Source organism: Oncorhynchus keta, chromosome 17 (genome assembly GCF_023373465.1).
Source record: "Oncorhynchus keta strain PuntledgeMale-10-30-2019 chromosome 17, Oket_V2, whole genome shotgun sequence".
Taxonomy (NCBI): Eukaryota; Metazoa; Chordata; class Actinopteri; order Salmoniformes; family Salmonidae; genus Oncorhynchus; species Oncorhynchus keta.
In genome coordinates, this window is record NC_068437.1 from 28,986,635 (window position 1) to 29,130,813 (window position 144,179).

The following is a 144,179-nucleotide window of genomic DNA, read 5'->3' on the forward strand; positions in this document are numbered from 1 at the left end:
GCCTAATTGCCCAATCTCAGTGCCCAACCTCACTAATGCTCTTGTGGCTGATTGGAAGCAAGTCCCCGCAGCAACATCTAGCAGAATGCCTTCCCAGAAGAGTACTACTTTAGGTCATGTAGTGCACCTTTTTACATCAAATTGGACCCTGGTCTGTCATAATCCAATTTTTAATCAGTGACATCTTGACACACCTTTACCATTGCACTCTACTCTCTCTACTCTGACACTTCAGACCCTCAGAAATTCACAGAAAACAGAGATGAGTAGATATGGAGCTGAACATCACAAGGTCATTATCATTGCAACATTGAGCTGTAAAATAAATGAGAGAGAACAGATATGAAGCCAGTAGTTTAAATGTGTTACAACGAACACAGAAGCAGGGACCGAGTTTGACCCACCAGCGGACAGACATCTTCGATCTTCAATTCAATGGCTTTATTCATAAAACTGAGCATTCTACTGGCTCTTCTAAACACAACTTACCAATAATATGGCTGTGTTCTAACAGAAGGTAAAGAATATTACTTTGGCACCCTAAGTATTGCAGACTACCGTTTGATCTTCAGATCTGAAGCTGAAGAGAGCCTGCTGCTGTGCAACACTTCTAACCTATCACCTGAGAATTTCACACTGACTGCAAGCTTAAGGCATCGACTAAATCAGGGATCGACCTTTCAGGGATCGACCTTTCAGGGATTGACTCTCCGGATCCTCAATGTCGCTCAGTCAGACTCTGGGTGGTAAAGGGTAAAGTTCTGGATGGTACTTGTTGAAATAGTATTTGTACTTTGATACTGTAATAGGTCTACTGTATGAGACAAAAAAAACAATAGAGACCTGCAAGACCTGTAATATACACAGTTTGATATAGTTTGATATACTCTTTCAGTTTATTCAACTTTTATTTCCAATAGTACTGATTGCTCTGATTGTCCAACTTCTCTCTCTCTCTCTTTCTCCTTCCATCGCCCACTCTTCTAGACTGACTGCAATTAAAATCTACAACCATTAGTGCCGACACAGGAAACAATGATTAAAAGTGATTCATTTTGGGGAATGTAGAAACGGATACAAAATCTCCTTTTCCCCTCCCCTCTCCCTTTCTTCTCCACTACTTCTACCCTCTCCTTTCTCCTCTCCCCCTCCCCTTCTCCCCTCTCCCTCTCTTCTTCACTCTACTTCTACCCACTCCATTCTCCTCTCCCCCTCCCCTTCTCCCCTCTCCCTCTCTTCTTCACTCTACTTCTACCCACTCCTTTCTCCTCTCCCCCTCCCCTTCTCCCCTCTCCCTCTCTTCTTCACTCTACTTCTCCCCTCTCCTTTCTCCTCTCCCTCTCCCGTTCTCCCCTCTCCCTCTCTTCTTCACTCTACTTCTACCCACTCCTTTCTCTTCTCCCCCTCCCCTTCTCCACTCGCCCTCTCTTCTCCACTCTACTTCTTGCCGGTCCATCTCCGTATCCCTCTCCTTCCCTCTCTGTAAGTAACTTGAGATGGTTGATAAGCTATGAGAAGTACGCAGTGAGTTTAGTATGGTGAGGTCTAAGGACCACAGGCAGCGCTCCACAAACAGCCACACTAATGTATCTAGAGGGAAAACTCTGCCCCATAGCAGGGCTGATACAGATCAGAATGTCTACACTTAGAAAGTATATTGGGGAGAATAGAGAGATAGAGGATGTGAAAGAGAGAGAAATATAAAGATTAATCATTTGTGAAATCTGATCTGTGTTTAGAGTGACGGAACCTTTCAGAGTAAGATCTTAAAAGTCGACATACAGTGGGGCAAAAAAGTATTTAGTCAACCACCAATTGTGCAAGTACTCCCACTTAAAAAGATGAGAGAGGCCTGTATTTTTCATCATAGGTACACTTCAACCATGACAGACAAAATGAGAAAAAAATCCAGAAAATCACATTGTAGGATTTTTAATGAATTTATTTGCAAATTATGGTGGAAAAAGGCAAGGGGTCTGAATCCTTTCCGAATGCACTGTAAGTCTGTAAGAATCAGCACTCGGCTGGTTTTCTTTTTCTTTAGGAGAAAAAAAGACAGAGTGGGATAGCGGTGCAAGGAAAAAGAGGAAGAGAAGTCAGAGAAAAGAGAGAAAGAGAAAGAGACATGGAGACTGGGTGAGAGGAAGAAAGGGCACCTAGATGTATATGCTGTTTGTGCATTCGCCACAGTGTGGTACATTCTGAACAATATATATATACTGAACAAAAATATAAACACAACATGCAACAAGAGATGTATACTTAGTTTTATATTTTATATAAGGAAATCAGTCAATTTAAATCAATTCATTAGGCCCTAATCTATGGATTTCACATGAATGGGCAAGGACACAGCCATGGGTAGGCCTTGGATGGCACAGACTCACCACTTGGGAACCAGGCCCACCTACTGGGGAGCCAGGCCCTGCCAATCAGAATGAGTTTTTCCACACAAAAAGGGCTTTATTACAGACAGAAATACTCCTCAGCACCACCTCAGACGATCCTACAGTTGAAGAAGCCGGATCCCGCAGGTGAAGAAGCCGGATTCTCTGTCAACAGCTCCTGCAGTCAGCATGCCAATTCAAAGAAAATCTAATTGTCACACCCTGACCATAGTTTGCTTTGTATGTTTCTATGTTTTGTTTGGTCAGGGTGTGATCTGAGTGGGCATTCTATGTTGTGTGTCGAGTTTGTCTGTTTCTGTGTTTGGCCTGATGTGGTTCTCAATCAGAGGCAGGTGTTAGTCGTTGTCTCTGATTGGGAGCCATATTTAGGTAGCCTGTTTTGTCATTTTGGGTTGTGGGTGATTGTCTATGTTAGTTGCTTGTGTCAGCACAGATCTCATTATAGTTTCACGGTCGTTATTCGTTTATTGTTTTATATAGTTTTGTATTCAGTGTTCAGTGCTTTCTTTAATTAAAAAATCATCATGAACACATACCACGCTGCATTTTGGTCCGTTCCTTACGACGATCGTGACACAAATCACATTGATTTGTCACATACACATGTTTAGCAGATGTTATTGCGGGTGCAGCGAAATGCTTGGTTCTAGCTACTACAGCACAGTAATATCTAACAATTCACAGATATACGCACAATACACACAACCCTAAAAGTAAAATAATTGAAATAAGGAATATATCAATATTAGGATGAGCAATGTCGGAGTGGTATAGACAGTAGAATAGAATACAGTATACATATGAGATGAGTAAAGCAAATGTAAAGATTATTAAGCAAATATAAAACGTATTATTAAGGCACCTAGTGATGGTCATTTAACAGTCTGATGGCCTTGCGATAGAAGCAGTTTTTCAGTCTCTCGTCCCAGCCTTGATGCACCTGTACTGACCTCACCTTCTGGATGATAACGTGGTGAACAGGCAGTGGCACCGGTGGTTGTTGTCCTTGATGATCTGCTTAGTTGTTCTGTGACATCGGGTGTTGTATGAGTCCTGGAGGGCAGGTAGTTTGCCCCCGATGATGTGTTGGGCAGACCGCACCAACCTCTGGAAAGTCGTGCAGTTGCGGGTTGTGCAGTTGCATGCTCCCTCAAAACTTGAGACATCTGTGGCGTTGTGTTGTGTGACGAAACTGAACATTTTAGATTGGCCTTTTGATCATGCTGTTCAATCAGTTTATTGATGTGCCACACCTGTCAGGTGGGTGGATTATCTTCGCAAAGGAGAAATTCTCACTAACAGTGATGTAAAAAAATGCATGCACATTATTTGAGAGAAATAAGCTTTTTGTGCATATGGAACATTTCTGGGATCTTTTATTTAATCTCATGAAACATGGGGCCAACATTTACATGTTGTGTTTATATTTTTAATCAGTTTAGTTTATTGCTGATAGAGAACTGGAATCAGATGCAAAAATAATTTTCGTCTTTAACGCTAGAAGTTTTGAATCAGTTTATCAATGCTGTGTTGTCGTCTTAAGTCGCTCTTTATGTAGTGTTGTGTTGTCTCTCTTATCGTGATGTGTGTTTTGTCCTATATTTTTTCTATAATATTTTTTTTCTTATCCCTGCCCCCATCCCTGCAGGAAGCCTTTTGCCTTTTGGTTGACCGTCATTGTAAATAAGAATTTGATCTCAACTGACTTTCCTAGTTAAATAAAGGTTAAATAAAAATCAAGGGAGGATAGATCTTTGTGACAACCTGTGACAGCTGTGTCTTAACACACACACACACACACACACACACACACACACACACACACACACACACACACACACACACACACACACACACACACACACACACACACACACACACACACACACACACACACACACACACACACACACACACACACACACACACACACAGGGAGTGGGAGAGGATGTTCTTCTTAATTACATTTGAGTGTAATTCTAAACTGATTCCCTCCTTCATGGTTTTATCTTCCTCCTAGTAAAAGAATGAGAGAGAGAGAGAGAGGTATACAATAATCAGATAATTTCAACAGATGTTTATGTCAATATGCAGGAATATAACATTCATCAGGACTTGAAACAGAAGCAATGCCATATAGTCCAGACTGTAAGAAAGAAATGGAAAGCATTTACAGTATGTGATTAAATGATATCAGACGTGAAGCTTCCATATGACTAAATGAATACTTGATTTGATTATGAAATGAGGAAACAGGACAGGAGGTTTTCTGGAGGATGGAAAGCCTGAGGACTGGCACCAGACTACTGCCAGCTGAATGACAAGACTCTTCAGACAGAAAGATTCTACTGAAACTATTTCCTAACATCTTCAACAGGTCAGGGCTACTGTAGATAATACTCATCCATTTCCCAGGACATTCACTCCCTCCTGTCCTTTCTCCCTCTTGCAGGCCCTTCCATTACTTTCTCCCTCAATCACCCTCTCCCTAATCATGCTCTTCCTCTCACTCAATCCCTCTTTTCCCCTCCCCTCTGTCTTTTCCAATTCTACCTCTCTTCTCCTCCATTCCTTTCTTCCCCTCCTCTAACTCCTCTCCCTTTCCTCCCTAAAAGTAGAGGAATGAAATGTTGAAGAGATAATGATACTGATATTGGCAGCTGATCCTGAAACAGTTATTGTAATAATAGTCAAGACACGTGTGGTTTCCCTGGTAATTTATAAAGCAATGATTAGTCATTATAAAGCAACAAACACAATTGCATTTTAATAAATGGCAATTTGAATGGACAGAGATAAAGTGACGATATCCTGAGGCCCATTGACATGCCATTCATCTACCACCATCACCTCATGGTTCAGCATGATTATGCACGGCCAATATTAAGCAACTTCGCACAACCATTAAAGAGCAGTGGGAGAACATTCCACAGGCCAAAATCAACAGCCTGACCAACTCTTTGCGAAGGAGATGTGTTGCGCAGCATGAGGCAAATGGAGGTCACACTAGATACTGACTGGTTTTCTGATCCATGCCCCTACCTTCTTTTTTAAGGTGTCAGTGACCAACAGATGCATACAGTTGAAGTTAGAAGTTTACATAAACTTAGTCATTAAAACTAGTTTTTCAACCACTTCACAAATTTCTTGTCAACAAACTATAGTTTTGGCAAATTGGTTAGGACATCAATTTTGTGCATGACATAAGTAATTTTTCCAACAATTGTTTACAGACAGATTATTGTTATTTTACCTTTATTTAACTAGGCAAGTCAGTTAAGAACAAATTCTTATTTTCAATGACGGCAGTGGGTTAACTGCCTGTTCAGGGGCAGAACGACAGATTTGTACCTTGTCAGCTTGGGGATTTGAACTTGCAAGCTAGTCCACCCCTCTAACCACTAGGCGACCCTGCCGCACCATACATTTAGTTTATAATTCACTGTATTATATAGTCCAGTGGGTCATTTTCCATACACTATGTTGACTGTGCCTTTAAACAGCATGGAAAAATCCAGAAAATGACGTCATGGATTTAGAAGCTTCTGATAGGCTAATTGACATAATTTGAGTCAATTGGAGGTGTACCTGTGGATGTATTTCAAGGACTACCTTCAAACTCAGTGCCTCTTTGCTTGACATCATGGGAAAATCAAAAGAAATCAGCCAAGACCTCAGAAAAACAATTGTAGACCTCCACAAGTCTGGTTCATTCTTGGGAGCAAGTTCCAAATGCCTGAAGGTACCATGTGCATCTGTACAAACAGTAGTACACAAGTATAAACACCATGGGACCATGCAGCCGTCATACCGCTCAGGAAGGAGACGTGTTCTGTCGCCTAGAGATGAACGTACTTTGGTGCGAAAAGTGCAAATCAATCCCAAATCAACAGCAAAGGACCTTGTGAAGATCCTGGAGGAAACAGGTACAAAATAATCTATATCCACAGTAAAACGAGCCTTATATCGACATAACCTGAAAGGCCGCTCAGCAATGATGAAGCCACTACACCAAAACCGCCATCAAAAAGCCAGACTACGGTTTGCAACTGCACATGGGGACAAAGATCATACTTTTTGGAGAAATGTCCTTTAGTCTGATGAAACACAAATAGAACTGTTTGGCCATAATGACCATTGTTATGTTTGGAGGAAAAAGGGGGAGGCTTGCAAGTCGAAGAACACCATCCCAACCGTGAAGCACGGGGTGGCAGCATCATGTTGTAGGGGTGCTTTGCTGCAGGGTGGACTGTTGAACTTCACAAAATAGATGGCATCTTGAGGAGGAAAATTATGTGGATATATTGAAGCAACATTTCAAGACATCAGTCAGGAAGTTAAAGCTTGGTTGCAAATGGGTCTTCCAAATGGACAATGAGCCCCAAAATACTTCCAAAGCAAAATGGCTTAAGGACAACACAGTCAAGGTATTGTAGTGGTCATCACAAAGCCCTGACTTCAATCCTGTAGAAAATGTGTGGGCAGAACTGAAAAAGCGTGTGCATACACCCAGTCACTACAAAGACACAGGCGTCCCTCCTACCTCAATTGTCGGAGAGGAAGGAAACCGCTCAGGGATTTCAACATGAGGCCAATGGTGACTTTAAACAGTTACAGAGTTAGTGGCTGTGATAGGAGAATACTGAGGATGGATCAACAACATTGTAGTTACTCCACAATACCAACTTAATTGAGAGACTGAAAACAAGGAAGCCTGTACAGAATAAAAACATTCCAAAACATGCATCTTGTTTGCAACAAGAAAAATGAAAAAGAAATGTGGCAAAGCAAATCACTTTTTGTCCTGAATACAAAGTGTTATGTTTGGGGTAAATCCCAATACAACCCATTTTTGAGTACCACTCTCCATATGTTCAAATATAGTGGTGGCTGCATCATGTTATGGGTACGCTTGTAATCGTTAACGACTGGGGTGTTTTTCAGGCTAAAAAACAAACAGAATGGCGCTAAGCACAGGCAAAATCCTAGAGGAAAACCTGGTTCAGACTGCTTTACACCAGACACTGGGAGATTAATTTACCTTTCAGCAGGACAATAACCTAACTTACAATGCCAAATCTACACTGGAGTTGCTTACCAAGAAGACAGTGAATGTTCCTAAGTGGCCAAATTACAGTTATTACTTAAATCTACTTGAAAAAATATATGGCAAGACCTGAAAATGGTTGTCTAGTAATGATCAACAAACAATTTGACGAAGCTTGAAGAATTTTTAAAGAATAATGGGAAAATGTTCCACAATCTATTTGTGGAAAGCTCTTAGCAAAGTTTTGATTCAGGGGTGTGAATACTTATGTAAATTTGATATTTCTGTATTTAATTTCCAATACATTAGTTATAGAATTATAGAAACATATTTTCACTTTGTCATTATGGGGTATAATGTGTAGATAGGCGATATTTTTTATTTATTTTAATCCATTTTGAATTCAGGCTGTAACACAACCAAATGTGGAATAAGGAGAATTCTTTTTTTCTGTTGTGCATCTATGTCATCTTGCTGAGTTTGCTTTGAATTACTCTGTGTCAAGGAAATCGTCCCTTAGCGTCTGAAAAGAGGGCTGGGATACAAAAACTAATATGTAGAAAACAAACAAACAAACAAGCAACCTGTTAAAGGACATGTATGTTATGTTGGCTGAATCTATCAACCCCCCTCCTCACTGGTAGCCCCAGGCTACTGTCGGCATAGCCCAACCAACCAGAGCGCTGTGTAAACTGCCCTACACAGCCATCAAAACACAGTTGAAACAACTGCCTGACCTGCTGGAAACAAATAAATAATTGTAAACTCAGACGCTCGCCAATCTCTAACTAAACACATTCACAAATAAACTTCTCCCCCTCCCTCCCCCTCCCCCCCTCTCTCTCTCTGATTACATGCTCTTCATGGAGTGTGTGTGTGTGTGTGTGTTTTTTGTTTTTGTTGCTTTTACTATCCTTATGGGGACCAGAAGTGGGGACATTTCGCCGATCCCCGCAAGGAAAAGGGCAATTTTAGGCTGAGGGGTTAGGTTTATGTATAGGATTAGAATTAGGGTTAGGGGTTAGGTTTATGTATAGGGTTAGAATTAGGGTTAGGGGTTAGGTTTATGTATAGGATTAGAATTAGGGTTAGGGGTTAGGTTTATGTATAGGGTTAGAATTAGGGTAAGGGGTTAGGTTTATCTATAGGGTTAGAATTAGGGTTAGGGGTTAGGTTTATGTATAGGGTTAGAATTAGGGTTAGGGGTTAGGTTTATGTATAGGGTTAGAATTAGGGTTAGGGGTTAGGTTTATGTATAGGGTTAGAATTAGGGTTAGGGGTTAGGTTTATGTATAGGGTTAGAATTAGGGTTAGGGGTTAGGTTTAGGTTTATTTTGGGGTTAGGGAATAAATGTTTTGGTCCCCACAAGGATAGTAAAACAAATGTGTGTGCGTTGACCAGCCATAAGCCTTATTACAGGAAAGCCATTGGTTAGACATCAACCCTAATAATAACTGGATAACCCATCTGTATTTCACTAAAACGTGAGTAAATGTTCCATTCTATTGATGCATGACCCACACAAAAGTCACATTTCTGCCTGTGTAGTTAGTATTTAGGTGCCAGTGACTTTCATATGTTTTGTTGGTTGTCAGATCAAGTTTTCAAGTTTTCATGTTCTGCCACTTTACAGCCGTAGCCCTATCAGGCCCTCTTAAATAAACTCCCACATTCCCTTTTATCAAATCTTCATCTAATATAATGACTTGATTTTCCATTGGCCAATCAGAGTGGGTGGCGTGTGTTTCTATTTGTCTGTGTGCATGTGTGTGACTTACGGCGCTCGTCAAAGTGTGTGTCCACATCGTCGGGTCCAGGGATGGAACACACCAGTCTGGCTTTGAAGAACGTCGTCCACTTATTAGCCAGACTCCTCAACCCTCCCACATCATTCTGAAACACAACCACAACACCATGTGTGTGTTCTACAGTACTCCAACATTCCCGAATGCTCTGGGGAGTCTCAACCAGCCCCTGGCACTGACTAGCTGAGACCTAATTATTAATCTTTATTCTAATCATTGATAAGAGATTATTATTGTGTTGCAGCTGTAGCAGAGCTCTGTGAGCCTGTTGACTTGTATGGTCTACTAATATCATGATTAACTATATCATTGTTAGTGTGTTAGTGATAATGTATTTCTCTTGGGTGGTGTGTGTTGTGTGTGTTTGCGTGTGTGTGTGTCGTGTGTGGTAAGTGCTCTATTTGTATGATGTTTCCTTACACAGCAGATCTACTACACGATTTGTATAGAAGCAGAAATTACTCACAGATTTCACAACTTTTTAATTTAGCCCTCTCTCTCTTTCTGTGTGTGTGTTAGTTGTGTGTGTGTCTGTGTCTATGTGTGTGTATTCCACGTTCCCATAGGACAGTAAAAAGCATTTACTGACTGGAACATTCCTACTTGGTTCCATTTTGGGTCATGTGTCATCATCCTGTAGATCTGTGATAACTGAAAGGATAGGATCTAGGAATGGAAGAATAGGAGATAAGGAACAAAATGGAACTCTGCCACTGATATAGGTCACACTAGATAGCCCATGCCCATAGCATGTTAGTGATGAATACATGTTCTTCCTATACAAATTATTCTAATCCTACTGATGGAGACCTGATATGGTATTGTTGTACTGTATAGGCTACATGTGACTTAACAGTAATTAGTTAGCAAGTTTTTTAGGGTTTGATTTATAACGCCTTCATGCTGAAATTAAATCCCCACTATTTTGCCAGATCTTTTCTCTATTACTCAATTTGTGTGTGTGTGTGTGTGTTTCAGCACTGCCATGTGAGTGGCATAACACCAATGACACACACATACGCACACACGCATCCCCATAACCTAGGGAACCGTGTTGATGTATGATGAGTTGACATGAGGAAGGGCATGGGGCTTACACACATCCTCCCCTAACACACACATGCACACAGCAGCACACACACACCCTTTCAGAAATCTCAGCGCCAGTGAGGGGAGGACACAGTTCTGACTCACCACACCTGTCTCTGAACCTAAAACAAATAACACACACCTCACTACTTCAAAACAAACCTTCTTCACATGGCAATTTAAATTTAACCTCGCCACACCTCCCAAAACCCTGCCAAAGTAGTGTGTGTGTGTGTATTTGTGAGTCTATATCGACCAAATGTAAAACATTTAGTGTGTGTATCTGTGAGACCCAAAATATGCCTGTGTGTGTGTTTGCCTGCACCACACCTGCTGATGCCTGATAAAATATATACCTTGTGTGTGTAAGTCAAGTTACGGCTCCCCAAGAGAACCCAGTGAACCAGGAAGACAGACAGGCCAAAGACAAGCCACTGAGGATCTCCTCCCTAACACAGCTGTTATCTCTAACCTACACCCCTGAGTGAGACAATGAAGACTGCAGGAATACACTTTGTAGAATATGTGGCTGAGGAGCATGCTAGAATGGATGAGATGATGTGGCTTGGCGCTGGCCATTCCATGAATTCATGTTCCCACTCTCCTTTCACTATTACATTTATTTGATTGTCTACATGTTGCCAAATTTATGCCCACATATTTGTTATTAGGCCTATGCTGTAGAATTACCTCAGTAATTACCAAAGAATTACCCCAGTAATTACCAAAGAATTACCCCAGTAAATTACCAAAGAATTACCCCAGCATGTCTGTTCTTCCAGTGGAGGATTTGGACAGGATTTACCAAACTGCTCATGTAATCCTTTTGTTTTTCTCATTCAAAATGGACTGTTATGATGGCAGGCTCTTTTAGGCGTGAAGATATTTCACATGTCTTGGTTGGCGAAAGATAAATAAATAGGCACGTGGAAAGTCAAATCAAATCAAATCAAAATGTATTTGTCACATACACATGGTTAGCAGATGTTAATGCGAGTGTAGCGAAATGCTTGTGCTTCTAGTTCCGACAATGCAGTAATAACCAACGAGTAATCTAACTAACAATTCCAAAACTACTGTCTTATACACACAAGTGTAAGGGGATAAAGAATATTTACATAAAGATATATGAATGAGTGATGGTACAGAGCGGCATAGGCAAGATACAGTAGATGGTATCGAGTACAGTATATACATATGAGATGAGTATGTAAACAAAGTGGCATAGTTAAAGTGGCTAGTGATACATGTATTACATAAAGGTTTTCCCCATTAAGCAGCGGGTCGGAGTCAGAGGCCGAGTCTTCTCTGGTCTCTACTCCTCCCGTTATGGGGAGCCTGGGCCTGTGTATAAGGCTTGTTTTCGAGTTGCTGTGCGTTTTGTTGCCAACCTATTTTGCTACCTGACAACTTTACGGTTTTCACTTTTTAATTACCGTTCATATATTTATTTCTTTTTTCCTCAACTTTTTCACTCCGGACGCTTTATCTGGATTCGTCAGGACCTCCAACAGCCGAAGCTAAGTAGTAACATTAACATGATGCCTTCTAATTGTAGTCGCTGTACTCGCCTTACGGCGAGGATAGCTGTGCTACAAGCCCAGCTTCAGACGCAATCGTTAGGCAAGGGTAATTTCAGTGTAGGAAAGGATGAAACAGCGTCTGTGCCACCAGTAAGTACAGATAGTAGTATAAATCCCTTCACACGGTCCCCGCAGCCGGACAACTTTCTCACAGTTTCTGGAAGGAAATGCTGTAGGAAAGCTCAACCGGTGTCGCTCATTCAGCCGACAGAAACTTTCAACCGGTTTTCCCCATTAAGCAGCGGGTCGGAGTCAGAGGCCGAGTCTTCTCTGGTCTCTACTCCTCCCGTTACGGGGTCTGAGACGCCGAAGCTTCCCACCATTAGCTCTGACAAATTGAAAACTCTAGTCATTGGCGACTCCATTACCCGCAGTATTAGACTTAAAACGAATCATCCAGCGATCATACACTGTTTACCAGGGGGCAGGGCTACCGACGTTAAGGCTAATCTGAAGATGGTGCTGGCTAAAGCTAAAACTGGCGAGTGTAGAGAGTATAGAGATATTGTTATCCACGTCGGCACCAACGATGTCAGGATGAAACAGTCAGAGATCACCAAGCGCAACATAGCTTCTGCGTGCATATCAGCTAGAAAGATGTGTCGGCATCGAGTAATTGTCTCTGGCCCCCTCCCAGTTAGGGGGAGTGATGAGCTCTACAGCAGTCTCACAACTCAATCGCTGGTTCAAAACTGTTTTCTGCCCCTCCCAAAAGATAGAATTTGTAGATAACTGGCCCTCTTTCTGGGACTCGCCCACAAACAGGACCAAGCCTGACCTGCTGAGGAGTGACGGACTCCATCCTAGCTGGAGGGGTGCTCTCATCTTATCTACCAACATAGACAGGGCTCTAACTCCTCTAGCTCCACAATGAAATAGGGTGCAGGCCAGGCAGCAGGCTGTTAGCCAGCCTGCCAGCATAGTGGAGTCTGCCACTAGCACAGTCAGTGTAGTCAGCTCAGCTATCACCATTGAGACCGTGTCTGTGCCTCGACCGAGGTTGGGCAAAACTAAACATGGCGGTGTTCGCCTTAGCAATCTCACTAGGATAAAGACCACCTCCATTCCTGTCATTGCTGAAAGAGATCATGATACCTCACATCTCAAAATATGGCTACTTAATGTTAGATCCCTCACTTCAAAGGCAACTATAGTCAATGAACTAATCGCTGATCATAATCTTGATGTGATTGGCCTGACTGAAACATGGCTTAAGCCTGATGAATTTACTGTTTTAAATGAGGCCTCACCTCCTGGCTACACTAGTGACCATATCCCCGTGCATCCCGCAAAGGCGGAGGTGTTGCTAACATTTACGATAGCAAATTTCAATTTACAAAAAAAAATGACGTTTTCGTCTTTTGAGCTTCTAGTCATGAAATCTATGCAGCCTACTCAATCACTTTGTATAGCTACTGTTTACAGGCCTCCTGGGCCATATACAGTGTTTCTCACTGAGTTCCCTGAATTCCTATCGGACCTTGTAGTCATAGCAGATAATATTCTAATCTTTGGTGACTTTAATATTCACATGGAAAAGTCCACAGACCCACTCCAAAAGGCTTTCGGAGCCATCATCGACTCAGTGGATTGTGTCCAACATGTCTCTGGACCCACTCACTGTCACAGTCATACGCTGGACCTAGTTTTGTCCCATGGAATAAATGTTGTGGATCTTAATGTTTTTCCTCATAATCCTGGACTATCGGACCACCATTTTATTACGTTTGCAATTGCAACAAATAATCTGCTCAGCCCCCAACCAAGGAGCATCAAAAGTCGTGCTATAAATTCACAGACAACACAAAGATTCCTTGATGCCCTTCCAGACTCTGCCTACCCAAGGACACCAGAGGACAAAAATCAGTTAACCACCTAACTGAGGATCTCAATTTAACCTTGCGCAATACCCTAGATGCAGTTGCACCCCTAAAAAATAAATACATTTCTCATAAGAAACTAGCTCCCTGGTACACAGAAAATACCCGAGCTCTGAAGCAAGCTTCCAGAAAATTGGAACGGAAATGGCGGCACACCAAAATGGAAGTCTTCCGACTAGCTTGGAAAGACGGTACCGTGCAGTACCGAAGAGCCCTTACTGCTGCTCGATCATCCTATTTTTCTAACTTAATTGAGGAAAATAACAACAATCCGAAATTCCTTTTTGATACTGTCGCAAAGCTAACTAAAAAGCAGCATTCCCCAAGAGAGGATGACTTTCACTTTAGCAGTGATACATTCATGAACTTCTTTGAGGAAAAGATTATGATTATTAGAAAGCAAATTACGGACTCCTCTTTAAACCTGCGTATTCCTCCAAACCTCAGTTGTCCTGAGTCTGCACAACTCTGCCAGGACCTAGGATCAAGAGAGACGTTCAAGTGTTTTAGTACTATATCTCTTGACACAATGATGAAAATAATCATGGCCTCTAAACCTTCAAGCTGCATACTGGACCCTATTCCAACTAAACTACTGAAAGAGCTGCTTCCTGTGCTTGGCCCTCCTATGTTGAACATAATAAACGGCTCTCTATCCACTGGATGTGTACCAAACTCACTAAAAGTGGCAGTAATAAAGCCTCTCTTGAAAATGCCAAACCTTGACCCAGAAAATATAAAAAACTATCGGCCTATATCGAATCTTCCATTCCTCTCAAAAATTTTAGAGAAGGCTGTTGCGCAGCAACTCACTGCCTTCCTGAAGACAAACAATGTATACGAAATGCTTCAGTCTGGTTTTAGACCCCATCATGGCACTGAGACGGCACTTGTGAAGGTGGTAAATGACATTTTAATGGCATCGGACGGAGGCTCTGCATCTGTCCTCGTGCTCCTAGACCTTAGTGCTGCTTTTGATACCATCGATCACCACATTCTTTTGGAGAGATTGGAAACCCAAATTGGTCTACACGGACATGTTCTAGCCTGGTTTAGATCTTATCTGTCGGAAAGATATCAGTTTGTCTCTGTGAATGGTTTGTCCTCTGACAAATCAACTGTAAATTTCGGTGTTCCTCAAGGTTCTGTCTTAGGACCACTATTGTTTTCACTATACATTTTACCTCTTGGGGATGTTATTCGAAAACATAATGTTAACTTTCACTGCTATGCGGATGACACACAGCTGTACATTTCAATGAAACATGGTGAAGCCCCAAAATTGCCCTCGCTAGAAGCATGTGTTTCAGACATAAGGAAGTGGATGGCTGCAAACTTTCTACTATTAAACTCGGACAAAACAGAGATGCTTGTTCTAGGTCCCAAGAAACAAAGAGATCTTCTGTTGAATCTGACAATTAATCTTAATGGTTGTAGAGTCGTCTCAAATAAAACTGTGAAGGACCTCGGCGTTACTCTGGACCCTGATCTCTCTTTTGAAGTACATATCAAGACCATTTCGAGGACAGCTTTTTTCCATCTACATAATATTGCAAAAATCAGAAACTTTCTGTCCAAAAATGATGCAGAAAAAATGAATCCATGCTTTTGTCACTTCTAGGTTAGACTACTGCAATGCTCTACTTTCCGGCTACCCGGATAAAGCACTAAATAAACTTCAGTTAGTGCTAAATACGGCTGCTAGAATCCTGACTAGAACCAAAAAATTTGATCATATTACTCCAGTGCTAGCCTCTCTACACTGGCTTCCTGTCAAAGCAAGGGCTGATTTCAAGGTTTTACTGCTAACCTACAAAGCATTACATGGGCTTGCTCCTACCTATCTTTCTGATTTGGTCCTGCCGTACATACCTACACGTACGCTACGGTCACAAGACGCAGGCCTCCTAATTGTCCCTAGAATTTCTAAGCAAACAGCTGGAGGCAGGGCTTTCTCCTATAGAGCTCCATTTTTATGGAACGGTCTGCCTACCCATGTCAGAGACGCAAACTCGGTCTCAACCTTTAAGTCCTTACTCAAGACTCATCTCTTCAGTGGGTCATATGATTGAGTGTAGTCTGGCCCAGGAGTGGGAAGGTGAACGGAAAGGCTCTGGAGCAACGAACCGCCCTTGCTGTCTCTGCCTGGCCGGTTCCCCTCTTTCCACTGGGATTCTCTGCCTCTAACCCTATCACAGGGGCTGAGTCACTGGCTTACTGGGGCTCTCTCATGCCGTCCCTGCAGGGGGTGCGTCACCTGAGTGGGTTGATTCACTGTTGTGGTCATCCTGTCTGGGTTGGCGCGAAAACTTGATGATTATGTTGGAGGCGTGCGTGGCCACGCAGTCGTGGGTGAACAGGGAGTACAGGAGAGGGCTGAGAACGCACCCTTGTGGGGCCCCAGTGTTGAGGATCAGCGGGGTGGAGATGTTGTTGCCTACCCTCACCACCTGGGGGCGGCCCGTCAGGAAGTCAATTGTAAATGAGAACTTCTTCTCAACTTGCCTACCTGGTTAAATAAAGGTGAAATATATATATTTTTTTTAAAGTCCAGTACCCAGTTGCACAGGGCGGGGTCGAGACCCAGGGTCTCAAGCTTGATGACGAGCTTGGAGGGTACTATGGTGTTAAATGCCGAGCTGTAGTCGATGAACAGCATTCTCACATAGGTATTCCTCTTGTCCAGAAGGGTAAGGGCAGTGTGCAGTGTGGTTGCGATTGCATCGTCTGTGGACCTATTTGGGCGGTAAGCAAATTGGAGTGGGTCTAGGGTGTCAGGTAGGGTGGTGGTGATATGGTCCTTGACCAGTCTCTCAAAGCACTTCATGATGACGGAAGTGAGTGCTACGGGGCGGTAGTCGTTTAGCTCAGTTACCTGGGAACAGGAACAATGGTGGCCCTCTTGAAGCATGTGGGAACAGTAGACTGAGATAGGGCTTGATTGAATATGTCCGTAAACACACCGGCCAGCTGGTCTGCGCATGCTCTGAGGGCGCGGCTGGAGATGCCGTCTGGGCCTGCAGCCTTGCGAGGGTTAACACATTTAAATGTTTTACTCACCTCGGCTGCAGTGAAGGAGAGGCCGAATGTTTTGGTTGCAGGCCGTGTCAGTGGCACTGTATTGTCCTCAAAGCGGGCAAAAAAGTTATTTAGTCTGCCTGGGAGCAAGACATCCTGGTCAGTGACGGGGCTGGTTTTCTTTTTGTAATCTGTGATTGACTGTAGACCCTGCCACATACCTCTTGTGTCTGAGCCGTTGAATTGAGATTCTACTTTGTCTCTATACTGACGCTTAGCTTGTTTGATTGTCTTGCGGAGGGAATAGCTACACTGTTTGTATTCGGTCATATTTCCGGTCACCTTGCCCTGATTAAAAGCAGTGGTTCGCGCTTTCAGTTTCACGCGAATGCTGCCATCAATCCACGGTTTCTGGTTTGGGAATGTTTTAATCGTTGCTATGGGAACGACATCTTTAACGCACGTTCTAATGAACTCGCACACCGAATCAGCGTATTCATCAATGTTCTTGTCTGACGCAATACGAAACATATCCCAGTCCACGTGATGGAAGCAGTCTTGGAGTGTGGAATCAGATTGGTCGGACCAGCTTTGAACAGACCTCAGCGTGGGAGCTTCTTGTTTTAGTTTCTGTCTGTAGGCAGGGATCAACAAAATGGAGTCATGGTCAGCTTTTCCGAAAGGAGGGCGGGGCAGGGCCTTATATGCGTCGCGGAAGTTAGAATAGCATTGATCCAAGGTTTTGCCAGCCCTGGTTGCGCAATCGATATGCTGATACAATTTAGGGAGCCTTGTTTTCAGATTAGCCTTGTTAAAATCCCCAGCTACAATGAATGCAGCCTCAGGATGTATGGATTCCAGTTTGCAGAGTCAAATAAAGTTCGTTCAGAACCATCGATGTGTCTGCTTGGGGGGGAATATATACAGCTGTGATTATAATCGAAGAGAATTCCCTTGGTAGATAATGTGGTCGACATTTGATTGTGAGGAATTCTAAATCAGGTGAACAGAAGGACTTGAGTTCCTGTATGCTTTTGTGACCACACCACGTCTCGTTAGCCATAAGGCATACGCCCCCACCCCTCTTCTCACCAGAAAGATGTTTGTTTCTGTCGGCGTGATGCGTGGAGAAACCAGCTGGCTGCACCGACTCCGATAGCGTCTCTCCAGTGAGCCATGTTTCCGTGAAGCAAAGAACGTTACAGTCTCTGATGTCCCTCTGGAATGCTACCCTTGCTCGGATTTCATCAACCTTGTTGTCAAGAGACTGGACATTGGCGAGAAGTATACTGGGGAGTGGTACACGATGTGCCCGTCTCCGGAGTCTGACCAGAAGACCGCTACGTTTCCGTCTTTTACGAAGTCGTTTTTTGGGTCGCCGGCTGGGATCCATTCCGTTGTCCTGGGTGAAAGGCAGAACACAGGATCTGCTTCGCGAAAGTCATATTCTTGGTCGTACTGATGGTGAGTTGACGCTGCTCTTATATTCAGTAGTTCTTCTCGACTGTATGTAATGAAACCTAAGATGACCTGGTGTACTAATGTAAGAAATAACACGTAAAAAAAACAAAAAACTGCATAGTTTCCTAGGAACGCGAAGCGAGGCGGCCATCTCTGTCGGCGCCGGAAGTATATGTTGATATGTGACAAAACAGATAATTCATCTGTAAAATGTAAAATGTATCCCATCCGAATAGGGCTTTTATGTCGACTACTTACTTTTATGTCGACTACTTACTTAATCCTCTTGCCCCCCTTGGTTGCATTATACTACTAGGGCATCCACCATGGCTCTCCACCTACTTTCGTTCATGGGAGGGTTTTTCCTCGTGCCAAGAGAACCATGCTTTACTGTAGAGCACATTTACTGTAGAGCACCAATCTCCAGTTGGTTTTGAACCTTTCCTGCTTTCTCTTCCCTAGTGGGTTGTAGTCCAGTGCCTGTCTTGTCATTGTCTAACTTGATTAGACGGTATGTGGTTGGAGATATGCGCTGCTTCATTTACCTTGCTTCTGTTTGTTATGTTATACAGTCGTGTCAATAATCGCTCTCACACATTTCTGAAACTTTAGTCAGTACTTAGTTCACATGGCCCACTAATTATTATGTGTTTTGCAGTTATAAAAAGTAATAAATTACTCACTTTAGAAATGTTAATTGTCAGCTCAATGCTTCATTCATGAATTGTTTGCCACGCTACCGACATGCACTTTCTGAATCTAGGTCACGTGCCAAAATGGTGCCCATTCATACTCGTAGAGGTGCCAGATTTGGTGCGGGCCGTTTTTAGTTTGTCATTATATGTTGTTTTGACAATATATGAGTTCTTTATTTTGAGTTGAATCATACGGACGTTTTATTCTGATTAATGTATAAAGGTCGTTCCACATATTATGAGTGTAATACTGTGATGTATTATAGAAAGATAATGTGTTCACCTCTCTGGAGAAGTGTGTTCCCACCGGGCACACACTGGTTGAATCTGTAACAGTTTTCGTCCTCCTCTTCTGAGGAGTAGGAAGGATCGGACCAATGCGCAGCGTGGTAAGAGTCCACAATATATTTGAATTAAATATAACTGAACACAGAAAACAAAAGATTAAGAGAATAAATGCAGTCACATATGGCGCAAACACTGACACGGAAAATAATCACCCACAACCAAAATGGGGAAAACAGGCTACTTAAGTATGATTCTCAATCAGAGACAACGAATGCCAACTGCCTCTGATTGAGAACCATACAAGGCCAAACACAGAAATACAACATAGAAAAAAGAACATAGACTACCCACCCCAACTCACGCCATGACCAAACTAACACAAAGACATAATACAGGAACTAAGGTCAGATCTGTTCTCAGTGGGTTATTGGTACAACTCAATCTAGTTAGGAGAGTTACCGACTGGTATTTATGCCAGTCAGTTTCAGACTTGGTCTGGTCTGACCTAACTTTCCGTCTGACATGTATGCTGAGTTCATAATCAAGTGGGATTATGCCAGTTGGATACATTCAGGTGCTTTGAACTCTCTGAGAAACAATTGGATAATGGCAAACAAGCTGCGTCAACAATACACTAAAAGTACAGCTGTCATGCTTGTAAACCAATGATAGTGTTCAACAAATATATAAATAGATAGCTTTTTATAAATAATGTTTTGCTGTTCAATTTAACTACCGAAAATGTTGTTATCAAGGTAATTTCCTCAGTAGGTGACATCAGAGATAGACATGTGAGAGAAGTCGGAGCTCAGGGATGATAGTTTCCCACTAGTAATTACAAGTTGCAGAGGCGTTGGATTTGCAGGTGGATTTCTCCAAATCGTATGTGATAAATACCACCTTGCCACTTGATTATGAACAAAGCATTTTACGAGACACTTCTTGTGAGACATCCAAGTACAGCTCATTGATACATAGCTTATTTGTTGGATCCATTTGATTAAATTCATTCAAGTCAACTGCTGAGGGCTGAGCACTAAACACCTTGTAAATAAATCACTTGACCTCCCGCCATCTCCCTTGGCCCTGAGACACATAGACCAAACTGTCTCACAGAGGAACACAACAGTGCTTCGTGTGAGATGTGATACAGTTGTTATCTTGGGTAGCTACTTCTTATTTGTAGTAGGCTTGTTACAAATGTTAAATGGTAGTTCAATACAAGATGTACAGAAGGGTGCTGGTTTGCACAGTGGCACAGGAATACTACAATATCATTCATTCCTACAACAAGGTCTTACTCTGCTGCAAACCGGTTGAGGGAGAGATGACTGTTTAAAATGGATTCAAACAACATACTGTTACTGAGGCTATTAGGTTTTAAGTAGGTTTAAATACTGTAGGATGTTCAGGGAGTAGCTGATGGCCGGGACTGGAAACCAAGTCCAGAGGTTGTCAAGCCAACACCTTAACCATTATGCCAAGAGGTCCAAACCTCTTGACTAGGTTTCTAGTTGCTGTGTTAACACTACCATATACAACACTACAATATATACAAATCAATGTTGTTGTCAACCTATTTCGCTGGTCACGATGGCAACACCCAACCGTAGCACGCGCTCCAGCAGGTGCATTTCACTGATCATCCCTAAAGCCAACACCTCATTTGGCCGCCTTTCGTTCCAGTTCTCTGCTGCCTGTGACTGGAACAAATTGCAAAAATCGCTGAAGTTGGAGACTTTTATCTCCCTCACCAACTTCAAACATCTGCTATCTGAGCAGCTCACCGATCGCTGCAGCTGTACATAGTCTATCGGTAAATAGCCCACCCAATTTTACCTACCTCTTCCCCATACTGTTTTTATTTATTTACTTTTCTGCTCTTTTGCACACCAATATCTCTACCTGTACATGACCATCTGATCATTTATCACTCCAGTGTTAATCTGCAAAATTGTAATTATTCACCTACCTCCTCATGCCTTTTACACACAATGTATATAGACTCTCTTTTTTTCTTTTTCTACTGTGTTATTGACTTGTTAATTGTTTCCTCCATGTATACCTCTGTGTTGTCTGTTCACACTGCTATGCTTTATCTTGGCCAGGTCGCAGTTGTAAATGAGAACTTGTTCTCAACTAGCCTACCTGGTTAAATAAAGGTGTTCTCAACTAGCCTACCTGGTTAAATAAAGGTGTTCTCAACTAAAGGTGTTCTCAATAAAATAAAAATAATTTGGGTGGAGGTTTTTTCAGCAGTGTTATGCAGTTTATAAACTGCATATCTTTCTTATTTTTAAAGAGGCAATGAGTGGGGGTTTGCCATCCCTACTTCCTTCCCTCGAGGCAAGGGGCCACATTTCCAACTCATCCCTCTCCATCCATTTAACACGTGCAAGTAGAGTGCATAGTTAGTTATTCGCGGACGGCGGGGACTCAAACTGCTCAGAAGTGAATCAAGGAAGCACAGGGAAATATTGGGGCGATTTCGTTTGAGCAACTTGTATCGCTGCTGTGATAAATGCCAGCCAGCCCTTGCCAGGTGTAATGTAAGGTTTCGGGAATGTGTTGTTAAGGTCTGTGTGTGAGTTCAGCTCTGGTCATCATTACGCACGGGAGGAATCTCGCTCCAGCAGCGACAAGACAACGTTGAGAACAGGTACTTTGCGAAGTAAGGATTGTTTCGTTTATTTGATATATTACGAACAAATAAGTAAAATACACATATGTTAAATGTGTGTAGAACATGAACATACATCATACAAATAGTTAATCTGGTAAAAAAAAGTTTACACTGAATAGCCAAATGTGTTGCATTAGACATGTTGTTGGGTAAATATTTAATTGGGTATTGGTGTTTTACGCAATGTTTTTCTCTAAGGGGAATGGTTTGTCTTCATAGCCTTGTCAGTTTGCCAAAGGCTCTTATGATCTGCGTTTTGAATTATGACTACTGGCACAGTTAGGGCACATCTAAGTATTTCTTTAAAAAACTGTAGGTCTACAAGAATAGTACACAAACAGTTGATTGACAAGGTTTACATTGGTTTACTAACAAGTGGTCTATTTCAAAGCTACAGAAGTGTAGGAGAAGGCTTTTCGATTTGATCTGTGGAGCTCAAATATAAGAGGTGGATAGTTCACATTATACTGATTATCATGAGCCAGGAGTTGATAAATGGATAAGCCTCATACATTATACACATTTTTCTCTCTTTATGATTTACAGTGTTGTTTTTATCTCTTACAGAGCATAAATACTACATACAATGTGGATGATAATATATATCCCGTCGGTATGTGAGGAGTATTTCATAGAGACAGAGAAAAATCTGCACAAAATGTTTAAGATGAGTTTGGTATGAGGACATTCTGACAGTCTTCTGACAGTAGTAAACTCTCCTCCTCTCTTCTGCACTTCTTCTCACCTCAATGCTAATAGTCTTGGTTCGGTGTGTGTGTGTGTGTGTGTGTGTGTGTGTGTGTGTGTGTGTGTGTGTGTGTGTGTGTGTGTGTGTGTGTGTGTGTGTGTGTGTGTGTGTGTGTGTGTGTGTGTGTGTGTGTGTGTGTGTGTGTGTGTGTGTGTGTGTGTGTGTGTGTGGTACTGTCTGTTCACCGTGTTGACTCAGGGGCTTTAATACCCTTCTGTCACAATCTGAAGTAGTGCAGATTTTTTCTCTGTAAAATGAATGCTCAAGGGGGCAGCATGACAGAAGATTGCCTAAGAAATAATACAATTGTTAATACAATTGTATAGCATAATAATTCATAGTGAAACATGTCCACTTTACTTTGGTTATGTGTGTGTGTGTTTGTGTTTGGTAACAGCTTTAATAATGTGGCAGGCACACACACACACACACACACACACACACACACACACACACACACACACACACACACACACACACACACACACACACACACACACACACACACACACACACACACACACACACACACACACACACACACACACACACACACACTGCTCAGGGTGTCATAGCAAAACTCACTCTGATACCCTGTGGTTAAACTGTATCAGTCTGTGTAATGGGAAGGGCAGGAGAAAGAACTGCTACCTCGTTATTCTAGCCACCCCAGCCCAGCCTGCTCCCAGCTATTCAGCTCTACTTCAGCTCTACAGCACTCAGCTCTGCTAAAGGTTTACCTAACACCCTACCAGGAGCCCGTGTGTAGGCCAGAGAGAGAGGTATGTGGATGGTGATTTGTGTGGCAGTCGTCCAGTAGTGTCAGTCAGGGTGACGTGAGTAAATAAATGCTGGCTAATTGTCTGCCGTCTCACCTCTGAAAGACAACAGAGGAAAATACTCCTGTGATTGGACTCTTTAAACAGCAGCCAAAACATTACCTCACTGCCCATGCCCTGTCAGACATGCGTAGGACTGATTAGTGTATGCACAGGCACGGATAGACACACTCATAGTGGCAGGGGCAGGGCGCATACAAATGGCTGGAGGTTGATTCTGACACAGAAATCTATGTTTGAAAATATTTTGCTTTTGGAAGAGGTAAAATGGATAGCAATTAAGAGGCCGTATCACACCTGCTATTATGAAATAAAACAGAATCAATGCTATATCGTAGTGTACAGGCTCCAGTATGCATCAATATTCTGCTGTGTTTACAATGTCCTCAGCTTCATTCCTGAGCTGTGTGATTAATGCCTGCACGTTTTCCTGGACTGGGCTGAAAGCATTCCCTCTCTCTCAGAACTGACCTTGTTTGGGGTGGAAGGTGTGTATGCGTTTGCATGCTTGTTTGTGTAATTACTATAGAATATTTACTGACGTTTTATAAATTGCATTTCAGGATTTTGGGATGCTGAGCCAATGGAACTGTAGTCTCTTATGTTTTGTGTCAGAAAGTATTTTGTTTAATTTGACTCGTGTCCACATGAGGTTAGAAGACCTAGAATCACCTCAGCAGTTGGACATTTTCTGACTGGTAATAGCGTGTCCTTGTATGGTTATCCTTTCAGATCCCTTCAGACAAACAGAGAGGGATACCTTAAATGAGATGGTTTGTGTGTGTGTGTGTGTGTGTGTGTGTGTGTGTGTGTGTGTGTGTGTGTGTGTGTGTGTGTGTGTGTGTGTGTGTGTGTGTGTGTGTGTGTGTGTGTGTGTGTGTGTGTGTGTGTGTGTGTGTGTGTGTGTGTGTGTGCATGTGTGCGTGCGTGCGTGCGTGTGTGTGTTGTGTGCACACGCTTGCTTAGAGTCCACAATATCCAGGTGGTACAGTCCTCCTTATTTTACTTGATGTATATTTTTGTCCCCATCCATTTCCTCTTGTTTACTTCCCTTCACAGGAAGCCCTATGGCAGAACAACCAGACCCAGTTCCCTCAGGTCCATGACCTAATGATCAACTATCAACTAATAGTTGTTCACCCTCTAGCTCTCTATAGTATGGGAGTTTCCCACCCGTTCTCTAGCAGAAGGCATTGTGATGAGGGGTGATCAGTATTGTTGTCTCCTCAGGCCACTGTGCTGATGTTAAAGCAGCACTCAGATCTGTCATTCCTTTTAGTCACAGGCTATTACACCCTATCAGCGTAGATCTGAGGATAATTAGCATTTAGGGTCACCTGCCCTGTTACTGTCAGTTGGCCTAAAGGTGTGTAGGATTACACACACAGATACAGGACACCTGAAAGCTGTTTTCTGCACTTACCTGAGGGCTTTTCCATTCAGACATAATGGAAGATTAAACCTACATCGAACATGGAATGAGACTCTAACAACAGCAGCACAGGCCTATTATACTAGACTGTAGTGTTATATTGCCACTACAGCACTGGCCTACAGTATGCTCTGTCCTTGTCAGATAACTGTCAGCTTCATTAAATAGTACCTCTAAAACACCAGTCTCAACGTCAACAGTGAAAAGGTGACTCCGGGATGCTGGCCTTCTAGGCAGAGTTGCAAAGAAAAAGCCATATCTCAGACTGGCTAATAAACAGAAAAGATTAAGATTGGCAAAAGAACACAGACACTGGACAGAGGAACTCTGCCTAGAAGGCCAGCATCCCGGAGTCGCCTTTTCACTGTTGACGTTGAGACTGGTGTTTTGCAGGTACTATTTAATGAAGCTGTCAGTTGAGGACTTGTGAGGCGTCTGTTTCTCATTTAACATTACATTTACATTTAAGTCATTTAGCAGACGCTCTTATCCAGAGCGACTTACAAATTGGTGCAATCACCTTATGACATCCAGTGGAACAGCCACTTTACAATAGTGCATCTAAATCTTTTAAGGGGGGGGGGTGAGAAGAATTACTTTATCCTATCCTAGGTATTCCTTAAAGAGGTGGGGTTTCAGGTGTCTCCGGAAGGTGGTGATTGACTCCGCTGTCCTGGCGTCGTGAGGGAGTTTGTTCCACCATTGGGGGGCCAGAGCAGCGAACAGTTTTGACTGGGCTGTACTTCCTCAGTGGTAGGGAGGCGAGCAGGCCAGAGGTGGATGAACGCAGTGCCCTTGTTTGGGTGTAGGGCCTAATCAGACCCTGGAGGTACTGAGGTGCCGTTCCCCTCACAGCTCCGTAGGCAAGCACCATGGTCTTGTAGCGGATGTGAGCTTCAACTGGAAGCCAGTGGAGAGAGCGGAGGAGCGGGGTGACGTGAGAGAACTTGGGAAGGTTGAACACCAGACGGGCTGCGGCGTTCTGGATGAGTTGTAGGGGTTTAATGGCACAGGCAGGGAGCCCAGCCAACAGCGAGTTGCAGTAATCCAGACGGGAGATGACAAGTGCCTGGATTAGGACCTGCGCCACTTCCTGTGTGAGGCAGGGTCGTACTCTGCGGATGTTGTAGAGCATGAACCTACAGGAACGGGCCACCGCTTTGATGTTAGTTGAGAACGACAGGGTGTTGTCCAGGATCACGCCAAGGTTCTTAGCGCTCTGGGAGGAGGACACAATGGAGTTGTCAACCGTGATGGCGAGATCATGGAACGGGCAGTCCTTCCCCGGAGGAAGAGCAGCTCCGTCTTGCCGAGGTTCAGCTTGAGGTGGTAATCCGTCATCCACACTGATATGTCTGCCAGACATGCGGAGATGCGATTCGCCACCTGGTCATCAGAAGGGGAAAGGAGAAGATTAATTGTGTGTCGTCTGCATAGCAATGATAGGAGAGACCATGTGAGGTTATGACAGAGCCAAGTGACTTGGTGTATAGCGAGAATAGGAGAGGGCCTAGAACAGAGCCCTGGGGGACACCAGTGGTGAGAGCGCGTGGTGAGGAGACAGATTCTCGCCACGCCACCTGGTAGGAGCGACCTGTCAGGTAGGACGCAATCCAAGCGTGGGCCGCGCCGGAGATTCCCAACTCGGAGAGGGTGGAGAGGAGGATCTGATGGTTCACAGTATCGAAGGCAGCCGATAGGTCTAGAAGGATGAGAGCAGAGGAGAGAGCAGAGGAGGAGAGTTAGCTTTAGCAGTGCGGAGCGCCTAGTCTTGAAACCTGACTGATTTGGATCAAGAAGGTCATTCTGAGAGAGATAGCGGGAGAGCTGGCCAAGGACGGCACGTTCAAGAGTTTTGGAGAGAAAAGAAAGAAGGGATACTGGTCTGTAGTTGTTGACATCGGAGGGATCGAGTGTAGGTTTTTTCAGAAGGGGTGCAACTCTCGCTCTCTTGAAGACGGAAGGGACGTAGCCAGCGGTCAGGGATGAGTTGATGAGCGAGGTGAGGTAAGGGAGAAGGTCTCCGGAAATGGTCTGGAGAAGAGAGGAGGGGATAGGGTCGAGCCGGCAGGTTGTTGGGCGGCCGGCCGTCACAAGACGCGAGATTTCATCTGGAGAGAGAGGGGAGAAAGAGGTCAGAGCACAGGGTAGGGCAGTGTGAGCAGAACCAGCGGTGTCGTTTGACTTAGCAAACGAGGATCGGATGTCGTCGACCTTCTTTTCAAAATGGTTGACGAAGTCATCTGCAGAGAGGGAGGAGGGGGGGGAGGGGGAGGAGGATTCAGGAGGGAGGAGAAGGTGGCAAAGAGCTTCCTAGGGTTAGAGGCAGAAGCTTGGAATTTAGAGTGGTAGAAAGTGGCTTTAGCAGCAGAGACAGAGGAGGAAAATGTAGAGAGGAGGGAGTGAAAGGATGCCAGATTCTCAAACTAGACACTCTAATGTACTTGTCCTCTTGCTCAGTTGTGCACCGGGGCTTTCCACTCCCCTTTCTATTCTGGTTAGAGACAGTTTGCGCTGTTCTGTGAAGGGAGTAGTACACAACGGTGTACTTCATTTCTCAAAACAATAGTTGTTTACAACATTAACAATATCTACACTGTATTTCTGATCAATTTGATGTTGTTTTAATGGACAAAAAAACGTGCTATTCTTTCAAAAACAAGGACATTTCTAAGTGACCCCAAACATTTGAATGATGGTGTAGATTTTTTAGTGACTGGCCTACACACAATACCCCTTAATGGCATTATTTTATTTATTAACCTCTTGATTCTAGCCATCCCGGATCCGGGATCGTGAATACAGCCTCAAGCTCATTACCATAACGCAACGTTAACTATTCATGAAAATCGCAAATGAAATGAAATAAATATGCTAGCTCTCAAGCTTAGGCTTTTGTTAACAACACTGTCATCTCAGATTTTCAAAAACTTCAGATGTTTTCAATGAGGAGACTCTCAGTTAGATAGCAAATGTTCAGTTTATCAAAAATATTATTTTTTTAGGACAAATCGCTCCGTTTTGTTCATCACGTTTAGCTACGAAAAAAACCTGTATCCAGGAGTGTAATTATCCCCGCAGCTCATTAGCATAACACAACGTTAACTATTCATGAAAATCACAAATGAAATGAAATAAATATGCTAGCTCTCAAGCTTAGGCTTTTGTTAACAACACTGTCATCTCAGATTTTCAAAATATGCTTTTCAACCATAGCAAAACAAGCATTTGTGTAACAGTATTGATAGCTAGCGTAGTATTTAGCGTTAGCATTGAGCGGGCAACATTTTCACAAAAACAAGAAAAGCATTCAAATAAAATAATTTACCTTTGAAGAACTTCGGATGTTTTCAATGAGGAGACTCTCAGTTAGATACAAATGTTCAGTTTGTCCAAAAAGATTCTTTGTGTAGGAGAAATCGCTCCGTTTTGTACATCACGTTTGGCTAAATTCAGTCATCAAAACGCCAAACTTTTTTCCAAATTAACTCCATAATATCGACTGAAACATGGTAAACGTTGTTTAGAATCAATCCTCAAGGTGTTTTTCACTGTTTTATTATAGTTCTCTCTTAACACTGTTTTATTATAGTTCTCTTAACACTGTTTTATTATAGTTCTCTCTTAACACTGTTTTATTATAGTTCTCTCTTAACACTGTTTTATTATAGTTCTCTCTTAACACTGTTTTATTATAGTTCTCTTAACACTGTTTTATTATAGTTCTCTCACCACTGTTTTATTATAGTTCTCTCACCACTGTTTTATTATAGTTCTCTCACCACTGTTTTATTATAGTTCTCTCACCACTGTTTTATTATAGTTCTCTTAACACTGTTTTATTATAGTTCTCTCTTAACACAGTCTTATTATAGTTCTCTCTTAACACTGTTTTATTATAGTTCTCTCTTAACACTGTTTTATTATAGTTCTCTTAAAACTGTTTTATTATAGTTCCTCACCACTGTTTTATTATAGTTCTCTCTTAACACTGTTTTATTATAGTTCTCTCACCACTGTTTTATTATAGTTCTCTCACCACTGTTTTATTATAGTTCTCTCAACACTGTTTTATTATAGTTCTCTCACCACTGTTTTATTATAGTTCTCTCACCACTGTTTTATTATAGTTCTCTTAACACTGTTTTATTATAGTTCTCTCTTAACACAGTCTTATTATAGTTCTCTCTTAACACTGTTTTATTATAGTTCTCTCTTAACACTGTTTTATTATAGTTCTCTCTTAACACTGTTTTATTATAGTTCTCTCTTAACACTGTTTTATTATAGTTCTCTCAACACTGTTTTATTATAGTTCTCTCTTAACACTGTTTTATTATAGTTCTCTCACCACTGTTTTATTATAGTTCTCTCACCACTGTTTTATTATAGTTCTCTCACCACCGATTTATTATAGTTCTCTCTTAACACTGTTTTATTATAGTTCTCTCTTAACACTGTTTTATTATAGTTCTCTCTTAACACTGTTTTATTATAGTTCTCTCTTAACACTGTTTTATTATAGTTCTCTCTTAACACTGTTTTATTATAGTTCTCTCACCACTGTTTTATTATAGTTCTCTCACCACTGTTTTATTATAGTACTCTCTTAACACTGTTTTATTATAGTTCTCTCTTAACACTGTTTATTATAGTTCTCTCACCACTGTTTTATTATAGTTCTCTCACCACTGTTTTATTATAGTTCTCTCACCACTGTTTTATTATAGTTCTCTTAACACTGTTTTATTATAGTTCTCTCTTAACACGGTTTTATTATAGTTCTCTCTTAACACTGTTTTATTATAGTTCTCTCTTAACACTGTTTTATTATAGTTCTCTCTTAACACTGTTTTATTATAGTTCTCTCAACACTGTTTTATTATAGTTCTCTCACCACTGTTTTATTATAGTTCTCTCACCACTGTTTTATTATAGTTCTCTTAACACTGTTTTATTATAGTTCTCTCACCACTGTTTTATTATAGTTCTCTCTTAACACTGTTTTATTATAGTTCTCTCTTAACACTGTTTTATTATAGTTCTCTCTTAACACTGTTTTATTATAGTTCTCTCACCACTGTTTTATTATAGTTCTCTCACCACTGTTTTATTATAGTTCTCTTAACACTGTTTTATTATAGTTCTCTCACCACTGTTTTATTATAGTTCTCTCACCACTGTTTTATTATAGTTCTCTCAACACTGTTTTATTATAGTTCTCTCACCACTGTTTTATTATAGTTCTCTCACCACTGTTTTATTATAGTTCTCTTAACACTGTTTTATTATAGTTCTCTTAACACTGTTTTATTATAGTTCTCTCTTAACACTGTTTTATTATAGTTCTCTCTTAACACTGTTTTATTATAGTTCTCTCTTAACACTGTTTTATTATAGTTCTCTCTTAACACTGTTTTATTATAGTTCTCTCACCACTGTTTTATTATAGTTCTCTCACCACTGTTTTATTATAGTTCTCTCTTAACACTGTTTTATTATAGTTCTCTTAACACTGTTTTATTATAGTTCTCTCACCACTGTTTTATTATAGTTCTCTCACCACTGTTTTATTATAGTTCTCTCTTAACACTGTTTTATTATAGTTCTCTCACCACTGTTTTATTATAGTTCTCTCTAACACTGTTTTATTATAGTTCTCTCTTAACACTGTTTTATTATAGTTCTCTCTTCACACTGTTTTATTATAGTTCTCTCTCTCAACACTGTTTTATTATAGTTCTCTCTTAACACTGTTTTATTATAGTTCTCTTAACACTGTTTTATTATAGTTCTCTCTCACCACTGTTTTATTATAGTTCTCTCTTAACACTGTTTTATTATAGTTCTCTTAACACTGTTTTATTATAGTTCTCTCTCACCACTGTTTTATTATAGTTCTCTCTTAACACTGTTTTATTATAGTTCTCTTAACACTGTTTTATTATAGTTCTCTCACCACTGTTTTATTATAGTTCTCTCACCACTGTTTTATTATAGTTCTCTTAACACTGTTTTATTATAGTTCTCTTAACACTGTTTTATTATAGTTCTCTCTTAACACTGTTTTATTATAGTTCTCTCTTAACACTGTTTTATTATAGTTCTCTCTTAACACTGTTTTATTATAGTTCTCTCTTAACACTGTTTTATTATAGTTCTCTCACCACTGTTTTATTATAGTTCTCTCACCACTGTTTTATTATAGTTCTCTCTTAACACTGTTTTATTATAGTTCTCTTAACACTGTTTTATTATAGTTCTCTCACCACTGTTTTATTATAGTTCTCTCACCACTGTTTTATTATAGTTCTCTCTTAACACTGTTTTATTATAGTTCTCTCACCACTGTTTTATTATAGTTCTCTTAACACTGTTTTATTATAGTTCTCTCTTAACAGTGTTTTATTATAGTTCTCTCTTCACACTGTTTTATTATAGTTCTCTCACCACTGTTTTATTATAGTTCTCTCTTAACACTGTTTTATTATAGTTCTCTTAACACTGTTTTATTATAGTTCTCTCTCACCACTGTTTTATTATAGTTCTCTCTAACACTGTTTTATTATAGTTCTCTTAACACTGTTTTATTATAGTTCTCTCTTAACACTGTTTTATTATAGTTCTCTTAACACTGTTTTATTATAGTTCTCTCACCACTGTTTTATTATAGTTCTCTCACCACTGTTTTATTATAGTTCTCTCTTAACACTGTTTTATTATAGTTCTCTTAACACTGTTTTATTATAGTTCTCTCACCACTGTTTTATTATAGTTCTCTCACCACTGTTTTATTATAGTTCTCTCTTAACACTGTTTTATTATAGTTCTCTTAACACTGTTTTATTATAGTTCTCTCTTAACACTGTTTTATTATAGTTCTCTCACCACTGTTTTATTATAGTTCTCTTAACACTGTTTTATTATAGTTCTCTCACCACTGTTTTATTATAGTTCTCTCACCACTGTTTTATTATAGTTCCCTCACCACTGTTTTATTATAGTTCTCTTAACACTGTTTTATTATAGTTCTCTCTTAACACTGTTTTATTATAGTTCTCTCTTAACACTGTTTTATTATAGTTCTCTCTTAACACTGTTTTATTATAGTTCTCTCTTAACACTGTTTTATTATAGTTCTCTCTTAACACTGTTTTATTATAGTTCTCTCACCACTGTTTTATTATAGTTCTCTCACCACTGTTTTATTATAGTTCTCTTAACACTGTTTTATTATAGTTCTCTCACCACTGTTTTATTATAGTTCTCTCTTAACACTGTTTTATTATAGTTCTCTTAACACTGTTTTATTATAGTTCTCTCTTAACACTGTTTTATTATAGTTCTCTCTTAACACTGTTTTATTATAGTTCTCTCACCACTGTTTTATTATAGTTCTCTCACCACTGTTTTATTATAGTTCTCTTAACACTGTTTTATTATAGTTCTCTCTTAACACTGTTTTATTATAGTTCTCTCTTAACACTGTTTTATTATAGTTCTCTCACCACTGTTTTATTATAGTTCTCTCTTAACACTGTTTTATTATAGTTCTCTCTTAACACTGTTTTATTATAGTTCTCTCTTAACACTGTTTTATTATAGTTCTCTCTTAACACTGTTTTATTATAGTTTTCTCACCACTGTTTTATTATAGTTCTCTCTTACCACTGTTTTATTATAGTTCTCTCTTAACACTGTTTTATTATAGTTCTCTTAACACTGTTTTATTATAGTTCTCTCTTAACACTGTTTTATTATAGTTCTCTCAACACTGTTTTATTATAGTTCTCTCACCACTGTTTTATTATAGTTCTCTCACCACTGTTTTATTATAGTTCTCTCAACACTGTTTTATTATAGTTCTCTCACCACTGTTTTATTATAGTTCTCTCAACACTGTTTTATTATAGTTCTCTCACCACTGTTTTATTATAGTTCTCTCAACACTGTTTTATTATAGTTCTCTCACCACTGTTTTATTATAGTTCTCTCAACACTGTTTTATTATAGTTCTCTCTTAACACTGTTTTATTATAGTTCTCTCACCACTGTTTTATTATAGTTCTCTCAACACTGTTTTATTATAGTTCTCTCATCACTGTTTTATTATAGTTCTCTCAACACTGTTTTATTATAGTTCTCTCACCACTGTTTTATTATAGTTCTCTCACCACTGTTTTATTATAGTTCTCTCACCACTGTGTTATTATAGTTCTCTCACCACTGTTTTATTATAGTTCTCTTAACACTGTTTTATTATAGTTCTCTCTTAACACGGTTTTATTATAGTTCTCTCTTAACACTGTTTTATTATAGTTCTCTCTTAACACTGTTTTATTATAGTTCTCTCTTAACACTGTTTTATTATAGTTCTCTCTTAACACTGTTTTATTATAGTTCTCTCACCACTGTTTTATTATAGTTCTCTCACCACTGTTTTATTATAGTTCTCTCTTAACACTGTTTTATTATAGTTCTCTCACCACTGTTTTATTATAGTTCTCTCACCACTGTTTTATTATAGTTCTCTTAACACTGTTTTATTATAGTTCTCTCACCACTGTTTTATTATAGTTCTCTCAACACTGTTTTATTATAGTTCTCTCTTAACACTGTTTTATTATAGTTCTCTCTTAACACTGTTTTATTATAGTTCTCTCACCACTGTTTTATTATAGTTCTCTCAACACTGTTTTATTATAGTTCTCTCACCACTGTTTTATTATAGTTCTCTTAACACTGTTTTATTATAGTTCTCTCTTAACACTGTTTTATTATAGTTCTCTCTTAACACTGTTTTATTATAGTTCTCCTTAACACTGTTTTATTATAGTTCTCTCTTAACACTGTTTTATTATAGTTCTCTCACCACTGTTTTATTATAGTTCTCTCGCCACTGTTTTATTATAGTTCTCTCACCACTGTTTTATTATAGTTCTCTCACCACTGTTTTATTATAGTTCTCTCACCACTGTTTTATTATAGTTCTCTCAACACTGTTTTATTATAGTTCTCTCACCACTGTTTTATTATAGTTCTCTTAACACTGTTTTATTATAGTTCTCTCTTAACACTGTTTTATTATAGTTCTCTCAACACTGTTTTATTATAGTTCTCTTAACACTGTTTTATTATAGTTCTCTCTTAACACTGTTTTATTATAGTTCTCTCAACACTGTTTTATTATAGTTCTCTCAACACTGTTTTATTATAGTTCTCTCAACACTGTTTTATTATAGTTCTCTCACCACTGTTTTATTATAGTTCTCTCACCACTGTTTTATTATAGTTCTCTCGCCACTGTTTTATTATAGTTCTCTCACCACTGTTTTATTATAGTTCTCTCACCACTGTTTTATTATAGTTCTCTCACCACTGTTTTATTATAGTTCTCTCACCACTGTTTTATTATAGTTCTCTCACCACTGTTTTATTATAGTTCTCTCACCACTGTTTTATTATAGTTCTCTTAACACTGTTTTATTATAGTTCTCTCTTAACACTGTTTTATTATAGTTCTCTCTTAACACTGTTTTATTATAGTTCTCTCTTAACACTGTTTTATTATAGTTCTCTTAACACTGTTTTATTATAGTTCTCTCTTAACACTGTTTTATTATAGTTCTCTCTTAACACTGTTTTATTATAGTTCTCTCTTAACACTGTTTTATTATAGTTCTCTCTTAACACTGTTTTATTATAGTTCTCTTAACACTGTTTTATTATAGTTCTCTCTTAACACTGTTTTATTATAGTTCTCTCTTAACACTGTTTTATTATAGTTCTCTCTTAACACTGTTTTATTATAGTTCTCTCACCACTGTTTTATTATAGTTCTCTCACCACTGTTTTATTATAGTTCTCTCTTAACACTGTTTTATTATAGTTCTCTCACCACTGTTTTATTATAGTTCTCTCACCACTGTTTTATTATAGTTCTCTCAACACTGTTTTATTATAGTTCTCTCACCACTGTTTTATTATAGTTCTCTCACCACTGTTTTATTATAGTTCTCTCTTAACACTGTTTTATTATAGTTCTCTCACCACTGTTTTATTATAGTTCTCTCAACACTGTTTTATTATAGTTCTCTCACCACTGTTTTATTATAGTTCTCTTAACACTGTTTTATTATAGTTCTCTCTTAACACTGTTTTATTATAGTTCTCTCTTAACACTGTTTTATTATAGTTCTCTCTTAACACTGTTTTATTATAGTTCTCCTTAACACTGTTTTATTATAGTTCTCTCTTAACACTGTTTTATTATAGTTCTCTCACCACTGTTTTATTATAGTTCTTCACCACTGTTTTAGTATAGTTCTCTCAACACTGTTTTATTATAGTTGTCTTAACACTGTTTTATTATAGTTCTCTCAACACTGTTTTATTATAGTTCTCTTAACACTGTTTTATTATAGTTCTCTCAACGCTGTTTTATTATAGTTCTCTTAACACTGTTTTATTATAGTTCTCTCTTAACACTGTTTTATTATAGTTCTCTCAACACTGTTTTATTATATTTCTCTTAACACTGTTTTATTATAGTTCTCTCAACACTGTTTTATTATAGTTGTCTTAACACTGTTTTATTATAGTTCTCTCAACACTGTTTTATTATAGTTCTCTTAACACTGTTTTATTATAGTTCTCTCAACGCTGTTTTATTATAGTTCTCTTAACACTGTTTTATTATAGTTCTCTCTTAACACTGTTTTATTATAGTTCTCTCAACACTGTTTTATTATAGTTCTCTCACCACTGTTTTATTATAGTTCTCTCACCACTGTTTTATTATAGTTCTCTCACCACTGTTTTATTATAGTTCTCTCACCACTGTTTTATTATAGTTCTCTCACCACTGTTTTATTATAGTTCTCTCACCACTGTTTTATTATAGTTCTCTCACCACTGTTTTATTATAGTTCTCTCACCACTGTTTTATTATAGTTCTCTCACCACTGTTTTATTATAGTTCTCTTAACACTGTTTTATTATAGTTCTCTCTTAACACTGTTTTATTATAGTTCTCTCAACACTGTTTTATTATAGTTCTCTCTTAACACTGTTTTATTATAGTTCTCTTAACACTGTTTTATTATAGTTCTCTCTTAACACTGTTTTATTATAGTTCTCTCTTAACACTGTTTTATTATAGTTCTCTCTTACCACTGTTTTATTATAGTTCTCTCTTAACACTGTTTTATTATAGTTCTCTTAACACTGTTTTATTATAGTTCTCTCTTAACACTGTTTTATTATAGTTCTCTCTTAACACTGTTTTATTATAGTTCTCTCTTAACACTGTTTTATTATAGTTCTCTCACCACTGTTTTATTATAGTTCTCTCACCACTGTTTTATTATAGTTCTCTCTTAACACTGTTTTATTATAGTTCTCTCACCACTGTTTTATTATAGTTCTCTCACCACTGTTTTATTATAGTTCTCTTAACACTGTTTTATTATAGTTCTCTCACCACTGTTTTATTATAGTTCTCTCTTAACACTGTTTTATTATAGTTCTCTCACCACTGTTTTATTATAGTTCTCTCACCACTGTTTTATTATAGTTCTCTTAACACTGTTTTATTATAGTTCTCTCACCACTGTTTTATTATAGTTCTCTCTTAACACTGTTTTATTATAGTTCTCTTAACACTGTTTTATTATAGTTCTCTCTTAACACTGTTTTATTATAGTTCTCTCACCACTGTTTTATTATAGTTCTCTCAACACTGTTTTATTATAGTTCTCTCAACACTGTTTTATTATAGTTCTCTCACCACTGTTTTATTATAGTTCTCTTAACACTGTTTTATTATAGTTCTCTCAACACTGTTTTATTATAGTTCTCTCACCACTGTTTTATTATAGTTCTCTTAACACTGTTTTATTATAGTTCTCTTAACACTGTTTTATTATAGTTCTCTTAACACTGTTTTATTATAGTTCTCTCTTAACACTGTTTTATTATAGTTCTCTCAACACTGTTTTATTATAGTTCTCTCAACACAGTTTTATTATAGTTCTCTCAACACTGTTTTATTATAGTTCTCTCACCACTGTTTTATTATAGTTCTCTCACCACTGTTTTATTATAGTTCTCTCACCACTGTTTTATTATAGTTCTCTCACCACTGTTTTATTATAGTTCTCTCACCACTGTTTTATTATAGTTCTCTCACCACTGTTTTATTATAGTTCCCTCACCACTGTTTTATTATAGTTCTCTTAACACTGTTTTATTATAGTTCTCTCTTAACACTGTTTTATTATAGTTCTCTCTTAACACTGTTTTATTATAGTTCTCCTTAACACTGTTTTATTATAGTTCTCTCTTAACACTGTTTTATTATAGTTCTCTCACCACTGTTTTATTATAGTTCTCTCACCACTGTTTTAGTATAGTTCTCTCACCACTGTTTTATTATAGTTGTCTTAACACTGTTTTATTATAGTTCTCTCAACACTGTTTTATTATAGTTCTCTTAACACTGTTTTATTATAGTTCTCTCAACACTGTTTTATTATAGTTCTCTTAACACTGTTTTATTATAGTTCTCTCTTAACACTGTTTTATTATAGTTCTCTCAACACTGTTTTATTATAGTTCTCTTAACACTGTTTTATTATAGTTCTCTCTTAACACTGTTTTATTATAGTTCTCTCAACACTGTTTTATTATAGTTCTCTCACCACTGTTTTATTATAGTTCTCTCACCACTGTTTTATTATAGTTCTCTCACCACTGTTTTATTATAGTTCTCTCACCACTGTTTTATTATAGTTCTCTCACCACTGTTTTATTATAGTTCTCTCACCACTGTTTTATTATAGTTCTCTTAACACTGTTTTATTATAGTTCCCTCACCACTGTTTTATTATAGTTCTCTCAACACTGTTTTATTATAGTTCTCTTAACACTGTTTTATTATAGTTCTCTCTTAACACTGTTTTATTATAGTTCTCTCACCACTGTTTTATTATAGTTCTCTCTTAACAATGTTTTATTATAGTTCTCTCAACACTGTTTTATTATAGTTCTCTTAACACTGTTTTATTATAGTTCTCTCTTAACACTGTTTTATTATAGTTCTCTCACCACTGTTTTATTATAGTTCTCTCTTAACACTGTTTTATTATAGTTCTCTCACACTGTTTTATTATAGTTCTCTCAACACTGTTTTATTATAGTTCTCTCACCACTGTTTTATTATAGTTCTCTTAACACTGTTTTATTATAGTTCTCTCAACACTGTTTTATTATAGTTCTCTCACCACTTTTTTATTATAGTTCTCTTAACACTGTTTTATTATAGTTCTCTCTTAACACTGTTTTATTATAGTTCTCTCTTAACACTGTTTTATTATAGTTCTCTCTTAACACTGTTTTATTATAGTTCTCTCTTAACACTGTTTTATTATAGTTCTCTCACCACTGTTTTATTATAGTTCTCTCACCACTGTTTTATTATAGTTCTCTCACCACTGTTTTATTATAGTTCTCTTAACACTGTTTTATTATAGTTCTCTCAACACTGTTTTATTATAGTTCTCTCACCACTGTTTTATTATAGTTCTCTTAACACTGTTTTATTATAGTTCTCTCAACACTGTTTTATTATAGTTCTCTCAACACTGTTTTATTATAGTTCTCTTAACACTGTTTTATTATAGTTCTCTCACCACTGTTTTATTATAGTTCTCTCACCACTGTTTTATTATAGTTCTCTCACCACTGTTTTATTATAGTTCTCTCACCACTGTTTTATTATAGTTCTCTCACCACTGTTTTATTATAGTTCTCTCACCACTGTTTTATTATAGTTCTCTCTTAACACGGTTTTATTATAGTTCTCTCAACACTGTTTTATTATAGTTCTCTCTTAACACTGTTTTATTATAGTTCTCTTAACACGGTTTTATTATAGTTCTCTCAACACTGTTTTATTATAGTTCTCTCTTAACACTGTTTTATTATAGTTCTCTCTTAACACTGTTTTATTATAGTTCTCTCAACACTGTTTTATTATAGTTCTCTCTTAACACTGTTTTATTATAGTTCTCTCTTAACACTGTTTTATTATATTTCTCTCACCACTGTTTTATTATAGTTCTCTCAACACTGTTTTATTATAGTTCTCTCAACACTGTTTTATTATAGTTCTCTCTTAACACTGTTTTATTATAGTTCTCTCTTAACACTGTTTTATTATAGTTCTCTCAACACTGTTTTATTATAGTTCTCTCAACACTGTTTTATTATAGTTCTCTCTTAACACTGTTTTATTATAGTTCTCTCTTAACACTGTTTTATTATTAGAGTTAATAGCTAATAGAGATTATTTAAATGTTGCTGGTATATTTTATGTTGTGTATTGTTTCACCATAACAAAGCGTCAGTTATGTATTTAGCCTAGTAGACAGACTCACATAGAATCACATGGGGGTTAGCAACATTTCTTAAATTGTAGAAGAAAACATGATTGACTGTTGCCAAGAAAAGCAGTTCAAGTCCTGAGAGCTAAAACCAATTACCTCTGTTATTACGCCAAGTATGTGTCACTGGTCAGGGAATACTGTGTGTGTGTGTGTGTGTGTGTGTGTGTGTGTGTGTGTGTGTGTGTGTGTGTGTGTGTGTGTGTGTGTGTGTGTGTGTGTGTGTGTGTGTGTGTGTGTGTGTGTGTGTGTGTGTGTGTGTGTGTGTGTGTGTGTGTGTGTAATCTAGAGTAATAGGACGTCTAATGCACTTTGTCCTTGACAGATGTGATAATGGCTTACTTACTGGCTACAACATTGTTAGATAATGCTTTACCAAGGGTGGTCTATCCTTGTCCCTCTCTCTTTCCGTCTCCCTCACAGGGAGCTAAATGCTTTACTTAGGGTAGTCTTCAGAGGGATGTGCTCCGGGCAAAGAGAGAGAAGAGAGAGAGAGAGAGAGAGAGAGAGAGAGAGAGAGAGCGAGAGAGAGAGAGAGAGAGAGAGAGAGAGAGAGAGAGAGAGAGAGAGAGAGAGAGAGAGAGAGAGAGAGAGGAAACAATTTGAGGGAACATTCCTCTGGTACTGTGTATGAGTCTCATCAGAAAGACACAACAAATGGGTTTCCATTACAATGTCCCCCTAATGATTTGCCGGGGATTCTGGTACGTCGGTCATGACCAGTCCTTGTTGGGTCATGGCTGGTGCTTTAGAAACAGGATTTTGTATATTTAGTGACATGCTTTTGGGTTGGGTGTGTCACGGTTCAGAACATTTTGGCAAAAACAGTTTGGTAATTCAAAGAGGAATGCCGTATATTTGATGAGACATCATTTTGTAGGGCTGAACACCACACACTGCAACTGAACTTAACACCATCCCGACTCTCCATGGTGTGTGTGTGTGTGTGTGTGTGTGTGTGTGTGTGTGTGTGTGTGTGTGTGTGTGTGTGTGTGTGTGTGTGTGTGTGTGTGTGTGTGTGTGTGTGTGTGTGTGTGTGTGTGTGTGTGTGTGTGAGCTATTAGCTTTGGATCTGTCACTATCATAACCATTTCCCATTGCCCCCTTCACTGTGTTCCGCCTACCCTGCCAAATATAATAGTTACTGTTGGTCCGCCAGGAAACACACAGACAGACACACAGACGAACACACACACACACACACACACACACACACACACACACACACACACACACACACACACACACACACACACACACACACACACACACACACACACACACACACACACACACCTAATGTAGCCTGCCAGGAAACAGGGATGTTAGCTTAACCTGCATGGCACTGGCTGGGCAACCAATTCTCTCACAACTTCTATCTTTACCTCTCCATCTCTCTCTCCCCCTCTCATGTGCTCTATCTAGATGAATGGTACCTTAAGTATTAGTGTCTAGTGTAAAATAGAGCCATAGTTGCATATTCCCCAGAGACAGTCAGTAGGTCTGAGGTGAAAGCCTCCATTGACTGACATTTGTATTTGTATTTTTTTAATTTCACCTTTATTTAACCAGGTAGGCTAGTTGAGAACACCTTTATTTAACCAGGTAGGCTAGTTGAGAACACCTTTATTTAACCAGGTAGGCTAGTTGAGAACACCTTTATTTAACCAGGTAGGCTAGTTGAGAACACCTTTATTTAACCAGGTAGGCTAGTTGAGAACACCTTTATTTAACCAGGTAGGCTAGTTGAGAACACCTTTATTTAACCAGGTAGGCTAGTTGAGAACACCTTTATTTAACCAGGTAGGCTAGTTGAGAACACCTTTATTTAACCAGGTAGGCTAGTTGAGAACACCTTTATTTAACCAGGTAGGCTAGTTGAGAACACCTTTATTTAACCAGGTAGGCTCGTTGAGAAAACCTTTATTTAACCAGGTAGGCTAGTTGAGAACACCTTTATTTAACCAGGTAGGCTAGTTGAGAACAAGTTCTCATTTGCAACTGCGACCTGGCCAAGTTAAAGCATAGCAGTGTGAACAGACAACACAGAGTTACACATGGAGTATACAATTAACCAGTCAAATACACAGTAGAAAAAAGAGAGTCTATATACATTGTGTGCAAAAGGCATGAGGAGTTAGGCGAATAATTACAATTTTGCAGATTAACACTGGAGTGATAAATGATCAGATGGTCATGTACAGGTAGAGATATTGGTGTGCAAAAGAACAGAAAAGTAAATAAATAAAAACAGTATGGGGATGAGGTAGGTAAAATTGGGTGGGCTATTTACCGATAGACTATATACAGCTGCAGCGATCGGTTAGCTGCTCAGATAGCAGATGTTTGAAGTTGGTGAGGGAGATAAAAGTCTCCAACTTCAGCTATTTTTGCAATTCGTTCCAGTCACAGGCAGCAGAGAACTGGAACGAAAGGCGGCCAAATGAGGTGTTGGCTTTAGGGATGATCAGTGAGATACACCTGCTGGAGCGCGTGCTACGGGTGGGTGTTGCCATCGTGACCAGTGAACTGAGATAAGGCGGAGTTTTACCTAGCATGGACTTGTAGATGACCTGGCGCCAGTGGGTCTGGCGACGAATATGTAGCGAGGGCCAGCCGACTAGAGCATACAGGTCGCAGTGGTGGGTGCTATAAGGTGCTTTAGTATCAAAACGGATGACACTGTGATAAACTGCATCCAGTTTGCTGAGTAGAGTGTTGGAAGCTATTATGTAGATGACATTGCGGAAGTCGAGGATCGGTAGGATAGTCAGTTTTACCAGGGTAAGTTTGGTGGCGTGAGTGAAGGAGGCTTTGTTGCGGAATAGAAAGCCGACTCTAGATTTTATTTTAGATTGGAGATGTTTGATATGAGTCTGGAAGGAGAGTTTACCATCTAGCCAGACACCTAGGTACTTATAGATGTCCACATATTCTAGGTCGGAACCATCCAGGGTGGTGATGCTAGTCGGGCGTGCGGGTGAAGGCAAGGAACGGTTGAAAAGCATGCATTTGGTTTTACTAGCGTTTAAGAGCAGTTGGAGGCCACGGAAGGAGTGTTGTATGGCTTTGAAGCTCGTTTGGAGGTTATATAGCACAGTGTCCAAGGACGGGCCGGAAGTATACAGAATGGTGTCGTCTGCGTAGAGGTGGATCAGGGAATCGCCCGCAGCAAGAGCAACATCATTGATATATACAGAGAAAAGAGTCGGCCTGAGAATTGAACCCTGTGGCCCCCCTATAGAGACATACCAAACCAAACCACCCAACTGCACAAACACACGCAAATGCACACACACACACATACACACACACACACACACACACACACACACACACACACACACACACACACACACACACACACACACACACACACACACACACACACACACACACACACACACACACACACACACACACACACACACACACACACACACACACACTCTCTCTCTCTCTCTCTATTTCTCTCATGGCACATACGTGATCTGACCTGACGTTTTTCTAATACTTTAATAGGGCTGTACTTCTCTCTGTCATTCTAACTCACTCTCTCCAAGAGTGTTTAGTAGAGCTAAGCCCACTGCCTCCTTCCTCATATCTATAATCGCTATCAGAGCTGGCTGAGAGGGTTGTTGATCTCATAACACTTGAGCTTCCCTCTCTGTTAACACTGCATTCTTCAACACAGAGGCACTGATAGAATGGTTTGTGTGTGTGTTCGTGCCTGCGTGCGTGTGTGTGTGTAATATGGGTGTTCAAGCTTAAACGTTACTCGCCTGGTCTAGAACTTGTCATCACCCCCTGATGTGAGGGAGGAAGATCCCCACAACGACTATATCTCTTACACATAAACACACACTCTGATACATTATCTAGGGTCTGAGAAGCTTCATCCGAATAAACATCAGTCTGTTTGTTGTATCAATCCCTAATCCTCGTCAGTACTAGTCTTGAAAACCCGACCCTAGGCAACATAGTGACTATGAACAAATCGCGAGGCAGACATGCCAGAACGTTGTGATTCAAAACCAAATTTTGCAGGCAAAACCTTGCAAGCTATCCCCTTGCGAAATGCACTCAGAGAGAATTAACCTCCCTGATCTCCATCTTGCTCGCTATTATTTAGTATTTTATTCAAGCAGATGGGGTAATGACGTAGGCAGTGACGTAGTTCTTCTGTCAAAGGAATCCATCATTGAAACCAGACCCTAGTCACTGTGTTGCCCAGGGCCAAATTTCCGAGACTACTTCAGTACAGGGCTATAGAGAGATGGGTGTGTGTTGTGGATGGATTCATGCCCAGCCAGGTCACCTGTGAAACAAGTCAGTATTCGACGTCCATCCATGTCTGAGGTTGTCAGGAGATGACCGGCCAATAGGGGCATCAGTGAGCGCTTTTACCTTCAAGTAGGTTTCGGTTTTGCTAGGGCGTTGTGGACGGTGATGGCGGATGGGTGTAAGCATCCGCCTCTGGTCCCAAAGGTCTCATGTGAGCGGAGTTGAGCTGTTGTAAATCCTGCTCCTCCCTTTGTCACTCCATGTCCTTTCCAACCGCTCCGCGCTCACAGGAAGAAACATGGCCTCTCCAAATTCGCTCCAATATTTAAAATCACAATTTAACCAAGACCTATCTATTTCTGTGATTACCTGGACCTACCATTTGGTTTTGAAATATTGAAACCAAGCCATATGGATTTGATTTAATGTATTTGAATAAACATGAAAAGGTGAATGTAACAAGCGCACATCATTTCAAATAGGCTAGCATATAAACATTCTAAATAGGTCAGGAGCAAGACAGGGCTTTCAATTATTTCAAGGCTATAGCCTACAAATAAATACATTGTGAAGCAAATGTTTAAGAGATTTTTATTTAATAAATATTTTGCTACAATGACACACTTAGTTATCTACCCACCTCGTTCCTTTCTTTTAGCATGTGCACGCAGTAAGTACACCATCATGCTTTCGGTATACATGTGTTTTCAGATTCCACAATGATTCTTTAGTTGTGGACACTACATCACCACACTCCCTCTCTTCCTCTTGGGCCTCATCTTTGTAAGTCACCTTGATTTAGCACCTGTGTGTTTTATCAGTTTCTTAATGAACTTATTTAGCGAACTCCATGACAGTAGCTAAAGCAAAGGGCTGTCGCAGCACACAAGTAGACTACAAATGCATGCTGGGACGGGCATGCCCTGAGGTTGTGAAGTGAGCGCTACTGGAGTGAAATTGGAGCGGGTGAAAAGGCCAACTCTCCAGGCTTTGGGAATCTGGCTCCGTGCTCCAATCAAATCGGGCACGCTCTGCACCGCGCTCCGGTCCAGCTCCACTCCGCTCGCATACTCTGGTTCCAATCCAGCGATAGAAAGTTGTTTCTACGCCAAACCTTAACCCTTACCTTAACCATTTGCAGTTAATGCCTAACCTTAAGACTTCTGAGTTAATGCCTAAACTTAACCCTAACCTTAAGACTTCTGAGTTAATGCCTAAACCTAACCCTAACCTTAACACTTCTGAGTTAATGCCTAAACTTAACCCTAACCTTAAGACTTCTGAGTTAATGCCTAAACCTAACCCTAACCTTAAGACTTCTGAGTTAATGCCTAAACTTAACCCTAACCTTAAGACTTCTGAGTTAATGCCTAAACCTAACCCTAACCTTAACACTTCTGAGTTAATGCCTAAACTTAACCCTAACCTTAAGACTTCTGAGTTAATGCCTAAACTTAACCCTAACCTTAAAAGTTTGGAGGTAATGCCTAAACTTAACCATAAACACTTTGAAATTTGACGTTTGGAACTACTTCGAAATGTGACGTTTGAGAAACATAGATGAACGTCTAATTCTGACTTGAGACTGTGAGAGCTAGTTGTACTGCCTCAGCTCCGATTCATGTTTGTCTGAACAGGGATGATATGGTGTATCTCTGCCAATTTGGGGATACATTCCACATAACTCTCTCTCTCTTTTGCTTTCTATCTAACTTGGTAACTTGGATAAATGTTTTCTGTTGTAGAATGTTTATGTAGAATGAATCACATTCATTCATTTAGTCTGACATTATTTATGTTCAACCGAGACAGGTTTATATATGTTATCTGTGTGGAGGGGCAGAGAGAGAGTGAGAGAGGGAGGAGAGAGAGGGAGGTAGTGAAAGAGAGACGGTGAGAGAGGGGAGGATCTGCATTCTGAAACCTTCATTTGTGATTGGTTAGTTAATCATTAACAAGATGGAATATGTGGGATGTGTTGGGATGTATCACTGCAAGGAAATACCGAACGTTATGAGAGTTCAGGACACTGCAGTGTTATTAGTTACTCGGCCCTACAGGTCTCTCCCCTTGGGTCACCCTTAGTCTCACCCTTAGTCTCACCCTTAGTCTCACCCCTAGTGTCACCTCTGAACCTCTACTAACTAAACAATAACCAATAAGTCAATGTCCTCTCACCGTAGGCTGCCCCTAAACACTTTGCTCTACTCTCTATCCATCCGTCCTGTCTAATGGCAGTACTATTGGTATAAACTTGGTCTTAACAGCTCTCTGATGTAGCGTTAAGAGACAGACATGACTTAGAACATTTATAACAGAAGATAAAGGAATTGTTGAGACTGGGTCATCAGCCTAATGCAGAACCTGTCACGACTTCTACCAAAGTCGATGCCTCTCCTTGTTGGGACGGTGCTCGGCGGTCGACATCGCCGGTCTTCTTGTCATCACTGATCCATTTTTCTTTTTCCTTGTCTCGTTGTTCCACACACCTGGTTCTCATTTCCCTCATTATGTGTTGTGTATTTAACCCTCTGTTTCCCCCATGTCTTTGTGTGGTATTGTTTATTCTGTTTATTGTTATGTGCACATTAGTCTGTTGCCCTGGGTTATGTTAACCCAAATTGTTATTTCGTGTATATTTTGCCGTGTGCTTTTGGTTCGCCTAAATAAAAGGCTCCATTGGCTACCTAATATCTGCTCTCCTGCACCTGACTCTCTTACAGGCATTTGCTCATACCTGGCAGAACCATGGGCTAGAATAATTTTGGCATTTAGATACAGATACCATATCTTCATTTGATCATCATGTTGTTGCAGGAATTTTAATGAAAACTTGTAGTGTATTTGAAGTTTTAAAAGGATTCTAAATGTTGTAATTTTCATAAAGAAATTTGAGACATTTATCAATCCCTACAAAAAAGGTTGATTAATTATAATCCACATAATAATTCACATTTCCTGTTGCTGCAGTGTTATTTTCCTGCTGTTGCAAACTGGCTCAAATTTAGGCTCTACATCTCTACATAATGAAAAGAGTTTAGCATGAGAAAGAAAGAAACAGATAGAGAAGGAGAGCGGGAGAGAAGCGAGGAGAGAGAGACTTTAGAAAGAAGGATGGATGTGTGAAAGACGACGGCTGGTGTTGTTGCCCTGACCTTTTGTTTTGGTTAAACAGATTTAGATGGACACAAAAGGAGAGGCAGGGACAGGCAACAGCTGATGTAGGCCTGATACAGAGAACAGCATGCCTATAGGGTACCATGTAGAAACAGCTGAATACTCTCACACACACACACACACACACACACACACACACACACACACACACACACACACACACACACACGCACGCACGCACGCACGCACGCACGCACGCACACACACACACACACACACACACACAAACAGGGATAGACAGGAATAGAGAGAGGAAGCGAGAGGTAGAAAGAGAGTAAGAGAGAAGAGAGAGACCTCCCTTAACTCTTTAACTCCTGACATTGCTTTCCTCTTCCTTTCAGGACGGTTGAGGAACAGTAGCAGAAGAGAGAAGAAAAGAGAAGAGAGAAGAAAACCTCCACTTATCATGAAGACTGGAGGAGAAAATCCTGATCCTTGGGAGAGGAGCCAGGGTGAGAGGCTGTCTGGGAGCTCCGCTGGCAGTCAGGGGAGGATTAGGCTGTCTCTAGCCCACCCAGGGCTGCTGCTTCTGGGGATAGTACTGCTGGTCGTCCTGCCCTCTGGAGAAAGTGTCAAACAGAATGTACCCAGAGTCAAACTCAGCTACAAAGGTAAGAGACTAGGATATTTGGTACAATAATGGCATGCTAATGCACTGATGGCTGAGTAATGGCTATTATTTAGGACAAATTAAAGAATCATGTTTAATATGTGACTTAACCAAATGAATTTGATTCTGCTAGTTGTAATAGATGCTTTAGCTGGGAGGATGAACTAGCTATGACCCACAAGTAGGCCCTCAACCAACATTTTGGGTACCAGCGGTCTAACTTTAGGTTGGCATGGGTTGTAGGTAGCACCAACAAATTACCGCCACATCTACAAAGAGAGAATATGATATCTACAACCGAGGTAGAACATAATACTGTATATGCAGCAGTGCAACACACACAACAGCTATTTCTCTATCATCGTGCCAGCTACTTCAACTACTCCTCTATGTTAACACCAGCTACTTCAACTACTCCTCTATGTTAACACCAGCTACTTCAACTACTCCTCTATGTTAACACCAGCTACTTCAACTACTCCTCTATGTTAACACCAGCTACTTCAACTACTCCTCTATGTTAACACCAGCTACTTCAACTACTCCTCTATGTTAACACCAGCTACTTCAACTACTCCTCTATGTTAACACCAGCTACTTCAACTACTCCTCTATGTTAACACCAGCTACTTCAACTACTCCTCTATGTTAACACCAGCTACTTCAACTACTCCTCTATGTTAACACCAGCTACTTCAACTACTCCTCTATGTTAACACCAGCTACTTCAACTACTCCTCTATGTTAACACCAGCTACTTCAACTACTCCTCTATGTTAACACCAGCTACTTCAACTACTCCTCTATGTTAACACCAGCTACTTCAACTACTCCTCTATGTTAACACCAGCTACTTCAACTACTCCTCTATGTTAACACCAGCTACCTGCAGTATTTTGTATCCTCCGCTGCGGTGAATTACCCATAAATGAGCCGTTCTCTGGCCCAGTGTCCAGATGATTGTTCTGACTTCTAGCTCTCTCTAGTTGTTTTACTTTTGTCTTTCTTCGCTTTCCTTTTCGTCTCCTGTGAGTTGGACCATAGGGATCACAACTGTTATCAGAACACACATACAACACATAAAAGCACATAAAAGAGTTCTATATTTATAAAGAATTAGTATGTGTATATCATGCAGGTCTTCATTGAAGTATGCAGCTCAGCTGGGCCTGGGTCTGGGGTAGCTGTGGTCCTCTGTGTCAGTGTGTTTAGTGTTGGGTAAACTATAGACTGTTTTTGTTTTGAGCCCCAAAAGGGAAGCTATCGCTCCTTAAAAAAAAACATTTTCCCTCCAAAGCAAAAATAACGTTTGAACCCTACAGTAACGCAAACTCCCAAACCACTCATACAACCTCATTAAAGCTTTACTCTAACGCCCAAATGTCTGTGCAACCCCACTGCAACCCCTCTGCAACCCCTACTTCAACCCCACTGCAACCCCACTGTATTTCAACCGCACTGCAACCCCTATTTCAACCCCACTGCAACCCCTACTGCAACCCCTATTTCAACCCCACTGAAACCCCTATTTCAACCCCACTGCAACCCGTATTTCAACCGCACTGCAACCCCTATTTCAACCCCACTGCAACCCCTACTGCAACCCCTATTTCAACCCCACTGTAACCCCTACTTCAACCCCTACTTCAACCCCGCTGCAACCTCTATTTCAACCCCACTGCAACCCCACTGTAACCCCTACTTCAACCCCACTTCAACCCCACTGCAACCTCTATTTCAACCCCACTGCAACCCCCTATTTCAACCCCACTGCAACCCCTATTTCAACCCCACTGCAACTCCTACTTCAACCCCACTGCAACCCCTACTTCAACCCCACTGCAACCCCACTGCAACCCCTACTTCAACCCCTACTTCAACCCCACTGCAACCCCACTGCAACCCCACTGCAACCCCACTGCAACCCCTATTTCAACCCCACTGCAACTCCACTGCAACCCCTACTTCAACCCCACTGCAACCCCACTGCAACCCCTACTTCAACCCCACTTCAACCCCACTGCAACCCCTATTTCAACCCCACTTCAACCCCACTGCAACCCCTACTTCAACCCCACTGCAACCCCACTGCAACCCCTATTTCAACCCCACTTCAACCCCATTTCAACCCCTATTTCAACCCCATTGCAACCTCTATTTCAACCCCACTGCAACCCCACTGTAACCCCTACTTCAACCCCTATTTCACCCCCACTGCAACCTCTATTTCAGCCCCACTGCAACCCCCTATTTCAACCCCATTGCAATGCAACCCCTACTTAAACCCCTACTTCAACCCCACTGCAACCCCACTGCAACCCCTATTTCAACCCCACTGCAACCCCACTGCAACCACAATTTCAACCCCACTGCAACTCCACTGCAACCCCACTGCAACCCCTATTTCAACCCCTATTTCAACCCCACTGCAACTCCACTGCAACCCCACTGCAACCCCTATTTCAACCCCTATTTCAACCCCACTGCAACCCCTATTTCAACCCCACTGCAACCCCACTGCAACCCCTACTTCAACCCCACTGCAACCCCACTGCAACCCCTATTTCAACCCCACTGCAACTCCACTGCAACCCCTATTTCAACCCCACTTCAACCCCACTGCAACCTCACTGCAACCCCACTGCAACCCCTACTTCAACCCCTACTTCAACCCCACTGCAACCCCACTGCAACCCCTATTTCAACCCCACTGCAAGCCCTACTTCAACCCCACTGCAACCCCTATTTCAACCCCACTGCAACTCCACTGCAACCCCTATTTCAACCCCACTTCAACCCCTACTTCAACCCCACTGCAACTCCACTGCAACCCCTACTTCAACCCCTACTTCAACTCCACTGCAACCCCTACTTCAACCCCACTGCAACCCCACTGCAACCCCTACTTCAACCCCACTGCAACCCCACTGCAACCCCTACTTCAACCCCACTGCAACCCACTGCAACCCCTACTTCAACCCCACTGCAACTCCACTGAAACCCCTACTTCAACCCCACTGCAACCCCTATTTCAACCCCTATTTCAACCCCACTGCAACCCCTATTTCAACCCCTATTTCAACCCCACTGCAACCCCACTGCAACCCCTATTTCAACCCCACTGCAACCCCACTGCAACCCCTACTTCAACCCCACTGCAACTCCACTGCAACCCCACTGCAACCCCTATTTCAACCCCACTGCAACTCCACTGCAACCCCTATTTCAACCCCACTCCAACCCCACTGCAACCTCACTGCAACCCCACTGCAACCCCTACTTCAACCCCTACTTCAACCCCACTGCAACCCCACTGCAACCCCACTGCAACCCCTATTTCAACCCCACTGCAACTCTACTGCAACCCCTACTTCAACCCCACTGCAACTCCACTGCAACCCCTACTTCAACCCCTACTTCAACTCCACTGCAACCCCTACTTCAACCCCACTGCAACCCCACTGCAACCCCTACTTCAACCCCACTGCAACTCCACTGCAACCCCTACTTCAACCCCACTGCAACTCCACTGCAACCCCTACTTCAACTCCACTGCAACCCCTACTTCAACCCTGACCACCAAAACCTGACCTAACTCATAACCCCTAAACCCCCAACACAAATTCATCACTTACTAATTCACATTCACTACTCTAACCCCTATACAACCCCCCTCACCCCAATTCCAACTCTCACCCCATAACCCTAACCTCCTGCCCAGGCCGAGTCTCTTACAAACCCAGCATGGCTGAAAATATATGCTCCTTTACATGTTGATAGTTTACAACATAAATACATTGTAGTACATAAATTGAGTAGGAATAATAACTGCCTTAAACACTATTTATTTAGCAAATTGGCCTGTAGAAATATGAATGCTCAGCTCTGCAGCTTGCGTTGTTTCATGCCAGTTGAAAACATGAGACATATTTTTATTTAACTAGGCAAGTCAGTTAAGAACAAATTCTTATTTACAATAATGTCATAGGAACAGTGGGATAACTGCCTTGTTCAGGCACAGAACAACAGATCTTTACCTTGTCAGCTCGGGGAATTCGATCTAGCAACCTTTCCTCTACTGGCCCAACGCTCTAACCACTTAAGCTACCTGCCACCCCATATAATTCAGCAAAACTAATATATTACAGTCATTTGTTTATTGGACCAAAGTGCTCACGTTAAATCCATTTATGATTATTATGAAGCATCACTTGTGTCCCAATCTTCATATTACTTTTGCTTTGGTCTTCCAACAACATGTGGGAGGAAACAGCACAATAGCTGCTCTTACTGCTGTGTGAATAGAATATATCACCGTTATAGCCCCTGTCTGCCCTAATAATCAGATGTGCTCATAAATGTGCTGATACTCACGGAATGGTTTAGAGATCTCAAGTTATGACGCTGCGTGCATTTCATCAAATGCTAAATAACGCACGACTGGTTATTTTCCTATGTTTGGTCCAGACTGTGTTCTCACCAGCAGCGAACCGCACCATGGTGTGAATTCAATCGGACCGAGACCACCGTTTTTGAGCGAACCACGGTGCGTTGTTTAGTGTGCTCCCGAGTGAGGATAGAATGTTCATACCAGTCCTAACGAACAGAACTAATGGGGTAAATGCACCAGAGTTCGGAAAAGCGCACCTGAAAGCCCTCTGAGAGTGTATTAACCTCTCTGGCCCCAGGTTTTGGGGTGTCAGTACAGCTCCATGTTAGGTTGCCTCTGTCACGAGGACTGAAGGATGAAGTCAATCAAAGCAAAATCATTCCTAATTGAACTCTTCAAAAACAACATCACCCCCTCTCTGAAAACACAGTTGGTAAAGTCAAATTCCATCAAAGTCAATCATATCCGATTGAATGCACTCTTCCAAAACATTGTCATCCCTTTATGATCACACGCTTCAAACACACACCTCACCCCTGGCTTAATGAACTGGATTTCAGAAAGCTGATTCTCAGTGAACTTTCCTCTCAATAAACATCAGCCAATGTTTCACCTCCACTCTAACAGAGGTGAAAGAGTTCAGGATTTTCCAAGAGGGAGAACAATCATTCAATGTCCTCTGATATCCCAGCCCTAGCTCTAGAGCTCTGAAACCTCTCTCTCAGTGTCTGTGCGGATCCATCCTAAAAAATATACTGTATGGCTACAGTACTGCTTCCGTCCAATGACACACAGCAAAATGATCCAAACATAATCTTAATATTATCACAGCAGACTTTGTTATTGTTTTTGTGTGTATTTCCAAAAACCTGACGAGCTGTGATGACAGAATGAGTGTAAATGTGCTACTGTCATACTAGTGGCTCCTTGCCAATGTACAAGAGGGGCAGTTTGGCTATAATGTAACATTATAATAGGATAATATATTAGGACAGTTTAGTTTATGAAATAATATGAGCATATATTCTACAGAGTTAAACTGACTGGCCCTCTCTCTATTAACTCATGTCAATCAGTTGTTCCATAACTCGTATTCTGACCCAGATCAGGACAAGCACTTTTATTTATAGCTAGGAATTCTATGTAACTGTAAAGCCACGTTCTCCATCTCTCTTCGCTAGAGGAACACTTCCATGTCTGGAAATGTCTGAGCCACGCTTTAGCTAATTCCTTTCTCTTGCATAGTTTGATGGGTCGTTGGCTCTCTGATATCTTCACAGTGTTCCTATACGGTATAGCGGGAGTGTTAACCCTTACACTGGTGATGACCTTCCTATCTGTCACAAGTGTATAGAGGATGAGTCAGTCGCAGGTTTAGAACTACTGAATTTATTAAAGCACAAAATATATATATGTAAGCTGGACGAAACCCAAAGTGCAAAATAATAAAGTACTCAGGAAAACAAGCAACATTTACAATGACTGAAAAAGACAAATGACAGAGGGAGTATATATACAGTGTTAGAGTAGGGATTGGAACCAGGTGTGTGTAATGATGACTAGACAAGTCTGGCGTTGATGAGGGAAGGGCTTTTGCCAGCAGCAGGTTCGGCAGCAGCTATAGAAGGCCTGAGCTGGATAGGAGTCGGAGCCAAAGCGAAGGCTGGTGTGACACTGTCTAAAAATAATGTTTAACATGGCATTGATTTAGTTTTACGGAAGATCTCAAGGTTTTAATATAATAATAATAATAATATATGCCATTTAGCAGATGCTTTTATCCAAAGCGACTTACAGTCATGTGTGCATACATTCTACGTATGGGTGGTCCCGGGGATCGAACCCACTACCCTGGCGTTACAAGCGCCATGCTCTACCAACTGAGCTACAGAAGGACCAGTTTTAACGCCATGATCTAATTAACTTCAGACTATCTACAGAATATAAGTAAGATTTAAACTAACTTTCTGCTAACCTTAACCTTGATCCTTAACCTTAACCCTTATCCTTAACCCTTATCCTAACCCTAGCCTTAACCCTTAGTTAACCCTTATTCTAAACCTAACCCTAACCTTAGCAAGCAGTTGCTTATCAACATATAGTTTGTTGATAGTATGACCATCTGTAGACATCTCCAAATAAAGTGTGACCAAACTATAATGTATTTCCCTTCAGGATATCCATATGTCTATCATAAGCAGACACATCTTTCTTTCTGTCACTGTTGATTCCCATCCTCAGAAAACTGGATAGGGAGGAAAGGAAGACTTTTAGTCAGCATAGTTACCACACCCTGGGCTGTGGCACTGTAGCTGTCACACGCACACACACACACACCAGTCCATCAGTGGGATTATCTCAAGGCCTGATGCTAGCCGCTGCCAAGCGTGATATGCTATCTAACTCAAATAAACTAGTAATCAGGAGCAGCTGAATGCCCCCCTCCCCTGAATCAGGGGGGGTGACTAGAGCCCAGAGCCCAGAGCCAAGAGCTCTAAGCTAAGTGCTAACAGCGATGCTAAGCAAGGTCTATCCCTGGGTTCCCATTGCTGTGTGTTTACAGTGCAGATCACAGAGTTAACCAAGGGCTAGCACGGACGACCTCTCGGGAGGTTTAGTGTGGAGAGGGCAAAAGGGCTCTGCATGCATGTATGTGTGTGTGTTTGTGATAAATAGAGAGAAAGAGATAAATGATTGTGCGAGTGTGTAGGAGGAGGTATTAGGGTTGAGGGAGGGGTCTGAAACGTTAAATACTGGTTGTGAGTAAGAGAAGTAAAATACCATGTTAAATACCATGTTACCTACGGTAAATACCATGTTACCTATGTTACCTACGGTGGTTTTGGGTAGAAAAGTGCTCTCCTTCTTGAAAAATGTAGTCAATGTATGTGCTGCATAAAATAACGTTTGCAACAGCATTCGACCTATGGAGTGAATAGGTTTGATTATTTGATTGTTTTTCACTGTAGAAAAAGTATTAATGGATGAGCAAGAGATATTTAAGGTTGACTTAGGGGTGGAGGGCAGGCGCTAAGGTGTATGGGTTACGTCATGTGCATACAGGTTATTACCGTACTGTACATTTTACATAGTCTTCACAATCCATGGGCCGCATCACAACAAAATCAATCAGGCTACACGTTAGCAACTTCTTCGGTGGTTTACTACTGGTGCCACACGGCAAAGCAACACACAAGTAAACCGTGAGACAAGAGATTAGAACAGTTCATGCCAATACACACATTCCCTTGCGCTACCAGGTTCAGTAAACCATGTGTATTCTATGAATTCTAGACGTACCAAACCAAACTTTTTCCATGCATCAGAATGTGTGTATCTAAGTCTGCTGTGTATCTTTCTCTCCTGCTTGCTCTCTCTCACTCGCTCACTCTCGCTCTCTCTCACTTTCACTCTCGATCTCTCTCTCCCTCTCTCTCTCTCACTCTCAATTCAAGGGTTGTCACTGACATGAGAAACATATGTTTACATTGCCAAAGCAAGTGAAATGGATAAATAAAAGTGAAATAAACAATAAATATTACACTCACACAAGTTCCAAAAGAATAAAGACATTTCAAATCTCTCTCTCTCTCTCTCTCTCTCTCTCTCTCTCTCTCTCTCTCTCTCTCTCTCTCTCTCTCAGTGCTGATCCAGGGTGGTAGTGTATCAGTGTTCCTGAGTCCTACTGACGGTCTCCATTCCCACTCTGTGTTGTTGGATGAGGAGAGAGGCAGGCTGCTGCTGGGAGCCAAAGACTCAGTCTACCTACTGGACCCTGACAACCTCAGCAGAGCCCCCAGGAAGGTCTGCTTAATAAGCTACACCAGCAACCATTGACTTTATTATGCAGGGAGTTTGGGGGAGCTATCTTTATCCAAATAGCTTAATACAGTACATGGAATTGTTTGGGGAAGGACAATCGAGAGCTTGGTAAGGTTCTATGTGAGAAAATTGGCTTTAAAGTTTTTTGAGTTTGGGTGTTCCTAGTACTATATAGCTAGAGAACAATAAACAGAACAAGGCTGTATCAATAACTCAATATTGACAAAAATGTAGATAGAAATGTATAGTCCCAAGCTCTCGCAACATGAAAAGAACATATCTAAGCCAGCACAGTATAATTTGGATCACCACGGTAATGTGAAAAAGGTATGAGCTGCACATATAGGAAACAGCCTTAGAATCTCTCCCCAGCAGAAAAGCCCTGGGCAGAACTCAAGTGTTAACAGCTGACTAGCTATTACCGCCTGCAGACACAAACTGCCACATCTCAGACCTGCCACACCTCAGACACTCATGGAATTACCCAACAATTACCCACTTTCCGATAAGCTCACATCCGAATGTTCCATGGAATCATTACTAGATACTAGATTTAGTTTCCCATCATTATATCTGTCATTTAAACAGTCATTTAAACAACTATCAAATCAAAGTTTATTTGTCACGTGCGCCGAATACAACAGGTGTAGTAGACCTTACAGTGAAATGCTTACTTACAGGCTCTAACCAATAGTGCAAAAGAAAAAGATGTGTGTGTGTGTGTAGGTAAGTAAAGAAATAAAACAAGAGTAAAAAGACATTTGAAAATAACAGTAGCAAGGCTATATACCTGTTAGACACCGGTTAGTCAGGCTGATTGAGGTAGTATGTACATGTAGATGTGGTTAAAGTGACTATGCATATATGATGAACAGAGAGTAGCAGTAGCATAAAAGAGGGGTTGGCGGGTGGTGGGCGGGACACAGTGCAGATTGCCCGATTAGCCAATGTGCCGGAGCACTGTTTGATCGGGCCAATTGAGGTAGTATGTACATGAATGTGTAGTTAAAGTGACTATGCATATACGATAAACAGAGAGGGGTTGGGGGGCGGCACACAATGCAAATAGTGCGGGTAACCATTTGGTTACCTGTTCAGGAGTCTTATGGCTTGGGGGAAAAACTGTTGAGAAGCCTTTTTGTCCTAGACTTGGCACTCCGGTACCACTTGCCATGCTGTGGTAGAGAGAACAGTCTATGACTGGGGTGGCTGGGGTCTTTGACAATGTTCAGGGCCTTCCTCTGACACCGCCTCGTGTAGAGGTCCTGGATGGCAGGCAGCTTTGCCCCAATGATGTACTGGGCCGTACGCACTACCCTCTGAAGTGCCTTGCGGTCGGAGGCTGAGCAATTGCCGTACCAGGCAGTGATGCAACCGGTCAGGATGCTCTCGATGTTGCAGCTGTAGAACCTTTTGAGGATCTCAGGACCCATGCCAAATCATTTTTAGTTTCCTGAGGGGGAATAGGCTTTGTCGTGCTCTTCACGACTGTCATGGTGTGTTTGGACCATTAAAGTTTGTTGGTGATGTGTATACCAAGGAATTTGAAGCTCTCAACCTGCTCCACTACAGCCCCGTCGATGAGAATGGGGACGTGCTCGGTCCTCCTTGTCCTGTAGTCCACAATCATCTCCTTAGTCTTGGTTACGTTGAGGGATAGGTTGTTATTCTGGCACCACCCGGCCAGGTCTCTGACCTCCTCCCTATAGGCTGTCTCGTCGTTGTCAGTGATCAGGCCTACCACTGTTGTGTCGTAAGCAAACTTAATGATGGTGTTGGAGTCGTGCCTGGCCATGCAGTCGTGGGTGATCAGGGAGTACAGGAGGGAACTGAGCATGCACCCCTGGGGTGCTCCAGCGTTGAGTATAAGCATGACAGATGTGTTGCTACCTACCCTCACCACCTGGGGGCGGCCTGTCAGGAAGTCCAGGATCCAGTTGCAGAGGGAGGTGTTTAGTCCCAGGTTCGTTGGCTTAGTGATGAGCTTTGAGGGTACTATGGTGTTGAACGCTGAGCTGTAGTCAATGAATAGCTTTCTCATTCCTTTTGTCCAGGTGGGAAAGGGTAGTGTGGAGTGCAATAGAGATAGCATCGTCTGTGGATCTGTTTGGGCGGTATGCAAATTGGAGTGGGTCTAGGGTTTCTGGGATAATGGTGTTGATGTGAGCCATGACCAGCCTTTCAAAGCACTTCATGGCTACGGACGTGAGTGCTACGGGTCTGTAATCATTTAGGCAGGTTGCCTTTGTGTTCTTGGGCACAGGGACTATGGTGGTCTGCTTGAAGCATGTCGGTAATACAGACTCAATCAGGGACATGTTGAAAATGTCAGTGAAGACACCTGACAGTTGGTCAGCACATGCCCGGAGCACACGTCCTGGTAATCCATCTGGCCCCGCAGCCTTGTGAATGTTGACCTGTTTAAATGTCTTACTCACGTCGGCTACGGAGAACGTGATCACACAGTCGTCCAGAACAGCTGATGCTCTCATGCATGCCTCAGTGTTGCTTGCCTCGAAGCGAGCATAGAAGTGATTTAGCTCGTCTGGTAGGCTCGTGTCACTGGGCAGCTCTCGGCTGTGCTTCCCGTTGTGGTCTGTAATAGTTTGCAAGCCCTGCCACATCTGGCGAGCTTCCGCGCCGGTGTAGTATGATTCAATCTTAGCCCTGTATTGACGCTTTGCCTGTTTGATGGTTCGTCGCAGGGCATAGCGGGATTTCTTGTAAGCTTCCGGGTTAGAGTCCCACACCTTGAAAGCGGCAGCTCTACCCTTTAGCTCTGTGCGAATGTTGCCCGTAATCCATGGCTTCTGGTTGGGGTATGTACGCACAGTCACTGTGGGGACGACGTCCTCAATGCACTTATTGATAAAGCCAGTGACTGATGTGGTGTATTCCTCAATGTCATCGGAAGAATCGCGGAACATGTTCCAGTCTGTGATAGCAAAACAGTCCTGTAGTTTAGCATCTGCTTCATCTGAGCACTTTTTTATAGACCTAGTCACTGGTGCTTCCTGCTTTAATGTTTGCTTGTAAGCAGGAATCAGGAGGATAGAGTTGTGGTCGGATTTGCCAAATGGAGGGCGAGGGAGAGCTTTGTTCGCTTCTCTGTGTGTGGAATTTTTTTCCCTCTTGTTGCACTATGAACATGTTGATAGAGATTTGGTAGAACTGATTTAAGTTTCCCTGCATTAAAGTCTCTGGCCACTAGGGTGAGTGGTTTCCTGTTTGCTCATTTCCTTATACAGCTGACTGAGTGTGGTCTTAGTGCCAGCATCAGTCTGTGCTGGTAAATAAACAGCCACGAAAAGTATAGCTGAGAACTCTCTAGGCAAGTAGTGTGGCCTGCAATTTATCACAATACACTCTACTTCAGGCGAGCAAAATCTAGAGACTTCCTTAGATTTCGTGCACCAGCTGTTGTTTACAGATATTCACAGATCGCCCCCCCCCCCCCTCGTCTTACCAGAGTGTGCTGTTCTATACTGCCGGTGCAGCTTGTATCCTGCTAGCTGAATATCCATGTCGTCATTCAGCCACGATTCCGTTTTGATGTCCCGTTGGTAGGATGTTCATGATCGTACCTTGTCTAGTTTATCGTCCAATGATTGCACGTTGGCGAGAAATATTGACTGTAACGGCAGCTTTCCTAGTTGTCTTCTGCTGGTCCGGACGAGGCATCTGGCTCTTCTTCCTCTGCGTCGCTTCCTTTTGCAAATAATTGGGATGTCTGACCTGTGGGGTGTTTGGAGAATATCATGTGAGTCCTGCTTGTTGTTCATATTCATGTTGTTGAAAAAATCTTCATCTAATCCGAGGTGAGTGATCGCTCTCCTGATATCTAGAAGCTCTTTTCTGCCGTAAGATACGGTTGCAGAAACATTTTGTACAAAATCATTTACAAATATCGCGAAAAAAACACACATAATAGCACAATTGGTTAGGAGACTGTAAAACGGCGGCCATTACCTCCGGCGCCAACCTGACTGTGCTTGTGCTGCATATTTTCCACCTGACTACTGACACAGCTATGTGGAGTGGATCTGGGAGGAATGCAGCCTAATCAGTGATGTATTGTAGTCGTGGGAAGAGTTGTAGAGTGGATGGAATAATCAACAGTCAAGTGACGTGGTGCACTATGTTGTCTATCAGACTGTATATCTACTGACCTTGACTTTGACCTAGAATAAGACCACATACTGTACATGCACGCACACACACACACACACACACACACACGCACATACACACACACACAGCTGCAGTTGGTAGACCCATATATCAGGTTGTAGAAGTGAGTGTGTGTTTATGCAGCTGTGGTTGATCCCTGCACCAGACATTTGAGTTTATTTGATCTTAATCGCGTTGATGTAAATCTGAGTGCTGCTCTCTAAATGTTGCCTTTCTGGTTATTGATACTGATGCTGACTAGATAGTTAGACTAGAGTCTTCTGTGTGTAGAGCGGTGTGGATATATCCATGCATAAGATAAATAGACAGAAATTAGACACACTCAGACAAATGGAGTGCACATTCATAGGTGTGTCTAATTTTCTTGAGTCTGTAACACATTATCTTACTGTCCTATTTCAGCTGGTAAAAATATGATATTTACAAATATGGCTACATTGACATTTTACCATGGGTACAATGGAACTCATCATAATCCTACTTACCTGATGCAAAATGGTACCTGTTGAGAAAATGGTACTTATTTTAATGAATCCCAAACAAAACAAGTAATCACACGATATGCCAAGTTCTAAGTAAATTCCAGGTACATTTCAGATTGTGAGATCAGGCTTGACCCAATCCTCCTGTTGTGAAACCAATGTGTTGATTGATTGGTGGTATAGAATTTATGTTTATGGGTTTCTCAAATCCAGCTCATGCCAAAATCCTCTCACGTGCCCAGACCTGTACTGTACTATGGTGTACTGTAAAGTAGTGTGTACTCAGTATGTCAAATCTTAAGACATAAGGATTGTTGTATGAATTCCATGCTGCTGGGCAATAGTATGGAATCTTAATACACTGATGTGTGTGTATGGGTGTGTATGGTTGTGTATGCATGTGTATGGGTGTGTGTGGAGTCTGTGTAACCCCAGCGATAGCTCTCCTTGGTGGTGGGTTGGGGTGAACATGGTAAGAATATAAGCCAGTTATAACACGTGTGGCCATCGGGTAGCCGACATACAAAGGACACAGAACATTATCCCCCTTTACACATTAAGATCACTGTTAAGACAGGCTGATTCCTGTCTAGGGTTTAATAGCAGGAACCGTCACTGAGATTTACCGGGATATCCTCCCCAAACCCATTCTCTTTCCTGAGCTAACGAATGGCGAGAAACCAGTCAATTATAATCAATTATTTATATGAAATGCGTGACGTGAAATAGAACTATTAAATGAAATGATATGCAATGTCTAAATACGACTTATCTACTACCCTCTCCTCTGCTATCTCCATGATCAATCATCAATACTCAGGTGTGTGTGTGTGTGTGTGTGTGTGTGTGTGTGTGTGTGTGTGTGTGTGTGTGTGTGTGTGTGTGTGTGTGTGTGTGTGTGTGTGTGTGTGTGTGTGTGTGTGTGTGTGTGTGTGTGTGTGTGTGCTGTAGCACCATACCGAATTTAGACTTTACACAAAGTCGCCATGAATCCAAAGTGCTGCATGCGTCGGGTTCTCCTACCATGCCAGTGCAAACAGCAAGTAGGCCTATAGGCTACATCAAATCAACGCTAAAAAGGTGGCCATAGCCTGCCTCCCCAAGAATCCCACAAACATATCACAACTGGTGAGAGTATATGCCGAGAAAGAGAGGAGCAAATCAGCCTAGATGCATAAATACAAAATATGCACATGGGACATATCAACTCTGGCTTTATTCATAGGCCAAATTAGACCAGTCACCACAACACTAGCAGCCGACCATATTTACTCAACAAAAAGCCCCCAATCGAAAACATCCCTTAGGCTACTTGTATGGCTTCTATAAATGTTATTGCTTACTATAACACGACCTCTCGAAGCAGTTACTGTAAACAATTTCCATCTCACATTCAAATCTCCATCTCACATTCAAATCTCCATCTCACATTCAAATCTCCATCTCACATTCAAATCTCCATCTCACATTCAAATGTCCAAACTAACGCGTGGCACTGGCAGAGGCTTAAAATAAAAACTGTTGCTGATCACAAAATGGCTTATACACTGTGTACAAAAGTGCTTTTGCAAAATTGTTTCATTATGTTACACAAACAAAAGCGAGCGCAGGGCTTACTGGTCAGATTTGTGGGCAATTGATCAACGGTGCTGAGTCTCTGCCAATGCTTATCTATTTATTTAGCCTAGAATCTGATGTTCCTGGTGACAAAGTCACTAGCTCTCACAGTCTAAGGCTGTTTCCATGTTAATCAAACATGACATTTTGGTGTTCTTCCAAATGTCTACTTTCAAAGTGTTTAAATTAACTCCAAATGTTTAAGGTTAGGGTTGAGGTTTGACATAGGCTTAGGGCTGACTCCATTTAGTCGGCTGGTCGATTGTTCGGTTGATAGGCTGTTGGTCAACCGAGATTTCTTTAGTCAAAAAGCAACCAAAAATTATAATATTTTAGTGGTGTACAAGGCACCTGTCTGATTCACGCATGTCTGAGTGGACTGATCCATTGTGGAGGCCGTGGGGATGGCTCAGTCCATTACTAAGACGTGCTACTGAAATTGTATATGGTTATATTATGTAAGAACAATGGTGCTGATAATATTATTTTATAACAAATGCAGTGTCCCCCGCGTTGGATAGTGGCCGCTGTCTAAGGTTCTGAAACATCAGTGTGCTGTTCAATTTGCGCCTTTTCATTCGATTTACTGGAGGCAGCAGCTGAGTTAGGAGACGAGAAAACAACACTTACCTTAATTGTCTGAGAAAAGTGAGGAGAGAGGAAAAGCCAACTTAATTAGGTCTATAATTAATAGCCTAACTGTTAAATGTGCCTGTTTTTTTTTTTACATCATCCATATATATTACTGATCAAAAGTTACTCATTCAAGGATTTTTCATTATTTTTACTATTTTCTACATTGTAGAATAATAGTGAAGACATCAAAACTATGATCCTTCTGTAGCTCAGTTGGTAGAGCATGGCGCTTGTAACGCCAGGGTAGTGGGTTCGATCCCCGGGACCACCCATACGTAGAATGTATGCACACATGACTGTAAGTCGCTTTGGATAAAAGCGTCTGCTAAATGGCATATGTTATTATTATTATATTATTATGAAATAACACATGTGGCATCATGTAGTAACCAAAAAACAATTCAAAATATAAATTATATTTGAGATTCTTTCTTTGCCTCGATGACAGCTTTGCACACACTTGGCATTCTCTCAACCAGCTTCACCTGGAATGATTTTTCAACAGTCTTGAAGGAGTTCCCACATATGCTGACTGCTTTTCCTCCTGCTTTTCATTCTGCGGTCCGACTAATCCCAAACCATCTCACTTTGGTTGAGGTTGGGGGATTGTGGAGGCCAAGTCAACTGATGCAGCACTCCATCACTCCATCACTCTCCTTCTTGGGTCATTGTCCTGTTGAAAAACAAATGATAGTCCCACTAAGCCCAAACTAGTTGGGATGGCATATCGCTGCAGAACGGTGTGGTAGCCATGATGCTTAAGTGTGCCTTGTCGCTCTGGATAAGAGCGTCTGCTAAATGACTTAAATGTAAATGTAATGTAATGCCTTGAATTCTAAATATTTCACAGTGTCACCAGCAAAGCACCATCACACCTCCTCCTCCATGCTTTACGGTGGGAAATACACATGCGGAGATCATCCGTTCACCACACGGTGTCTCACAAAGCCCCGGCGGTTGGAACCAAAAATCTACAATTTGGACTCCAGGCCAAAGGACAGATTTCCACCGGTCTAATGTCCATTGCTCGTGTTTCTTGGCCCAAGCAAGTATTGTTCTTTAGTAGTGGTTTCTTTGCAGGAATTCAACCATGAAGGCATGATTCACACAGTTTCCTCTGAGCAGTTGATGTTAAGATGTGTCTGTTACTTGAACTCTGTGAAGCATTTATTTCGGCTGCAAATTCCGAGGCTGGTAACTCTAATAAACGTATCCTCTGCAGCAGAGGTAACTCTGGGTCTTCCATTCCTCATTGAGAGCCAGTTTTATCATAGCGCTTGATGGTTTTTTAAACATTTAGAGGTTTTGAAATGTTCCGCATTGACTGACCTTCATGTCTTAAAGAAATGATGGACTGTCGTTTCTCTTTGCTTATTTGAGCTGTTCTTGCCATAATATGGACTTGGTCTTTTACCAAATAGGGCTATCTTCTGTAATTTCCCCATACCTTGTTAAAACACAACTGATTGGAAAGAAATTCCACAAATTAAATTTTAAGAAGCCACTGTTGTTTTTAATCTTTGCTCTGCTGTAATAAAGACTTTACACTTGTTTTATTAGACCAGCCTCTGGTATTATTTATAATTTATGTAGTGTTGTTTACACTGTTCCAAATTGTCAGAGATTGTATTTATAATAATAATAACCCTCATTTTCTCATGATCTCCTTCTTATTGTTATTACTGTTATTATTATGATCATCAATATAGTAAGTAATGACGTTATCATTAGTAGGCTTAGTATGGCAGCCTTTTATAACCACCATCGAGCTGTTGGCCTAAGAGCACATCCTGTTTAGTCTTAATACCTTAACTAATTTAGGTCTGTATTTCAATATATAGGCTACTGTATCAATCAATCATTCATTCGTTGATTTGAAAGGCAATCAAGCTTTTACTTTTTTTATAATTAAAGCGACTCTTGAGTAATTAGCATAAACAATTCAATTTCGGAAATTGCATTCATGACTGAATGCGACTGTTTTTAGTCTTTGCTGTAATAAAGGCTTTACAAAAAACAGTCACTCGTTGTCATTTGTTTTTTAACACAGCGCAGCAAGTCTGAGTACAATCAAATCAATTGAGGTAGTATTCGCTCTAGTCATTTGTGTCTTAATTATTTAATTAAACAGTGCACTTAAAGTATCAGAAAATCTTGGTGCATGTAGTTCATTTGATTAAAATACAGAGTGTGTCTATATATGGAAAAATACACATTTCAAAATGTTGATCAATCAATTGCTCAAAACAACAGACGACTCTCGGGTCGTCGTGGACAGGCCTAGATAGGCTTAAAGCAAAAATCTCAAAAACAACTTTATATTGCAGGATTCATACATGCAACCTTTGGTACCAATGCAGATGCTAATGCCCATCCGCCATCACTGCCCACAACGCCCACAATGCGCTAGAAAAATGGAAACATACATAACAGCGCTCACTGTTGCTCCTAGTGGTCGGTTTCCACTAATCTCCCAATGTGCTCAGACATGGATGCACACTGAATACTGACTTGTATCACTGGTGCCCTGGCTGCACAATAAGTTGCTTATGTAACAAGGGGTTATGTGTTCTATGGAAAATAATGAACGACGTGGAAGGTGTGTTCCATGACACACTAGCGGACCTTCAGAGTTGCAGAGTTGATTATTTGCATTTTTGCATTATTTTCCAGAGAATGCATAGATTATCCCTTTTATTCCATGGCTATAATTTAACACATTTTCCACTAGAAATGTGTTCATTTGACACTAGAAATGTGTTCATTTGCCACTAGAAATGTGTTCATTTGCTAGTAGAAATGTGTTCATTTGCTAGTAAAATGTGTTCATTTGCTAGTAGAAATATGTTCATTTGCTAGTAGAAATGTGTTCATTTGACACTAGAGATGTGTTCAATTGCTAGTAGAAATGTGTTCATTTGACACTAGAAATGTGTTCATTTGACACTAGAAATGTGTTCATTTGACACTAGAAATGTGTTCATTTGACACTAGAAATGTGTTCATTTGCTAGTAGAAATGTGTTCATTGACACTAGAAATGTGTTCATTTGACACTAGAAATGTGTTCATTTGACACTAGAAATGTGTTCATTTGACACTAGAAATGTGTTCATTTGCTAGTAGAAATGTGTTCATTGACACTAGAAATGTGTTCATTTGCTAGTAGAAATGTGTTCATTTGACACTAGAAATGTGTTCATTTGCTAGTAGAAATGTGTTCAATTGCTAGTAGAAATGTGTTCATTTGACACTAGAAATGTGTTCATTTGCTAGTAGAAATGTGTTCATTTGACACTAGAAATGTGTTCATTTGCTAGTAGAAATGTGTTCAATCGCTAGTATAAATGTGTTCATTTGCTAGTAGAAATGTGTTCATTTGACACTACAAATGTGTTCATTTGCTAGTAGAAATGTGTTCATTTGACACTAGAAATGTGTTCATTTGCTAGTAGAAATGTGTTCATTTGACACTAGAAATGTGTTCATTTGCTAGTAGAAATGTGTTCATTTGCTAGTAGAAATGTGTTCATTTGCTAGTAGAAATGTGTTCATTTGCTAGTAGAAATGTGTTCATTTGCTAGTAGAAATGTGTTAATTTGCTAGTAGAAATGTGTTCATTTGACACTAGAAATGTGTTAATTTGCCACTAGAAATGTGTTCATTTGACACTAGAAATGTGTTCATTTGCTTGTAGAAATGTGTTCATTTGACACTAGAAATGTGTTCATTTGACACTACAAATGTGTTCATTTGCTAGTAGAAATGTGTTCATTTGACACTAGAAATGTGTTCATTTGACACTAGAAATGTGTTCATTTGACACTACAAATGTGTTCATTTGCTAGTAGAAATGTGTTCATTTGACACTAGAAATGTGTTCATTTGACACTAGAAATGTGTTCATTTGACACTAGAAATGTGTTCATTTGCTAGTAGAAATGTGTTCATTTGACACTAGAAATGTGTTCATTTGACACTAGAAATGTGTTCATTTGCTAGTAGAAATGTGTTCATTTGCTAGTAGAAATGTGTTCATTTGCTAGTAGAAATGTGTTCATTTGCTAGTAGAAATGTGTTCATTTGACACTAGAAATGTGTTCATTTGACACTAGAAATGTGTTCATTTGACACTAGAAATGTGTTCATTTGACACTAGAAATGTGTTCATTTGACACTAGAAATGTGTTCATTTGACACTAGAAATGTGTTCATTTGACACTAGAGATGTGTTCATTTGACACTAGAAATGTGTTCATTTGCTAGTAGAAATGTGTTCATTTGACACTAGAAATGTGTTCATTTGACACTAGAAATGTGTTCATTTGACACTAGAAATGTGTTCATTTGACACTAGAAATGTGTTCATTTGCTTGTAGAAATGTGTTCATTTGACACTAGAAATGTGTTCATTTGACACTACAAATGTGTTCATTTGCTAGTAGAAATGTGTTCATTTGACACTAGAAATGTGTTCATTTGACACTAGAAATGTGTTCATTTGACACTAGAAATGTGTTCATTTGCTAGTAGAAATGTGTTCATTTGACACTAGAAATGTGTTCATTTGACACTAGAAATGTGTTCATTTGACACTAGAAATGTGTTCATTTGCTAGTAGAAATGTGTTCATTTGACACTAGAAATGTGTTCATTTGACACTAGAAATGTGTTCATTTGCTAGTAGAAATGTGTTCATTTGCTAGTAGAAATGTGTTCATTTGCTAGTAGAAATGTGTTCATTTGCCACTAGAAATGTGTTCATTTGACACTAGAAATGTGTTCATTTGACACTAGAAATGTGTTCATTTGACACTAGAAATGTGTTCATTTGACACTAGAAATGTGTTCATTTGACACTAGAAATGTGTTCATTTGACACTAGAGATGTGTTCATTTGACACTAGAAATGTGTTCATTTGCTAGTAGAAATGTGTTCATTTGACACTAGAAATGTGTTCATTTGCCACTAGAAATGTGTTCATTTGACACTAGAAATGTGTTCATTTGACACTAGAAATGTGTTCATTTGACACTAGAAATGTGTTCATTTGACACTAGAAATGTGTTCATTTGACACTAGAGATGTGTTCATTTGACACTAGAAATGTGTTCATTTGACACTAGAAATGTGTTCATTTGACACTAGAGATGTGTTCATTTGACACTAGAAATGTGTTCATTTGCTAGTAGAAATGTGTTCATTTGACACTAGAAATGTGTTCATTTGCCACTAGAAATGTGTTCATTTGACACTAGAAATGTGTTCATTTGACACTAGAAATGTGTTCATTTGACACTAGAAATGTGTTCATTTGACACTAGAAATGTGTTCATTTGACACTAGAAATGTGTTCATTTGACACTAGAGATGTGTTCATTTGACACTAGAAATGTGTTCATTTGCTAGTAGAAATGTGTTCATTTGACACTAGAAATGTGTTCATTTGCTAGTAGAAATGTGTTCATTTGCTAGTAGAAATGTGTTCATTTGACACTAGAAATGTGTTCATTTGCTAGTAGAAATGTGTTCATTTGCCATTAGAAATGTGTTCATTTGACACTAGAAATGTGTTCATTTGACACTAGAAATGTGTTCATTTGACACTAGAATACTAGAATACACTGGAATAAAGAAGTAGCGAGCAACTTTACTAGATAGTTACAGTAGTTTCATTGGTAACCAAACAAACAGACTTGCTAGTTTAGCTAATCAAACCATCAGTCCTATCTTGCTATTATGAAAATCTAATTCAACAATGCCAATAATATTTTAAGCAGCTCAAACATAGAACATATAATAATGAATTGCAGCCATGTAAATGTACTGTGGTGATATACAATGTATTATAGGGAATTATAAAATGGTTGGGTCTAATCCTGAGTGCTGATTGGTTAAAAGCCCATTCCAGTAGTGCCTATTCCACAAATGACCACCAGCTAAATCTATGACATTAAATGCCTATTTGCTCTGTTCCATCTTACTGTGTAATCCACTGTCTCATCAGCAAAGCCAGGCAAACTATACACGTATTCTCTACTATAACAAGCATCTAGACATTATCTCAAATTTCTTTTAGACTAAGGATTAGTTTTCAAAAGCAAAGATTTGTATAATTCTCCGAAATTTGCAACATTGTTTCAATATTCAAAGTCGATCCCCACCTGTCCCATAGTTGGGAGTCGGGACAAGACAGACAGGCAGGCAGCGTTTCTCAGCCAGTCAAAATCATGAACCAGCCGGAATCATTTTTATGGGTATATACAAAGAAATGTAAATTTAAAGAAAGGTTAGAGGAAACAAAGTGCAGCTAATTTGCAGTCTTTCCAGCTTGTTTGTAGTAAATGTGTTAGATGTGTTGTTGGCTAGTTCCTCTGAACAGCAGTGTCCTGACGAGAGAGCACATTTTATATGCCAGGCGAAATATAAATGCAACAGCTGTTGTTATTCTGTCTGCACTGTTTGACGTGACTGTAAATTAGCAGTGATTGGCTAGCTAGCAAGCAAGCGATACAATCCTTGCTAATGGAACATTTAAAACGAACGACAGGGTCACGTCCATAGATACAGAACAAAAAGACTGAACGACTGGGTCACATCCATAGATACAGAACAAAAAGACTGAACGACTGGGTCACATCCATAGATACAGAACAAAAAGACTGAACAACAGGGTTATGTCCATAGATACAGAACAAAAAGACTGAACGACTGGGTCGCGTCTCTAGCAACTGAACCAATAGCGACCAGCCAGCTTGAGTAGCAAAGCTAGATTTGTGTCAGGGCTATATCTTGTGAATGGATGAAATAGTTTGAATAAATTAATTAAAAAATGTCAATCATTTTTTGAACATGTTGGCAACAGGTTGTATTAAAATGATAATGTCCTCAAAGCCGGTGTTTGGAGGATATATTGGCACAACACCAGTGCTAATACGAATGTCATTTTCACTACTCTAATAACCTCCTAATATTTTACCAGTCGGCCAGCAACGCTTCATAGGCCTTTGTTAAAACTGGGCTACATCAATTAAATAGTGTGGTGACTTTGAGAGAACTTTGAGTTGATTAAATTGCAACGAATACAAAAAGAATCCGTTAGATTCATTTGTATATTTTTCCATGTACAGTGGTATAATCATGTCCAATTTTTCCATTGGTTTTATATGCTTTTAAATAGCACTTCTGGTTTTAACCAGAATACCGGGATTCCCGGTAATTTCTTGAAATTTTCTCGGGAAGAACAATTGGTCAATTCTCTGGGGAAAAAAAATCAGATTTAAGTACATTTTCGTCTCTGAGGGTTTTGTGCAGTATGCTTTGTTCTTATGTGTTGTGTGATATGGTTTTGGTAGCATCTGTTGTAGGATCAGGGTTATTATTTGAAGTGTGTGTTCTCTTACGTAAACTTCCCTGTCTATCTGTTCCCAGATCAGCTGGCCATCCTCCAGAGACACAGTGGAGATGTGTAAACTGGCAGGCAAGAACGCTCAAGTGAGAACAACCTGGAAAATGTCTGGCCTGACAGTAAAATCTCTATTCAGAGCACTAATTCAAATATAGTTTGTTTCTGTCTGTGTCTTATTGGTTCTTCTCCTCTGCTTCTCTCTCTCAGTTGGAGTGTGCCAACTTTGTGCGTGTGCTCCATAACTTTAACCACACCCATGTGTATGCCTGTGGGACAGGAGCCTTCCACCCGATATGTGCCTTCATTGAGATCTCAGGACGCAGAGTGGTAAGAGTCAGGGAGAATTATACATGCATGGACGTACACATTCATACACGTACACACACATAAACACCCATACACCACACATACAGACAGACATACAGACAGACAGACAGACAGACAGACAGACAGACAGACAGACAGACAGACAGACAGACAGACAGACAGACAGACAGACAGACAGACAGACAGACAGAGACACAAACTGCATTCCTTACTGCTTACACAGTCTCTCTCTGTCTCTCTTTCCAGGAGGGTGTGTTCAAGTTGTTGTCTGGTACAGTGGAGTCCGGGAGGTTGAAATGCCCTTATGACCCCTGGCAACCTTTCACGTCTGTCCTCACAGGTCAGACCACACCCCTACCATCTGACAGTTTATCACCCCCACCCTGACACCATCCTACTACAACCACATGCAGCCCTACATTTCCACTCTCTCCTCTTCTGGTGATCAAAGCCCCTGTACACCACTCATGTACTCTCACACTCTAGGGCCCTACTCTCTGTTTTGAATATCTAAGAAAAAAAGCAACGCGCTCTTGTCCAGATCAGTGTCTCTTGCAGGGATAATTATTTCTTAATGTAATAAACAAACGTACTTGGCATGAAACTATAAACACTCAGACTCAGAGTGTGTGTTTCTGTGACCCCCTGTCTCCCTCATGACTCTCTCTGCTATCCCAAAGGTGTGTGTGTGTGCGTGCGTGCGTGTGTGTGCGTGCGTGCGTGCGTGTGTGTGTGTGCGTGTGTGTGTGTGTGTGTGTACATGTTCATGCTTGTGTGCATGTTGTTTTGATGAAGTAAGACAGAGTGAATTCAGCAAGACATTGTCATCTAAGCCAACTCCTAAATGATCTGAAACATTGTTGTCAAGGCTAGATTCATGGAGACATGTTTGCTCTGCCTATCTTCTTACAGAAAACTGATTACAGAGACATCATCTCATGCCAAAGAATGTCATATTACTGAAAGTATGAAGCACAGTTTAAAGACAGATTGTCTGATTGTGTTTGTTCAGGTTTTTTGTCTTGTTTTTATCAGAATTGGGGTTGTTACTGTAATTGGTTCACATTACAGTTGTACTTGACGCTCATTCTCATTGGTCAAGGTCTAACCCTCTTTGTCTCTGATTGGTTGCAGACCAGTTCATGTATGCTGGCACGGCATCAGACTTCCTTGGTAAAGACACAACGTTCACCCGCTCCTTGGGCCCACCCCCTGACCAGCACTACATACGTACTGACATCTCAGAGGACTACTGGATCAACGGTACACGCACACACAGGCACACACGCATACACAGACACATACAGACACACACATAGGCAAACGACACAGACAAACATACACACGTATTGTGGAGCTATGAGTTATTAGCGTGTAGAGCCATTCATTATGACATTACATTATTTCTCACTAACTGTTGGCCTGGTTCTTTTGACTACATCCTTCCTCTCAGTACACAAAGATTGGTTGAAGCAGCTGAGTTCATTCATAACCTAGTTTTGTCATTAAGTGTTTCACTTCCCAGTCTTTACATTGATACACAGAGCTGCTTTGTGTTCTCAGGGTGCGATAGATGGAGGTTATTGTCAATCCTTCCACAAAAGAAACAATACAGTTATTCATGTTTGACTTTTACAAGACACCACACTTAATGTAGAGCTACAGCACACACACTTACTGGGGAATTGACAGTGTGTCACACAGTTTACAGGGCCCTAGTCTACACAGACAGTACACAGGGCCCTAGTCTACACAGACAGTTCACAGGGCCCTAGTCTACACAGACAGTTCACAGGGCCCTAGTCTACACAGACAGTTCACAGGGCCCTAGTCTACACAGACAGTTCACAGGGCCCTAGTCTACACAGACAGTTCACAGGGCCCTAGTCTACACAGAAAGTACAAGGGGCCCTAGCCTACACAGACAGTACAAGCACTATTCTATGATGCTCTCTCCTCTATGTCTGTCATGGATCATCAAGTTGCCAGCAGTTTACTCCTCTCACACACCATCCACATTTCACAGCCAGAAGCGGGGTGTATGTGAGATCTCTGGAGTGATGCTGTCACTCAGTGTGTGTGTGTGTGTCAGGGGTTCTAGAATATCTTATCTAGCGTACAGTAATAGTAACTCTGTGTAATATGTTGTGAGTGTGTATGTATTTGCGCAGGCCTAAATTAGCCTATTCTAAGGAATCTTCCCAGAGGCTTTGGTTAAATTCCTCAGTGCACAGTCACATACTTTCTTTCTCACTCTGTTTAATTCCTTTCCTCTGTTCCAAGGCTCTGTCTGGAGTTATTTTATTATTCATAACTCAGGGTACTCAGAGGAGACAAAATAATAATAAAATAAGACACTCTGCTGTGTCCACAGGGTCAAGCTGTAAGTATGAACAATGTTGCACTTATAACCCCCCCCTCTCTCTAGAGGCCAGGTTTGTATCAGCCCATCCTGTGTCAGACACCTACAACCCAGACGATGACAAGATCTACTTCTTCTTCCGCGAGTCATCACGTGACGGCAACGATAAGAGTGTCCTGTCCCGCGTGGCACGCGTCTGCAAGGTGAGATGGGGGAGAGGTGTAGAATGGTGAAGGAAGGTGAGTGAGGGATGTTTTGAGAAGAGGTCAGGGAAGGGACGAGGAGGAGGACAGCCATCTAACAGGACGAGTGTACATTGATAGATCTATTTCCTCTACTACAGAACTGGCCTCTCCACAGATGTGCTTAAATCCCCCTGGGACAATACCTCCTAGTACATTCCTCTTGTTTAGTCTGCCAACAGAGGAATGGACCACTTGGTGGTCTTACTGACCACCAAGGGCATTCGAAGGTCTGGTCCTAAGGCAGTGTAGGAGTAAGAATGAAGTAGGACAGTAGGCTAGTTGGTCCAGTACCATTTGGGTCCTGCTCCACCCCTACTTTTTCTTTATGCTCTACCTCTTGTTCTTAGCCCCTTCCTGTAGCCCAAACCCTCAGCTTTAACTCCTTCCATGTTCACAGTTCTTTAAATTCCTTAAATTAAGCAAAGCAGACTGCACAATTGTCTTGTTTTTTAAATGTATGGATAGCACACTCCAACACTAAGACATTATTTACAAATTCATGATTTGTGTTTAGTGAGTCTGCCAGATCAGAGGTAGTAGGGATGACCAGGAATGTTGTCTGTTTAGTGAGTCTGCCAGATCAGAGGCAGTAGGGATGACCAGGAATGTTGTCTGTTTAGTGAGTCTGCCAGATCAGAGGCAGTAGGGATGTCCAGGAATGTTGTCTGTTTAGTGAGTCTGCCAGATCAGAGGCAGTAGGGATGACCAGGGATGTTGTCTGTTTAGTGACTCTTCCAGATCAGAGGCAGTAGGGATGACCAGGGATGTTGTCTGTTTAGTGAGTCTGCCAGATCAGAGGCAGTAGGGATGACCAGGGATGTTGTCTGTTTAGTGACTCTTCCAGATCAGAGGCAGTAGGGATGACCAGGGATGTTGTCTGTTTAATGACTCTTCCAGATCAGAGTTTGTGAATTGAACCATTTTCTGTCCTGCTAAGCATTAAAATTGTAACTTTTGGGTGTCAGGGAAAATGTATGGAGTAAAAGGTACATTATTTTCTTTAGGAATGTAGTGAAGTAAAAGTTGTTGAAAATATAAATAGTAATGTAAAGTACAGATACCCACAAACGACTTAAGTAGTTCTTTAAAGTATCTTTACTTAAGTACTTTCTGGATGTAGGGAGAGTATTTTCTGGTAGTAGGGAGACTGTCCCTGGAGTCTTCCCACTATAAAAATTCCAAGCTCTATTGCAACATTCCCAGTTTACGACTTGGGAGTAAGCTGTAAGGCCGATGAGGCAGGAGAGGGATTCCTTGTTCTGTGTCTATAGCCGACCATAAAGGGGTTCCTCTCTGGATAAATGGAATAACAGAGCTTCAGTCATCTTTGAAGATAATCCCATTTAGAAAACGCTAAAGCCATTACCCCTGCATTTTCTATAATTGCATGTCTATAGTGATAGGTTAGTCTGTGGGCCAAGTTCAGAAGGGAGGTTAGTTTAGGGCCCTTGTGCTGGATAAAGGGGCCCTGTACTTTATATGTATATTTGAGTACTCCTACCCTAACCCTGAGAAGGGCATTGCTTTATTGAGTAGAGCACTCAGCCAGGGGTATACATATGCTAATTGAAAACATGCATAATTAACGAGCTTGCTAGTTTACCTTCAATTCTTCTTCCCTCATATTTATACTTCTTTAGATTTTCTCTCCCTTTCTCTGGCTTCTATTCTTCCTTCATACTGCTATTATTGTCCTACTAAATCCTTCTATCCTATTCTCTCCTCCTTGTCAGCAATTTTCCTCTTCAGTCGTCTCGCCCTCCTTTGTCAGTTCATTCCGACCACCATCATCACGACTGTAATGAGCAGACCTCAGTCCTCTGCCAGTCAAATAATCAGAGTTTGGTCTTTATTTTAGTTTATTTAAACTGGTCTCAAACAGGAGTTTACGCGTTCAAGGTCTGTAAAATTGTTTGCAGTTGTGTTGTACTTGATATCTCAGATCTGTGGACTAGACTGTGGTTGTTTCATGGTTGCAAAACGGATTTCAGATATATTTGTGTATTAGACTATGGTTGTGTAATGGTTGTGTTATGGTTGTGTTGTGGTTGTGTTTCAGAATGACGTGGGAGGGTTGAGGAGTCTGACCAATAAGTGGACAACGTTCCTCAAAGCCAGACTGGTGTGTTCCATCCCTGGACCTGACGGAGTGGACACGCACTTTGACGAGCTCCGTAAGTCACACACACACACACACACACACATGCATCCATGTTTACAGACACACACCACGTACGCACTAAATGCCACATTTTTACCTTTTATGTGTGTGTGTTGTAGAGGACATATTCCTGCTCCCCACAAGAGATGAGAAGAACCCTGTTGTGTATGGAGTCTTCACCACCTCCAGGTAAAACTCTTAGTACACCATACCACGCAAGGCATGAGAAATCAAGGATTATCGTGTAAATAACTCTTGACGAGGGCTGTTCTTAGGCCGGAGTCGTAGCCAACGGCCAGGAAAACAGCACTTGAGAGGGTGTTAATCACAATCATGTCCAGGTTTGAGGGCCTTATTACTTTTATAAAACGATGGCCAACACGTAAAACGTTATTTTAATGAGTACAAAACAGTCCGGGCAAAAGACAGTCGTTAGTCCTGAGATTGTAGCCAAATGGGCTGGTTGTTCATTATATCCATTTTATTTGCAATGGTTGCTATGCTAAATAAATAATTACCATGTAGCTATGCAGGCTAGCTACTTCTCCTTTGCTAGCTAGCCAACTAAAGCTAACAAACACACAGTCGCATTAAGCAGCTGAAACAACAACGACAAAAATTCTGTGCATTTTTGTTTGTTTTACCTTTGTTTCTATTGCCATTTCTTTTGATATACCCATTATAATGATCCTGATAAATTCATTTGCCGGGCTCAGAGAAGCTGTCAGCCTTGTCACGTTCAGAAGCATGGCAGAGTGGAGATCACAAGAAAATAACTGCTACATTGTTCCACAGGTCAGAGAGGCAGACAGCTGGGCTCGTAACATGGGGAGATTTGTCTAGATGCTCTTTTTCAGGGGAGATAAAGTTTATTGATTGCCTGGCTGGGCTGTGTGGGACCATGAATACACATTGACAGTTTACATGGAACTGTTAAAAGGCATTACCTGGGGATTGTGGTGAATAACCCTCCTATTAACCAATCAGCAGCATCCAGGATCCAAACAACCTGTTATATAACAAGACATCTCTCTACGGTACTTCTCAGGTTATTCTTCCCACTATACCTATTAGACTGTGTTTCTCCCCCAGCTCTGTGTTCCGTGGCTCGGCGGTGTGTGTGTACAGCATGGCTGACATACGAGCTGTGTTCAACGGACCCTACGCTCACAAGGAAGGACCTGACCATCGCTGGGTAGAATACGAGGGGAGAATACCTTACCCTCGCCCTGGAACGGTACGGTAACACACACACACACACACACATCTCTCCTAGCCCTACCCCCCTCCATTTCCCTCCTCGGCGTAAGTAGGGAAACAAGATGACTGCATACTGTTTCCGTACAGGATAATTTAGAAAGACCCCCTCTCCTCCACTTAAATGGCTTACAGTACATCACCCAATCATGGTACATGACACAGTCCTGATGAACAATAATAAACACCCATCTACTATGTGTGCATGTACTCATAATGCATCTCTGTGAGAGTGTGACAGAAGTCAAAGTGTGTGTGTGTGTGTGTGTGTGTGTGTGTGTGTGTGTGTGTGTGTGTGTGTGTGTGTGTGTGTGTGTGTGTGTGTGTGTGTGTGTGTGTGTGTGTGTGTGTGTGTGTGTGTGTGTGTGTGTGTGTGTGATATATGACCTAGTCTCAGTGCTGGTGAACAATAATAAACTGCAGTCTGGGCGGCAGCTTTGTTGATGTCTCTAAGTCGTCACGGTGATCACCGTCGTGTGTTTCCTTTCCTGCAGTGTTTGTGGAACTGATTAACATGAGGGACTTGACACCCCTTGACATTTTCCACATTTTGTTACGTTACAGCCTTATTCTAAAATGGATATTAACTAAACTAAAATCCTTATCAGTCTACACACAATACCCCAATATGACAAGGTGAAAACTGTTGTTTTTTTTTACAAGTAAAAGACAGAAATACCTTATTTACATAAGCATTCACACCCTTTGCTATGAGACTCGAAATTGAGCTCAGGTGCATCCTGTTTCCATTGGTCATCGTTGAGATGTTTCTACAACTTGATTGGAGTCCACCTGTGGTAAATTCAATTGATTGAACATGATTTGGAAAGGCACACACCTGTCTATATAAGGTCCCACAGTTGACGTCAGAGCAAAAACCCAGCCGTGAGGTCAAAGGAATTGTCTGTAGAGCTCCGAGACAGGATTGTGTCGAGGCATAGATCTGGGGAAGGTCAACAAAACATTTCTAAAGCATTGAAGGTCCCCAAGAACACAGTGGCGTGGAACCATCAAGACTTTTCCTAGAGCTGGCTGCCTAGGGCAAACTGAGCAATCGGAGAAGGGCTTTGGTCAGGGTGGTGACCAAGAACCTGATGGTCACTCTGACAGAACTCCAGTTTCTCTGTGGAGATGGGAGAACATTCCAGAAGGAAAACCATCTCTGCAGCACTCCACCAACATCTCTAGAGAAACCTGAAAATAGCGGTACAGCGACGCTCCCCATCCAATTTGATAGAGCTTCAGAGGATCTGCAGAGAAGAATGGGAGAAACTCCCCAAATACAGGTTTTCCAAGCTTGTAGCGTCATAGCCAAGACAATTTAAATATGTATTTAATCACTGCCAAATGTGCTTCAACAAAGTACCGAGTTAAGGGGTTGAATACTTATGTAAATGTCTTTTTTTTCTTCATTTCTTTATTTTTTATACATTTGCTTTGTACGGTTTTCTTCTGGTGAAAGAGAGGCGGACCAAAACGCAGCGTGGTTAGTTTTGTACATCTTTAATAAAGATGAAAATACAACAATCTACAAAAACCAGAAATGTGAAAAAACGAAACAGTTCTATCTGGTACCACAAACACAAAGACAGGAACAATCACCCACAAGAGACCTAAAGAATATGGCTGCCTAAATATGGTTCCCAAGCAGAGACAACGATAAACACCTGCCTCTGATTGAGAACCACTCTAGGCAACCATAGACTTACCTAGAGTACTACTCTAACCACAATCCCATTACTACAAACAACCCCAGACAAAACAAACCACATAAATCCCCATGTCACACCCTGGCCTCACCAAAAGACTAACGAAAACACAGAATACTAAGGCCAGGGCGTGACATGCTTTGTCATTTTATGGTATTGTGTGTGGATTGATGAGGGGGGGGGGGGAACTATTTAATCCATCATAGATTAAGCCTGTAACGTAACAAAATATGGAAAACGTCAAGAGGTCTGAATACTTTCCTAATGCACTTTGTGTCGGTACATTTGTGTATATGCGTGCATGTGTGTGTATATGTTTGTGAGGGGATATGCATTGTGCCATCGAGGGATGGTTTATAACTGTATAATAGGAGGAACAGACGGGGTAGAAGGGTTGTGAACTCCAGAAGTAGCGGTATGTACCTGAATCTGTGGAGTACTTCCGTTCACCACCAGATGGAGACAAGTTCAAAAACAGCTGAAGTGAGTCTTTAATGACAGGGATTCCTAAATTAGTCCTTAAGGTACTTATCTAGATGACTATCTGCTTCGAGGTAGGCTTTCATACTGTCTGAACATGATTGTCTATCCCCTTTCTCCAGTGTCCCAGTAAGACGTATGATCCCAGGATAAGGACCACTAAAGACTTCTCAGATGAGGTGGTCAGTTTCATCCGCTTCCACCCCCTCATGTTCCGCTCCGTCTACCCCCTGACCAGCCGACCCGTGTTCACGCGTGTACGTGTCGACTACACACTGACACAGATAGTGGTGGACCGCGTCATGGCTGAGGACGGACAGTATGAAGTCATGTTTCTGGGGACAGGTGAGAGATGGACACAAACACACACAATTTTCAGTAACCCTAACATTCTATTCTCAGCCTTCCTCTTTAACCTGAAAATGTTAAGACTGTTTGAATGTTAGATGTAGTTTGAATTCCATCCTGCAATACTGTTACTCTGTGTGTGAGCTCCATATCAAATCCCATGTCCCCTATCATATTTGAGTCAGAAAAGGACATTAATCTGATAGGTAAGATATACAAAACCTTACGGAAAGCCTATCCAACTGTCAATCTATTAGAAAAAAATGTAAACTAAAATCGGACTAAAATTGGAACCAAGACCTTAAAAGAACTGATATTGGTTCAAGTTGGAGGGAAAGTTGAAACATACAGTGCCTTCAGAAATTATTCACATCCCTTGACTTATTCCACATGTTGTTGTGTTACAACCTTATTTTAAATCTAAATAAATAAATAAAATCAATTCAAAATGGATTTAAATTGAGATGTTGTGTCACTGGCCTGCACACAATACAGCATAACTTCAAAGTGGAATTATGTTTTTAGACATTTTTATAAATGAATAAAAAATGTAAATCTGAAATGTCTTGAATCAATGAGTATTCAACTCCTTTGTTATGACAAGCCTAAATAAATTCAGGAGCAAACATTTGCTTAACAAGTCACAAATGAGTTGCATGAAATAATAGTTTTTAACATGATTTTTTAAATCACTACCTCATCTCTGTACCCGACACATACAATTATCAGTAAGGTCCCTCATTCGAGCAGTGCATTTCAGACACAAACTCAACCACAAAGACCAGGGAGGTTTTCCAATACCTTGCAAAGAAGCTCACCTATTGATAGATGGGTAAAAAAAATGTACATTGAATGTCCCTTTGAGCATGGTGAAGTTATTAATTACACTTTGGATGGTGTATCAATACACCCAGCCACTACAAAGATACAGGCGTCCTTCCTAACTCAGTTGCCAAAGATGCAGGAAACTCAGGGATTTCAATTTTGACTTTAAAACAGTTACAGAGTTTAGTGGGCGTGATAGGAGAAAACTGAGGATGGATCAATAACATTGTAGTTACTCCACAATGCTGACCTAAATGACAGTAAAGAGTATTTTGTGTAGATCGTTGACAAAAAAGGACATTTAAATCCATTTTAATCTCACCTTCTAAAACAACAAAATATATGAAAAGTCAAGGGGTGTGAATACTTCCTTAAGGCACTGTAACTAACAACATTACAGTTAACGAAAATGTACACTTAATCCAGTATAATCTCATGTGTAGAATTTAAAATTCACAAATTAGAGAAAGACAAAATTCACAAATTCTACAGCACAAGGCCAGAGTCATGTCTTAAGTCTAAAACTACTAAAGACGCAATAATCACTGTTCATAATAATTTCAATAATAATTTCAAGACATTCAAGATATGAGGATGCAGTGAGGTACCCGATGGGTTGGACTATACTTTTCGCGTAAATCATCTTGAAAAAAACACATTCTTCAAAATTGAAAATCAACTGGGCAGGTGTGATGTCATTGATGTTTGTGTGTCTGTATGCTGTTGTTTGTATGTTTTATGTTTTGTACTGTTTAAATAAAAAACAAATGTAAATTTTAAAAAAGAAATCCCCTGTCTTTGCTGTCATGCTCAGACTGAACAACAGATGGCGCTACAACATCATAGTCTGTTTGGAGCCAAGCAGTCCCATTTCAGTAGATCTCTCTCACTAGAAAGCTAGGGAAAGATAAGTATTATGTGTGTGTATTTCATAAGCATGTGAAAATATAAACATTTGTGTGTTGTCCAGATGCTGGGTCAGTTCTAAAGGTGGTGAGCATTACTCAGGAGAACTGGTCTACTGAGGAGGTGATTCTGGAGGAGCTCTCAGTGTTCCAGGTAACACACACACACACACACACACACACACACACACACACACACACACACACACACACACACACACACACACACACACACACACACACACACACACACACACACACACACACACACACACACACACACACACACACACACAGCTTTAAATATTGTCTTCATTCACATAGGGTCTGGAGAAGTTGAATATATATACACCAGATCTGTCAGTAATACCACTCTGATGCAGATAACTGACTTTTTCTAAATCATATTATCTCCACTGCAGGCAGAAAATTATATCTGTATGTAGCTACTCATACTACTAAACTAATATCCTGAATTTCCTTCTGTCCTGGAATTCAAGGTCAAGGTGATTTGTCAATTAATATTAATCAACCAACATTTTCATTTATTTTTTATTTTTTAACATTATCTCTTGATTGAAGGGTTGTCAACTCTTTAAACAGCAGTATAGTATGAATACCTTACTATCCTAAACACACAGCAGGAGTTCTGGGGGTATAGAGAGGAGAGTTGGTGTGTTTCTCTAGTTTGACAGACATAGAGTGAGTTTATTCTCTCTCGTTGATTCACACACTCCTTGGTTGAACTCCCTAACCTGAGGCCATCTCCGTAGCTGCAAAATAAGCTTGGTTTTTCTCAAGTATAACTAATTAGCTAACGACTACACTGTATGTATTAAGTAGAAAGTACGAGTCAGTGTGTATGTGCGTATAGTGGAGATAATGTGTGTTTTCTCCTCTAGGCTCCCACTCCCATCCTGAGTATGGAGATCTCTTCTAAACAGGTAAGAACTCCCCTCTTCTCTCTATCCCTCCTTTCCATCTCTATCTTCCCCTACATTTCTCGTTTACTGTAGCTTTAGGGGTACTAACTGCACCATCAACCTTCCCTCTTTCCTTCCCTTCTCCTCTCTTGCTCGCCTCCTCCCTTGCTATCTGAGGGTCAGGGATGTCAACAGACCGTTCAACTCCAATCACAGCCTCCCCTCATCTGTCACAGCTTGTGTGTGTGTGTGTGTGTGTGTGTGTGTGTGTGTGTGTGTGTGTGTGTGTGTGTGTGTGTGTGTGTGTGTGTGTGTGTGTGTGTGTGTGTGTGTGTTCATCTCATCCCAACCCATCCCCCAGTGTTTTCCATATTTCCGTTCAGTGTTTGTTTTGTAATCCCTGGTTCAGACGAGTCCAGGCAGATCCATACAAAACACCTTTCTCTCTCTCTCTCTCTCTCTCTCTCTCTCTCTCTCGTTGTTGAAGGTCTTGTTGTTTAAACCACCTTTAAAGTTATGGGGACTGACTTCCAGTAATAATAATATTGGAGGTGAGAACCTTGAGGATACACTCTTCAAAGAAAGGGTTCCAAAAAGGTTATTCGGCTGTCCCCGTAGAAAACCCCTTTTTAGTAGAAATCTTTTGTATTCCATGTAGAACCCTCTTTTTTTCTACGAGTGTACTGTACTATATGCTGTTGGATATGTGGGTGTACTAAATCACATATGTGAACTCACATGCGCACGCATGAACACACACACATACAATGAAAAAAATGGAGATCAGAAAAACACAGGTCTCTTCCCCACAATGAACCATATTATAGTGTAAACAGCAACAACATATAGCGAGGTGATTAGTTGAAACAAGTGTGCTAGACTGAATCCTTCCCTGAGGTAGTTTGTTCTCTCCATCTCTGTTTCCATAGCAACAGCTGTATGTGGGTTCGGGGGCTGGGCTCGCCCAGGTGTCCCTGAGCAGGTGTCACCTGTATGGTCAGGTGTGTGCAGAGTGTTGCCTTGCCAGAGATCCTTACTGCGCCTGGGACGGACACACTTGCTCACAATACGTCCCAGCATCCAAGAGGTAGAACACACACACACGCACACACACACATTTGTTCAGGTGTATGATGGTGCAGTAAATGTCCAATAATTTCCTGTATAGTTTCTGTACCATGTTGTTAAGAACATATAAACTATACAGGAACATATAAAACAGCTGTCACATTGTTACTCCTTTCATCTGAGGTATCTGAAACACAGCAGGCCTCAGGACCCATAGATTACCTATTAGTTATCCATCAAATGAAGGGCATTTGTCATTAGCTCTGACATGTCCATACTTCCTTTTCAGATCAGGTGTGTGTAGACGTCCACTAGCAGGATTTAATGAATCCGTAGAAGAGCGAAGGTTTCTATCAGACCTGACGTCCTATGTTTCAGGGTTCCAGGGACTGTCATAGAGAATTCAGATATCTTTTCTAAATATGTTTTTGGTGGGCTTTTGTTTCTTTCGTGTTTCTCTCTGCCACAGGGCATTAACCCACTTTTCTCTCTCTCTCTCTCTCTCTCTCTCTCTCTCTCTCTCTCTCTCTCTCTCTCTCTCTCTCTCTCTCTCTGTTGTCGTCTTTGTTTATATGGAGTGTGTGTGTTTGTCCCGAGTAAGTGGCCTAGTCAGACTATAGCAGATTGTCTAATGCCCTACATTTTGGGATCACACCATTGCATTATGGCTGAGGAGGGGTCATGTTATTGCATTGTGGGGTATAGAGGGGGTGGTTGGTTGGTGCCTGGTGGTACTTTGAAAACTGATCTGAGGACATACAGGCTGTAGAATACAAAACTCTACATCTATGGGGGATAGCGAGAGATGGTGAGAGAGGGGAGAGCAAAACAGAGAGAAAATTACAGGGAGGCATATATCTCAAGTTCAAGCTAAATCTATAGGATGTAGGTGGTTGACTGTGTAAACACCAACAGATCCATACATAGCTTTCAGAGAGAGAGGCAGCTTTGGAATATCTAGTCTTTGTCCAAAACACTTGAATATTTGGCTATTGAGTTCAACTTGGCTATTGGGTTCATCTTGGCTATTGAGTTCAACTTGGCTATTGAGTTCAACTTGGATATTGGGTTCATCTTGGCTATTGGGTTCATCTTGGCTATTGAGTTCAACTTGGCTATTGAGTTCAACTTGGCTATTGGGTTCATCTTGGCTATTGAGTTCAACTTGGCTATTGAGTTCAACTTGGATATTGGGTTCAACTTGGCTATTGGGTTCAGCTTGGCTATTGAGTTCAACTTGGCTATTGAGTTCAACTTGGCTATTGGGTTCAACTTGGCTTTTTGGGTTCAGCTTGGCTATTGAGTTCAACTTGGCTATTGGGTTCAACTTGACTATTGGGTTCAGCTTGGCTATTGAGTTCAACTTGGCTATTGAGTTCAACTTGGCTATTGAGTTCAACCTGGCTATTGGGTTCAACCTGGCTATTGGGTTCAACTTGGCTATTGGGTTCAACCTGGCTATTGGGTTCAACTTGGCTATTGGGTTCAACCTGGCTATTGAGTTCAACCTGGCTATTGGGTTCAACTTGGCTATTGGGTTCAACTTGGCTATTGGGTTCAACTTGGCTATTGGGTTCAACTTGGCTATTGGGTTCCATGTGTTCTTTACGTATCTGTGGTTGTCAGTTGTTGGGTTCAGTGTGTTATGCATATATGGTTGTTGTCAGTATGTTCATCATGTTAGACGGATTGACCAGGTTTATCAGGACAGACAGAGCAGCTTCAATCACTGACTGAAGTAACTCCTGTTACCGGTAATAGAAAGCCCCTGGAAAAAAACTGATCTGGAATCAGAGAAACACACACACACACACACACACACACACACACACACACACACACACACACACACACACACACACACACACACACACACGCACGCACACACGCACACACACACGCACACACACACACACATACGCACACACGCACGCACACACACACGCACGCACGCACGCACGCAGAGAGAGAACCTTTTGTGTGTTAAGAAGAGTAAAACATTGCCTTGACAGCAGGATGTGACCTTGTCACCTTTCTTGACCTCTCACCCCTAACCCTGCGGCGTGTGTGTGTGTTTATGTATGTGTTTTGTGTTGACAGGAGAGCCAGAAGACAAGACATCAAACATGGAGACCCATCCAGCCAGTGTTGGGACACAGAGGACAGTAAGTAACAACACTGCTGCTCTGACTCCCTCTACATGGTGTGTGGGTTGGTGTGTGACCGTGACAATCACAATATAACATGGAGACCCATCCAGCCAGTGTTGGGACACAGAGGACAGTAAGTAACAACACTGCTGCTCTGACTCCCTCTACATGGTGTGTGGGTTGGTGTGTGACCGTGACAATCACAATATAACATGGAGACCCATCCAGCCAGTGTTGGGACACAGAGGACAGTAAGTAACAGCTGCTCTGACTCCCTCTACATGGTAACAACACTGCTGCTCTGACTCCCTCTACATGGTGTGTGGGTTGGTGTGTGACCGTGACAATCACAATATAACATGGAGACCCATCCAGCCAGTGTTGGGACACAGAGGACAGTAAGTAACAACACTGCTGCTCTGACTCCCTCTACATGGTGTGTGGGTTGGTGTGTGACCGTGACAATCACAATATAACATGGAGACCCATCCAGCCAGTGTTGGGACACAGAGGACAGTAAGTAACAACACTGCTGCTCTGACTCCCTCTACATGGTGTGTGGGTTGGTGTGCGACCGTGACAATCACAATATAACATGTTAACACTTTATGGATATATTTCTGTGTTCTCAGCTCTGCGTGGAGGCAGGGTGGAGGAGAGGACAATGTTTGGGGTGGAGAATAACTCCACCTTCCTGGAGTGTCTCCCCAAATCACAACAGACCACCACACGCTGGTTCATACATAGACCTGGAGCTGAACACAGAGAGGAGGTGAGACAGAACACGCACACATACACACACGCACGCACGCATGCGCACACACACACACACACAAGCCACACGCAGTCTTATTCAACTACCCTTGGTGGGGACACAAAATTCAGTCCTATTCAAAATCCTATTCTTCCGAACCCTAAATCTAACTCTCACCCCAAAACCTAACCTTAACCCTAGCCCCTAACCCTAAACCTAATTCTAATCCTTACACTAATTCTGACCTTAACCCTAATCCCCCTAGAAATCAACTAAATGTTCCCAGTTGGTCATATTTTTGTTTGTTTACTATTATTTTGGGAACACACACACACACACACATACACACACACACATTGCAGAGAGGGGTCAAATAAGTAGTAAGTAATGTGTTATCAGAGGCTTACAGTGCTAGCATTACTAGAGAGGTTATAAGTCATCACATCCCATGTCTGATACACAGACACTTTAACTGCCTAGAACAGACACTCTCTCTGTTACATCATATACCCTTACATAACAGCATAACAACACACACAAACACAACAACCTGGAGGGGTGCTTCGATGTTCTACACGGTTTATGTGCTCCTTTCTCTTGTTCTGTTTCACATTGCCCCCAAATACAAAGATAATATTCTGCTCATGGCTGGGGAAACAAAGGATTACGGAAAGAGAAAGTCTCTACTGCGAGGAAACATCAACCCTTGGGTGAAACGTCTGTCCAAAAGTGTGACGAATGGATATGCTGGCCATTTTGACTAGGATTTAGTCTTGTTTTCGTACGGTCACTATGTCATGCACCTTCCCTCCTTTCTACCTTGGAGTGATCTTGATCTGTCACAACTGAATAGGTGAGCTGTTTCACTACAAAGCTTTCACCAATCCACTTCATATCAAATGATGTCTACACAGTGATATATTGTTAGTGTTCTAACAGAGTCTTAACGTTACTAGTCAGTCAGCAATTTTAAGGTAAAATATTTGAAGCGGTCTACCTGAGTCCACTGTTGCCCTCTAACCAGAAGCTGAGCTAGTTTTTCACTCTAGTTTTTACCAGAATGGTCCGTTTGACTTTGGAACCCCCGGGGTTACTGTAGAAAGAGGAAGAAGAGGAAGAGGGGAGGAGGAGGAGAGGAGGTCAGGAGAAGGGTAATATGTAACAGTAGATGCATCAGGTATTCTTTGATGTTTAATGAGTAACCTTGTCTGAGACCTACACAGTCAACTGTCAACTCTCACCTTTGTAGAACAAAGAGCTGATGACCAGCGGTCAATCCCTAGTGGCTTCCAGATGGAGATCACAGATAGTGATTCACTAGCACAGTCCATCCATCACTCTCTTTCTCTTTTATTCTCTCTCTTCCTTACTCTACTCTCCTATTCCTCATCCTCCTATTTCGTCCTCGCTCCCTGAACTCATACTGGTCGTTATGAGTCGAATTAACCTTGTAAAACTTTTGTCTCTGGTCGAGGTGGTGACTGACTGAGACCAGACACTGGAACAGAGAGAGGGAGAGTTAGAGGGAAATTGAGAGGGAGAGGGACAGGGAGAGGGACAGAGAGAGGGACAAAGAGAGGGAGACTGGGAGATAAATATGATTGTATTGGAGGAGTGGAACCGGTAGGTGAAGTGACGAGAAAGGGAGGGGAGGGGACAGGGAGGGGAGGTTTTGGTAAGGGGAGATGAGGAGAGAGAGACATCATTTTTTGGGGTAAGGGGAGGTGAGAAGATTGAGACAGGTTTTTTGGTAAGGGGAGGTGAGGAGAGAGAGACAGGTTTTTTTGTGGGAAATGAAAGGTGAGGAGAGAGGGACAGGTTTTTTCTGGGAAAGGGGAGGTGAGGAGAGAAGTTTTTTTGTGGGAAAGGAGAGGTGAGGAAAGCAGCTCATTGAGGTTGACACTCATCTCCTGAACCAGACCAGAGAGATTGGTCTAGTCAACACCTCCAGTCTGTGTGTGTGTGTGTGTGTGTGTGTGTGTGTGTGTGTGTGTGTGTGTGTGTGTGTGTGTGTGTGTGTGTGTGTGTGTGTGTGTGTGTGTGTGTGTGTGTGTGTGTGTGTGTGTGTGTGTGTGTGTGTGTGTGTGTGTGTGTGTGTGTGTGTGTGTGTGTGTGTGTGTGTGTGTGTGTGTGTGTGTGTGTGTGTGTGTGTAACCGCGTTCCCCCACATGGGAAACCATAGCCCAGGCAAGGCCATGTGGGTTAGAAACACAATGGGAAGGAGGTTGAAGGATTGGATGCAGGAGTTCTCTCTCTGGAAGTCGAGTTTGACCCTGACGATGTTGAATGGAGTAGATACATGTTATACAGAAGTCCCACAGAGAGCAACATTCACACTAGCAGCTGTCCAGATACATGCTACTGGTGGAATGACCTTTAGAGGAGCTTTCATTTATCAACCTTTGTTATATATTGTGTGGGTGGTCTTACAGCTGGACTTTCATATAGTAGCAGGTGATGTCTGTTTTATTTCACTTTCCATCCTATTTTTATTTCATAATTTCAGACACCTCCCATCAGCCTTTTCCCTTCTTCCCTCTGTCCTCCGTCTCATTCTACCTGCCCCTGACCTCTCCTCAATCCCTTCCTCCCTTCTACCTGCCCCTGACCTCTCCTCAATCCCTTCCTCCCTTCCACCTGCCCCCGACCTCTCCTCAATCCCTTCCTCCCTTCCACCTGCCCCCGACCTCTCCTCAATCCCTTCCTCCCTTCCACCTGCCCCCGACCTCTCCTCAATCCCTTCCCCCCTTCCACCTGCCCCTGACCTCTCCTCAATCCCTTCCTCCTTCCACGTGCCCCCGACCTCTCCTCAATCCCTTCTTACCTTCTCCCTTCCACCTGCCCCCACCTCTCCTCAATTCCTTCCTCCCTTCTACCTTCCCCGACCTCTCCTCAATCCCTTCCTCCCTTCTACCTGCCCCCGACCTCTCCTCAATCCCTTCCTCCTTCCACCTGCCCCCGACCTCTCCTCAATCCTTCTTACCTTCTCCCTTCCACCTGCCCCCGACCTCTCCTCAATTCCTTCCTCCCTTCCACCTGCCCCCGACCTCTCCTCAATCTCTTCCTCCTTCCACCTGCCCCCGACCTCTCCTCAATCCGTCCTCCCTTCTACCTGCCCCCGACCTCTCCTCAATCCCTTCCTCCCTTCCACCTGCCCCCGACCTCTCCTCAATCCCTTCCTCCCTTCCACCTGCCCCCGACCTCTCCTCAATCCCTTCCTCCCTTCCACCTGCCCCCGACCTCTCCTCAATCCCTTCCTCCCTTCCACCTGCCCCCGACCTCTCCTCAATCCCTTCCTCCCTTCTACCTTCTCCCGACCTCTCCTCAAATCCTTCCTCCCTTCTACCTGCCCCCGACCTCTCCTCAATCCCTTCCTCCCTTCCACCTGCCCCCGACCTCTCCTCAATCCCTTCCTCCCTTCAACCTGCCCCCGACCTCTCCTCAATCCCTTCCTCCCTTCCACCTGCCCCCGACCTCTCCTCTATCCCTTCTTACCTTCTCCCTTCCACCTGCCCCCGACCTCTCCTCAATTCCTTCCTCCCTTCTACCTGCCCCCGACGATCTCCTCAATCTCTTCCTCCCTTCCACCTGCCCCGACCTCTCCTCAATCCCGTCCTCCCTTCTACCTGCCCCCGACCTCTCCTCAATCCCTTCCTCCCTTCCACCTGCCCCCGACCTCTCCTCAATCCCTTCCTCCCTTCCACCTGCCCCCGACCTCTCCTCAATCCCTTCCTCCCTTCCACCTGCCCCCGACCTCTCCTCAATCCCTTCCTCCCTTCCACCTGCCCCCGACCTCTCCTCAATCCCTTCCTCCCTTCCACCTGCCCCCGACCTCTCCTCAATCCCTTCCTCCCTTCTACCTGCCCCGACCTCTCCTCAATCCCTTCCTCCCTTCTACCTTCTCCCGACCTCTCCTCAAATCCTTCCTCCCTTCTACCTGCCCCGACCTCTCCTCAATCCTTCCTCCCTTCCACCTGCCCCCGACCTCTCCTCAATCCCTTCCTCCCTTCCACCTGCCCCCGACCTCTCCTCAATCCCTTCCTCCCTTCCACCTGCCCCCGACCTCTCCTCAATCCCTTCTTACCTTCTCCCTTCCACCTGCCCCCGACCTCTCCTCAATTCCTTCCTCCCTTCTACCTGCCCCGACGATCTCCTCAATCTCTTCCTCCCTTCCACCTGCCCCCGACCTCTCCTCAATCCCGTCCTCCTTCTACCTGCCCCCGACCTCTCCTCAATCCCTTCCTCCTTCCACCTGCCCCCGACCTCTCCTCAATCCCTTCCTCCCTTCTACCTGCCCCCTCGACCTCTCCTCAATCCCTTCCTCCCTTCTACCTTCTCCCGACCTCTCCTCAAATCCTTCCTCCTTCTACCTGCCCCCGACCTCTCCTCAATCCCTTCCTCCTTCCACCTGCCCCCGACCTCTCCTCAATCCTTCCTCCTTCAACCTGCGCCTGACCTCTCCTCAATCCTTCCTCCTTCCACCTGCCCCCGACCTCTCCTCAATCCTTCTTACCTTCTCCTTCCACCTGCCCCCGACCTCTCCTCAATTCCTTCCTCCCTTCTACCTGCCCCCGACGATCTCCTCAATCTCTTCCTCCTTCCACCTGCCCCGACCTCTCCTCAATCCCTTCCTCCCTTCCTACCTGCCCCCGACCTCTCCTCAATCCCTTCCTCCCTTCCACCTGCCCCCGACCTCTCTCAATCCCTTCCTCCCTTCCACCTGCCCCGACCTCTCCTCAATCCCTTCCTCCTTCCACCTGCCCCCTCTCCTCAATCCCTTCCTCCTTCCACCTGCCCCCGACCTCTCCTCAATCCCTTCCTCCCTTCCACCTGCCCCCGACCTCTCCTCAATCCCTTCCTCCTTCCACCTGCCCCGACCTCTCCTCAATCCTTCCTCCCTTCCACCTGCCCCCACCTCTCCTCAATCCTTCCTCCCTTCCACCTGCCCGACCTCTCCTCAATCCCTTCCTCCCTTCCACCTGCCCCCGACCTCTCCTCAATCCTTCCTCCCTTCCACCTGCCCCCGACCTCTCCTCAATCCCTTCCTCCCTTCCACCTGCCCCCAACCTCTCCTCAATCCCTTCCTCCTTCCACCTGCCCCCGACCTCTCCTCAATCCCTTCTTCCTTCTCCTTCCACCTGCCCCCGACCTCTCCTCAATTCCTTCCTCCCTTCTACCTGCCCCTCCTCAATCTCTTCCTCAATCCACCTGCCCCGACCTCTCCTCAATCCCGTCCTCCCTTCTACCTGCCCCGACCTCTCAATCCCTTCCTCCTTCCACCTGCCCCTCTCCTCAGACCTCTCCTTCAATCCCCCCGACCTTCCTCATCCCTTCCACCTGCCCCCGACCTCTCCTCAATCCCTTTCCTTCTCCTTACCTTCTCCTTCCACCTTCCCCCGACCTCTCCTCAATCCCTTCCTCCTTCTACCTGCCTTCCTCCTTTTCTACTCTGCTGACCTCTCCTCAATCCCTTCCTCCTTCCACCTGCCCCGACCTCTCCTCAATCCCTTTCCACCTGCCCCGACCTCTCCTCAATCCTTCTCCTTCCACCTGCCCCGACCTCTCCTCAATCCCTTCCTCCTTCCACCTTCCTCCCTTCCACCTGCCCCCGACCTCTCCTCAATTCCTTCCTCCCTTCCACCTGCCCCCAACCTCTCCTCAATCTCTTCCTCTCCTTCCCCCTTCCACCTGCCCCCGACCTCTCCTCAATCCCTTCCTCCCTTCCACCTGCCCGACCTCTCCTCAATCCTTCCTTCTCCCTTCTACCTGCCCCCGACCTCTCCTCAATCCCTTCCTCCCTACCTTCCACCTCTCCTCAATCCCTTCCTCCCTTCCACCCTGCCCCCCGACCTCTCCTCAATCCTTCCTCCCTTCTACCTGCCCCGACCTCTCCTCCAGCCCTCCCTTCCACCTGCCCCCGACCTCTCCTCAATTCCTTCCTCCCTTCCACCTGCCCCCGACCTCTCCTCAATCCTTCCACCTGCCCGATTCTTCCTTCCCCTTCCACCTGCCCCCGACCTCTCCTCAATCCTTCCTCCTTCTACCTGCCCCCGACCTCTCCTCAATCCCTTCCTCCCTTCCACCTGCCCCGACCTCTCCTCAATCCCTTCCTCCCTTCCACCTGCCCCCGACCTCTCCTCAATCCCTTCTCCCTTCCACCTGCCCCGACCTCTCCTCAATCCCTTCCTCCCTTCCACCTGCCCCGACCTCTCCTCAATCCCTTCCTCCTTCCACCTGCCCCCGACCTCTCCTCAATCCTTCCTCCCTTCTACCTGCCCCCGACCTCTCCTCAATCCTTCTCCTTCCACCTGCCCTTCTCCTCACCTGCCCCCTACCTGCCCCCGACCTCTCTCAATCCCTTCCTCCCTTCCACCTGCCCCCGACCTCTCCTCAATCCTTCCTCCTTCCACCTGCCCTCTCCTCAATCCTTCTCCTTCACCTGCCCCGACCTCTCCTCAATCCTTCCTCCCTTCCACCTGCCCCCGACCTCTCCTCAATCCCTTCCTCCTTCTACCTGCCCCCACCTCTCCTCAATCCCTTCTCCTTCCACCTGCCCCCGACCTCTCCTCAATCCTTCCTCCTTCCACCTGCCCCGACCTCTCCTCAATCCCCTTCCTCCCTTCCACCTGCCCCCCCCGACCTCTCCTCAATCCTTCCTCCCTTCTACCTGCCCCCGACCTCTCCTCAATCCCTTCCTCCTTCCCACCTGCCCCGACCTCTCCTCAATCCCTTCCTCCCTTCTGCCTGCCCCCGACCTCTCCTCAATCCCTTCCTCCTTCCACCTGCCCCCAAACCTCTCCTCAATCCCTTCCTCCCTTCCACCTGCCCCGACCTCTCCTCAATCCTTCCTCCTTCCACCTGCCCCCGACCTCTCCTCAATTCCTTCCTCCTTCTACCTGCCCCCACGATCTGCTCAATCTCTTCCTCCTTCCACCTGCCCCGACCTCTCCTCAATCCTTCCTCCTTCTACCTGCCCCCTGACCTCTCAATCACCTCTCCTCAATCCCCCCTCCTCCCCCCTTCCACCTGCCCCCGACCTCTCCTCAATCCTTCCTCCCTTCCACCTGCCCCCGACCTCTCCTCAATCCCTTCCTCCTTCTCACCTGCCCCCGACCTCTCCTCAATCCCTTCCTCCTTCCACCTGCTCGACCTCTCCTCAATCCCCCCCCGACCTCTCCTCAATCCTTCCTCCTTCCACCTGCCCGACCTCTCAATCCTTCCTCCTCTCCTCAAATCTCTTCCTCCTTCCACCTGCCCCGACCTCTCCAATCCTTCCTCCTTCCACCTGCTCCCTGACCTCTCTCAATCCCTTCCTCCCTTCTACCTGCCCCCCTTCCACCTGCCCCCAACCTCTCCTCAATCCTTCCCTTCTCCTTCCACCTGCCCCCCTCTCCTCACCCTTCCTCCTTCTACCTCCCCAAATCCCATCCTCTCTTCCTGCTCCTTCCACCTTCCTCCCTTCCACCCCTGCCCCCGACCTCCTCCTCAATCCCTTCCTCCCTTCCACCTGCCCCCGACCTCTCTCAATCCTTCCTCCCTTCCACCTGCCCCACGACCTCTCCTCAATCCCCACGATCTCCTCAATCTCTTCCCTCCTTCCACCTGCCCCCAACCTCTCCTCAACCTTCCCCCGACCTCTCCTCAATCCTTCCTCCTTCTACCTGCCCCGACCTCTCCTCAATCCTTCTCCTTCTGCCCCCGACCTCTCCTCAATCCTTCTTACCTTCCACCTGCCCCGACCTCTCCTCAATTCCTTCCTCCCTTCTACCTGCCCCCGACCTCTCCTCAATCTCTTCCTCCCTTCCACCTGCCCCCGACCTCTCCTCAATCCGTCCTCCCCTTCTACCTCCCCGACCTCTCTCAAATCCTTCCTCCCTTCCACCTGCCCCCGACCTCTCCTCAATCTCCTCCCTTCTACCTTCTCCCGACCTCTCCTCAAATCCTTCCTCCTTCCACCTGCCCCGACCTCTCCTCAATCCCTTCCTCCTTCCACCTGCCCCCGACCTCTCCTCAATCCTTCCTCCTTCAATCCCTTCCTCAATCCTTCTCCTTCCACCTGCCCCCGACCTCTCCTCAGTCCTTCTTCCTCTCCTTCCACCTGCTTTCTCCTCAATTCCTTCCTCCCTCTCCTCCCCCGAATCCCTTCCTTCCTTCCACCTGCCCCCGACCTCTCCTCAATCCCTTCCTCCTTCTACCTTCTCCCGACCTCTCCTCAAATCCTTCCTCCCTTCCACCTGCCCCCACCTCTCCTCAATCCTTCCTCCTTCAACCTCCCTTCCTCAAATCCTTCCTCCCTTCCACCTGCCTCCGACCTCTCCTCAATCCCTTCCTCCTTCCACCTGCCCCCGACCTCTCCTCAATCCCTTTCAACCTCCCTTCCTCACCTTCCCCTTCCACCTGCCCCCGACCTCTCCTCATCCCTTCTTACCTTCTCACCTGCCCCCGACCTCTCCTCAATCCTTCCTCCCTTCTACCTGCCCCACCTCTCCTCAATCTCTTCTCCCTTCCACCTGCCCCGACCTCTCCTCAATCCCGTCCTCCCTTCTACCTGCCCCCGACCTCTCCTCAATCCCTTCCTCCCTTCCACCTGCCCCCGACCTCTCCTCAATCCCTTCCTCCCTTCCACCTGCCCCCGACCTCTCCTCAATCCTTCCTCCTTCCACCTGCCCCGACCTCTCCTCAATCCTTCTCCTTCCACCTCCCTTCTCCTCAATCCCTTCCTCCTTCCACCTGCCCCCGACCTCTCCTCAATCCCTTTCTCCCTTCTACCTGCCCCGACCTCTCCTCAATCCTTCCTCCCTTCCACCTGCCCCTCTCCTCAATCCCTTCCTCCTTCCACCTGCCCCGACCTCTCCTCAATCCCTTCCTCAATCCCTTCTCCCTTCCACCTGCCCCGACCTCTCCTCAATCCCTTCCTCCCTTCCACCTGCCCCGACCTCTCCTCAATCCCTTCCTCCTTCCACCTGCCCCCGACCTCTCCTCAATCCCTTCTCCCTTCCACCTGCCCCGACCTCTCCTCAATCCTTCTTCCTCCCTTCCACCTGCCCCCGACCTCTCCTCAATCCTTCCTCCCTTCTACCTGCTGACCTCTCAATCTCTTCCTCACTTCCACCTGCCCGACCTCTCCTCAATCCTCCTCCTTCTACCTGCCCCCGACCTCTCCTCAATCCCTTCCTCCTTCCACCTGCCCCCGACCTCTCCTCAATCCCTTCCTCCTTCCACCTGCTGACCTCTCTCAATCCTTCCTCCCTTCCACCTGCCCTTCTCCTCAATCCTTCTCTCCTTCCACCTGCCCCGACCTCTCCTCAATCCTTCCTCCTTCCTGCCCTCTCCTCAATCCTTACTCTCCTTCCACCTGCCCCCGACCTCTCCTCAATCCTCTTCCTCCCTTCCACCTGCCCCCGACCTCTCCTCAATCCCTTCCTCCCTTCCACCTGCCCCCGACCTCTCAATCCTTCCTCCTTCTCCCTTCCACCTGCCCCCAACCTCTCCTCAATCCTTCCACCTGCTCCTCCAATCCCTTTCTCCTTCCAACTGCCCCGACCTCTCCTCAATCCCTTCCTCCCTTCCACCTGCCTGACCTCTCTCAATCCTTCACCTTCTCCTTCCACCTGCCTTCTCCTCAATTCCTTCCTCCCTTCCACCTGCCCCGACCTCTCTCAATCCCTTCCTCCTTCTACCTGCTCCCCTCTCCCTCAATCCCTTCCTCCTTCCACCTGCCCCGACCTCTCCTCAATCCCTTCCTCCCTTCCACCTGCCCCCGACCTCTCCTCAATCCCTTCCTCCCTTCTACCTGCCCCGACCTCTCCTCAATCCCTTCTCCCTTCCACCTGCCCCCGACCTCTCCTCAATCCCTTCCTCCTTCCACCTGCCCCCGACCTCTCCTCAATCCTTCCTCCTTCCACCTGCCCCCGACCTCTCCTCAATCCCTTCCCCTTCCACCTGCCCTTCTCCTCACCTGCCCCTTCCACCTGCCCCCGACCTCTCCTCAATTCCTTCCTCCTTCTACCTGCCCCCGACGATCTCCTCAATCTCTTCCTCCTTCCACCTGCCCCCTCTCCTCAATCCGTCCTCCTTCTACCTGCCCTTCTCAATCCCTCCTTCCACCTGCCCCCGACCTCTCCTCAATCCCTCTCCTCAATCCTTCCACCTTCCCCTGCTTGAACCTCTCCTCAATCCTTCCTCCTTCTTTCCACCTGCCCCTCTCCTCAATCCTTCCTCCTTCTACCTGCCCCTTCCTCAATCCTTCTACCTTCCACCTGCCCCTGACCTCTCCTCAACCTGCCCCGACCTTCCTCCCTTCCTCCCTTCTGCCCCGACCTCTCCTCAATCCCTCTCCTTCCACTCATTCACCTGCTGACCTCTCCTTCCCTCCTCCCTTCCACCTGCCCGACCTCTCCTCAATCCTTCCTTCCTTCCACCTGCCCCGACCTCTCCTCAATCCTTCTTCTCCCTTTCAATCAACCTCTCCTCTTTCTTTAATTCCTCCCTTCCACCTGCCCCCGACCTCTCTCAATCCTTCCTCCCTTCACCTGCCCCCGACCTCTCCTCAATCCTTCCTCCCTTCCACCTGCCCCGACCTCTCCTCAATCCCGTCCTCCTTCTACCTGCCCCCGACCTCTCCTCAATCCCTTCCTCCCTTCCACCTGCCCCGACCTCTCCTCAATCCTTCTTACCTTCTCCCTTCCACCTGCCCCGACCTCTCCTCAATTCCTTCCTCCCTTCTACCTGCCCCTGCCTCGATCTCCTCAATCTCTTCCTCCCTTCCACCTGCCCCCGACCTCTCCTCAATCCCGTCCTCCTTCTACCTGCCCCCGACCTCTCCTCAATCCCTTCCTCCTTCCACCTGCCCCCGACCTCTCCTCAATCCCTTCCTCCCTTCCACCTGCCCCCTGACCTCTCCTCAATCCCTTCCTCCTTCCACCTGCCTCTCCTCAGACCTCCTTCAACCTCTCCTCAATCCTTCCCTTCCACCTGCCCCCGACCTCTCCTCAATCCTTCTACTCCCTCTCCTCAATCCCTTCCTCCCTTCCACCTGCCCCCGACCTCTCCTCCATCCATCAATGCCCCCAACCTCTCCTCAATCCCTTCCACCCCCCCGACCCTCCTCATCCTTCCTCCTCTCCTCAATTCCCTTTCCACCTGGCTCCTCTACCTGCCCCACCTGCCCCCGACCTCTCCTCAATCCTTCCTCCTTCCACCTGCCCCCTCTCCTCAATCCTTCCTCCTTCCACCCCCCGACCTCTCCTCAATCCCTTCTTACCTTCTCCCTTCCACCTGCCCCCGACCTCTCCTCAATTCCTTCCTCCCTTCTACCTGCCCCGACGATCTCCTCAATCTTTCCTTTCCTCCCTTCCACCTGCCTGCCCCGACCTCTCCTCAATCCCTTCCTCCTTCCATCCCCGACCTCTCTCAATCCTTCCTCCTTCCACCTGCCCTCGACCTCTCCTCAATCCCTTCCTCCCTTCCACCTGCCCCCCTCTCCTCAATCCTTCCCCTTCCACCACCTGCCCCGACCTCTCCTCAATCCCTTCCTCCCTTCCTCCCTTCCACCTGCCCCCCGACCTCCTCAATCCTTCCTCCCTTCCACCTTTGACCTCCTCAATCCCTTCCTCCTTCTCCCTTCCACCTGCCCCCGACCTCTCTCAATCCTTCCTCCCTACCTGTCCTCCTCAATCTCTTACTCCTTCCACCTGCCCCGACCTCTCCTCAATCCTTCCTCCTTCCTGCCCGACCTCCTCAATCCCTTTCTCCCTTCCACCTGCCCCGACCTCTCCTCAATTCCTTCCTCCCTTCCACCTGCCCCCAACGATCTCCTCACTCTTCCTCCTTCCACCTGCCCGACCTCTCCTCAATCCCTTCCCTTCCACCTGCCCGACCTCTCCTCAATCCTTCTTCCTGCCCCCGACCTCTCCTCAATCCCTTCCTCCTTCCACCTGCCCCGACCTCTCCTCAATCCTTCTTACCTTCTCCTTCCACCTGCCCTCTCCTCAATTCCTTCCTCCTTCTACCTGCCCCGACGATCTCCTCAATCTCTTCCTCCTTCCACCTGCCCCGACCTCTCCTCAATCCCGTCCTCCTTCTACCTGCCCCGACCTCTCCTCCAATCCCTTCCTCCTTCCACCTGCCCCCGACCTCTCCTCAATCCCTTCCTCCCTTCCACCTGCCCCGCCTCTCCTCAATCCCTTCCTCCCTTCCACCTCTCCTCAATCCTCAATCCTCCTTCCACCTGCCCCCGACCTCTCCTCAATCCCTTCCTCCCTTCCACCTGCCCCCGACCTCTCCTCAATCCCTTTCTCCTTCCACCTGCCCGACCTCTCCTCAATCCTTCCTCCTTCCACCTGCCCAGACCTCTCCTCAATCCTTCCTCCTTCCACCTGCCCCCAACCTCTCCTCAATCCTTCCTCCTTCTACCTGCCCCCGACCTCCCTCAATCCTTCCTCCTCCACCTGCCCTTCCTCAATCCTTCCACCTTCTGCCCCCGACCTCTCCTCAATCCTTCCTCCTTCCACCTGCCCCCGACCTCTCCTCAATCCTTCTACCTGCCCCGACCTCTCCTCAATCCTTCCTCCTTCCACCTGCCCCGACCTCTCCTCAATCCCTTCTCCTTCTCCTTACCTGCCCCGACCTCCTCAATCCCTTCCTCCTTCTACCTGCTGCATGACCTCTCCTCAATCCCATACTCCTTCCACCTGCCCCCGACCTCTCCTCAGTCCATTCTCCCTTCCATTCACCTGCCCCCGACCTCTCCTCAATCCTTCCTTCTCCCTTCCACCTGCCCCCGACCTCTCCTCAATCCTTCTACCTGCCTCCCTCTCCTCACCTTCCCCTTCCACCTGCTCCTGACCTCTCCTCAATCCTTCCTCCCTTCCTCTCTCAATCCCTTCCTTCCCCCCCCCGACCTCTCCTCAATCCCTTCCTCCCTCATCACCCTGCCCCTTCTACCTGACCTCTCCTCAATCCCTTCCACCTGCCCCCGACCTCTCCTCAATTCCTTCCTCCCCCCCCCCGACCTCTCCTCAATCCCTTCTTACTCCTTCCACCTGCCCCCTGACCTCTCCTCAATCCCTTCCTCCCTTCCACCTGCCCCGACCTCTCCTCAAATCCCTTGCCCCCGACCTCCCTCAATCCCTTCCTCCCTTCCACCTGCCCCGACCTCTCCTCAATCCCTTCCTCCTTCCACCTGCCCCCGACCTCTCTCAATTCCTCCTTCCACCTGCCCGACCTCTCTCAATCCTTCTTACCTTCTCCTTCCACCTGCCCCCTCCCTCAATTCCTTCCTCCTTCTACCTGCCCCCGACCTGATCTCCTCAATCTCTTCCTCCCTTCCACCTGCCCCCGACCTCTCTCAATCCGTCCTCCTTCCACCTGCCCCGACCTCTCCTCAATCCCTTCCTCCTTCCACCTGCCCCCGACCTCTCCTCAATCCCTTCCTCCCTTCCACCTGCCCCTGACCTCTCCTCAATCCTTCCTCCTTCCACCTGCCCCCGACCTCTCCTCAATCCTTCTCCTTCCACCTGCCCTGACCTCCTCACCTGCCTCCCTGCCTGACCTCTCCTCAATCCTTCCTCCCTTCTACCTGCCCCCGACCTCTCCTCAATCCCTTCCTCCCCACCTGCTCTCCCTTCTCCTTCCACCTGCCCCAACCTCTCCTCAATCCTTCCTCCCTTCCACCTGCCCCGACCTCTCCTCAATTCCTCCTTCCACCTGCCCCCGACCTCTCCTCAATCCTTCCTCCCTTCCACCTGCCCCCAACCTCTCCTCAATCCCTTCCTCCTTCCACCTGCCCCGACCTCTCCTCAATCAATCCTTCCTCCCTTCCACCTGCCCCCCGACCTCTCCTCAATCCCTTTCTACCTGCCCGACCTCTCCTCAATCCTTCCTCCTTCCACCTGCCCCGACCTCTCCTCAATCCTTCCTCCTTCCACCTGCCCCGACCTCTCCTCAGTCCCTTCCTCCTTCTGCCTGCCCCGACCTCTCCTCAATCCTTCCTCCCTTCCACCTGCCCCCGACCTCTCCTCAATCCCTCCTCCTTCTACCTGCCCCACCTCTCCTCAATCCTTCCTCCCTTCCACCTGCCCCCGACCTCTCCTCAATCCTCCTCCTTCTTCACCTGCCCCCGACCTCTCCTCAATCCTTCCTCCCTTCCACCTGCCCGACCTCTCCTCAATCCCTTTCCTTTCCACCTGCCCCCGACCTATCCTCAATCCTTCCTCTTTCCACTCTGCTCCTCGACTCTGCCCTTTCTGCCTTCTACCTGCCCCCGACCTCTCAATCTCAATTCCCTTCCTCTCCTCCTTCCGCCTACCTGCCTTCCTCCCTTCTACCTGACCTCTCCTCAATCTCTTCCTCCTTCCACCTGCCCCCAACCTCTCCTCAATCCTTCCTCCCTTCTACCTGCCCCCGACCTCTCCTCAATCCTTCCTCCTTCCACCTGCCCCCGACCTCTCCTCAATCCTTCCTCCTTCCACCTTCCCCACCTTCCTCAATCCTTCCTCCTTCCACCTGCCCCCCACCTCTCCTCAATCCTTCCTCCTTCTACCTGCCCCGACCTCTCCTCAATCTCTTCCTCCTTCCACCTGCCCCCGACCTCTCCTCAATCCCTTCCTCCTTCTACCTGCCCCCGACCTCTCCTCAATCCTTCCTCCTTCCACCTGCCCCGACCTCTCCTCACCTTCTCCTTCCACCTGCCTCTCCTCAATCCTTCCTCCTTCCTCTCCTCAGTCCTTCCTCCTTCCACCTCTCCCCGACTCAAATCCCTCCTTCCTTCCACCTGCTCTGACCTCTCCTCAATCCACCTGCCCCGACTCTCCTCTCCCTTCAATTCCACCTTCCTCCCTTCTTCCTCCCCTTCCACCTGCCTCCGACCTCTCCTCAATCCCTTCCTCCCTTCTACCTGCCCCTGACGACCTCTCCTCAATCCTTCCTCCTTCCACCTGCCCCCTGACCTCTCCTCAATCCTTCCTCCCTTCTACCTGCCCCCGACCTCTCTCAATCCTTCCTCCCTTCCACCTGCCCCCGACCTCTCCTCAATCCTTCTTACCTTCTCCTTCCACCTGCCCTTCCTCACCTTCCTCCCTTCTAACCCTCCTCAATCTCTTCTCCCTTCCACCTGCCCCCGACCTCTCCTCCCGTCTCTCCCTTCCTCCCTCTCCTTCCTTCCCCCTGCCCCGACCTCTCCTCAATCCCTTCCTCCTTCCACCTGCCCCGACCTCTCCTCAATCCCCCTTCCACCTGCTCCCCCCCTTCCTTCCTCCCTTCAACCTGCCCCCAACCTCTCCTCAATCCCTTCCTCCTTCCACCTGCCCCCGACCTCTCCTCAATCCCTTTCTCCTTCTACCTGCCCCCGACCTCTCCTCAATCCCTTCCTCCCTTCCACCTGCCCCCGACCTCTCCTCAATCCTTTCCTTTCTACTCCTTCCACCTGCCACCTGCCCCAACCTCTCCTCAATCCCTTCCTCCCTTCTACCTGCCCCCGACCTCTCCTTCAATCCCTTCCTCCCTTCCACCTCTCCTCAATCCTTTCTCCCCACCTGCCCCGACCTCTCCTCAATCCTTCCACCTGCTTCGACCTCTCCTCAATCCTTCCTCCCTTCTGCCCCCAACCTCCCTGCCTCTTCCTGCAACCTCTCCTCAATCCTTCCTCCTTCCACACCCCGCCTCCTCCACCTCCTCCTTCACCTCCCTCAATCCTTCCCCTTCCACCTGCCCCCGACCTCTCCTCAATCCCTTCCTCCTTCCACCTGCCCCGACCTCTCCTCAATCCTTCCTCCTTCCACCTGCCCGACCTCCTCCTCCAACCTCCCTCAATCCCTCCCTTCCACCTTTTGACCTCTCCTCAATCCTCTCCCTTCCACCTCCTTCTCCTCAATCCTTCTCCTTCCACCTGCCCCCGACCTCTCCTCAATCCTTCCTCCTTCTGCCTTCCACCTCCTTCCTCAATCCTTTCTCCTCACCTTCCTCCTTCCACCTGCCCCCGACCTCTCCTCAATCCTTCCTCCTTCCACCTGCCCCGACCTCTCCTCAATCCCTTCCTCCCCTTCCACCTGCCCCCGACCTCTCCTCAATCCTTCCTCCCTTCCACCTGCCCCCGACCTCTCCTCAATCCTTCCTCCTTCCACCTGCCCCTCCTCAATCCCGTCCTCCCTTCCTCCCTTCCTCTCCTTCAATCCCTTACCCCTTTACCTGCCTCTCCTCAATCCTTCTCCTGCCGCTGAATCCTCAATCCTCCCCTTCCACCTGCCCCGACCTCTCCTCAATCCTTCAATTCCCTTACCTCTCCTCAATCCCTTCCTTCCCCCCTCTCTCCCTTCCACCCTTCTCTCCTTCCTCCCTTCCCCCCCGACCTCTCCTCAATCCCTTCCTCCCTTCCACCTGCCCCGACCTCTCCTCAATCCCTTCCTCCTTCTCCCTTCCACCTGCCCCCAACCTCTCCTCAATCCTCCTTCCACCTGCCCCCTGACCTCTCACCTGCCCTTTCCACCTGCCTCGACCTCTCCTCAATCCTTCCTCCCTTCCACCCCCGACCTCAATCCTCCTCCTCCTTCCTCTCCTCAATCCTTCCTCCCTTCCACCTGCCCCGATCTCTCCTCCACCTGCCCCCGACCTCTCCTCAATCCTTCCTCCCTTCCACCTGCCCGACCTCTCCTCAATCCCTTCCTCCTTCTACCCCGACCTCTCCTCAATCCTTCAATTGCCTTCCTCTCCTCAATCCTTCCTCCTTCCACCTGCCCCCGACCTCTCCTCAATCCCTTCCTCCTTCTACCTGCCCCCCGACCTCTCCTCAATCCTTCCTCCTTCCACCTGCCCCCGACCTCTCCTCAATCCCTTCCTCCTTCCACCTGCCCCCGACCTCTCCTCAATCCCTTCCTCCCTTCCACCTGCCCCCAACCTCTCCTCAATCCTTCTGCCCCCGACCTCTCCTCAATCCTTCCTCCTTCCACCTGCCCCCGACCTCTCCTCAATCCCTTCCTCCCTTCCACCTGCCCCGACCTCTCCTCAATCCCCTCCCTTCCTCCTTCCCTCACCTGCCCCCGACCTCTCCTCAATCCCTTCCTCCCTCCACCTGCTACGACCTCTCCTCAGTCCTTCCCCTTCCTCCCTTCCACCTGCCCTTGGGCCTCTCCTCAATCAGCCCTTCTTACCCTCCCCCAACCTCTCCTCAATCCCTTCCCCTTCCACCTCTCCTCAATCAATCCTTCTCCCTTCCTCCCCGACCTCCTCAATCCCTTCCTCCTTCCACCTGCCCCCGACCTCTCCTCAATCCTTCCTTCCACCTGCCCCCGACCTCTCCTCAATCCTTCCTCCCTTCCACCTGCCCCCGACCTCTCCTCAATCCCTTCCTCCCTTCCACCTGCCCCCGACCTCTCCTCAATCCTTCCTCTCCTTCCACCTGCCCCCGACCTCTCCTCAATCCCTTCCTCCTTCCACCTGCCCCCCCCCTTCCACCTCTCCTCAATCCCTTCCTCCCTTCTACCTGCCCCCCGCTCCCCTGAATCCCTTCTCCCCACCTGCCCCCGACCTCTCCTCAATCCCTCCTCCTTCCACCTGCCCCCGACCTCTCCTCAATCCCTTCCTTCCCCTTCCACCTGCCCCCGACCTCTCCTCAATCCTTCTTCCTTCTACCTGCCCCCGACCTCCTCAATTTCCCTTCCCCTCCACCTGCCCCACCTCCTCAATCCTTCCTCCCTTCTACCTGCCCCGACCTCTCCTCAGCCCTTCCTCCTTCCACCTGCCCCCGACCTCTCCTCACCTTCCTCCCTTCCACCTTCTCCTCCCTCCATCCCTCCCTTCCACCTGCCCCCGACCTCTCCTCTCAATCCCTTCCTCCCTGCTTCCACCTGCCCCGACCTCTCCTCAATCCCTTCCTCCCTTCTACCTCCCCCCCACCTCTCAATCCCTTCCTCCTTCCACCTGCCCCCATTCCTCTCCTCAATCCCTTCCTCCCTTCCACCTGCCCCCGACCTCCTCAATCCCTTCCTCCCTTCCACCTGCCCCGACCTCTCCTCAATCCCTTCCTCCCTTCCACCTGCCCCCGACCTCTCCACAATCCCTTCCTCCCTTCCACCTGCCCCGACCTCTCCTCAATCCCTTCCTCCCTTCCACCTGCCCCCGACCTCTCCTCAATCCTTCCTCCCTTCCACCTGCCCCCTGACCTCTCCTCAATCCCTTCCTCCCTTCCACCTGCCCCCGACCTTCCTCCCTTCCACCTGCCCCGACCTCTCCTCAATCCTTCCTCCCTTCCACCTGCCCCCGACCTCTCCTCAATCCCTTCCTCCTCCACCTGCCCCCGACCTCTCCTCCCTCAACTCCCTTCTCCCTTCCACCTGCCCCCTGACCTCTCCTCAATCCTTCCTCCTTCCACCTGCCCCCCGACCTCTCCTCCATCCTCCTCCTCCTTCTGCCTGCCCCCCGACCTTCCTCAATCCCTTCCACCTGCCCCTTCCACCTGACCTCTCCTTCCTCCCTTCCACCTCCTTCCTCCCCTTTCTCCCTTCCACCTGCCCCGACCTCTCCCTCAATCCCTTCCTCCCTTCCACCTGCTCCTCCCTTCCACCTGCCCCCGACCCTCAATCTCCTCCTTCCACCTGTCCCTTCCTCCCTTCCACCTGCCCCCGACCTCTCCTCAATCCCTTCCTCCTTCCACCTGCCCCCGACCTCTCTCAATCCCTTCCCTCAATCTCCTCAATCCTTCCTCCCTTCCCTCCCTTCCACCTGCCCCGACCTCTCCTCAATCCCTTCCTCCCTTCTACCTGCCCCCGACCTCTCCTCAATCCCTTCCTCCCTTCCACCTGCCCCCGACCTCTCCTCAATCCTTCCTCCCTTCCACCTGCCCCCGACCTCTCCTCAATCCCTTCCTCCCTTCCACCTGCCCCCGACCTCTCCTCAACCCCTTCCTCCCTTCCACCTGCCCCCGACCTTCCTCAATCCCTTCCTCCCTTCCACCTGCCCCCCGACCTCTCCTCAATCCCTTCCCCTTCCACCTGCCCCCGACCTCTCCTCAATCCTTCCTCCCTTCCACCTGCCCCGACCTCTCCTCAATCCCTTCCTCCCTTCCACCTGCCCCCGACCTCTCCTCAATCCCTTCCTCCCTTCCACCTGCCCCCGACCTCTCCCCTTCCTCCTTCCACCTGCCCCCGACCTCTCCTCAATCCTTCCTCCTTCCACCTGCCCCCGACCTCTCCTCAATCCCTTCCTCCCTTCCCCCTGCCCCCTGACCTCTCCTCAATCCCTTCCTCCCTTCCCCCTGCCCCCAACCTCTCCTCAATCCCTTCCTCCCTTCTCCCTTCCACCTGCCCCCGACCTCTCCTCAATCCCTTCCTCCCTTCTACCTGCCCCCGACCTCTCCTCAATCCCTTCCTCCCTTCCACCTGCCCCCGACCTCTCCTCAATCCCTTCCTCCCTTCTACCTGCCCCTCAACCTCCTCCTCAATCCCTTCCTCCTTCCACCTGCCCCCGACCTCTCCTCAATCCCTTCCTCCCTTCCACCTGCCCCCGACCTCTCCTCAATCCTTCCTCCCTTCCACCTGCCCCCGACCTCTCCTCCTTCCACCTGCCCCCATCTCCCTCAATCCCTTCCTCCCTTCCACCTGCCCCCGACCTCTCCTCAATCCCTTCCTCCCTTCCACCTGCCCCGACCTCTCCTCAATCCCTTCCTCCCTTCCACCTGCCCCCGACCTCTCCTCAATCCCTTCCTCCCTTCCACCTGCCCCGACCTCTCCTCAATCCCTTCCTCCCTTCTACCTGCCCCCGACCTCTCCTCAATCCCTTCCTCCCTTCCACCTGCCCCCGACCTCTCCTCAATCCCTTCCTCCCTTCTCCCTTCCACCTGCCCCCGACCTCTCCTCAATCCCTTCCACCTGCCCCGATCTCTCCTCAATCCCTTCCTCCCTTCCACCTGCCCCCGACCTCTCCTCAATCCCTTCCTCCCTTCTACCTGCCCCCGACCTCTCCTCAATCCTTCCTCCCTTCCACCTGCCCCCGACCTATCCTCAATCCCTTCCTCCCTTCCACCTGCCCCCGACCTCTCCTCAATCCCTTCCTCCCTTCCACCTGCCCCCGACCTCTCCTCAATCCCTTCCTCCCTTCCACCTGCCCCCGACCTCTCCTCAATCCCTTCCTCCCTTCCACCTGCCCCCGACCTCTCCTCAATTCCTTCCTCCCTTCTACCTGCCCCCGACGATCTCCTCAATCTCTTCCTCCTTCCACCTGCCCCGACCTCTCCTCAATCCCGTCCTCCCTTCTACCTGCCCCCGACCTCTCCTCAATCCCTTCCTCCCTTCCACCTGCCCCCGACCTCTCCTCAATCCCTTCCTCCCTTCCACCTGCCCCCGACCTCTCCTCAATCCCTTCCTCCCTTCCACCTGCCCCGACCTCTCCTCAATCCCTTCCTCCCTTCCACCTGCCCCCGACCTCTCCTCAATCCCTTCATCCCTTCCACCTGCCCCCGACCTCTCCTCAATCCCTTCCTCCCTTCTCCCTTCCACCTGCCCCCGACCTCTCCTCAATCCCTTCCTCCCTTCTACCTGCCGCCGACCTCTCCTCAATCCCTTACTCCCTTCCACCTGCCCCCGACCTCTCCTCAATCCCTTCCTCCCTTCCACCTGCCCCCGACCTCTCCTCAATCCCTTCCTCCCTTCTCCCTTCCACCTGCCCCCGACCTCTCCTCAATCCCTTCCACCTGCCCCGACCTCTCCTCAATCCCTTCCTCCCTTCCACCTGCCCCCGACCTCTCCTCAATCCCTTCCTCCCTTCTACCTGTCCCCGACCTCTCCTCAATCCCTTCCTCCCTTCCACCTGCCCCCGACCTCTCCTCAATCCCTTCCTCCCTTCCACCTGCCCCCGACCTTTCCTCAATCCCTTCCTCCCTTCCACCTGCCCCCGACCTCTCCTCAATCCCTTCCTCCCTTCTACCTGCCCCCGACGATCTCCTCAATCTCTTCCTCCCTTCCACCTGCCCCCGACCTCTCCTCAATCCCTTCCTCCCTTCCACCTGCCCCCGACCTCTCCTCAATCCCTTCCTCCCTTCCACCTGCCCCCGACCTCTCCTCAATCCCTTCCTCCCTTCCACCTGCCCCGACCTCTCCTCAATCCCTTCCTCCCTTCCACCTGCCCCCGACCTCTCCTCAATCCCTTCCTCCCTTCCACCTGCCCCCGACCTCTCCTCAATCCCTTCCTCCCTTCCACCTGCCCCCGACCTCTCCTCAATCCCTTCCTCGCTTCCACCTGCCCCCGACCTCTCCTCAATCCCTTCCTCCCTTCTCCCTTCCACCTTCCCCCGACTTCTCCTCAATCCCTTCCTCCCTTCTCCCTTCCACCTGCCCCCGACCTCTCCTCAATCCCTTCCTCCCTTCTACCTGCCCCGACGATCTCCTCAATCTCTTCCTCCCTTCCACCTGCCCCCGACCTCTCCTCAATCCCTTCCTCCCTTCTACCTGCCCCCGACCTCTCCTCAATCCCTTCCTCCCTTCCACCTGCCCCCGACCTCTCCTCAATCCCTTCCTCCCTTCCACCTGCCCCCGACCTCTCCTCAATCCCTTCCTCCCTTCCACCTGCCCCCGACCTCTCCTCAATCCCTTCCTCCCTTCCACCTGCCCCCGACCTCTCCTCAATCCCTTCCTCCCTTCCACCTGCCCCCGACCTCTCCTCAATCCCTTCCTCCCTTCCAACTGCCCCCGACCTCTCCTCAATCCCTTCCTCCCTTCCACCTGCCCCCAACTTCTTTCATCTGTTCCTTTCTTCTCCCCCTTCTCCTCTCTCCCTCTCACCATAATAAGTATCATGTCAGAATTATGTGAAAAATACATTCCACTCTACAAACTACATTCAGATTCCTCCTGAAACCTCCAGACACTTTTGTAGAGGATGTATGTGTAATAGCACTGTGGTAAGTACTAGTGTAGAACCTCTTTATTTGGGCTTACCATGTTTACTTCTGAATCCGGACTCATCAATGATGCACACATCATCAATGTCAAGATGGAGGGATACTCTACTGACACACACACACACACACACACACACACACACACACACACACACACACACACACACACACACACACACACACACACACACACACACACACACACACACACACACACACACACACACACACACACACACACACACACAGACTAGCTGGCCTTAATGTGTGGGACATGAATGATCTCTTCCACATCAAAGCACTCCAATCTATACCTAGTGGACTCCTTATATCTCCAGGAGTGATACCAATATTTATTTTCTGCTTTAAGTATGTCTTCCCAGTAGCCTGTTTGGTGTGTGAACTGCTGACTGCTCATAACTTACAGCTGATTAAGGGGCAGGGCAATTTGTGACTGTTTTGGTAGTCAGTGGCTCTATAGGACAGGTAGTGGTTTCACTGCTTTTCTGAGTATATAATCAGCTTCCCACGCTCCATCTCAGTGTGCTTCATTCTATATAGAGGACTACTGATATCTCCAGGAGTGAGACGTATAATTGTTGTCTTCATCTGTTGTTGTCTAGTATTGTCTTCTTGCTAGCTAGTGTCATCTACTTTAAGTGCTGTCTGTCTGCCCAATAGCTACTTGGTGTGTGAACTGCTGACTGCTCATAACCTGCAGCTGATTGTTGACACATCAACCAGGATTAAGGGGCAGGGCAATTTGTGAATTCTGTTGTTTTGATAATCAGTGGCTGTATTGGAGGGGGAGTGGTTTCTCCTCTCCTAGGCAGTCAGCATTTAGTACCGGGAAGTGCGCTCTTCACCTCTAGTAGGAAATTAGTGTTAGTACTTCAGTCTAATATAATAAGCCATTTAGGTTTTTATCCAAAGTGACTTACAGTCATGCATGCATACATTTTAAGTACAGATGGTCCCGGGAATCAAACCCACTATCATGGTGTTGCAAGGCGCCACACTCTACCAATTGAGCCACAGAGGACCTCAGACGACCAGTCTCCTCTGTTAGCTCAGCCGGAGCTGTAAGCAGCGGTCTCATCGCCAAAACCAAGACAGTTCTGTGGAGTTGTTAGAGGGAGGAAAGAGAGGAAGGCTCCACACCACTCTCTCATTTGAGTATCTTAGCTAGTTATTTTCAGATCTCAGAGTTATTTTGTAGCTTTGCCAACTGTGTGGCTTTTCTATACCTGTTCTCTCCTCTCCCTGTAGGCTTTACAGACGCTCCCCATCCCTTGGCTGCAACCCTTCTAATTTATTGTACCCTGCGCAAACAACCCATGTGGAATTCCTGGTCACCAGCAGCGGTTGGAACTGCCGATCTGCGGTCAAGAACGCCACGTTCATCTCAGCCTATGCTGACTTTTTGGCCCTTAACGTAAAGATGAATCACCTCAGAGAACAATGTTACTCCAGCTGCTCTCTTGTCATCTGACTATGTGTTCTCTCATAGTCCGAGAGCATCTTGTCATCACGGTAGTGGCACAGGGCTACTCATTTCACCTAAATGCAGAAATTGATTTTCTCTTTAGTCTCTCACTCACCTGTCCATCTCCTAATTTGAATTCCATGCTGTCACTGTCACATGTCCTCTCACGATTCACATTGTTGTCATCTATCGCCCACCAGATGCCTTTAGCGATTTCCTCAATTGATCTTGACACCTTGATAAGCTAATTTCCTGACCGGTGGCTCACCGCTCTTTGTACTGGCCGACTTCAACCTCCCGATGTCTGCCTTCGATTAATTTCTTTCCAACTCTTTGATTCCCCTCCTTGCCTATTTTTACCTCACCCATTCCCAGTACCCTCCCACTCACAAGGCAGGCAATATGCTTGACTTCATCTTTACTAGAGGCTGTTCGCCTACTAACCTCACTGAAACCCCCCTTCAAGTCTCGGATCACAATTTTTTCCCCCCTTTCCTCAAATCCTAACCACTCAGCCCCTACCTAGATGGTCAATTGCCATCACAATCCTTGCTCTCTCTCTTCCGCTACTCTCTCCTCTTCTATCCTATCATCACTCTCTTCTGCTAAATCCATCTACCTCCTATCTCCTGGTTCTGCCTCATCAACCCTGCTCTCCTTCCTTTCCGCATCCTATGACTCGCACTGTCACCTTTCCTCCTGGCCGACTCAGCCCTTCCCTCCTGCTCTGTGGCTGAGTGACTCATTGCAAGCTTACAGAACAGGGCTGCGGGCAGCTAAGTGAAAATGGAGGAAAAGTAAACATCCGGAGTAGCTATCGTATGTTCACTCCCTCCTCTCCACCTTTTTTTCCTTTTTATCCACTGTTAATGCCACTTTCTATCGCTCTACATTTCAAGCTTCTTCCTCTAACCCCAGGAAACTATTTTCCACCTTATCGTCCCTCCTTAATCCTCTGACAATCCCCCTCCCTCCTCTCTCTGCGGACGACTTTGTCAACAACTTTGAAAAGAAGGTTAACACACAACTACCCTATGCCTTGATCTCTTTCTCCCCTCTCTCCAGATGAGAAACTAGTGAGGTCCGGCTGCACGACAACCTGCCCGCTCGATCCCATCTCTTCCTCCCTTCTCCAGACCATCTCTGGACCATCTCTGGAGACCTTCTCCCATTCCTGACTTCCCTCATCAACTCATCCACTGGATGCGTCCCCTCTGACTTCAGAATGGCCAGTGTTGCTCCCCTCCTCAAGAACCCAACACTCTCTGATGTCAAAAACTACAGATTATACATCCCTTCTTTCTTTTATTTCCAAAACCGTTGAGCATGCTATCTCTGACCAACACTCTCGCTATCTCTCTCAGAACAATCTTCTTGATCCTAACCAGTCAGTCTTCAAGACGGGTCACTCAACCGAGACTGCTCTTCTCTGTGTCATGGAGGCTCTCCACACTGCCAAAGCTGACTCTCTCTCCTCTGTTCTCATCCTCCAAGATGTATCTGCTGCCTTCAACTCCATGAACTATCAGATCCTCCTCTCCACCCTCTCAGGGCTGGGGATCTCAGACTCTATCAGATCCTCCTCTCCACCCTCTCAGGGCTGGGGATCTCAGACTCTATCAGATCCTCCTCTCCACCCTCTCAGGGCTGGGCATCTCAGGCTCTATCAGATCCTCCTCTCCACCCTCTCAGGGCTGGGGATCTCAGACTCTATCAGATCCTCCTCTCCACCCTCTCAGGGCTGGGGATCTCAGACTCTATCAGATCCCCCTCTCCACCCTCTCAGGGCTGGGGATCTCAGACTCTATCAGATCCTCCTCTCCACCCTCTCAGGGCTGGGGATCTCAGACTCTATCAGATCCTCCTCTCCACCCTCTCAGGGCTGGGGATCTCAGACTCTATCAGATCCTCCTCTCCACCCTCTCAGGGCTGGGGATCTCAGACTCTATCAGATCCCCCTCTCCACCCTCTCAGGGCTGGGGATCTCAGACTCTATCAGATCCTCCTCTCCACCCTCTCAGGGCTGGGGATCTCAGACTCTATCAGATCCCCTACCCTCAGGGCTGGGGATCCCCCAGATCCCCCTCCACCCTCTCAGGGCTGGGGATCTCAGACTCTATCAGATCCCCCTCTCCACCCTCTCAGGGCTGGGGATCTCAGACTCTATCAGATCCCCCTCTCCACCCTCTCAGGGCTGGGGATCTCAGACTCTATCAGATCCTCCTCTCCACCCTCTCAGGGCGGGGCGTCTCAGTCTCTGCACACTCTTGGATTGCATCCTACCTGGCAGGACCGTTCTACGAGGAGACATGGAGAGGATCTGTGTCTGCACCACGTGCTTTCACTACTGTTGTCCCCCAGGTTTCGGTTCTAGGCCGGTTCAACTACTTTTCTTCTCCTCTTCTCTCTATACACCAAGTCACTCGGCTCCGTCATATCCTCACATGGTCTCTCCTATCATAGCTATGCTGATGACACTCAACTACTTTTCTCCTTCCCCACTTCTGACATCCAGGTGGCGAAAAGCATCTGTGCGTACCTGATATATATCTCAGTTTGGATGTCGGCCCACCAACTCAAGCTCAACATCGACAAATGGAGCGTCTCTTCCTACCAGGGAAGGCCTTGCGGTATCCCTTGCCCAGAGTGCAAATAACCTTGGCCTTTCCCTGGACAACACCCTGTCGTTCTCTGCAAACATCAAAGCAGTGACTCGCTCCTGCAGGTTCATGCTCTTCAACATCTGTAGAGTACGACCCTACCTCACACAGGAAGTGGCGCAAGTCCTAATCCAGAAACTTGTCAGTTCCCGTCTGGACTACTGCAACTCGCTGTTGGCTGGGCTCCCAGCTTGTGCCATCAAACCCCTGCAACTATCCAGAACTCTGCATCCCGTCTGGTGTTCCATCTTCCCCAGTTCTCCCGTGTCACCCCGCTCCTCCCGTGTCACCCCGCTCCTCCCGTGTCACCCCGCTCCTCCCGTGTCACCCCGCTCCTCCCGTGTCACCCCGCTCCTCCCTTGTCACCCCACTCCTCCCGTGTCACCCCGACTCCTCCCGTGTCACCCGCTCCTCCCGTGTCACCCCGCTCCTCCTGTGTCACCCCGCTCCTCCCGTGTCACCCCGTGTCACCCCGCTCCTCCCGTGTCACCCCGCTCCTCCCGTGTCACCCCGCTCCTCCCGTGTCACCCCGCTCCTCCCGTGTCACCCCGCTCCTCCCGTGTCACCCCGCTCCTCCCGTGTCACCCCGCTCCTCAGCACACTCCACTGACTTCCAGACGAAGCTCGCATCCACTACAAGAACATGGTGTTTGCCTACAGAGGAGCAAGAGGAACTGCCTCTCTTCCAAAAGCATCTGTAACCCTACCTCTTCAAATAATATCTAAATAATCCCACAGTACCCTCCCTCACACCCCCTCCTCAGCCACCCCCCCGCCCCCCAAAAAGCCTTTCATGAACTAACACTCACACTTTCCTTTTCCCCCCTTACTTGCTCTTACTCTGCTGATATTGATACTTTATTGATAATAATGTACTTACTCTGACTGAGATATGTAGTTGTCCCACCTAATTATTTTTTAAATGAAATGTAAGTCACTATGGATACGAGCATCTGCTAAATGTCTAAAATGTAAAACTGTCTGTGTTTTCAGTTTATTAACCTCTGGCAGGTGGTAAGAGAGCAGCCTGAGGGGGGAAGTATGCAGTGAAGCACTCCCGCTTGCTTCCTCTTTATCTCAGTCACACACACACACAGCCCAGCTGTGTTGTTTTAGGCCATGCCACCTGATGAATCATGGTGGATGTTAGTGAGCATGAAGAAAGGATCGTTATCACTCTGATATGCTAGCACCGCTGACCCTGACACACACACACACACACACACACACACACACACACACACACACACACACACACACACACACACACACACACACACACACACACACACACACACACACACACACACACACACACACACACACACACACACACACACACACACACACACACACACACACACCTCTGACCCCATCAGTCAACACACACCGCATCCAAACCCTTAATGTGCATCCTGTTCCAAGGGTCATTACCGTGCTTAAAACACCTTGGGTACAAATTAGCCGTGTGTTTGTGACACTGTGGGAGGTATTGGAGTGTGTGACGTGTCGTTGAACGTTACAATCTGGTGCTGATAGGTCTGGTATCCCTGTTAGGCCAGAGATCATACATTCCATATGTTTCATACCTATCATATAGGTTTGTTAATGTTGTCTTGCTTATTTCCCTGCTTATTTGTGCTTGGTGAGTTAGGCTTAAAGTCTGTCCAATGTCCAGTCTGTCCAATTCCTATTCTAGATGGTTCTAGAACCGGCCAAACCCGGACGAACCTGAGCCAGTTCTGCAGCACCCTATGGGACTCTCAATCACGTCCGGTTGTGCCACATCCTCAATTCTAACCAGGGTGTCTGTAGTGACTCTTCTGAGATGCAGTGCCTTAGACCACTGTGCCACTCAGAAGCACACTAGTCATGCTGATGATTATAGAATGTTTGTATAAAACATTTGCCTGATGTTGCAAGAACATTCCTAGAACCCATTTAATCTATTCTTTAAATGTTCCCAGAACGTTTCATTAGGTTGTGGGAACCGTCTGGTGCGAACATTGTGGGAACATCACAAAATATATGTTCTCAAAACAACAAAAAATGGTCCAATTATGCAGATGATTCTACAATGTTTCTTTTAGGATGCAAAAAAACATTCACCTGATGTTGCAAGAACGTTCCTAGAACACATTTAATATGTTTAAAGGTTCCCAGAATGTTTCTTTAGGTTGTGGGAACATTGTGGGGCTATGACTGTCCAGTTGTGCTGACATTCCGATAATGTCTGACAGAACAGACTTTCTGTGTTCTTTAAAGGTTCCCAGAACATTTAATTAGGTTGTGGGAATAATGTGGGTACAAGATATAGGTTCCCAAAGCACAAAATATGCTCAGTTGTGATGACATTCATACAATGTTTAAGTTAGGTTGAATAAGACATTCCTATAATGTTGTAAGAATGTTGCCAGAACACCTGGTCTATTTTCTTTAAAGGGTCCCAGAACATTTAATTCAATTATGGGCGCTGTCTGGGATGTTGCAAGAATATGCACAGAACATTCCCACAATGTTGCACAATGTTCCACAATTTCCAAATAAGTAAGTTATGAAATTCATAGCAAATTCATTCATACACTGTGTTATTATACCTGGAAACCTAATGAGGACTTTTGGGGAATGTTCTGTGGTGGTTGTTTTATACAGCATTCTTTGAATGTTTTTGCGATGTTATCATACTAATGTTAGATAAAACCCGAACTAGAACTGGGAATTTTAGCTAATGTTTCCGGTTCGCTGGGTTGTCTCTGTAGAGGAATATATGAATGTTTATAGCTAATATTCTGTAATCTCACCCCCTCTCCCAGGTGAGGCCAGATGACAGAGTGGTCCATACAGGCCAAGGTCTCCTCATTCGCTCTCTCCATCCTGCCGATGCCGGCATGTACGTGTGTATGGCACAGGAGCACACACACTTCACACACACTCTGCTCCGCCTCACGCTGCGCCTCATTTCGTACGGGCATCTTGACGGGCGGCCAAAGCCCAGCAAGGTCCCCAGTGTTGAGGTTCGCCCCGGGGCAGAGTCTCGTCAGCGCTATAAGGACTACCTGCGTGTGATGAGTTCTCCCATTGGCTCGCTGGAGGAGTACTGTGATTCACTTTGGCTGGAGAAGAGGCCGGCCAATAGGAGAGGTGGAAGAGGGCAGGGGGTGGGGAAATGGAAACACATCCAGGAGCTGAAGAAAAGCAGGAAAAGGCGACACCACGGAGAGAGGAATGGAGAGAGGGATAAAGAGATGGATGGACAGAGGGTAGTGAGGCGGAGGAGAGGATGAGCTGGTGAGGATACCAAAAAGGAGTAGTGACAACAGCAGTCACAAAAAGTGTCATTAGGGGAACCCATCAATGTTTATAGTGGTAAAGGGGGGCCATGGGTAAGATGATCAAACAAGTTATAGGGACCACAATACAATCTTAGAAAAAAATTATTCCAATAGGGTTCTTTGGCAGTCCCCATAGGAGAGCCCTTTCTGGTTCCAGCTAGAACCTTTTTGGGTTCCATGTAGGAGCCTCTGTAGAAAGAGTTGTACCTTGAACCAAAATGGTTCTACTTGAAACCAAAAAGGGTTCAATGAGGGTGTAGACTGCTGTCACAGGTATGATGGTATTTTATACCAGTCAAACACTCATAGGACTTACATAGGTCTGGCTTTTCAAACTACACTACCCATGATCCCTCTGGCTGTGCCCAGGTTTGTATCTCAATATTGTCTCAGTGCTTTTACTGTTTTATGGTTGTGGCTAGAAGGGGTGCAGCTAATGTCAAATGTGATTTCAAACTCCCGTGAGAGTTTGGAATTTGTCCATTTTTCACAAACACAGCATTTTTTTAATTGTTCCAAACACCAGATTTCGTTAAGTTCAGGCATTAACTCCAAATTCTCAAGGTTAGTCATTAACTTCGAATGGTTAAGGTTAGGGTAAGGTTAGGGTAAGATTAAGGGTAACGGTTAAGTTTTTTGGATAGGCTTGAAACAAAAATGAATTTCTATTGCTAGATTTGAACTTTCAATCTGAGGCAGATGCTTATCCACCATTCCCGTCCACAACACCCAAGCAAAACCAGTGTCCCCGTTGTCCCTAGTGGCCAGTTTCCACGTCATCTCCCGTCGTCCTCAGACATGAATGGATGTTGAATATTGACTAGTATCATGGGTGACATGGAGTTCACAACAAGTGTGTGATGTCACTGAACTTCGCTGCATCCCTTCTAGCCATGACCCTATTTGATCCTATTGAGATGTGGCCCATAGGTCAGTAGTGTGTGTGTTAATCAGATGCATTCATGTTGAATGACTGTAAATACTTCTATAACATGTACAGGAGAAACTGCATGCTCTAGATAAGCTTAGCTATGACCTATTCTACTGCTACTATAATAATCATGTATTATGTCTGGAATGAACAAAGAATCATATTTTTGTACAAAGTGAATGTTTCTGTTTTTGTAGGTGTATTTTGGTATTGTCTAAAAGTTATTTAAATAAACTCTTGCCTTATGATCCTGAATGAGTATGGAGAGGGAGAGAGAATGAGTATGTAGAGGGAGAGAGAATGAGACAGAGAAATAAAAAGTGCGTCATAAGTGTATTTTTGTACCGCAGTGAACTTTTTCAGCTCAGCTGGTCCAGTCCTGATATAACAGCAGCCTTGCACACCCAGACACACACACACAGACACACACAGACACACAGACACACACACACACACACACAGACACACACACACAGACACACACACAGACACACACACACAGACACACACCCAGACACACACACACAGACACACACCCAGACACACACAGACACACACACAGACACACACGCACACACACACAGACACACACACAGACACACACACCCAGACACACACGCACACACGCGTGCACGCACACCCAGACACACACACACAGACACACACGCACACACACAGACACACACCCAGACACACACACACACACAGACACACACACCCAGACACACACGCGTGCACGCACACCCAGACACACACGCACACACACCCAGACACACACGCACACACGCGTGCACGCACACCCAGACACACACACACAGACACACACGCACACACACACAGACACACACACCCAGACACACACGTGCACGCACACACAGACACGCACACACACCCAGACACACAGACACAGACACACAGACACGCACACACAGACACACACAGACACACACACTGCATGGAGATGTCAGGATGATTCAGTTCCAGCTGGCCGTAGATGCTGTAGGGCAGAACTGTGTGTCTGGGAGATACAGCTGATGTGCTTGATATATTGGTTTGTCAGTATTGGAATGATAGGACAGACTATATCAGCATAAAGCCTAAGGGGTTTTTGGTTCTTGTGGTCTTGTGGTCTTGCGATGTAGTGTTATATAACCTCTGTATTCTGAATAGAAAGTTAGTGTTGTATTATTGACTATATTGCTCTGGCAACATTGATATTAGTCTGACAATGTAATTCACTGTGTATCACCTCATGACTGTCCCTAATTACTATCAGGAGTTTACTTAGATATGATTGGTTTAAGTAATGCAATTCCTCAAATATGATTAGTTTAGATGGCATCTCCTTTGTCAGTGCTGACTGGTATAAGTAGACAGTTGTAGATCAACCTTCAGATAAGAGTCTAGATTTGATTGACCTTGTTACCCTGACATGCTCCCTGAGGCGTGATTCCATTTGGGTCCCTATCCCTTCACCTACATGCTGTATGTTTCCTTGACCTACGTAGTAGCACCTTCCCCTTTCCCCTGCTTTCCTTGTTAGTGATGGTCCTTGTAGCCCTACAATAGACTTAAAGATGCACTCTGGGATCTTAAGCACTTTTATTTTTACACATATTGCACAAATTGGATTTGTAAAATATCATACAAATTGCAAAATGTGTAAAATATCACACGAAATGGATGACGTAGTACACAATTGGATGATGTAGTACACAATTGGATGATGTAGTACACAAAAACTGTAGTGCACAACTTTTGAGAGTGCATCTTTAATATAGCTTCAGCCATGTTCATTTCTCCCATCTATAGAAATAACTGAAGCGCACAGGAAGGACACACCATTTTGGAAATTGCTTTAAATATGATTGCAGTTGTTGTATGGCATTGAAAAACACTGCTTGGTGTAAAAGGTTGTTTCTCTCGCATCATTTGATGCCAGAACATATACATTTTCCTTCTCCTCCCCGCAGCGATTTCCCTCTCTGTCCCATAACAATGATGATTAATATTTCAGCTTGACTGTGCGTTGCATTGAGGAGCTCTTCTAACTCAGCCTATTGCTTATTTATCAGTAAGAGGAACAGAACACAGAGGATCTCTCTCTCTGAAAGGAAACAGGAGACCAGGGGGAGCAGAGGAGCCAAACAAGACACAGCCTTATGATTAACCTCCATCAGAGAGCAGAGAGATGCCTGAAACAGCAGCCTTATGATTAACCTCCATCAGAGAGCAGAGAGACGTCTGAAACAGCAGCCTTAATCTGCCCATTATAATGCTCACACACATTGTTAACGATCTTAATGTTCACACAACAGTAATCGCATTACTACTATATTTCATTTGTCAGTGTAATCTCTGTTTCGTGGTTGTTTTCTTCTTATGCTTTCTGAGGTTGTCAGAAGACCACAGGAATCACTGGGGGAAATCCTGCATTTGTTTCTAAATGTTTTATACTCTCTGATGGTCCATTAGTATGGGGTTGTGTTCCAGTCATACCCTTGGCCCCACTTCTGCCCCTTTCACCAAACTCCCACTGTCTCACAGACAGTTAGCCCACTCCATAGGGAGAGGAGAGAGGGAAAGACAAGGAAAGAGAAAGGTGATGAGAGGGGCTATATGAGTAGGAATGGACAGCATCAGAAGGGCACTGAAGGGAGATGGGGAGGATGAAGTGTGGTTAAGGCTGGAGGCTCGATGGGTTGCATCAAGAGGTGAGAAGAATGGGTGAGAGGACTGAGAGAGGGAGAGGGTGGACTAGAACAGAGAGCTATAGACGGAGAAAGAGTTCTCTACAGGGGTAGAGGAGGGGGACAGGGAGAGGGAGAGGGAGAGGGTGGACTAGAACAGAGAGCTATAGACGGAGAAAGAGTTCTCTACAGGGGTAGAGGAGGGGGACAGGGACAGGGAGAGGGTGGACTAGAACAGAGAGCTATAGACGGAGAAATAGTTCTCTACAGGGGTAGAGGAGGGGGACAGGGAGAGGGAGAGGGTGGACTAGAACAGAGAGCTATAGACGGAGAAAGAGTTCTCTACAGGGGTAGAGGAGGGGGACAGGGAGAGGAGAGGGTGGACTAGAACAGAGAGCTATAGACGGAGAAAGAGTTCTCTACAGGGGTAGAGGAGGGGGACAGGGAGAGGGAGAGGGTGGACTAGAACAGAGAGCTATAGACGGAGAAAGAGTTCTCTACAGGGGTAGAGGAGGGGGACAGGGAGAGGGTGGACTAGAACAGAGAGCAGTAGACAGAGAAAGAGTTCTCTACAGGGGTAGAGGAGGGGGACAGGGACAGGGAGAGGGTGGACTAGAACAGAGAGCTATAGACGGAGAAATAGTTCTCTACAGGGGTAGAGGAGGGGGACAGGGAGAGGGAGAGGGTGGACTAGAACAGAGAGCTATAGACGGAGAAAGAGTTCTCTACAGGGGTAGAGGAGGGGGACAGGGAGAGGGAGAGGGTGGACTAGAACAGAGAGCAGAAGACAGAGAAAGAGTTCTCTACAGGGGTAGAGGAGGGGACAGGGAGAGGGAGAGGGTGGACTAGAACAGAGAGCAGTAGACAGAGAAAGAGTTCTCTACGGGGGTAGAGGAGGGGGACAGGGACAGGGAGAGGGTGGACTAGAACAGAGAGCAGTAGACAGAGAAAGAGTTCTCTACAGGGGTAGAGGAGGGGGACAGGGAGACGGAGAGGGTGGACTAGAACAGAGAGCTGTAGACAGTGAAAGAGTTCTCTACAGGGGTAGAGGAGGGGACAGGGAGAGGGTGGACTAGAACAGAGAGCAGTAGACAGCTAAATAGTTATCTACAGGGGTAGAGGAGGGGACAGGGAGAGGGAGAGGGTGGACTAGAACAGAGAGCTGTAGATGGAGAAAGAGTTCTCTAGAGGAGGGGGACAGGGAGAGGAGAGGGTAGAGGAGCAGGGGGACAGGGACAGGGAGAGGGGTGGACTAGAACAGAGAGCAGTAGACAGAGAAATAGTTCTCTACAGGGGTAGAGGAGGGGGACAGGGAGAGGGAGAGGGTGGACTAGAACAGAGAGCAGTAGACATAGAAAGAGTTCTCTACAGGGGTAGAGGAGGGGGACAGGGAGAGGGAGAGGGTGGACGAGAACAGAGAGCAGTAGACAGAGAAAGAGTTCTCTACAGGGGTAGAGGAGGGGGACAGCGAGAGGGTGGACTAGAACAGAGAGCAGTAGACAGAGAAAGAGTTCTCTACAGGGGTAGAGGAGGGGAGAGGGAGAGGGTGGACTAGAACAGAGAGCAGTAGACAGAGAAAGAGTTCTCTACAGGGGTAGAGGAGGGACAGGGACAGGGGGAGAGGGGTGGACTAGAACAGAGAGCAGTAGACAGAGAAATAGTTCTCTACAGGGGGGTAGAGGAGGGGAGACAGGGAGAGGAGGGGGAGAGGGTGGACTAGAACAGAGAGCAGTAGACATAGAAAGAGTTCTCTACAGGGGTAGAGGAGGGGGACAGGGAGAGGGAGAGGGTGGACTAGAACAGAGAGCAGTAGACAGAGAAATAGTTCTCTACAGGGGTAGAGGAGGGGGACAGGGACGGGAGAGGGTGGACTAGAACAGAGAGCAGTAGACAGAGAAAGAGTTCTCTACAGGGGTAGAGGAGGGGAGAGGGAGAGGGTGGACTAGAACAGAGAGCAGTAGACAGAGAAAGAGTTCTCTACGGGGTAGAGGAGGGGACAGGGACAGGAGAGGGTGGACTAGAACAGAGAGCAGTAGACAGAGAAAGAGTTCTCTACAGGGGTAGCGGAGGGGACAGGGAGAGGGAGAGGGTGGACTAGAACAGAGAGCAGTAGACAGAGAAAGAGTTCTCTACAGGGGTAGAGGAGGGGGACGGGACAGGGAGAGGGTGGACTAGAACAGAGAGCAGTAGACAGAGAAAGAGTTCTCTACAGGGGGGGGACAGAGGAGGGGAGAGGAGAGGGTGGACTAGAACAGAGAGCAGTAGACAGAGAAAGAGTTCTCTACAGGGGGGTAGAGGAGGGGACAGGGAGAGGGAGAGGGTGGACTAGAACAGAGAGATGTAGACAGAGAAAGAGTTATCTACAGGGGTAGAGGAGGGGGACAGGGACAGGGAGAGGGTGGACTAGAACAGAGAGCAGTAGACAGAGAAAGAGTTCTCTACAGGGGTAGAGGAGGGGGACAGGGAGAGGGGGGAGGGGGTGGACTAGAACAGAGAGCAGAAGACAGAGAAAGAGTTCTCTACAGGGGTAGAGGAGGGGGACAGGGAGAGGGAGAGGGTGGACTAGAACAGAGAGCAGTAGACATAGAAAGAGTTCTCTACAGGGGTAGAGGAGGGGGACAGGGAGAGGGAGAGGGTGGACGAGAACAGAGAGCAGTAGACAGAGAAAGAGTTCTCTACAGGGGTAGAGGAGGGGACAGCGAGAGGGTGGACTAGAACAGAGAGCAGTAGACAGAGAAAGAGTTCTCTACAGGGGTAGAGGAGGGGAGGGAGGGAGAGGGTGGACTAGAACAGAGAGCAGTAGACAGAGAAAGAGTTCTCTACAGGGGTAGAGGAGGGGGACAGGGACAGGGAGAGGGTGGACTAGAACAGAGAGCAGTAGACAGAGAAAGAGTTCTCTACAGGGGTAGAGGAGGGGGACAGGGAGAGGGAGAGGGTGGACTAGAACAGAGAGCAGTAGACAGAGAAAGAGTTCTCTACAGGGGTAGAGGAGGGGGACAGGGAGAGGGAGAGGGTGGACTGGACTAGAACAGAGAGCAGTAGACAGAGAAAGAGTTCTCTACAGGGGTAGAGGAGCGGGAGAGGGAGAGGGTGGACTAGAACAGAGAGAGCAGTAGACAGAGAAAGAGTTCTCTACAGGGGTAGAGGAGGGGGACAGGGAGAGGGGGAGAGGGTGGACTAGAACAGAGAGCTATAGACAGAGAAAGAGTTCTCTACAGGGGTAGAGGAGGGGGACAGGGACAGGGAGAGGGGGACTAGAACAGAGAGCAGTAGACAGAGAAAGAGTTCTCTACAGGGGTAGAGGAGGGGACAGGGAGAGGGAGGGGTGGACTAGAACAGAGAGCAGAAGACAGAGAAAGAGTTCTCTACAGGGGTAGAGGAGGGGACAGGGAGAGGGAGAGGGTGGACTAGAACAGAGAGCAGTAGACAGAGAAAGAGTTCTCTACAGGGGTAGAGGAGGGGGACAGGGAGAGGGAGGGGTGGACTAGAACAGAGAGCAGAAGACAGAGAAAGAGTTCTCTACAGGGGTAGAGGAGGGGGACAGGGAGAGGGAGAGGGTGGACTGGAACAGAGAGCTGTAGACAGAGAAAGAGTTATCTACAGGGGTAGAGGAGGGGGACAGGGAGAGGGAGAAGATGGACTAGAACAGAGAGCAGTAGACAGAGAAAGAGTTCTCTACAGGGGTAGAGGAGGGGGACAGGGAGAGGGAGAGGGTGGACTCGAACAGAGAGCAGTAGACAGAGAAAGAGTTCTCTACAGGGGTAGAGGAGGGGGACAGGGAGAGGGAGAGGGGGTGGACTAGAACAGAGAGCAGTAGACAGAGAAAGAGTTCTCTACAGGGGTAGAGGAGGGGGACAGGGAGAGGGAGAGGGTGGACTAGAACAGAGAGCTGTAGACAGAGAAAGAGTTATCTACAGGGGTAGAGGAGGGGGACAGGTAGAGGGAGAGGGTGGACCAGAACAGAGAGCAGTAGACAGAGAAAGAGTTCTCTACAGGGGTAGAGGAGGGGACAGGGAGAGGGAGAGGGTGGACTAGAACAGAGAGATGTAGACAGAGAAAGAGTTCTCTACAGGGGTAGAGGAGGGGGACAGGGAGAGGGAGAGGGTGGACTTACTAGAACAGAGAGCTGTAGACGGTGAAAGAGTTCTCTACAGGGGTAGAGGAGGGGGACAGGGACAGGGAGAGGGTGGACTAGAACAGAGAGCAGTAGACAGAGAAATAGTTCTCTACAGGGGTAGAGGAGGGGGGACAAGGAGAGGGAGAGGGTGGACTAGAACAGAGAGCAGTAGACGGAGAAAGAGTTCTCTACAGGGGTAGAGGAGGGGGAGAGGGAGATGGAGAGGGTGGACTAGAACAGAGAGCTGTAGACAGAGAAAGAGTTCTCTACAGGGGTAGAGGAGGGGGACAGGGAGAGGGAGAGGGTGGACTAGAACAGAGAGCTGTAGACAGAGAAATAGTTATCTACAGGGGTAGAGGAGAGGGACAGGGAGAGGGAGAGGGTGGACTAGAACAGAGAGCAGTAGACAGAGAAAGAGTTATCTACAGGGGTAGAGGAGGGGGACAGGGAGAGGGAGAGGGTGGACTAGAACAGAGAGCAGTAGACAGAGAAAGAGTTCTCTACAGGGGTAGAGGAGGGGGACAGGGAGAGGGAGAGGGTGGACTAGAACAGAGAGCAGTAGACAGAGAAAGAGTTCTCTACAGGGGTAGAGGAGGGGACAGGGAGAGGGAGAGGGTGGACTAGAACAGAGAGCTGTAGACAGAGAAAGAGTTCTCTACAGGGGTAGAGGAGGGGGACAGGGAGAGGGAGAGGGTGGACTAGAACAGAGAGCAGTAGACAGAGAAAGAGTTCTCTACAGGGGTAGAGGAGGGGACAGGGAGAGAGGGTGGACTAGAACAGGAGCAGTAGGACTAGAACAGAGAGCTGTAGACAGAGAAAGAGTTCTCTACAGGGGTAGAGGAGGGGGACAGGGAGAGGGAGAGGGTGGACTAGAACAGAGAGCAGTAGACAGAGAAAGAGTTCTCTACAGGGGTAGAGGAGGGGGACAGGGAGAGGGAGAGGGTGGACTAGAACAGAGAGCAGTAGACAGAGAAAGAGTTCTCTACAGGGGTAGAGGAGGGGGACAGGGAGAGGGAGAGGGTGGACTAGAACAGAGAGCAGTAGACAGAGAAAGAGTTCTCTACAGGGGTAGAGGAGGGGGACAGGGAGAGGGAGAGGGTGGACTAGAACAGAGAGCTGTAGACAGAGAAAGAGTTCTCTACAGGGGTAGAGGAGGGGGACAGGGACAGGGAGAGGGTGGACTAGAACAGAGAGCTGTAGACGGTGAAAGAGTTCTCTACAGGGGTAGAGGAGGGGGACAGGGAGAGGGAGAGGGTGGACTAGAACAGAGAGCAGTAGACAGAGAAAGAGTTCTCTACAGGGGTAGAGGAGGGGGACAGGGACAGGGAGAGGGTGGACTAGAACAGAGAGCAGTAGACAGAGAAAGAGTTCTCTACAGGGGTAGAGGAGGGGGACAGGGAGAGGGAGAGGGTGGACTAGAACAGAGAGCTGTAGACAGAGAAAGAGTTCTCTACAGGGGTAGAGGAGGGGGACAGGGAGAGGGAGAGGGTGGACTAGAACAGAGAGCAGTAGACAGAGAAAGAGTTCTCTACAGGGGTAGAGGAGGGGGACAGGGAGAGGGAGAGGGTGGACTAGAACAGAGAGCAGTAGACAGAGAAAGAGTTCTCTACAGGGGTAGAGGAGGGGGACAGGGAGAGGGAGAGGGTGGACTAGAACAGAGAGCAGTAGACAGAGAAAGAGTTCTCTACAGGGGTAGAGGAGGGGGACAGGGAGAGGGAGAGGGTGGACTAGAACAGAGAGCAGTAGACAGAGAAAGAGTTCTCTACGGGGGTAGAGGAGGGGGACAGGGAGAGGGAGAGGGTGGACTAGAACAGAGAGCAGTAGACAGAGAAAGAGTTCTCTACAGGGGTAGAGGAGGGGGACAGGGAGAGGGAGAGGGTGGACTAGAACAGAGAGCAGTAGACAGAGAAAGAGTTCTCTACAGGGGTAGAGGAGGGGGACAGGGAGAGGGAGAGGGTGGACTAGAACAGAGAGCAGTAGACAGAGAAAGAGTTCTCTACAGGGGTAGAGGAGGGGGACAGGGAGGGGGAGAGGGCATTGGCAGGGCACAGTCAGAGGAGCAGGGGTCTACAGAACTGGACAAGCAGAAAACAGCCTGCTAGTTAGGCTCCCCAGGACCCAGACACCAGACAGACATTACCAGATCCCAAGTTAACCCTCACTGCTAAGCACTGCTCTGTGACCATATTTATATATTAAAGCTGGAATGTAACTGTTCTCAAATTCATAGACAAAGCAATGGAGGCAAGGACTGACTATCAACATTATGGTGTCAACCATGTTTTGAGGCTATACAGTGTTATTTACATGTATGTGGTTTACAAACATTGAAGTAAAGCAAACCTTATATGTTGTGATCTGATGGGGTACAACAGTTGAACTAAGATAACAAGTTATATTCTTCAAGAATCAATGGGTATAATTTATAAATCCAAAAATGTATGTAGCAACTGCAGATTCTAGTTTTGAAGTTTCAGGGATTTTGTAACAGATATAAAATGAGGGTAATGGCAAGGGAAATGTTTTTTTTTTCGCTTCTACTGTAGAATTGCAAAGTGAAACTTCAGGGTTTCATGGGCTATGCACAGAATGTCCACCAGTGTTGCCCATGTGCTCTCTTTGCCAGATCCACTCATAGCGCTTGGGATTGACTGAGTGCCTCCTCTGTGGCTCAGTATACTCTTTGATCAAGGGCTAGTAGTAGCTCTCTGCTTTTCTCACGTTCTTTTATTTCCTCACGGTGAAACACACTGATGTGAGTTTGTTTGTGTGTTATGTCTTGGCCCTCTCTAGAGGGAACCAGTGGATCAGTCAGGGTGCCTCTGCTTGTCTCTATGCATGACTAAAACACAACCCAGTCTGTCTGTCTGTCTGAGTGCTCATTGGATAAGAGGGGTCAGTAGGTCAAGCTAACTGCCCCAGACAGACAGATAGACATGAGAGGGGAAGAGGAAGACAAAGAGAAAGACAGTGTGTGAGTTGATGTGATTGGTGTAATGAGAGAGTCTGCTGTAGACACAGCTATGAGAGGTGAGAAGAGACCTTACGGACAGACACAAATAAACGCTTGAGGCTTTCAGTAGGCCTATGTTATTGTTTAGGGTGTGGTCAAAATGGCCTCATAGTATTTCCATACAGATAATGGAATCCATACAGAATAATTGTAATGCTACAACAAACCTTATAGTATAACAGTCCAGTGACCTGAAACAAATCAAATGTATTTGTCACATACACATGGTTAGCAGATGTTAATGCGAGTGTAGCGAAATGCTTGTGCTTCTAGTTCCGACAATGCAGTAATAACCAACGAGTAATCTAACCTAACAATTCCAAAACTACTACCTTATACACACAAGTGTAAAGGGATAAGAATATGTACATAAAGATATATGAATGAGTGATGGTACAGAACGGCATAGGCAAGATGCAGTAGATGGTATCGAGTACAGTATATACATATGAGATGAGTAATGTAGGGTATGTAAACAAAGTGGCATAGTTTAAAGTGGCTAGTGATACATGTATTACATAAAGATGCAGTAGATGATATAGAGTGCAGTATATACATATATATATAAGATGAGTAATGTAGGGTATGTAAACATTATATTAAGTGGCATTGTTTAAAGTGGCTAGTGATACATTTTACATCAATTCCCATCATTAAAGTGGCTGGAGTTGAGTCAGTGTGTTGGCAGCAGCCACTCAATGTTAGTGGTGACTGTTTAACAGTCTGATGGCCTTGAGATAGAAGCTGTTTTTCAGTCTCTCGGTCCCAGCTTTGATGCACCTGTACTGACCTCGCCTTCTGGATGATAGTGGGGTGAACAGGCAGTGGCTCGGTTGGTTGTTGTCCTTGATGATCTTTATGGCCTTCCTGTAACATCGGGTGGTGTAGGTGTCCTGGAAGGCAAGTAGTTTGCCCCCGGTGATGCGTTGTGCAGACCTCACTACCCTCTGGAGAGCCTTACGGTTGAGGGCGGAGCAGTTGCCGTACCAGGCGGTGATACATCCCAACAGGATGCTCTCGATTGTGCATCTGTAGATGTTTGTGAGTGCTTTTGGTGACAAGCCAAATTTCTTCAGCCTCCTGAGGTTGAAGAGTCGCTGCTGCACCTTCTTCACCATGCAATCTGTGTGGGTGGACCAATTCAGTTTGTTTGTGATGTGTACGCCGAGGAACTTAAAACTTACTACCCTCTCCACTACTGTCCCGTCAATGTGGATAGGGGGGTGTTCCCTCTGCTGTTTCCTGAAGTCCACAATCATCTCCTCTGTTTTGTCTTTGTTTTGTTTTGTCTTTCACACATCATTGATTTCCACGATCTTGATGTCAGTAAGTATAGATTTGTATGTGAGTTAGCTTATTCACAGTGGTGTAAGTAAAAAATAAAATTAAAAAACTACTTAAGTAGTTTTTTTGGGGTATCTGCACTTTACTCTTTATATTTTTGACTACTTTTACTTTTACTTCACTACATTCCTAAAGAAAATAATGTAATTTTTAATGCTTGGCAGGACAGAAAATGGTTCAATTCACAAACTTATCGAGACAACATCCCTGGTCATCCCTACTGCCTCTGATCTGGAAGAGTCACTAAACAGACAACATCCCTGGTCATCCCACTGCCTCTGATCTGGAAGAGTCACTAAACAGACAACATCCCTGGTCATCCCTACTGCCTCTGATCTGGAAGAGTCACTAAACAGACAACATCCCTGGTCATCCCTACTGCCTCTGATCTGGAAGAGTCACTAAACAGACAACATCCCTGGTCATCCCTACTGCCTCTGATCTGGCAGACTCACTAAACAGACAACATCCCTGGTCATCCCTACTGCCTCTGATCTGGAAGAGTCACTAAACAGACAACATCCCTGGTCATCCCCACTGCCTCTGATCTGGAAGAGTCACTAAACAGACAACATCCCTGGTCATCCCACTGCCTCTGATCTGGAAGAGTCACTAAACAGACAACATCCCTGGTCATCCCACTGCCTCTGATCTGGAAGAGTCACTAAACAGACAACATCCCTGGTCATCCCACTGCCTCTGATCTGGAAGAGTCATTAAACAGACAACATCCCTGGTCATCCCTACTGCCTCTGATCTGGAAGAGTCATTAAACAGACAACATCCCTGGTCATCCCTACTGCCTCTGATCTGGAAGAGTCACTAAACAGACAACATCCCTGGTCATCCCTACTGCCTCTGATCTGGAAGAGTCACTAAACAGACAACATCACTGGTCATCCCTACTGCCTCTGATCTGGCAGACTCACTAAACAGACAACATCCCTGGTCATCCCTACTGCCTCTGATCTGGAAGAGTCACTAAACAGACAACATCCCTGGTCATCCCTACTGCCTCTGATCTGGCAGACTCACTAAACAGACAACATCCCTGGTCATCCCTACTGCCTCTGATCTGGCAGACTCACTAAACAGAGAACATTCCTGGTCATCCCTACTGCCTCTGATCTGGCAGACTCACTAAACAGAGAACATCCCTGGTCATCCCTACTGCCTCTGATCTGGCAGACTCACTAAACCGACAACATCCCTGGTCATCCCTACTGCCTCTGATCTGGCAGACTCACTAAACAGAGAACATTCCTGGTCATCCATACTGCCTCTGATCTGGCAGACTCACTAAACAGAGAACATCCCTGGTCATCCCTACTGCCTCTGATTTGGCAGATTCACTAAACAGAGAACATTCCTGGTCATCCCTACTGCCTCTGATCTGGCAGACTCACTAAACAGACAACATCCCTGGTCATCCCTACTGCCTCTGATCTGGCAGACTCACTAAACAGACAACATCCCTGGTCATCCCTACTGCCTCTGATCTGGCAGACTCACTAAACAGACAACATCCCTGGTCATCCCTACTGCCTCTGATCTGGCAGACTTACTAAACAGAGAACATTCCTGGTCATCCCTACTGCCTCTGATCTGGCAGACTCACTAAACAGAGAACGTCCCTGGTCATCCCTACTGCCTCTGATCTGGCAGACTCACTAAACAGAGAACGTCCCTGGTCATCCCTACTGCCTCTGATCTGGCAGACTCACTAAACAGACAACATCCCTGGTCATCCCTACTGCCTCTGATCTGGCGGACTCACTAAACACAAATCCTTTGTTTGCAAATGATGTCTGAGTGTTGGTGTGCCCCTGGCAATCCGTAAATGTAAAAAACAAGACAATTGTGCCGTCGAGTTTGCTTAATATAAGGATTTTTTGATTATTCATCCTTTTACTTTTGATACTTAAGTATATTTAAGCAACTATACTTACTTTTGATACTTAAGTACATTTAAAAGCAAATAGACTTTTACTCAAGTCGAATTTTACCCTTTTACTTGAGACATTTTCTATTAAGGTATCTTTACCTTCACTCAAGTATGATCATTGGGTACTTTTTCCACCACTGCTTATTCAGATGTAATGTAGTGGTGGAATGCAAAGCAAAGGTGTTTTTCTGGAAGCGACTTAAAAGCCTTCCTGCTAAAATCAAGATATCAAACCCCTGACAGGAAGAGGAAAGGGGGAAATGATGCTGAATTGAGATGTAAGCAAGGTGTTTTGCACATACAGTATATTACAGAGTATTTACCAAGGTGCAGGTGTCTCTGTTACTTGGGTGTTGACAGTCAACTTCTGCTGGGCTGTCCTGGAAACACGGAGGTGTGTGTGTTTGTGTGTGCTTGTGTGTTTGTACTGTATGTGTGCCATGTGCTTGCATGCTTGAATGGTGTGTACGTGTTTAGAGTAGTATTGATGGCAGCCTGTGTAGAGTAGTACTGATGGCAGCCTGTGTAGAGTAGTATTGATGGCAGCCTGTGTAGAGTAGTACTGATGGCAGCCTGTGTAGAGTAGTATTGATGGCAGCCTGTGTAGAGTAGTACTGATGGCAGCCTGTGTAAAGTAGTACTGATGGCAGCCTGTGTAGAGTTGTAGTGATGGCAGCCTGTGTAGAGTAGTATTGATGGCAGCCTGTGTAGAGTAGTACTGATGGCAGCCTGTGTAGAGTAGTACTGATGGCAGCCTGTGTAGAGTAGTAGTGATGGCAGCCTGTGTAAAGTAGTACTGATGGCAGCCTGTGTAAAGTAGTAGTGATGGCAGCCTGTGTAATGGCAGCCTGTGTAGAGTAGTACTGATGGGAGCCTGTGTAGAGTAGTAGTGATGACAGCCTGTGTAGAGTAGTACTGATGGCAGCCTGTGTAGAGTAGTACTGATGGCAGCCTGTGTAGAGTAGTAGTGATGGCAGCCTGTGTAAAGTAGTACTGATGGCAGCCTGTGTAGAGTAGTACTGATGGCAGCCTGTGTAGAGTAGTACTGATGGCAGCCTGTGTAGAGTACTACTGATGGCAGCCTGTGTAGAGTAGTACTGATAGCAGCCTGTGTAAAGTAGTACTGATGGCAGCCTATGTAGAGTAGTAGTGATGGCAGCCAGTGTAGAGTAGTACTGATGGCAGCCTGTGTAGAGTACTACTGATGGCAGCCTGTGTAGAGTAGTAGTGATGGCAGCCTGTGTAAAGCAGTACTGATAGCAGCCTGTGTAAAGTAGTACCGATGGCAGCCTGTGTAGAGTACTACTGATGGCAGCCAGTGTAGAGTAGTACTGATGGCATCCTGTGTAGAGTAGTAGTGATGGCAGCCTGTGTAAAGCAGTACTGATGGCAGCCTGTGTAGAGTAGTAGTGATGGCAGCCAGTGTAGAGTAGTACTGATGGCAGCCTGTGTAGAGTACTACTGATGGCAGCCTGTGTAGAGTAGTACTAATAGCAGCCTGTGTAAAGTAGTAGTGATGGCATCCTGTGTAGAGTAGTAGTGATGGCAGCCTGTGTAAAGTAGTACTGATGGCAGCCTGTGTAGAGTAGTACTGATGGCAGCCCGTGTAGAGTAGTAGTGATGGCAGCCAGTGTAGAGTAGTACTGATGGCAGCCTGTGTAGAGTAGTACTGATGGCAGCCTGTGTAGAGTAGTAGTGATGGCAGCCTGTGTAGAGTAGTACTGATAGCAGCCTGTGTAAAGTAGTAGTGATGGCAGCCTGTGTAGAGTAGTACTGATAGCAGCCTGTGTAAAGTAGTACTGATAGCAGCCTGTGTAGAGTAGTACTGATAGCAGCCTGTGTAAAGTAGTACCGATGGCAGCCTGTGTAGAGTAGTACTGATGGCAGCCTGTGTAGAGTAGTACTGATGGCAGCCTGTGTAGAGTAGTATTGATGGCAGCCTGTGTAGAGTAGTAGTGATGGCAGCCTGTGTAGAGTAGAAGTGATGGCAGCCTGTGTAGAGTATTAGTGATGGCAGCCTGTGTCGAGTAGTAGTGATGGCAGCCTGTGTAGAGTAGTACTGATGGCAGCCTGTGTAGAGTAGTACTGAATGGCAGCCTGTGTAGAGTAGTAGTGATGGCAGCCTGTGTAAAGCAGTACTGATAGCAGCCTGTGTAAAGTAGTACCGATGGCAGCCTGTGTAGAGTACTACTGATGGCAGCCAGTGTAGAGTAGTACTGATGGCATCCTGTGTAGAGTAGTAGTGATGGCAGCCTGTGTAAAGTAGTACTGATGGCAGCCTGTGTAGAGTAGTACTGATGGCAGCCTGTGTAGAGTAGTAGTGATGGCAGCCAGTGTAGAGTAGTACTGATGGCAGCCTGTGTAGAGTACTACTGATGGCAGCCTGTGTAGAGTAGTACTAATAGCAGCCTGTGTAAAGTAGTAGTGATGGCATCCTGTGTAGAGTAGTAGTGATGGCAGCCTGTGTAAAGTAGTACTGATGGCAGCCTGTGTAGAGTAGTACTGATGGCAGCCCGTGTAGAGTAGTACTGATGGCAGCCTGTGTAGAGTAGTACTGATGGCAGCCTGTGTAGAGTAGTACTGATGGCAGCCTGTGTAGAGTAGTACTGATGGCAGCCTGTGTAGAGTAGTACTGATAGCAGCCTGTGTAAAGTAGTACTGATGGCAGCCTGTGTAGAGTAGTACTGATAGCAGCCTGTGTAAAGTAGTACTGATGGCAGCCTGTGTAGAGTAGTACTGATGGCAGCCTGTGTAAAGTAGTACTGATGGCAGCCTGTGTAGAGTAGTACTGATGGCAGCCTGTGTAGAGTAGTACTGATGGCAGCCTGTGTAGAGTAGTACTGATGGCAGCCTGTGTAGAGTAGTACTGATGGCAGCCTGTGTAGAGTAGTACTGATGGCAGCCTGTGTAGAGTAGTACTGATGGCAGCCTGTGTAGAGTAGTAGTGATGGCAGCCTGTGTAGAGTAGTACTGATGGCAGCCTGTGTAGAGTAGTACTGATGGCAGCCTGTGTAGAGTAGTACTGATGGCAGCCTGTGTAGAGTAGTACTGATGGCAGCCTGTGTAGAGTGATGGCAGCCTGTGTAGAGTAGTACTGATGGCAGCCTGTGTAGAGTAGTAGTGATGGCAGCCTGTGTAGAGTAGTACTGATGGCAGCCTGTGTAGAGTAGTACTGATGGCAGCCTGTGTAGAGTAGATGGCAGCCAGTGATGGCAGCCCTGTGTAGAGTAGTACTGATGGCAGCCTGTGTAGAGTAGTACTGATGGCAGCCTGTGTAGAGTAGTACTGATGGCAGCCTGTGTAGAGTAGTACTGATGGCAGCCTGTGTAGAGTAGTACTGATGGCAGCCTGTGTAGAGTAGTACTGATGGCAGCCTGTGTAGAGTAGTACTGATGGCAGCCTGTGGCAGAGTAGTAGTGATGGCAGCCTGTGTAGAGTAGTACTGATGGCAGCCTGTGTAGAGTAGTAGTGATGGCAGCCTGGCAGCCTGTGTAGTAGTACTGATGGCAGCCTGTGTAGAGTAGTACTGATGGCAGCCTGTGTAGAGAGTAGTACTGATGGCAGCCTGTGTAGAGTAGTACTGATGGCAGCCTGTGTAGAGTAGTACTGATGGCAGCCTGTGTAGAGTAGTACTGATGGCAGCCTGTGTAGAGTAGTACTGATGGCAGCCTGTGTAGAGTAGTAGTGATGGCAGCCTGTGTAGAGTAGTACTGATGGCAGCCTGTGTAGAGTAGTACTGATGGCAGCCTGTGTAGAGTAGTACTGATGGCAGCCTGTGTAGAGTAGTACTGATGGCAGCCTGTGTAGAGTAGTACTGATGGCAGCCTGTGTAGAGTAGTAGTGATGGCAGCCTGTGTAGAGTAGTACTGATGGCAGCCTGTGTAGAGTAGTACTGATGGCAGCCTGTGTAGAGTAGTACTGATGGCAGCCTGTGTAGAGTAGTACTGATGGCAGCCTGTGTAGAGTAGTACTGATGGCAGCCTGTGTAGAGTAGTACTGATGGCAGCCTGTGTAGAGTAGTACTGATGGCAGCCTGTGTAGAGTAGTACTGATGGCAGCCTGTGTAGAGTAGTATTGATGGCAGCCTGTGTAGAGTAGTAGTGATGGCAGCCTGTGTAGAGTAGTACTGATGGCAGCCTGTGTAGAGTAGTACTGATGGCAGCCTGTGTAGATGTAGTACTGATGGCAGCCTGTGTAGTAGATGGCAGCCTAGAGTAGCACTGATGGCAGCCTGTGTAGAGTAGTAGTGATGGCAGCCTGTGTAGAGTAGTATTGATGGCAGCCTGTGTAGAGTAGTACTGATGGCAGCCTGTGTAGAGTAGTACTGATGGCAGCCTGTGTAGAGTAGTACTGATGGCAGCCTGTGTAGAGTAGTACTGATGGCAGCCTGTGTAGAGTAGTAGTGATGGCAGCCTGTGTAGAGTAGTACCTGATGGCAGCCTGTGTAGAGTAGTAGTGATGGCAGCCTGTGTAGAGTAGTACTGATGGCAGCCTGTGTAGAGTAGTACTGATGGCAGCCTGTGTAGAGTAGTAGTGATGGCAGCCTGTGTAGAGTAGTACTGATGGCAGCCTGTGTAGAGTAGTAGTGATGGCAGCCTGTGTAGAGTAGTACTGATGGCAGCCTGTGTAGAGTAGTACTGATGGCAGCCTGTGTAGAGTAGTACTGATGGCAGCCTGTGTAGAGTAGTACTGATGGCAGCCTGTGTAGAGTAGTAGTGATGGCAGCCTGTGTAGAGTAGTACTGATGGCAGCCTGTGTAGAGTAGTACTGATGGCAGCCTGTGTAAAGTAGTACTGATGGCAGCCTGTGTAGAGTAGTACTGATGGCAGCCTGTGTGTGTAGTATGGCAGCCTGTGTAGAGTAGTACTGATGGCAGCCTGTGTAGAGTAGTAGTGATGGCAGCCTGTGTAGAGTAGTACTGATGGCAGCCTGTGTAGAGTAGTACTGATGGCAGCCTGTGTAAAGTAGTAGTGATGGCAGCCTGTGTAGAGTAGTATTGATGGCAGCCTGTGTAGAGTAGTACTGATGGCAGCCTGTGTAGAGTAGTAGTGATGGCAGCCTGTGTAGAGTAGTAGCTGATGGCAGCCTGTGTAAGTAGTACTGATGGCAGCCTGTGTAGAGTAGTACTGATGGCAGCCTGTGCAGAGTAGTAGTGATGGCAGCCTGTGTAGAGTAGTAGTGATGGCAGCCTGTGTAGAGTAGTACTGATGGCAGCCTGTGTAGAGTAGTAGTGATGGCAGCCTGTGTAGAGTAGTACTGATGGCAGCCTGTGTAGAGTAGTACTGATGGCAGCCTGTGTAGAGTAGTAGTGATGGCAGCCTGTGTAGAGTAGTAGTGATGGCAGCCTGTGTAGTGATGTGATGGCAGCCTGTGTAGAGTAGTAGTGATGGCAGCCTGTGTAGAGTAGTACTGATGGCAGCCTGTGTAGAGTAGTACTGATGGCAGCCTGTGTAGAGTAGTATTGATGGCAGCCTGTGTAGTAGTAGTGATGGCAGCCTGTGTAGAGTAGTAGTGATGGCAGCCTGTGTAGAGTAGCAGTGATGGCAGCCTGTGTAGAGTAGCCTAGTGATGGCAGCCTGTGTAGAGTAGTAGCTGATGGCAGCCTGTGTAGAGTAGTACTGATGGCAGCCTGTGTAGAGTAGTACTGATGGCAGCCTGTGTAGAGTAGTACTGATGGCAGCCTGTGTAGAGTAGTAGTGATGGCAGCCTGTGTAGTAGTGAGCCTATTGATGGCAGCCTGTGTAGAGTAGTACTGATGGCAGCCTGTGTAGAGTAGTAGTGATGGCAGCCTGTGTAGAGTAGTAGTGATGGCAGCCTGTGTAGAGTAGTACTGATGGCAGCCTGTGTAGAGTAGTAGTGATGGCAGCCTGTGTAGAGTAGTAGTGATGGCAGCCTGTGTAGAGTAGGCAGCCTGTGTAGAGTAGTACTGATGGCAGCCTGTGTAGAGTAGTAGTGATGGCAGCCTGTGTAGAGTAGTACTGATGGCAGCCTGTGTAGAGTAGTACTGATGGCAGCCTGTGTAGAGTAGTACTGATGGCAGCCTGTGTAGAGTAGTAGATGGCAGCCTGTGTAGAGTAGTGACTGATGGCAGCCTGTGTAGAGTAGTAGTGATGGCAGCCTGTGTAGAGTAGTACTGATGGCAGCCTGTGTAGAGTAGTAGTGATGGCAGCCTGTGTAGAGTAGTAGTGATGGCAGCCTGTGTAGAGTAGTACTGATGGCAGCCTGTGAGAGTAGTACTGATGGCAGCCTGTGTAGAGTAGTAGCCTGATGGCAGCTGTAGAGTACTACTGATGGCAGTAGTAGATTACAAGCCTGTAGTAGTGATGGCAGCCTGTGTAGAGTAGTAGTGATGGCAGCCTGTGTAGAGTAGTACTGATGGCAGCCTGTGTAGAAGTAGTAGTGATGGCAGCCTGTGTAGAGTAGCACTGATGGCAGCCTGTGTAGAGTAGTACTGATGGCAGCCTGTGTAGAGTAGTAGTGATGGCAGCCTGTGTAGAGTAGTAATGATGGCAGCCTGTGTGTAGTAGTGATGGCAGCCTGTGTAGAGTAGTGATGGCAGCCTGTGTAGAGTAGTAGTGATGGCAGCCTGTGCAGAGTAGCACTGATGGCAGCCTGTGTAAGTAGTACTGATGGCAGCCTGTGTAGAGTAGTAGTGATGGCAGCCTGTGTAGAGTAGTAGTGATGGCAGCCTGTGTAGAGTAGTACTGATGGCAGCCTGTGTAGAGTAGTAGTGATGGCAGCCTGTGTAGAGTAGTAGTGATGGCAGCCTGTGTAGAGTAGTACTGATGGCAGCCTGTGTAGAGTAGTAGCTGATGGCAGCCTGTGTAGAGTAGTATGATGGCAGCCTGTGTAGAGTAGTAGTGATGGCAGCCTGTGTAGAAGTAGTATGGCAGCCTGATGGCAGCCTGTGTAGAGAGTAGTGATGGCAGCCTGTGTAGATGGCAGCCTGTGTAGAGTAGTACTGATGGCAGCCTGTGTAGAGTAGTAGTGATGGCAGCCTGTGTAGAGTAGTACTGATGGCAGCCTGTGTAGAGTAGTACTGATGGCAGCCTGTGTAGAGTAGTACTGATGGCAGCCTGTGTAGAGTAGTACTGATGGCAGCCTGTGTAGAGAGTAGTGATGGCAGCCTGTGTAGAGTAGTAGTGATGGCAGCCTGTGTAGAGTAGTACTGATGGCAGCCTGTGTAGAGTAGTACTGATGGCAGCCTGTGTAGAGTAGTACTGATGGCAGCCTGTGTATGGCAGCCTGTGTAGAGTAGTATTGATGGCAGCCTGTGTAGAGTAGTATGGCAGCCTGTGTAGAGTAGTACTGATGGCAGCCTGTGTAGAGTAGTAGTGATGGCAGCCTGTGTAGAGTAGTACTGATGGCAGCCTGTGTAGAGTAGTAGTGATGGCAGCCTGTGTAAAGTAGTAGTGATGGCAGCCTGTGTAAGTAGTAGTGATGGCAGCCTGTGTAGAGTAGCATTATGGCAGCCTGTGTAGAGTAGCTGATGGCAGCTGTGTAGAGTAGCACTGATGGCAGCCATGTAGAGCAGGACATGGCAGCCTGTGTAGAGTAGTACTGATGGCAGCCTGTGTAGAGTAGTACTGATGGCAGCCTGTGTAGACAATGGCAGCCTGTGCAGAGTGTGGCTGATGGCAGCCTGTGCCTGTAGAGTAGATGGCAGCTGATGGCAGCCTGTGTAGAGTAGTACTGATGGCAGCCTGTGTAGAGTAGTACTGATGGCAGCCTGTGTAGAGTAGTAGTGATGGCAGCCTGTGTAGAGTAGTACTGATGGCAGCCTGTAGTAGATGGCAGTAGTAGTGATGGCAGCCTGTGTAGAGTAGTACTGATGGCAGCCTGTGTAGAGTAGTAGTGATGGCAGCCTGTGTAGAGTAGTACTGATGGCAGCCTGTGTAGAGTAGTAGTGATGGCAGCCTGTGTAAAGTAGTAGTGATGGCAGCCTGTGTAGAGTAGTATTGATGGCAGCCTGTGTAGAGTAGTAGTGATGGCAGCCTGTGTAGAGTAGTACTGATGGCAGCCTGTGTAGATGGCAGCCTGTGAGTAGTGATGGCAGCCTGTGTAGAGTAGTACTGATGGCAGCCTGTGTAGAGTAGTATGGCAGCCTGTGTAAGTAGTAGTGATGGCAGCCTGTGTAGAGTAGTACTGATGGCAGCCTGTGTAGAGTAGTACTGATGGCAGCCTGTGTAGAGTAGTACTGATGGCAGCCTGTGTAGAGTAGTAGTGATGGCAGCCTGTGTAGAGTAGTAGTGATGGCAGCCTGTGTAGAGTAGTAGTGATGGCAGCCTGTGTAAAGTAGTACTGATGGCAGCCTGTGTAAAGTAGTAGTGATGGCAGCCTGTGTAGAGTAGTACTGATGGCAGCCTGTGTAAAGTAGTAGTGATGGCAGCCTGTGTAAGTAGTACTGATGGCAGCCTGTGTAGAGTAGTAGTGATGGCAGCCTGTGTAGAGTAGTAGTGATGGCAGCCTGTGTAGAGTAGTATTGATGGCAGCCTGTGTAGAGTAGTACTGATGGCAGCCTGTGTAGAGTGATGGCAGCCTGTGTAGAGTAGTACTGATGGCAGCCTGTGTAGAGTAGTACTGATGGCAGCCTGTGTAGAGTAGTAGTGATGGCAGCCTGTGTAAAGTAGTACTGATGGCAGCCTGTGTAGAGTAGTAGTGATGGCAGCCTGTGTAGAGTAGTACTGATGGCAGCCTGTGTAGAGTAGTACTGATGGCAGCCTGTGTAGAGTAGTACTGATGGCAGCCTGTGTAGAGTAGTACTGATGGCAGCCTGTGTAGAGTAGCCTAGTAGTAGATGGCAGCCTGTGTAGAGTAGTACTGATGGCAGCCTGTGTAGAGTAGTACTGATGGCAGCCTGTGTAGAGTAGTACTGATGGCAGCCTGTGTAGAGTAGTAGTGATGGCAGCCTGTGTAGAGTAGTACTGATGGCAGCCTGTGTAGACTGTAGAGTAGCACTGATGGCAGCCTGTGTAGAGTAGTAGTGATGGCAGCCTGTGTAGAGTAGTACTGATGGCAGCCTGTGTAGAGTAGTAGTGATGGCAGCCTGTGTAGAGTAGTAGTGATGGCAGCCTGTGTAGAGTAGTACTGATGGCAGCCTGTGTAGAGTAGTACTGATGGCAGCCTGTGTAGAGTAGTAGTGATGGCAGCCTGTGTAGAGTAGTAGGCAGCCTGATGGCAGCCTGTGTAGAGTAGTAGTGATGGCAGCCTGTGTAGAGTAGTAGTGATGGCAGCCTGTGTAGAGTAGTACTGATGGCAGCCTGTGTAGAGTAGTACTGATGGCAGCCTGTGTAGAGTAGTATGGCAGCCTGTGATGGCAGCCTGTGTAGAGTAGTATTGATGGCAGCCTGTGTAGAGTAGTACTGATGGCAGCCTGTGTAGAGTAGTACTGATGGCAGCCTGTGTAGAGTAGTACTGATGGCAGCCTGTGTAGAGTAGTAGTGATGGCAGCCTGTGTAGAGTAGTACTGATGGCAGCCTGTGTAGAGTAGTAGTGATGGCAGCCTGTGTAGAGTAGTACTGATGGCAGCCTGTGTAGAGTAGTACTGATGGCAGCCTGTGTAGAGTAGTAGTGATGGCAGCCTGTGTAGAGTAGTATTGATGGCAGCCTGTGTAGAGTAGTAGTGATGGCAGCCTTTGTAATGTAAATGTACTGATGGCAGCCTGTGTAAAGTAGTAGTGATGGCAGTCTGTGTAGAGTAGTACTGATGGCAGCCTGTGTAGAGTAGTAGTGATGGCAGCCTGTGTAGAGTAGTAGTGATGGCAGCCTGTGTAGAGTAGTACTGATGGCAGCCTGTGTAGAGTAGTACTGATGGCAGCCTGTGTAGAGTAGTACTGATGGCAGCCTGTGTAGAGTAGTAGTGATGGCAGCCTGTGTAGAGTAGTAGTGATGGCAGCCTGTGTAAAGTACTACTGATGGCAGCCTGTGTAAAGTAGTAGTGATGGCAGCCTGTGTAGAGTAGTACTGATGGCAGCCTGTGTAGAGTAGTACTGATGGCAGCCTGTGTAGAGTAGTACTGATGGCAGCCTGTGTAGTGATGGCAGTAGAGTACTGATGGCAGCCTGTGTAGAGTAGTAGTGATGGCAGCCTGTGTAGAGTAGTAGTGATGGCAGCCTGTGTATGGCAGCCTGTGTAAAGCAGTAGATGGCACTGATGGCAGCCTGTGTAAAGTAGTAGTGATGGCAGCCTAGTAGTGATGGCAGCCTGTGTAGAGTAGTACTGATGGCAGCCTGTGTAAAGTAGTAGATGGCAGCCTGGCAGCCTGTGGCAAGTAGTATTGATGGCAGCCTGTGTAGAGTAGTAGTGATGGCAGCCTGTGTAGAGTAGTATTGATGGCAGCCTGTGTAGAGTAGTAGTGATGGCAGCCTGTGTAGAGTAGTACTGATGGCAGCCTGTAGAGTAGTAGTGATGGCAGCCTGTGTAGAGTAGTAGTGATGGCAGCCTGTGGCAGCCATGGCAGCCTGTGTAGAGTAGTAGTGATGGCAGCCTGTGGCAGCCTGAGTAGTATTGATGGCAGCCATGTGTAGAGTAGTAGTGATGGCAGCCTGTGTAGAGTAGTACTGATGGCAGCCTGTGTAGAGTAGTAGTGATGGCAGCCTGTGTAGAGTAGTACTGATGGCAGCCTGTGTAGAGTAGTAGTGATGGCAGCCTGTGTAGTAGTATGATGGCAGCCTGTGTAGAGTAGTAGTGATGGCAGCCTGTGTAGAGTAGTACTGATGGCAGCCTGTGTAGCCTGTGTAGAGTAGTAGTGATGGCAGCCTGTGTAGAGTAGTACTGATGGCAGCCTGTGTAGAGTAGTAGTGATGGCAGCCTGTGTAGAGTAGTACTGATGGCAGCCTGTGTAGAGTAGTAGTGATGGCAGCCTGTGTAGAGTAGTACTGATGGCAGCCTGTGTAGAGTAGTAGTGATGGCAGCCTGTGTAGAGTAGTACTGATGGCAGCCTGTGTAGAGTAGTAGTGATGGCAGCCTGTGTAGAGTAGTAGTGATGGCAGCCTGTGTAGAGTAGTACTGATGGCAGCCTGTGTAAAGTAGTAGTGATGGCAGCCTGTGTAGAGTAGTACTGATGGCAGCCTGTGTAAAGTAGTAGTGATGGCAGCCTGTGTAGAGTAGTACTGATGGCAGCCTGTGTAAAGTAGTAGTGATGGCAGCCTGTGTAGAGTAGTATTGATGGCAGCCTGTGTAGAGTAGTAGTGATGGCAGCCTGTGTAGAGTAGTAGTGATGGCAGCCTGTGTAGAGTAGTAGTGATGGCAGCCTGTGTAGAGTAGTAGTGATGGCAGCCTGTGTAGAGTAGTATTGATGGCAGCCTGTGTAGAGTAGTAGTGATGGCAGCCTGTGTAGAGTAGTACTGATGGCAGCCTGTGTAGAGTAGTACTGATGGCAGCCTGATGGCAGCCTGTGTAGCCTGTGTAGAGTAGTACTGATGGCAGCCTGTGTAGAGTAGTAGTGATGGCAGCCTGTGTAGAGTAGTAGTGATGGCAGCCTGTGTAGAGTAGCACTGATGGCAGCCTGTGTAGAGTAGTACTGATGGCAGCCTGTGTAGAGTAGTACTGATGGCAGCCTGTGTAGAGTAGTACTGATGGCAGCCTGTGTAGAGTAGTACTGATGGCAGCCTGTGTAGAGTAGTATGGCAGCCTGATGGCAGCCTGTGTAGAGTAGTACTGATGGCAGCCTGTGTAGAGTAGTACTGATGGCAGCCTGTGTAGAGTAGTAGTGATGGCAGCCTGTGTAAAGTAGAGATGGCAGCCTGTGTAGTGATGGCAGCCTGTGTAGAGTAGTAGTGATGGCAGCCTGTGTAGAGTAGTAGTGATGGCAGCCTGTGTAGAGTAGTAGTGATGGCAGCCTGTGTAGAGTAGTACTGATGGCAGCCTGTGTAGAGTAGTAGTGATGGCAGCCTGTGTAGAGTAGTACTGATGGCAGCCTGTGTAGAGTAGTACTGATGGCAGCCTGTGTAGAGTAGTACTGATGGCAGCCTGTGTAGAGTAGTACTGATGGCAGCCTGTGTAGAGTAGTACTGATGGCAGCCTGTGTAGAGTAGTACTGATGGCAGCCTGTGTAGAGTAGTAGTGATGGCAGCCTGTGTAGAGTAGTAGTGATAGCAGCCTGTGTAGAGTAGTACTGATGGCAGCCTGTGTAGAGTAGTAGTGACGGCAGCCTGTGTAGAGTAGTAGTGATAGCAGCCTGTGTAGAGTAGTACTGATGGCAGCCTGTGTAGAGTAGTATTGATGGCAGCCTGTGTAAAGTAGCACTGATGGCAGCCTGTGTAAAGTAGTAGTGATGGCAGCCTGTGTAGAGTAGTACTGATGGCAGCCTGTGTAGAGTAGTACTCATGGCAGCCTGTGTACAGTAGTATTTTGGGGGAATGGGCCTGGAGCAGCTTGGGGGAATGGGCCTGGAGGTATGTTTGTACTTAGCAGCAGGTATGCAGAAACAGTTAGCTGTGAGCAGCTATGTACAGCCTCTCTCCTCGCTGCAGAGTGTGTGCCGGGACACACACACCTTTAAACATTGTTTTCATTCACATAGGGTTTGGAGAAGTTGAATACATTGACACCAGATCTGTCAGTATACCACTCTGATGCAGATAACTCACTTTTTCTAAGTCGTATTATCTCTACTGCAGGCAGAAAAGGATATCTGCATGTAGCTACTCATACTAATAAAAAACGAATATCCTGAATTTCCTTCTGTCCTGGAATTCAAGGTGTTCTGCAGTGTTATGTATTTGAGCTGACTGCCTACCCACCACCTCTCTCTTTCTGCAGTGGTATATCTTTGAGCTGACTGCCTACCCACCACCTCTCTCTGTGGGGTCATGATGGGAGACACCGTTTCATGGGGTGTCATGGAGCAGAGTACGTCCAAGCATATCCTGTTTCCCTGAGATTCTGATCACAGCCATGTTCCACTTATCAGGAGTCAGAGGGTACAGAGAGGATGGGGGTAGAGCTCAGATGTCTTTAGTATCAAAGCTGTGTCTGAATGCCTGGGGGGACAGCATCACACACCATCACATCATTAACCTTTGGAACACATAGGAAATACTATAGACCTTGTTAGACACTACCTACATGGAAAGAGATAAATATAAAGAGGTAAATATATCCTAGTTATTAATATTCTGGTATTTTCTGATTGTGTGTGTGTGTGTGTGTGTGTGTGTGTGTGTGTGTGTGTGTGTGTGTGTGTGTGTGTGTGTGTGTGTGTGTGTGTGTGTGTGTGTGTGTGTGTGTGTGTGTGTGTGTGTGTGTGTGTGTGTGTGTGTGTGTGTGTATGTGCATGTCTGCTCTCATTCAGTTCTGATCACATGCCTAGTTGCTTTTTGACATGACCCCATCAATCTTGACAATCACAAACATGACCTCGTCACTCTCTACCATTCATAAACAATCTCTGTGACCTCTGACCCCTGCTCCCAGGAAGTAAAAAGGTCTTGGCAGAAGAATCCTTCCTTCCTGGATTTTGAAACACAGAATCAAGTGCTGTTTCATTATCTCCATTTACACAGCCTGTGTTCAGCATGGGGGATTGTTGAGGGAGACGAGGTATGTGTTTGTGTCTGTGTGTTTATGTGCGTCCGTGCATGCGTGCGTGTGTTTGCACTTGTGCATGGTCATTCGTCAATACACATGAAGGTGTCTGTCATCATGGTATGTAGAAATGACATGAGCTCCTAAGATAAATGCAGGGAATCATCCTGCAAATGTACTTCATTAACTTGTCAGTCATTCAGACAGTGTAATGGTTAATCTAGTCTATCAGCCACACACAACCATTACCCATGCTGTCTCACAGTGACTGGAGGGCATTCAATCTGGGTCAAACTGAAAAAGATGGGGGGAAACCCTGTTTCCACATGGCAAGGACATGGGAATCTCAGTCACACAGAAAGGTACTGACAGGATTTCACAGCATCCAAAGCCATCTTATACCCACTACTGACTGTGTGGTCTGGACTGGAGGCTCCACTGGCATCCTGAAAGATTTACACATTCTGTCAGAGTTTAATGACTTTCCTCTCTCTGTGTCTTTAAACAGGAAGGGAGGGGTCAAATAATCAAAAAGGAGAAATGTCAAAGTTGTCCATCACTAAGCACAGCTTGATGTTTTCAACCAGCTCAATAGGTCCTAACATTTTATGAGAAAACAAGGGTGATGCTATATTTCACAGCCAATCAGTTTGAGTGAACTTAGAAACGCTGTGCAACACTGTGAAATGGTTAGTTACATAATTACTTTAGATCTATTTAAATCTTATTGAAAGAAGCACCACTGGAACCACTTGCAACCAATGTACAGCTGTGTTGAATTATGTAACATAGTAACTACCATTACAACCATATCATTTAACATAGAATACCAAATACCATCTATAGCTGAGGACCTCTACACAAACTAAGACCAACATGAGGAATTCATTGGGTAAGGGTTGGTGATTATCCAATAACTGAAGCTTGTTTGTCATATTGCATGATAACTATTTTGGAAGGAAATCACTGTATATGCCATTTGCATCATAATGTCCGAGCAAATATTATGTTAACCCTTACAGAGTTACCCTTACAGAGGGTAAATATTATGTTAACCCTTACAGAGTTACCCTTACAGAGGGTAAATATTATGTTAACCCTTACAGAGTTACCCTTACAGAGGGTAAATATTATGTTAACCCTTACAGAGTTACCCTTACAGAGGGTAAATATTATGTTAACCCTTACAGAGTTACCCTTACAGAGGGTAAATATTATTTTAACCCTTACAGAGTTACCCTTACAGAGGGTAAATATTATGTTAACCCTTACAGAGTTACCCTTACAGAGGGTAAATATTATGTTAACCCTTACAGAGTTACCCTTACAGAGGGTAAATATTATGTTAACCCTTACAGAGTTACCCTTACAGAGGGTAAATATTATGTTAACCCTTACAGAGTTACCCTTACAGAGGGTAAATATTATTTTAACCCTTACAGAGGGTAAATATTATGTTAACCCTTACAGAGTTACCCTTACAGAGGGTAAATATTATGTTAACCCTTACAGAGTTACCCTTACAGAGGGTAAATATTATGTTAACCCTTACAGAGTTACCCTTACAGAGGGTAAATATTATGTTAACCCTTACAGAGTTACCCTTACAGAGGGTAAATATTATGTTAACCCTTACAGAGTTACCCTTACAGAGGGTAAATATTATGTTAACCCTTACAGAGTTACCCTTACAGAG

General features: G+C 45.5%; 1 protein-coding gene across 2 annotated transcripts; it reads left to right on the forward strand.

Annotated features, from left to right (window-relative positions):
- Positions 1-21,652: 21,652 nt before the first annotated feature.
- LOC118379245 (semaphorin-3D-like) lies at positions 21,653-116,095 on the forward strand. 2 transcript variants are annotated; one of them, XM_052465835.1, is made up of 18 exons: positions 21,653-21,946; positions 47,224-47,493; positions 55,526-55,686; positions 70,062-70,124; positions 70,246-70,365; positions 70,612-70,705; positions 71,500-71,628; positions 72,794-72,930; positions 75,032-75,146; positions 75,253-75,322; positions 76,226-76,370; positions 78,702-78,924; positions 80,723-80,811; positions 81,560-81,601; positions 82,510-82,667; positions 84,749-84,813; positions 85,431-85,570; positions 114,398-116,095. In XM_052465835.1, exons 2-18 carry the CDS (start codon positions 47,289-47,291, stop codon positions 114,866-114,868), a joined length of 2,427 nt encoding a protein of 808 aa, XP_052321795.1. In that variant the 5' UTR covers positions 21,653-21,946; positions 47,224-47,288; the 3' UTR covers positions 114,869-116,095. The 2 variants fall into 2 exon arrangements, with proteins under 2 accessions (XP_052321795.1, XP_052321796.1); XM_052465836.1 differs by having other exon boundaries at positions 21,653-21,934.
- The last annotated feature ends 28,084 nt before the right edge of the window (positions 116,096-144,179 follow it).

What these genes read in the sequence shown, in the direction of transcription:
- LOC118379245 (XM_052465835.1), top strand. Translation starts at nt 47,289, where the DNA reads ATGAAGACTGGAGGAGAAAATCCTGATCCTTGGGAGAGGAGCCAGGGT. An exon ending in TGGAGATCTCTTCTAAACAG is followed by an intron (nt 81,602 to 82,509) that starts GTAAGAACTCCC and finishes CTGTTTCCATAG; the next exon opens with CAACAGCTGTATGTGGGTTC. An exon ending in TACGTCCCAGCATCCAAGAG is followed by an intron (nt 82,668 to 84,748) that starts GTAGAACACACA and finishes TTGTGTTGACAG; the next exon opens with GAGAGCCAGAAGACAAGACA.